The following is a 141,081-nucleotide window of genomic DNA, read 5'->3' on the forward strand; positions in this document are numbered from 1 at the left end:
TCACTGTGTCATCTCCCTCTTGCCCTAGGGCAGGCAGAGTAATCACATGTCTGAAACACATTATGCTCACAAGATTGAGGACCTAATGGCCATTATCTTGCTACTGTGGCGCATCCCCCCTGCATACTAGCTAGGGAATTTGTGTGAGAGTAAAGGGCATTTTCAGATTAAGGCTTGAAAATGCTTGTTGCAGAAATAATGCCAGTGTTGTTTTCTGCATGAACTTTTGGTTATATGACTCCATGGTCTTATCTAGGTCACATTCAGCAAAAACATTTATTAGTCTCGACCTCTCATCTAGTATTTTGCTGTTATTGCTCTAGCTTTTGACACACACACACACACAGATGTCTGTCCCCTTTCTTTGTCTACCTCCTCCTACTCCCCCTCTCTGATGAGGCTTATGATAAGCAGAGGGGCTGTGCTCTGCCCAGTCATTGTCTGAGCTATCCATCAGGCCAGACTCACCAAACCTCAACAGCAGCCATTGCAAACACTTTGTTTTCCCAGTAGACAAGAGGAGAATATTAAGACAAAGAGCCAGATATTCATCAAAAGCTCACCACAACAGCATCCTCATGCTGATTATGAATTAACTGCCTTCTCCTCATTGGGTGATGGACCTGATTTCTTCAGGTCCCCCCAAAGTCTTTCATTCTGCCATTGCTTCCTTATTTGTTTGCCGCAATTCCCCTTGTCCCTGCAGTGGGCAGATGCTCGGAGGCACTGGCCAGGGTAAGACCCAGACTGCTGTGGCCCAGAAGGCTGGGGTTGCCAAGACAACTGGCCCAGCACCCCTGCTGTTGTCACTCTGCTTGTGTCGCTCAGTCATTGATTACCTCCATCTCACCAGCTCTCCACATGCAGCACACATTGTTCTCCATAGCCCACATTCGCAGGGGTTTTTACACACTAATATACCCAGTATCTCTCACATCTCTCTCATGTACATCCAGTTATGATCAAGAAGGAATATGGATATATACCACACAAGACAGTTAAGGAAAATGCAAATATTAGAACATCTAATGTGCTTTCTTTTCCATGATTTAATAACAAAAGATAACATACATAAAGCTACGTTTGAGTCATAGGGACCATGAGAGTAAGAAATACATTTAAAATACAATGAAAATAATGTTCACACCTTCTGACATTGTGCAGTGTAGCAACTACACAGCTGTTAAATACAAAACATAAAAAATAAATGTTTACAGACTCACATCATTGATATCTAATCCTATTGACTGTGCTCTTAACAGGAGACCTTGGTGAATGCAACATCTGAACTCAATTCAAACCCTTTTATTTGCATTTTGACATCACAACGACCAGTAGCCAAACAACTATTGCAAGTGATTGTGACATTCTCAAGGACATTTCAAATATAACATGATATATATATTTATACAGATACTCATCTCTTATCAACTTTGAGTCAAGAAATTTTGATCTCTTGATCCTTTTTAACACTGAATAAGGCTAGCTCATTGGATGACACAAAACTCATGACTACTAATCAAACATTTGACTTTTGTCCAATCAATCCAAGTGATTAGCACTTGATCTTGGGCAAGGTTGACTCAGAGTTCTAGACTCTGGGCCAGGAAGTGGAGGTTTTTTCCTCAAGCGTTTCGCTTCATTTTGCAGTTTCTGACGGATGTAGCCCTTAATCTCTGCATCAGTCTTCCCAGGAAAAAAATACTGGACAGTTCCTGAAAGAGATTATTATAAAGATTATAGCATGCCATGAATAACAATAAACCTGCATAATCTAAATGATGATCTACTGAATAATGTTCCTGAGCAGGTGTATGCAAAAGAAAGGGAATCTTTGAGCATTTCAACTAAGCACAGACAAGCCTTTCAGCATTTCCAGTAAATATATTCAAGCTTTATGTTTTATAGCATATTCAATGGCCTATTCTGGCTTATACACAGCACAATTCATTTCCTTTTACAGCTTACTGTATGGACATCGCCATATGGACAAAGACAGCATAAACTTTTTCCTCACCCATAAATATGGGCCATTGTTTTCAGGATTCTACCAGAGTATAAACTATAGCACAAACAGTGAAGATACTTACTCAGGATGGCCTGGACCTCTTCAGTGGGCAGGGCAGGTTTAGGCTGACCCCTCTTGTTGTACACGACACCAGAGATTGAATGTGAGGCCAGGCAATCTCTTTCATAAAGTCCACGGAGCAGGTCATTGGTCAACTTCTGAGCAGTGGTTCCTGTGTTACATCTCTCCAAAAGCTCAGGAGTGATGAACTGAAATGACAAAATGTCTCTTTTGGGTACCAGAAGTAGAAACTTGAAGGAGTGGTTCACTGAAAAAGTAACTTCACACAATTTTCCATGTACTCCAAGACAACTGTTTGGTGTCCAGAGTTTGCTTCTTAAGTTTTGCAGTGGATTGACCGACTTCCTTTTTCAGCTACATAAGCATGTTTACTCCAGCACAAAGCTAAAGAAGTAGTGTAGTAAACTTCGGATGAAAAAACGGTCTCGCCCAATCAACTATGTTCAGGGTGAGGGGGGAAAACTGTGAAAAGCAGATTCTTCAGTAAACCTTTCTTAACAGATTAGAGTGTAAACCTTAATGTGAACCCAAAAAAATCGAAACCAAAATTAACAATCCAAATGAATCAAAACAACTTAGACGTTAACCAGAATAACAGGGGTACCTCTGAGAAGAGCCCGTCCCTGTGGGAGGTCTCATTAGGTTTCTGTGTCACAGTCTCCTGTTTGACCCACTGCCCATTCAGAACAGTGGGGGCACACAGCATAGTTGGCATCAAAGCCTCCACTTCCACAGGCACTCTCACTGGGCTGGGGGAGACTGCGAGAGAGGGCTTCTTATCCCCATTAGGCCACATCTGGGTCTTCTCGATCAGGGCCTCAATGTTTTTGGCCAGCTTTCCACATGCTGGTGTTGAAAAATTCAACATGAAAGCAAATCATTTTAGACATTTTCAGATCATTTTATGTCACGCAGCTAAAATGTGCCTTTAAAGCCTGCAATGATGGCTGTAACTCCAAGATCTGATTTCAGAGACCTGGATTACTCTTTAGCATAGACTAAACTGGCTTTTTTCATGGGCCACAGATATGACAATTTAATCCGAGAAAAGGCCATAAATACACACAATAACCTGCAATATTTACAAAAAGGGTCAATAAGCTTTAGGAAGCAATTCGTAACACTTCACACATCAAAAAAAAAAAAAAAAAAAAAAAATGTGTGTCTCACCTGTAAGGCACCTAAGTTGTTCCTTCAAGCTCTCCATTTCCCTCTGCATGCATAGGACCATCGCAATTAGCTCCATCTTCGAATAAGACTGCAAATAATCAGCCTCCTGCTACAAACAGAAACAGCAGGGCTCATGCTGGTATAAAGTACCACAAGTCAGGTGTGCACAAAGCTGAGTGCACCTGCGCTGCAGGTTTCATCTTACCTCAGAGGTGGAGTGACTGTCACTGAAGTTGTCTGCAAGAGAGCAGTCAAACTCATAACCCTATCAGAACAAGACAGAGGACATTAAAACAGGCACCAACATATTGTACCAACTTCTAAAGCAGATACAATGTGAAGTGACAGGGCGTTTTAAATTGAATCTCAAGTTGCTTTTAAAAATCACAGCAGATTTCGGTCCAACCACAGTAAAGGCAGCCTGACGATTTAGCCTTTTGGAAAAGTGTTTTAGTGAAGATGTTTGCTGGGCTGTTGATATGCTGTGTACTTGATGTACACCATGCTTTACCCTATTGTTCTCCATTAGCAAGCAGGCATGGCTGCCTGCCCTGCCTCACACCACTGCTGGCTGGAGATCATCGCTTATTGCTCTCTCTGGGTTTGCACTGGTGCAAGAAAAGTACAAGAGCGAACAATAAATGATCTGTAAGATACTATGCTGGGGTTCGCCTACAGACCTCTTAACCCGTAAAAAGTAACCGTTCAGTCAGTCGTTGGTGTGAAATGTCCAGATTTCCGCCAGGATGAAAACAAACACTAAACACCAACGTTAGTTTTTAAAAAAAAAAAAAAAGCTCAAACCTTCATATCTAACTTCTGGAGAGCCGTGGCTGATGATGAATTCCCCTCTGCTCGCTCTTTGGCAGGATACATTTGTTTTCTTCGTTTCTGCAGCCCGGGCTGTTGGACAGTCAATTGGTGGGATTCGCATTATTCTTTTGAGACCAAATAATTCCAATAATAGCAACAAAGCAAAAGAAGAGCCGCCACAAAACACGCTCAGAAACGTCTCCATCATCATATCTTACATCGAATGCGTCCGCTTTTTGTTCTTCCTCCTCGTCCTCTTCATTTTCGTAGTCGGGAATTCGCTTCGCTTTTGTTTTCCTTCTCATTTCTCTCCCATTATTTTATTTGCGCTCAGAGAAACTGTGCCCCCTCTGCATGATGCACAACGCTCCCTCGCCAAATTAAACAAGGAGAAAAAAAACAACAACACAGAAAGAAAGCCAGCTAGCCCTCTTCTTTTTAAATCCCTGGGATAACGACACCGATCCCGTGGAGAAAACTATCTTGTTGGCGACGATTCTACTTTAGTTCGAGCACTTCGGAGCTCCGTGAGACGGCGCTTAGCTCACACGGACAAATCACAGGGCACGCGCTGCTGCTGGAGCAAATGCACCGTAGCGTAACGTGGCAGAGGCTCGGCTCCATCTCTTTAAAGAGCTCAGAGGAGATCCTCAGCGATCAACAGGACGTGGACGTGATCTTACTCTCCCCTCTCTCTTTCTCTCTCCGCAGACTGTGCAAAATAGCTCGTGTGTGAGCTTTAAAGTGCTAGAGGCGTGTGTTTCTACACGGATTTCACCCGTTTTGTCCCCCCGGGGTGAACGTTAGGGTCGTTAGGGTGCACTTCTACCTGCAGCTTGGGGAAGTTAGATTCGCCAGAAATATGAACTCAAAAGCCTCCAGGGCGTCGACAGAAATCATTAGTGGCAGGCCTGCTCACACACCCTGGATGTCAACAAGATACCTCTAGATTGTGATTTAAGAGAGACAGTTATAGTTTAACAGCTTCAGCTTGTGGTCGCTGGTGTCACTCTAATCTGAATTGGAAGCCTAGACCTTCTGCAGGTGAACTCTGTTCAATGTTTAAGGCCCTGACGAGATTTAAACCCTAATTATAAGCACTAACACTGAAAACACCTCCTGGTTTCTACACTCATTGTACATTTTATCAGCCCCGCTTACCATATAGAAGCACTTTGTGCAGTTACAGACTGTAGTCCATCTGTTTCTCAGCATACTCTGTTAGCCCCCCACAGAGAATTGTTTGGCTGGTGTATCATTCTTACAGCAGTGGTCCTGACGTGGTGGTGTGTTAGTGTGTGTTGGGCTGGTCTGGATGGATCAGACATAGCAGTGCTGCTGGAGTTTTTAAACACCTCAGTGTCACTGCTGGACTGAGAATAATCCACCAGCCAAAAGGATCCTGTGGGAAGGGTCCTATCACTACTGATGGGTGACCAACGCAAACTGTGCAGCAACAGGACAGCTACTGTCTCTGATTTAACTTCAACAAGGTAGACCAACAAGGTAGGTGTGTCTGATAGAGTGGACAATGTGTGGACAGAGTGTTTAAAACTCCTGCAGCACTGAGTCTGATCGACTCTTACCAGCGCAACATGCACAGTGCTGAGAATGATCCACCACCCAAATATTAGCTGTTCTATGGGGGTCCTGTGGGGATCCTGACAATTGAAGAATAGGGCAACAGGCTTCTAAGAAAGTCAAGCTGATAAAATGAACAATTAGGTGGTTTTAATATTGTGGCTGACCAATGTATGTGGATACCAGTAGACCAGTGACCCTTATTCATTGTATAACAGTCTCAATAGAAATTTTAATATACACCCATTTAAGTTCACTTACAGTCCAATCCCTTAATATTTGGATGCTGGCTAAGTTATTGTTTTTTAGCTGTCTACCACAGCACACTCTAAATAATGAATATGAGCTCAAAGTGCAGACGTTCTGTTTTAATTTAGTTTTAATATGACGGTGTTTACATCCAAATTGGGTGAACAGTGAATGAATTACAGCCATTTTTATACATAGTTTCTATTCTGTTGTAAGGGCTCAGAAGTAATTGGACAATAGAATGACTTGTGGCATTTGCAGTTGGCATCTGTAGGAATGAACTAGCCCAGAGGTCTGTTGCTGCCAGTGAAGCAAACTATCATCAGGGTGGAAATTAAAAATAAACCCATCAGAGAGATAGGAAAAGCATAAGTTGTGGCCAAGTCAATGTTTTGGTACTTTCTTTCTTGAAAAGAAAGTTTACCACTGAGTTCAGAAACATCAAAAGACCCACAAGACCACAGTAAACATTTGTGTATCTGTGTCAAAGTAAAAAAAATCAAGAGAGGACTACACCAGAGTAAATACAGAGGGTTTACCACAAGATGTCAATCAATGGTAACTTCAAAAACAGGAAGCCCAAGTTAGAGTTTAAAAAAAAAAACAAAGGAAAAAACGTATGTACAGTTCTGAAACAACATCTAATACACAGATGATACAAAGACCTTTTACCAGAACGATGGGGGGAAGGAACTACTCATGATCCAAAGTATACCGCCTCATCTCTCAAGCATGGTGGAGGTAGTGTCATGGCATGTATGGCTGCCAATGGAACAGGTCAATCACCTGACCTCAATCCAAATGAGTATGCATTTCTCTTACTGAAAGCAAGACTGAAAGTAAAATATCCCAAGACACAAACAGGTCTGAAGAAACAGGTGCAGCAACTGAAGAAACTAGGACAGTCGTGGGCTGGCGGTTAGGGAACTGGCCCTGCGACCGGAAGGTCGCTGGTTCGATCCCCAGCGCCAACAGTCCATGACTGAGGTGTCCTTGAGTAAAACAACCCCCAATTGCTGCCCACTGCTCTGGGCAAGTGTGCTTACTAGTGTGTATGTGGTGTTTCACTTCATGGATATGTTAAATGCAGAGGTGTAATTTCCCCATTTGTGGGATTAAAAAGTGTCACTTAATAAAAATGTGTGACATGGCAAAACTTTACTGGTGAACTCTGTGGGTTCCAGACTTCATGCCATCATTGACTGCAAAGGATTTGCAATCATCTTTTAAAAATGACTCATTGCTATTTATTTCTCAATTATGTTTGTTAGTTTAATTCATTTTGAGCCTCTAAAAATGTGTTTGTTTTGGAGATGAGGGTGAGGGGGTGCTATGTATAAAAAATGGCTGGAATTCTGACACTACCTGATTTGGATGTAAGAGCCCTTAAATAAAACTTTAAAAGCTCATTCAAACACTCATTCATTAATTTAATCTCCAGTTTGCTGTGGTAGACACATAAAATAACAATATTGTTGTCAACGTCCATATATTTAAGGACTTGGCAGTATGCTTTGGGTCATGAGCAGTTCTTTTCCTCCTCCATACCCCTCTTTTCCTATCAATCTGGTACAAGTTGATCTATATGTCATCTATCCATAAATGTTGTACCAGAACTGTACAGGCTTTAAAAATATTTTTTGGCAAACTCTTATCTGGGCTTCCTGTTTTTGAGGCTTACCAAAGGTTTACATCTTGTTGTAGTTCCTCTGTATTTACTCTGCTAAAATCTTCTCTAAATTGTTGACTTTGACATAGATACAGTTACCTCCTCAAGGGTGTTCTTGATCTAAATCTTTCCATTTAAAATGTACCAAATAGTTGATTTAGCCACATTTTTATAGCCAAATGATGGCTTGCTTCACTGGCAGCAACAGTTCTTTAGACTACTATTAACAGTAAACTGCAACAGATTCCAAATGCAAATGTCACACTAAACAGTTTATCGGCTTGCTTTTAAGTAAAATAACAAAACAAATACCACAAACATGGGCAAAGACACAGCTAAGCAGTCAGTAGTCCAGCTACTTTGTAAGTCCCTAAAAATGGGCGGGATAAACGTTTGAAAATGATTATAATTTGTACACCATTTACCTGATTTGGACGTAAAGTCTGCACTTTGAGCTCATATTCATTATTTAATTGTGGCTGGTGTACGTTGTGTAGATCAAACTGATTTCTTCTTTAGTTGGCCTATTAAAGACTTTGTTCTAATTGATTAACTGTTACATTCACGTGGTGACTTTTTCTTTATGATTAAGATATGCACCAAGCCACCGTGATTGCATGGATCAATGAAGAAGTATGATTCTCAGAAGAAAGAGTGTGATTGCGATCAAATACAATCACGCTAGTACTGCTTTCCAAGAATTTCAGATATTAACAGATGTTCCTAGAACAGGGAGACGTTTCTGTGAAACGCTGTCTTTTAACAGATACAGAGATAACCTTAGGCAAGAGATATCTGTGGTGCAGCAGATCTTTCATGGTCTCTTACCGGATAATGGCTCAAACATCTTTGTAGGGCCTCAACTCTTGCACAACTAGGCATTTTTAACAGCTTAACTGAGCCTTTGTGAAACTGATCTACAGTCTCTCATCTCAGCTTCACACCTCTTATATAATGTGAAACAATGTAAACCAAGTTTATTCATTACAGTACCATTCACAGTACAGTCACAGTGTTTCATGTTATATTTACTTTTTTTTGCCTTTTACACTTGCACATCATTTGCACATCATTGCCACCTGGTGGCAACTTTTCGAGAAGCATTGTACAGGTCAGAGTTTCCCAAATCCTGTCCTTTATCCTCCTGCACTAGCCTACTCATTTAAAGCCCCAGTCAGAAAATACTGCAACTTGATGGTCAGTCCTGAGTGGTGCAACAGAGGCTTTCCAATAGTGACAAGTGACCCAGTAAAACTTGAATCCACTGATTAAACCTATATGCTTGTTTTAATAGACAGTATTCTGAGTTCAAGACTTTGGTATAACTGTGCTTCTGCTTTTCATGCAACAATACACATAATTTAGGCCAAATGTAGAAGGCTTATTTAGAAACACTGAAATTGTAAGCAAACAATTTACACATGTGATACCACCATTTCTTTCATAGTACATGTGACTGTGTTTTGGAGACTTAAAGGGGAATTTGACAGATTTTTTTTTCCATTTCAAAAATTCAACATGATTAAATCAATAAGAACGTTATTCGGAATGGTTTGATATAAAATGTGCCGTTCTAGAGAATTGTCTCTCAGTTGTAGGTCAACTGGTCGTTTTGAATAGCAAATAAAACGGCTATACCTGGACTGTAAATGTCGAGAGCTCCTATCACTACCATTGTTTAAAAATCTGAGTTTCTCTGCAAACACCATTTCACACCAAAAACTCTGAAGGACTTTTACATCTCGTTAGGATTATTTGGAAATTCTGGAAAATGATTGGAGTTTGTCTTAAGAGGACTTGTCAAAACGTAGATAATTAAACAAATCAAAACAGTAAAGGCAGCTACTTTTTTTTTTTTTTTACAAAATATAGTATAAAATATACAAATGTGTACAAATTATGTGAAAACGTATTCAATTCATTCACTAGAACGAGAAAGTCCTTACACGTTCGACCATTTGTTAGAAATTTATGAGGAACCATTCTGATATTAAACCGCTCGTAACTCAAATTAAACCTCGCTTTCCACACAGCTTTTGATGGGCTGATGAATGAGTTGTGTGAACTCGTGGAGAAACTTGTGGAGGAAACCCTTTTAAAACCTTTTTCTCGTGGAGAAAAGCTTTTAAAATACGCTAAACATGATAAACCTTTTCCACGTGCGATAATTAGACAGCTATGGGTGATTTTGTCAGAGGGGCGGATTCGCTGTTTATATATTTTTCTGATTAATGATCTCATTCAGACCTGCGCCCTGGAATATTCTACGCATGCGCTCTGCTCAGGCGTGCTCCTCCAGCGGGGAACTTGTCGGCGAGGGGGGAAATTTTGCAAGTCATGGTGGGCCATCCAAGACGAGCGGGCTATGACAACATTAGGGAAATCTATGGACAAGAAGTTGCTTTTTGCTGATGTGATTAAGGAATGCTATTAATGTGTAACATCCAGGCGCTGACATCTTTGTATCAGTAATCTCTTCAAGTAAGTATGAAAACAGGCGTACAGCCGGGACAGTTAGCCGGTTAGCCTCACAGACAGATAGCGGGCAGCTGAGCGGCTAAGCTAGCTAGTTGTCAAAAAGCAAGCGTGTGGTTCACCCCAAAAGTGGTGTTATACGTCCATTTAGCAGTTTTGTCAGAATTAGAATGAAAGTGTTTTCAACGTGCACGTGCCTATGTCCACGTAATTAACAGACAAATGTTTACAGTAGTTTAAGTTGTTTTCATTTACGGAACGGCCCCGGTAGTGTCCCTTTATTAAAACCCGCCTCCGGAGCGCTCCCATTGGCTCAGAGATGTGGCAGGCGCTGGTCTGACTCCTGTGATTGGTTGGTGAAAATCTCCTGAACCAATCAGTCACCGCTGCGCCACTTGTTGCTAACGTCGTTGCCGAGCGCTCATAGCGGAAGTGTTGGAGAGCGCTTCCTGGACGTTGGGCAAAATAAATCGTGCCGTGTGGTTTTTTAGGAAAGAGTGAAGAGGCTTGTAGGAAGCGGCCATTGGTCAGGAAACGAGCTCTGACTTGTTCTTTGTTCATACTGTACGTGGAAAAAACGTTCGTGTGTGGTTGTGGTTGCTTGTCCTGGGTGAAATGCGGGTGGGTGTGATGATGATGATGATGGAACCGTTAACGCCGCTCTGGCGCTCAACAGCCTGTATAACTAAAACTAGTATTCAGTATACATTCATCCTGTACTGCCTCTGACAGAAACTCAGTGTAATAGAGCTTTTGCTGATGTCTGTTTGTTTCTTTTGTTGTTTCCACCCTGTGCAGATCGGAAAAGCTTTGAGAGACTGAAAACTAAATGGTGGATCCAGGTGTCTGCTTGATAGAGTAGACATTCGCCGCTGAGGGCATAGGAACCGTCATTCATTTTCCTTTAGATTTTTTTGTTGCCTATGTGTAACAGGCCAATGTCTGTGTGAAAACAGGAAATAATCTTTTTTTATTGTGTCTTCTTTACATTTTTATTCCTCTTATGGATTATACAAAACACTGACTGCAAGTGTTCCAGCCTTACCCTTGTTTGTGTTAGATTTTTGTTTTTGTTTTTTGTTTTCATTTTTGTTTCCTTTGCAAAGAAATGCTTTACCTGAAAAAGTACTTCACAGAGGGTCTGATTCAGTTCACTATCCTCCTGAGTCTCATTGGGGTGCGGGTGGACGTGGACACCTACTTAAGCAATCAGCTTCCCCCGCTCCGTGAAATTATCCTGGGCCCTAGCTCAGCCTACACCCAGACGCAGTTCCACAACCTCCGCAACACCCTGGACGGCTATGGCATCCATCCAAAAAGTGTGGACCTGGACCACTTTTTTGCCATTCGTCAGCTACTGAACCAGGTGCACTCTCTAGATCACCTGCGCGTGCCCAGTACTGAGCTGAGTGCTTGGTTGGTGCACCGTGACCCAGAGACTGTGGTGTCTGCAACCAGCCAGTCCGGTCCCAGCATTGCCCTGGACAATGGGGGTAGTCTGGAGGATGTGAACAACCCTGAAGCCTCGGCCATGAGAGGGGCCGGCAGTGCTTCTGAGTCGACCTACAGCCTTAGTGGAGAGGACAGTTTGGGTGCAGTGGCACCTGAGAACAGCCAGGAGCAAGCAGACAGAGAGGATAACGATGATCTTTCTAAAGAGGTATAGTATTTATTAATTCATGTTTTTATATGTCTGTAGCTGTCATGATACTTGTCAGTGCTCCTCCTTTCTAATACCATCATACATATCACACTAACACAGATGAGTCACTTCAGTACCCTAAACTAAGTCTTGCCTACAATGGCTAGAAAGGGTGTGGCCTACTGTTATCTCCCCCACAGTGTCAGATATGCTTTATATATATATATATATATATATATATATATATATATATACCCCCTGTTTCAATATATAAATCTAAAATAGAGTAGTTTATGGTACAAATATGGATAGAAGACTATAGAAGTATAGAAATAAACCCTGTATTATTAGGAGCAGGTAGAACTGTTGTACAGTTCTGCCCTTATCATGGCACTCCCAGGGATTTATCCTTTATTTTTACCTAATGCAACCAAATGTAACAATCCACACAACAAACTAAAGTGATAAAAACATAGATCATTTTAATGCTCAACTCGAGCTGTAATTTTTTATTTCGTTTGTCCTTCAGAAGAAGGTCACCTGCTTGTCATTTGACCTTACTGTAGGCCTATAGGGAAAATCTTTGTGCTGTAAAGAATTTCACTCTCAATGTAACTGGGTAATGAGTAATGGTACATTTACTTCTAAACTGCTGCCATACCACTTCTCCATTCAAAAATTAAGATGAACCACAGTGTAACATCTTCTGGTGTCTGGCTGGGATTGACTCAGTTTCTCCTTTTGGTTGCTCAGTGTCATGTTGTTAAGTCTGTCATGTATATTTTCTTTAGGACATAGACCTTATAGATATCCTCTGGAGGCAGGATATTGACCTCGGGGCTGGACGGGAAGTGTTTAACTACAGCAACAGACAGAAGGATGGTGAAGCAGATAAGCCTAATGAGGAGCACGAGGAGGCAAGTGTACGAGAGGACTGGAGAAATGGAATCAATCTGCAGGAGGGTCAGAGCTTGACTGTTGTGGATGGAGAGACTGGAGAGAGCATACCTGAACAGGTAACAATCACTGTAAGCCTAGTTGACCAGCACATTAGCACTGATTGTGAACTTGTTCGAACATTCTTCTTCTTCTCCTTCTCCTCTTTCTCCTTCTTCTCCGTCTTCTCCTTCTCCTTCTCCTTCCTAATACTAGTAGTTGTAGTAGATTTTTGTCTCAGTGTCTAGCTGGGTCTGAGTCCATTCTCACTGGTTCCCTGCTAGAGCTACAATAAAAACATAAATAACAGTGTACTGTGAGGGCTCATGTACGTCTAAATGTCTGCAGGCCTGAAGTAAATTAGGTGAATTCTTGTAGTAGTTACACTCCGCATTGTGGTAGGTTTACTGATAAATTGATATACTGTAATACACGTGATGCACTGTAATATACAACATGTAGTGGTTTTAATGTTGTAGAAAGAAAATGATTCACTCATTATTTGGGGACCCGTGAGTTAACATGGCAGTTGTTTTTCTAGTGTCAAATGACAAGAAAGATCTGTTTCTGAAACAAAATCAAAATTTCAGGCCTTAGACAGTGTCAGGTGATTTTATTATTTACACATTATGTCATAAATAAAAATGGCCAAATAGGACCTTGTTCAGACAAGTTGTTTTATCCTATTTGTTTTATTTTAACCAGGTGTTATACAGTTGTATATACCTCGGTCTATCCAAGCCACATTCGATATCCAGAGCCCTCCAAATATTGTGACTGGGCCTACCTCTCCGGTTCTAATTATGGGTAAAATGTCCAGTTGACTGTGACCACTAAATGGAGACATTGCTGTTTTTTCCGTTCCACACTTGACATGAGTTTCTCCTGAGTTTAATTCAGTAGCCTTTAAAGGCATGAGGTAGATAAAGTGCCAGTTTGGTTAATTTTTATTCCTTTTGTCTTTTCAGTGCTACCATACATTACATTTCTTGTAAACATTGCTGTAAAGCCTATATAAGAAAACAATTCTTGCATGAAAGATTCTAATTTTCAAGGCAGAAACTGTACCACTGACTGATTGTTGTATATGCTGATGTGCATATTCAGTCTGAGTAACTGGAGATGAATTTGATCACCAAATGTAAATGCATGTAGTTATTATGTTATTAAGGTGTAATCCAAATATGTCAGGTGTGAACACAGAACCCATGTTGCATGGAACCTGTTTAGTAAGGGATCAGTTTATAAAATAGATCAGATAAAGAATTACTGAAAAGGCACATGAGCAATTTTGAAAAATCTGAGTACTAATGTATTTTCCCATTTTAATTTAAGCTTATAATTTATGCCTGAGTTATAAGATTATGTGAGTAGTGTCATTGGTTTGTCTGCTATTTGACCTTGTTGGTGTTGACCTTTCTTATCTCTTTTAACCAGCTCTCCAGCCTTGGTGCACAGACCTCAATGTCCCTGCAAGAATGCCTGAGGCTTCTAGAGGCCACTTTCCCTTTTGGAGAGGAATCAGAGGTACCAGTTTCATTAGATTCAAAAGCAGTCTGGATTTTATCGGTCACATATCATCAAGCTCAGCTGATTTTTCCAATGGTATTATCGGTGATGGGAGGAATTTTTTATTTCCTTTTTTTTTTTTTTTTGAGAAAATGATGTCCTAATTATTGTTGTCTCTTCTGTTTCTTTTTCATTAGTTCCAGGCTACAGATGCTGCCCCTCAGCTGAGCGGTTCAACTGAAGATGTTCCTTCAACATCTCAGAGGCTTCCGTTGCCAGACTCTTTACCCCAATCTGACGTACCACTGGATCTGGAACAGCAATGGCAGGATATTATGGCTATCATGGAACTGCAGGTATGTACTACTTTTTATTTTATTTTATTTATTTATTTTTACATAAGTTTAAGGCATAATTATTGTAATATATATCATAATTATACCTAAACAGTCTCAAGCCATATGCCACCCCATTTTCAGGACATGGACGTGAATAATACAGCAGAGAACAGCACCCTAAACAGCCAAAATAACACTGGTCCTAATACCACAGAATCAGGCACAGTGGCAAATTTTGGTCTTTCGCGATCCAGTCTCATCAACCAGGATGTGAGCCTCCACCAGGCCTCTCTCCCAAGCTGTAGCCAGGATCTTCCCTCTCTTTTCAACCCAGAACTTGATCCCTCTGCAGGGCAGCGACCTGCCCTGCTTAGGCTTGCATCCAGCAATTCGTCTAACATCAACTCAACATTTGGAGCCACTAACCTTACTGGTCTCTTCTTGCCACCGCTTCTCAACAGCACCAGTAACCTAACCTCCACCCCAGTGTTGCCTGATCCCTTTACCAGCCTGTTAGAGGAATCCATGCTGGATGAAATTAGCCTGCTCGACCTTGCCATGGAAGAAGGGTTTAGCCAGGCCCAAGCCTCTCAGCTGGAACATGAGCTTGATTCAGACTCGGGTCTCTCTTTGGACTCTGGCCACAGCCCAGTCTCTCCCAGCAACTCGGAGACATCCTGTTCCTCAGCTGCCTCAACCTCCTCCACTTCTGCCACTTTCTCAGAGGAAGGGGCAGTGGGATACAGTACAGATTCAGAAGCGGCCACAGCTGAAGCAGAGGAGGGAGCTGTCGGAGGCTACCAGCCAGAGTACAGCAAGCTGTGTCGCATGAGCTACCAAGATCCCTCTCATTTCCATGGCTTACCACAGATGGACAGCATTAATCACAACCACACCTACAATCTACCACTGGCATCATCATCATATCCTGAGCATTCTCAGTTGCTGGGATCCTGCAGTAAAAAGGGCAGAGACAAGCAACTGCAACAAACAAAACTGCAGCCACCACGGGATTTCATCGACAAGCAATCCAGTCGTGATGAACGTCGGGCCAGGGCTATGAAGATTCCCTTTTCCAATGATAAAATTGTTAACCTTCCTGTGGAGGAGTTCAACGAGCTCCTGTCGAAGCACCATCTCAGCGAGGCCCAACTTTCCCTTATTCGTGATATCCGGAGGCGTGGAAAAAACAAAATGGCTGCACAGAACTGTCGCAAACGCAAGCTGGATACCATCATCAACCTTGAAAAAGGTGTGCAGGATCTGCGGCGTGACAAGGCACGGCTGCTGAAGGAGAAGGTGGAGTACCTGCGCTGTATCAGACAGATGAAGCAGAAGGTGGAGAGCCTTTCTCAGGAAGTATTGAGCCAGCTGCGTGATGAAGAAGGCAGACCTTACCCTGCCAGCGAGTATTCCCTACAGTACGGTACTGATGGTAGTGTTCTCATCATGCCTCGCAGCATGGCTGCAGAGGAAGGCCGTAAGCCTGACAAGAAACAGAAGGACAAAAAGAAGTGAGAAGCTTGACCTGCTTTGTTCTTTTGTTGCAAAAGGCCCCACCACACAAAAAAAAGATTTTTAAAAGGTGGAAGAAATATGTCCTTTTTTCTTTGAGAAGATTCTAGCAAGGAAAAGAAAATTGCACTGTCGGTTACTATTCCTGCATTAGGTTTTCTTCCTTTTTCTTTCTTTGGTTCAGAAGTTTTCTCCAGAAAACAAATTTGAAGAAGTGCTTTTTAAGTACTGATTATTCATTGTTTTACTTGGAACACGAACAGAATAAACAAAGAATAGGATAGGGCGGATTGGTGGAATCTAAAGAGAGTGAAAAAAGGTGAACCGCTACTATGAAGGACACTGACAAATGAGTAATAAAGTGAATAGATTGAGGAATCGACCTTAATTTCAGCCAGGACCCCAGAAACAAAATGAATGTGGGCTTGTTGAGAATCGTCAGCCTTGGCCTGTGGTGTCTGAGCATACCCTGATGGTAGTCCTGTGATAGTCATCTGATGATGATGATGATGATGAAGAAGAAGAAGGAATTTCTTTCTGAAGAAGAAAAGTGGAGAAAAGCTGCAAGTTGGAACCTGAACGTTTGAAGTGTGGTAAAACCAAAGGCAAAAAGAAGCATGCCAATACTAACCAAAGGTGGTGTTGTGCATTTCTCTTGTTCCTAATTCCATCAATGTGGTTACTTGGTGCGTCTAAACCAATGTATTTTCAATCACCCATACAGGAAAAAAATAAGCAACAAAAATTTTTCATTGGACACTTACATGAAACCCAACTTAGGTTTACCTGGATATTATGCCAATTGTCATGGAACTGGGAAAGTGTAAAAGAGCAGTGAAGAAGTCTGGATTAATCCTTGAAGACGGAAATGAAAGCTGGAGGTACAGAGTATATACTGAGTAAGGATGCACACTGCATTACTAACAAGTCAAATTCTGTGCTCTGCTCAATGCTGTAAATCATCTCTGTGGCTTGGCTGTGAGCTCTCAGTCTTTAACAGTCCTTCCTCCTCTGCAGGTTTGAGAGTGAAAATGCCCTCCTTGCAAGGCTTTCATTGTTACCCTCCCAAGTCCATAAACTTGAATAAGCTGCAGGGCATGTAGGCCTGAATTCTGTCAAGAGTGTTTCACTTACTTTTTAAACCACTGGGTAATGGCCATTCTGAGGGAAAAAATCTGTACAGAGTTAAGCTGAACTTCAGCTTCAGTCACCTGCTTTTTCATTTCTGACTCATTATTGGACTGCTGTGTTGCTAAAGCAACAAGAGCTAACTACAAATCACATTCTTTCTGTTGCAGTGGTTACTTCTGGAAGAATGATTTCTGTTTTTGGATGCGGTTTCTGTTTGATTATGATATGGACAATGAACAAGATACTCATACTCTGAAATCTAGAGATCTAGCAACAGGTTTAGTTCACATCATTTAGAGCACAGTTCTGTAGTAGCTGCGTCCAAGAAGTCGACTGATGTCATGTAGATGTGTGAGGTGAATTATTGTCATTTTTTTCATAAGCATTTTTTTCTTTTTCATGTGTAACTCCCCCTGGTAAATCGTTTTATTCTGGACACTACCATCTTTTCCTGTTTAGAGGTGAAAGCTGCTTAGCATGTACCACTGTCAAACTGGATCATGCTCAAATGCAGCACAAAGAGATGCTTTCGAACTATCCAGGAGACTGGCATATTTGTGAAATATAATCTCTGTAAAAGGGGAGTGCAAGCTTCTGCACTAATAAGAATGCATAATCTCCATCAAATAGGTGCATCTTCATAATTCTCTCCTATTTTCCATTGCTCACATTTTCACTGAGCACATATAGCCATGTGGCACTGTCTGTGTCTGGTTTGGTGCAAAGTGCAATATGCAAGGGGGAAAAAAAAAGTAATTTTGTCTCGAAAATTGACAAGAAGGAGACAACCTTTAAGATTATTACTAGGTTTGGAGTAGATCAAATGGAAGAAAATGCATTATTTAAAAAAAATAATGATCAGGCATGAAAATCATGCTTAAGATACTTAGGTGACAAATATGTACTTAAAATTCCTGGTCTTATGCTAACACTACTTGTCGTGATGCACTTTTTTATGTCTTGTTTGTTTTGTAAATATGTTTATGTTATTTGTGTTGATTTTAAGAAAATTTTGTCTTTTTTGTTTTACCAGGCCTTATTAACCCTGCTTTGATTTTTTTTTTTCCTTGTTTAGTTTACTTTGAAAGATTTGCTGGCAATCTGGAATTATTCCTTTATTGATTAATAAACGTTCTCTTTTTTTGTTTTTTTTTTTGTTTTGTTTTTTTTTTTATTTTCAACAGTGACAAGTTGTCTTGTGGTTATTCTAACCGTGATGCAATGTGCTGCATGGCAAACGCATCGGAGACCACCCTCCATTTATTTCTTTTCCAGCCAAAACGGCCATTTAGTATAGGTTATTCTTTCAAATTGCACTGAAACATCAGCAAATATATATTTTTCTGTTCTGGGACTTGTTTTAATTTTTTTTAAGAAATCTGTGGGGCTATTATTCCACTCCTACAAAGTTCTGTCTGAGAAGTTGGTTGCATTTTCTGCTTCTTACAAACCAAGTAATTGTAAACACATTCAGTGATGTTAAGGTCTGGACTCTGGGATGGTCAGTGCATTGTTCTGAAAACACCAGCAGCTTCTTTGTTTCCCTTTCTCAGTAATGGACCCATAATGTTGTGTTGTCTTCTCACAGTGGAGGATGGACAGAAATCAGATCTGGATCTTTAATTGGTTTTTTTTGACAGTTTTTGTGATAAACAGGGTCTTAAATGGTTGTTAGGAGTCCTATTTTATATATATATATATATATATATATATATATATATATATATAGTGGTTGAAAGGCTTGAAAGTTTGTGAACCCTTCAGAATTTTCTATATTTCTGCATAAATATGACCTAAAACATCATCAGATTTTCACACAAGTCCTAAAAGTAGATAAAGAGAACCCAGTTAAACAAATGACACAAACATATTATACTTGGTCATTTGTTTACTGAGGAAAATGATCCAATATTACATATTTGTGAGTGGCAAAAGTATGTGAACCTGTAGGGTTAGCAGTTAATTTGAAGGTGAAATTAGAGTCAGGTAGATGACGACAATCAGGTGTGAGTGGGCACCCTGTTTTATTTAAAGAACAGGGATCTATCAAAGTCTGTTCTTCACAGCACATGTTTATGGAAGTGTATCATGGCCCGAACAATGGAGATTTCTGAGGACCTCAGAAAAAGTTGTTGATGTTCATCAGGCTGGAAAAGGTTACAAAACCATCTCTAAAGAGTTTGGACTCCACCCATCCACAGTCAGACAGACTGTGTACAAATGGAGGAAATTCAAGACCATTGTTTCCCTCCCCAGGAGTGGTCAACCACAAATATGTAATATTGGATCATTTTCTTCAATAAACAAATGACCAAGTATAATATTTTTGTGTCGTTTGTTTAACTGGGTTCTCTTTGTGTACTTTTAGAACTTGTGTGAAAGTCTGATGATGTTTTAGGTTATATTTATGCAGAAATATAGAAAATTCTAAAGGGTTCACAAACTTTCAAGCACCACTGTATACAGTACTGTGCGAAAGTCTCCCAAGACACATTTTGAAAATCTATTTGTGTAGTATGTGTTTATTTTCCTGAGAAAAGTGTTAATATTTGAATAAACAAAATGTATAGAAAATTAAAAATTATATATATATATATATATATATATATATATATATATATATATATATGTATATGTATATATATATATATATATATATAAAATAAATAATGATTTTATGGATGTTAGTGTGTTTGTTTATCCATTTTCAAACCTCTCGTCAAGGAAGCCCAGTATTATGTAGTTAAAAAGCAACTCCTGGTTTGACCAATCAGTGCTTCAGTTAATTATGCTCATGATTTAATGCTCATGATTTAGTCTCTGTGGTGGCTGTGAAGGTGTCAAGGAAAAATATTGACCCAAGAAATTCTTGTTACCTTTTATTGTTTTTATGTTTATTTGAATTATGAATATGACTTTATTCTAATGTATATTGTGATAAACTCACTGCTGAGGTAAATTGTTTAAAAATTAGCTTAGATGCCTAAAACCTTTGCACAGTACTGTATATATATATATATATATTTACACACACTATATTGCCAAAAGTATTCGTTCATTTGCACGCATTCACACGCATATGAACTTGACTGACATCCCATTCCTAATCCATAGGGTTTAATAAGATGTCGGCCCACCCTTTGCAGCTATAACAGCTTCAACTCTTCTGGGAAGGCTTTCCACAAGGTTTAGGAGTGTGTTTATGGGAGTTTTTGACCATACTTGCAGAAGCGGATGTTGGATGAGAAGGCCTGGTTCACAGTCTCTGCTCTAATTCATCCCAAAGGTGTTCTATCGGGGTTGAGGTCAGGGCTCTGTGCTGAAGCATTAAGAGTGGCCGAGCATAAACTCTTGAAAAACAACCCCACACCATAATCGCCCCTCCACCGAACTTTACACTTGGCACAGTATAGTCAGACAAGTACCGTCCTCCTGGCAACCGCCAAACCCAGACAAAAACCAGACTCTAGAGTCCAGTGGCGGAGCTACTGCATTCGACGCTTTTTGGTGAGGATGGATGCAGCTGCTCAGCCTTGGAAACCCATTCCATGAAGCTCTCTACACTGTTCTTGAACTAATCTGTAGGCCACATGAAGTTTGGAGGTCTGTAGCGATTGACTCTGCAGAAAGTTCTGCGCACTATGCACCTCAGCATCCGCTGACCCCACTCTGTCATTTTATGCGGTTGACCACTTTGTGGCTGAGTTGCTGTCATTCCCAATCACTTCCACTTTATTATAATCCCACTGACAGTTGACTGTGGAATATTTAGTAGTGAGGAAATTTCATGACAACTTGTTACACAGGTGGCATCCTATCACAGTACCACGCTAGAATTCACTGAGCTCCTGAGAGTGATCCATTCTTTCACAAATGTTTGTAGAAGCAGTCTGCATGCCTAGGTGCTTGGTTTTATACACGTGGTCAGGGAAGTGATTGGAACACCTGAATTCAATGATTTGGATGTGTGAGTGAATACTTTTGGCTATACAGTGTATATAAAATATTGAGTTCAAAATATTGAACTCAAGTTTGGGAATCTACTGGTTTTACACTTACTTCCTTTGAGTTTCCCTTTTCTTATGCAAGTGAATGATCTAATATATCTAATGTAAACACTTTCTGAAAAATTAATCACTTAATGGCTGTTTTGACTGGAAATTAAATACACAAAAGGATGGTCTCGATCCCTTAGTGTCTAAAGTCTGGAGGGATGCAAGTTCCCAATGCTAGCAAAGAACAAAACTAAGAATACAAATATAGGGACATTGCTTTTATAACCAGTCAAATCATGCTCCTTTAAAACCTATGTCTCAGATATTTTATGAAAAGTCACAAGAAAGAAAAAGTTCTGTAAAATGGCATATTAACAAAAGGGTGCTATATTACAACAATACATATTAATCATTTCCAGTGTAGAAAAAGAATCAGAACAACAATTACAGCAATCCTACTTTTATTGAACTAACAAAAAGTGGTAGTGGCCTTTTTTTTTTTAAAAAAAGGAAAAGGAAAAAACATTCTCTAGGTTACACAGTAATTACATGATACAAAGAACTGGCACTTACACAACTAGGACATAATAAAGTAACTAAACATTTACCTCAAACTTAAACACTGATACTACTCTTTGCTATATGATACAGTAATAAACCAAGAATAAAAAAGTAACTCACCGAACTCGTAACTCATAATGCGATGTCCAGGTATATTTACAACGTTTTCCAGAAAAAAAGGTCTCATTCAATGGTAGCACCTATACTGTGAGCAGATCAACTGATGTGAAGCAATGCTTGCTGGTAAAAGTGAACATTCTATTAAAAATCGTTTCATACAAACCATAAATCACTAGATAGGACTCCTGGTCAAGCTACAAGCCATTGTCCATGTACTCCTTATCCCCTTTCTAGATTCACTTGTGCATTTACTGACCTTCTTTTTGGCAAATGTAAAAAACTGTAATGTGTTTTTCATAATCTCACTTAAGGCAGTAATGTATTTAAATCAGTCAAATGCACACAAAATCTGGGAACATGTTAAAATAAGTGTTTTTGAAACTTGAGAAATGGCCAGGACTGTTATCTACACAGGGTCTAGAACACTCTGTGGAAAGCAAAGCAGTGAAGCACCAGCCCAGGACACATTTATTTATTTATTTATTGAATCTGCTCCACTTATCTATATCCTTATTCAAAGCTTGAGGATGCTAGTCTATTGAACACTTTCTACATTGGCAACACCATGACTGAAATCTATTTATTAGATACACCTAGTTGTACCTAAACTCATTTGCTATTTTATCAGGTCTATCTTCATTATAGGTGCATTTGTAGGTATGCAAAACATTGTGTAAACGTGCTGACCACTTAATTACAAACACCTACCTTGTAGGTTCACAGTAAAAATCTATCGAATTGCAGGATATTTAAAAGAAAAAAAATCACAGCAACGCTGGGGTTCTTGATATGCTCGTACAAGTGCACACAGTGACATTCTACTACTATGCTGGTATCTCTGCTGTGCTACAAATGATCCACCACCCAAATAATGTCTGGTCAGCACTGGTGGTCCCACTGGTGAATAGGGTAGGGACAGATGGGCTACAATCAGGGGGTACACAGTGATATTGGAATCATGTCAGCATTGGCAGATTTTTAAACACAAACAATCAACATCAGAGAAATGTTTAGATTTAACTCATATTTCAAAACAATATTTGATGACATAGTTATTGTATTCGAGAAGATTATTTGATAAGTATTTTAGGGGAGGATTGGCTACTGTGCTAAAATGTCATTTTTCATTTTACTGCATTTATAAACTTACAGAACTAAATGTTATATTTCTCTGAAGTGTAAAGCCTGAATCTAGTCCCAATTTCTACATTTTGTGTAAGTTGCACTATCGGCAGATACAGACATATATCAGATAATGGGACTGATCCACAATTCCCATATTGATGCATCCCTAATTGTAAACCTACAAATGTACACATACTGTAGGTATACATGGTAAAATGGCATCCTGGTGTACCAGAGCCTGTGTAAATTACAGTTACTGTTGCACTGTAACTTAAGGTGTTGGGAGTATCAGTGATATTTCTTCATAATCATACCAACCTCCTTTTACTGCCTTTTATTTCTGAAAATAAAACTGATGTGTGCATTTCAATGACCACCCTTTACAGTAAGTACTCATCATAGCTCCTTCCTTGCCTAGTTTTTCTCGTCCTTTTTCTCCTCCTCATCAGTGGGGTAAGAATGCCAGGTGAGACGCTCCTCATAGAAAGAAATGACCACTTGTGGGCACTTCACATTTGCTTCCTTGGCTGGTACAAGATCTGCCTCATCAGAGTTCTTCCTGTGAAAGGAGAAGAGGAAAAAAAAAAAACTACTAAAACTGACCAGCTCAGTGACACTGCACAGGGACTGAACTGAACTGAACACCTGAACTGAACCAGTTTAAAACCAGGCATCCAGTTCCATACACACCATTTCATCAGGAACATGAGTTCTCCGCTTGAGTCTGTAGCACCAATAATCCTCTCAGGATCCAACCCACGAGCAAAGCCTCTGAGTTTCTCAGGCTAAATTAGGGGAATTGCAAGTAGGACATGGTTTAGCTGAATTAGGGTCTGATTTTTTTTAGATAAGCTTCCTTTGATGAAAATGGGGAGATAAACTTTTCTGTTCTTCATAATCCGTACCTCATCCTTGCGTTTTTTAGACTGGCTCTCCTTTCCATCTCCATCGGTTTCGGCCCGCCGCTTTCCACTAGATTCCTTGGCGTTTCTCTGGGATTGCAGGTATTCTGCTATTAAGTCTGGGCAGTCTAAGTTTTCTTCGGGTTCCCAGGTGTTGTCATCACTGAAGATCAATTCATATAAAGCAGATGTCAACCATCACTATAAATTGCTACAACTGTGTCACAAATATAACAATCTGCAGTGAGTCTGACTCATGTAGTGCTGCACGTGTACCCACTCTGAGAAGCCCTTCCACTTGAGGAGATACTCTATTCTTCCCTTGACAACACGTCGGTCCAGAACTTTCTCCACAACATACTCCTCCTCTTCTTCCTCCACCACCTCTTCCACTTTCTTTTTAGTTTGTTTCTTTCCACCTGTTGGTGGCTTGGGCTCTGTCTGAGGGGGAGGAGCTGTGAGCAGAGGAAGGGAAAAACAAAAAGAATAATGTACACTGCTCAAAAAACATAAAGGGAACACTTAAACAACACAATATAACTCCAAGTAAATCAAACTTCTGTGAAATCAAACTGTCCACTTAGGAAGCAACACTGATTGACAATCAATTTCACAGCTGTTGTGCAAATGGAACAGACAACAGGTGGAAATTATTGGCAATTAGCAAGACACACTCAATAAAGGAGTGGTTCTGCAGGTGGGGACCACAGACCACTTCTCAGTATTTATGCTTTCTGGCTGATGTTTTGGTCACTTTTGAATGATGGTGGTGCTTTCACACTCGTGGTAGCATGAGACGGACTCTACAACCCACACAAGTGGCTCAGGTAGTGCAGCTCATCCAGGATGACACATCAATACAAGCTGTGGCAAGAAGGTTTGCTGTGCCTGTCAGCATAGTGTCCAGAGGCTGGAGGCGCTACCAGGAGACAGGCCAGTACACCAGGAGACGTGGAGGAGGCCGTAGGAGGGCAACAACCCAGCAGCAGGACCGCTAACAACCCAGTGCAGGACGCTTGGCATTTGCCAGAGAACACCAGGATTGGCAAATTCGCCACTGGCGCCCTGTGCTCTTCACAGATGAAAGCAGGTTCACAGTGAGCACATGTGACAGACGTGACAGAGTCTGGAGACGCCATGCAGAGCGATCTGCTGCCTGCAACATCCTTCAGCATGACCGGTTTGGCAGTGGGTCAGTAATGGTGTGGGGTGGCATTTCTTTGGAGGGCTGCACACCACTCCATGTGCTTGCCAGGGGTAACCTGACTGCCATTAGGTACAGAGATGAGATCCTCAGACCCCTTGTGAGAACATATGCTGGTGCGGTTGGCCCTGGGTTCCTCCTAATGCAGGACAATGCTAGACCTCATGTGGCTGGAGTGTGTCAGCAGTTCCTGCAAGATGAAGGCATTGAAGCTATGGACTGGCCCGCCCGTTCCCCAGACCTGAATCCGATTGAGCACATCTGGGACATCATGTCTCGCTCCATCCACCAATGCCACGTTACACCAAGACTGTCCAGGAGTTGGCGGATGCTTAAGTCCAGGTCTGGGAGGAGATCCCTCAGGAGACCATCCGCCACCTCATCAGGAGCATGCCCAGGCATTGTAGGGAGGTCATACAGGCACGAGGAGGCCACACACAATACTGAGCGTCATTTTTACTTGTTTTAAGGACATTACATCAAAGTTGGATCAGCCTGTAGTGTGTTTTTCCACTTTAATTTTGTGTGTGACTCCAAATCCAGGCCTCCATTGGTTAATAAATTTGATTTCCATTGATGATTTTTGTGTGATTTTGTTGTCAGCACATTCAACTTTGTACAGAACAAAGTATTCAATGAGAATATTTCATTCATTCAGATCTAGGATGTGGTATTTGAGTGTTCCCTTTATTTTTTGAGCAGTGTACATTGCCACAATTTTCCTTTCTAAATTGGCCGCTAAAAGTTGCATTAAATGTATGCAGACTTGTACGTACACATTATTTAAAAAATATGTAGACATCTGGTCATCTGAAATTAAGGGTATTAATAGGGAGTCCCCCTCTTCACTGCACTCTACACTTCTGTGAAGGCTTTACACGCAATGTTGGAATATTGCTGTGAGGATTTGACTGCATTCAGTCACAAGAACATGCATGTGTAAGCACTGGGAGCACCTTAAATTACATAAAACTCACTAATCAGAAGGGGTGTCAGGAGGCATATGGAGATATAGTGTATGTGACATGCAACTGAAATTTAAATAATCATACCTTCTGTCACTGCAGGAGCTTCAACTGGGGGCTCTGATATTTGGCTCATATTCCTAAGATATCTTAACACCTGGAAACATACAAGAATACAGAACAGATCAATGGTGGAAAACTCCAAATTCCTAGTGGGCCACAGCAATACAGTATTTAAGCCTTTCATTGATTCATCTCATAAGTTGTACATAGCTATTAAGCTATGGAGTGGACAGGGTGCTGGAGTACTAAATCAGAGAGAACCCTACAATTTGCAAGTGTGTAGCCTTCTGGTATCTGATTTTGACCCAATCGGGTACAGTCCATAGTTTTTAAACAGTAATCTGACCTCTCCCTATTAGGTCTCTCCTCATTCAAGGAGAAAGGAACCTGGTCTTGTATGGCTGGAAATAACTGCCCAGCAGTGTGAACAGACTTTCTTATAAGCACTTTGGTGATACTGCACTGTGTAAGATTTTGCAAGATTTAGAGAAACTGGTAGAAACTGTAATTGCACTCAACATGCAGAAGAACACAGATGTCAGCTTTAGACCCCTTCTTTGAGTGGATCAATTTGATTGTGAGTGCACTGAACGAGTACTCAATGAAAACTCAGTCAAACTTTAATGAAGGACTTCTGAGGATAAAAGTGATTCATGTAATATTGGAAACATTTCTTTACCAGTAAAATGCTGATTTTGATTTAAATATCCAGTTGGACCTTCTTTCTGAGTCTGTGAGTGTTGATGTTAGTATGTAAATTTGTATGACAAGGTCCAAAACACTAATGTGAAATAGGACCAAACACTTCTGACTTTTAAATGATTATGTCAGACTTTAGCATGTTTTTTTTCTCCTGTCTCTTCTTTTAAGGTTCCTTTTTAAAATTTTAACCCAGAAAGTGTCACTTAAAGTAATAAATTAGTAAAAGTAAAATTTTGACAGACCGCTGCTAGAAGAAACAGGCAATTAAAAAGGATAACTTTTTCTTTTTCATCCTTCACCTGGCCAGATCGGGGCATCCATAGGTCCCACTGCCTTGACCAGTTTCAACTATTCCCTGTCCCTGCCCACCTTAATCCAGTTTATGAGATCATTCTGAAGCTCTTAATGAGCTGAATCAGGTGTGCTGGGGCAAAGAATACCACAAACTCTGCAGGGCAGTAAGTCCCCAGGGCTGGAACTGAAAACCACTGATATACAGACTTTAAAAAGATGCTTCTTCAAGGGTTCTTTAGTAATAAGAGGAATGGTTCTAGAACCATGAGTTCTGTATAGAACCAATCATGGTTTAATGTTTCTTTGCATTCTGAAATACCCTGATAGCAAGAGGACAGTGGTCCACTGTTGGTCCGCTAATGGCAAAGCTGGTGGTTAAGTGGAGCATTACACACTTATCACTTATCATTGCTCATTTTCCACTCACTTCCTTTCTTTAGTTATACTTTGTAAATTAGACTAGTAAATCAATTTAATCTACCACAGCTTTAGCAACCTTTTCTGTAGAATCGTTTTATATTAGGCCTAGACGTTTGTTTCTCTTGGTTGTTTGTAAAATTTGTGTAAGTTTATTTTCTAAAACAAAGGTCTCTGTGATTTAAAACTAGCTAGAGTTTGTATGCAGGACAATAATCTGGGCGGTCCGAGGGCAGACCAGCAGTAGCAAGTAGTCAGCGGGGCGCTGACCTTTTCAAACCAGTGGACCAATACAGGCTTGTTGTCTGGGTAGTTCTTCGTTTTGATGGGGAATATGTTGCATATGGTTACAGCCTGAAATCCTAACAGTAGCAGAACACATTTAGATTCCATATAGAACCATATACAGCACATTCTCCATCAATCTAAAGAACAATTTTACCACGCAAAGAACCATTTCAGCATAAAATGGTCCTATATAAATCTCATGGTTCTAAATAGTTCTAAACCATTCCCTTTACTACAGAATGACCACCAATCCTGCTCCTTGAGATGTGTGATCTTCAGCTCCCAGACAACTCTGACACATCTAACCCAAATAAACTGGCTAAACTGGCTAAATTGGGGGGGGGGGGATGAGAGATGTGCTGAGAGATGGAAGTGAAGATGGCCTGATTAGGGTCTTTCAGGGCTGGAAAAGAAGTGCATGCGATCTCAAAACTGCCGTGTGTTCATTAACTTCTTGTGTGTAAATTCTGGAATGCACATCTGGAAGCTCGCTATACGGCACATGCAAGGAAATAAAGAAATAAATAAAAGGAATAACAAGAAACCGCTTCGCAGAAAATGGGCATGAGTGCGTGTTAGCGTTTGCTTTAATAACCGACGTGGGCCTGTTTTGCGTGTTGTAAATAAGATGGATGAGAGGAACAAGACGGGGTACTTTTCTCGCTGGAATTCAGTGCATCTTCCGCCATGTTGCTTTTCTTCCACGATGTGCTGTTGTTTGAATCTCGTGGTGAATGAACAGTGTGTGTTTGCCATGCAGGAGTTACACGGTGCAGGTTACACCCCAGCCATGGTACAGGCTCCACAGACGAGCAATGCAAAAACCAGCAGCTACATGGAGACGCACATCAGCAGCAGCAGGACGCCGATAAAAAACCCCAAACAGCACAAACAGCACTTACGTGTAGCTAGCTCGCGTGTAAAAAGATGCTGCAGCGAAACGTAATGGCATGTACATAAATCCAGCTTCAATGCACAGCTGTAACTGACCGCGAACGGCTCGACTGGGATAAAAGCTGAGTTTTGGGGGTTACAATGTGGCTCAATTACAGCGGCAACAACATGGTAGGCTAGCTGGGCTTCTGCGGCTCAGCGCAGGCGTTCTGTGGCTCTGCTTTCAAAAACAGGAGCTCCGCTTGTCTGTGGCTCTGCCACCAGCCTGACATAGAACGGCTACAGGCTATATGTGCACAATCACGTTTTCGTGTACTTTGCTTATGTTCTCTTCACGCTGGAGAACAGAAAACACTTTTGTCATTGAATAACGCGCATTGATTTGTCCCTCGCTCCATTCCGATAGATGGCAGGAGTGAGCTGTAGATGCACTCAGACCAACAGGCGGCTAACCGCAGAAGTTAGTCTGCTGTTTGTTTACTCTTTAGGTACCGAATTTCATCCTCAGGCATAAGCTACTTCTTTGCTCAAGGTCATGAAAACTTTAACGTCAAACCGTCGTTATCAGTGCGACAAATGAATATACTGTCGCAGCAAATGACCGTGAAGTCTTTCTGAATAAAAAACCCCGCACGTAAGTAAGGACGTAAGTTTGGGCTGCTTGCTTTGATCCGGGCGGTCGACTAGCAGGGAAAGTTCATATAAGTTAAGCTGCTCTTAACTTTAGACGACAACAGGTTGTGCTGTGCGTTATGATACGATCTGAAGCCGCTTGTTCGTATGAATGTGGTGTGGAGCTGGTAAATCGCACAAGGCTGCATGCTTGTTATTGGCGTTAGCTAAGTTGAATGTATAGCTCTAGAAGTTGCGTAAGTCTGTGTTGAGAAATCAGTGGCAACGGAAGGCGGGCACGTAGGTGTCAGTACAGGTTGACTACAGTCACAGTTTTGGTGAAGAATAATGGCATTTGTTCTTATGATAAATTATGTTTGCATTGCATATAATCACTTGCAGAACACTAAACAGCTGCATGTCTGATTATAACGAAAGTAAAATGAGTCCCATTTAACTGGATTTAGTGCAATACAGCATCCAAATACTGAATAAAAGTCATTGTATTTACAGTTCATGTATCATGAGAAGTATTACAGTATTATATTTTTGCCATACTGTCCACCTCTGGCTTATGAGGGTTTTTTTTTTTTTTGGATAAGGTTCTTTTATTTTTCATGAGTTATTATGTCAACAATTTAACAATTTAACTTAGGAAGCCATATTGGTATCAGGAGATATTTGCTTAAAAAAAAAAACTCTGCAACAGACATGTTTAGATGTGACTGATATTTCAAACTGATATTTGATGATGGTGTAGTTATGGTAATTCAAAGCAGACTGTTTACGCAATATTGGGTTACTGTGCTGCTTTTCATTCATTTCATTTGTAATCTGGAAATAAGTGTTACATGTGTCCGTACTGCTAATCTAGGTGGATTTAACCCGACTTTCCATATGTTTTAAATGTTTATTTACCTGCGTCAGCAAATATGTACATAAAAAAATATTGGGTATCAGCATCCGCCCATAGTTCCCATATTGGTGCATATAAAGCAACAGTAGTTATACTTGCGCATGTCAATGTCATTGACCTTTTCAGGGTGCCGTCATGACTCGTGATGTCCTCGGAGATGAGCTGCCCGACTGGGTTGGTGCGAAGGAGTTCCATCAAAAGTACGAGCCTAAGGAGGTCATTGGCAGGTGGGTGTTATAAATGTCTTGAGAGCCACAATTGAAGATTTTTTTTGTTGTTGTTGTTTTCTTTGAAATAAAAATGTGTTTTCTATCAATATCAGCTGTAATTCTTTTTAACAGTTTCTAAATCCAAAATTGTTACAAATTAATTATGCAGCAGTTTGGAAAGAACCTCTGATTTAGTGCAGAAAAATACAAAATTCTTTGAAAAAAGTTTGAATATAGTGATCTGTGACATATAAACACAAAAAATGATAGAATGCACCCAGATGCCTAGTTTTGATCATGGGTTTCCATTAAAAGATGGCAAATGAGAGATTCTTCGAAGATAGCACGAGACATATTAGTGATGCAGTATTATATTTTGATTTACATTTTTGAACATTTATTTTTTAGCTTTTTTGCCACTGTAAATTGTTACACAATGTGCAGCGCTGTTTGTTGTATGTCCTTATGGTGTTCTTAACATGCATAAATCTTCTGTAAAACATTTATCTGTGTGTAGAGGTGTGAGCAGTGTTGTACGCAGGTGTGTAAACAAACACACAGGACAGGAATTGGCAGTGAAGATAATTGAGATCACAGCAGAAAAAATGACTGCCCAGCAGTTGGTCGAGGTGAAGAGCTCCACACTGAAAGAGATTCACGTCCTCAATGTGGTGCAAGGGCACCCATCAATAAGTGAGTTAGAATACTTTCATACCGCAGCTTTTGCTGTAGAGCTGAAGTTGCGCTAATACTGTAAATCCTCAAATCTCTTTTCTTTACTTTGTTTTCAGTCACACTTGTTGATTCCTATGAGTCAGCAACCTTCATCTTTTTGGTTTTTGACCTGTAAGTAATAGTGAACATCTCATATTTATTAGTGAATCTGTAATAGTGAATCTCTCATCTTTTCTTGGGTTCTTTAGTCATAGATCTTTGTCAGATATTCCACATGAACATATTTACTACTTGTAGTATATTATTCCTTCGAGCATCTCACGATATGTAAAATTGTCATGTAAGAAAAAAGATGTAGTAACACATTTTCACGTTGTTCATACATAGTTTTTATTCCTTCCCACTTTTCACCACAGCATGAGAAGGGGCGAGCTGTTTGATTACTTAACAGAGAAGGTCACTCTTAGTGAAAAGGAGACCAGGTAAGTATGTATACCAACATCTGAATTCAAAAGCGATCGAAGCATATAGCCAAAAAGGTTTTTATCACTTCATTTATCATTTTAAATTCAGTCTTTTAGTCACATGGGGTCTATATTTGATTGTGAATAAAAGTCTGAAAATTACACGTAATAAATAAATAAAATGGAAACTGTTAGATGTCCATCCAAGGTGTAACTATACAAAAAATAATGCATCAGAACAAGTACTCTGGTGTTTTCCCTGTCATATTAAATTTAGGTGTTGAACATGAATGAGTTAGGCTATCATGACTACATAGATAATTCTATTGAATTAGTACAACACCAGTGCTCACAACACATTTGGGACTTTTAACCAACTTGGACTTTGGATTCAAATCTTTTTTTGTTTTGTCACTACCAAGACAATCAGAACACTACCAAAATTTTACCAAATGTTTCAGTACTGACTTTGGGTAGTGATTTTAGCTCATTTTGAGCATAACTCACCAGAACATGACTGAACCATAACACTCACCAGTACATGACTAGCAAACAGGTTTTTTTTGTATTTTATACTGTGGGGTTTTAACTAGTTCAATAGAATAGTCCATGCACAAATAGCTGCAAAATACTCGTTTTTGTTCTTACTGTGATATTAAACCTGAATGGTATAGTGTCTATTTTACACTTTTAGGAGTATGATGCGTGCTCTTCTGGAAGCTGTCCAGTATCTTCATTCCCTTAATATTGTACACCGGGACCTCAAACCTGAAAATATTCTTCTGGATGATCAGGGACACATCAAACTTTCAGACTTTGGTTTTTCAGTGCAGCTACGACCTGGAGAAAAGCTGAGAGGTGAGTGGTTGATAAAGAAGTAACATATGATTGTGGTTCTTCTTTTGAATAAAACTACATGCAGACTTTTCATGCTTTGAGACAGAGTTATGTGGAACTCCAGGATACCTTGCACCAGAGATTCTGAAATGTTCAATGGATGAAACACATGAGGGATATGGGAAAGAGGTGGACCTGTAAGTTCTGATGAGAATTGTGTTCTTTTGGGGCTTAAGGATTGGATGAGCAGATGGTTAAAAGCAAATATATTGTACTCACTTTATCGTGGTAGTTTTTCATTGTTAACTCCAGATTTCCTCCAGGTGGGCCTGTGGTGTGATCCTGTTCACACTTCTTGCTGGATCTCCACCCTTCTGGCACCGTAAACAGATGCTTATGCTAAGAATGATCATGGAGGGGCGTTATCAGTTCAGCTCTCCAGAGTGGGACGACAGGTCTGATACTGTCAAAGACCTGGTAAGACTTCTTTCTTTATGATGAGCATGGACCTATATATATATATATATATATATATATATATATATATATATATATATATATATATATATATACAGTGGGTTGCAAAAGTATTCAGCCCCCTTGAACTTTTCAACCTTTTGCCACATTTCAGGCTTCAAACATAAAGATATGAAATTGTAATTTTTTGTGAAGAATCAACAACAAGTGGGACACAATTGTGAAGTGGAACGAAATTTATTGGATATTTTAAACTTTTTTTAGAAATAAAAAACTGAAAAGTGGGGCGTGCAATATTATTCGGCCCCTTTACTTTCAGTGCAGCAAACTCACTCCAGAAGTTCAGTGAGGATCTCTGAATGATCCAATGTTGACCTAAATGACTGATGATGATAAATAGAATCCACCTGTGTGTAATCAAGTCTCCGTATAAATGCACCTGCTCTGTGATAGTCTCAGAGTTCTGTTTAAAGCGCAGAGAGCATCATGAAGACCAAGGAACACACCAGGCAGGTCCGAGATACTGTTGTGGAGAGGTTTAAAGCCGGATTTGGATAGAAAAAGATTTCCCAAGCTTTAAACATCTCAAGGAGCACTGTGCAAGCGATCATATTGAAATGGAAGGAGCATCAGACCACTGCAAATCTACCAAGACCCGGCCGTCCCTCTAAACTTTCAGCTCAAACAAGGAGAAGACTGATCATAGATGCAGCCAAGAGGCCCATGATCACTCTGGATGAACTGCAGAGATCTACAGCTGAGGTGGGAGACTTTGTCCATAGGACAACGATCAGTGGTACACTGCACAAATCTGGGCTTTATGGAAGAGTGGCAAGAAAAAGCCATTTCTCAAAGATATCCATAAAAAGTCTCATTTAATGTTTGCCACAAGCCACCTGGGAGACACACCAAACATGTGGAAGAAGGTGCTCTGGTCAGATGAAACCAAAATCGAACTTATGTTTGGCGTAAAAGCAATACAGCTCATCACCCTGAACACACCATCCCCACTGTCAAACATGGTGGTGGCAGCATCATGGTTTGGGCCTGCTTTTCTTCAGCAGGGACAGGGAAGATGGTTAATATTGATGGGAAGATGGATGGAGCCAAATACAGGACCATTCTGGAAGAAAACCTGTTGGAGTCTGCAAAAGACCTGAGACTGGGACGGAGATTTATCTTCCAACAAGACAATGATCCAAAACATAAAGCAACATCTACAATGGAATGGTTCACAAATAAACGTATCCAGGTGTTAGAATGGCCAAGTCAAAGTCCAGACCTGAATCCAATCGAGAATCTGTGGAAAGAGCTGAAAACTGCTGTTCACAAACGCTCTCCATCCAACTTCACTGAGCTCGAGCTGTTTTGCAAGGAAGAATGGGCAAAAATTTCAGTCTCTCGATGTGCAAGACTGACAGAGACGTACCCCAAGCCACTTGCAGCTGTAATCACAGCAAAAGGTGGCGCTACAAAGTATTAAAGCAAGGGGGCTGAATAATATTGCACGCCCCACTTTTCAGTTTTTTATTTCTAAAAAAAGTTTAAAATATCCAACAAATTTCGTTCCACTTCACGATTGTGTCCCACTTGTTGTTGACTCTTCACAAAAAATGTCAATTTCATATCTTTATGTTTGAAGCCTGAAATGTGGCAAAAGGTTGAAAAGTTCAAGGGGGCTGAATACTTTTGCAACCCACTGTATATATATATACACATACTTATTATTCAGGGAGATACACTCGAAAGAGGCCCTGAATATTCTGTTGTAACTCCCACTAGGATGAAGCAATCTGAACCAGAAAATATGTTACATACCTTAACATATGTGTAATCGCTTGCATTATATGCAATGCGGGAAGTGATCTCCGTTTTTCTGTCAGACACATGAAGGGGTGTGGGGGTATGCACCCGGAAGTTGCAAATGGAGGTTAAACATCACGATGGCTGTCCGGCACCTACCTCATCACTCCTATGCAGGGGCATCCCGGCTTGTTCGAAGCTCCTTATACTGAGGAGCACATTGCACGTTGTTTCGTTCAGATTGCTTCATCCTAGTGAGAGTGATATATATGTGATATATATATATATAATATATATATTACTAATTATATATAGTTAATGACTGTCTTCTTTCATTTTCCCTTGTTTTCGCTTTAAAATGTACAACCCCAATTCCAATGAAGTTGGGACGTTGTGTAAAACGATGATTTGCAAATCCTTTTCAACCTATATTCAATTGAATACACTACAAAGACAATATATTTAATGTTCAAACGGATAAACTTTATTGTTTTTTGCAAATATTCACTCATTTTGAATTTGATGCCTGCAACACGTTCCAAAGCAGTTGGGACAGGGGCATGTTTACCACTGTGTTACATCACCTTTCCTTTTACCAACACTCACTAAGCGTTTCGGAACTGAGAACACTAATTGTTGAAGCTTTGTAGGTGGAAAAGCCATGCTGTGCAGAATGTGGCTTGGCATTGTCTTGCTGAAATAAGCAGGGACGTCCCTGAAAAAGACGTTGCTTGGATGGCAGCATATGTTGCTCCAAAACCTGTATGTACCTTTCAGCATTAATGGTGCCTTCACAAATGTGCAAGTTACCCATGCCATGGGCACAAACACACCCCATACCATCAGAGATGCTGGCTTTTGAACTTTGTGCTGATAACTATCCAGACTGTCCTTTTCCTCTTTGGCCCGGAGGACACGACGTCCATGACTTCCAAAAACAATTTGAAATGTGGACTCGTCAGACCACAGGACACTTTTCCACTTTGCGTCAGTCCATCTCAGATGAGCTCGGGCCCAGAGAAGCTGGCGGCGTTTCTGGGTGTTGTTGATATATGGCTTTCGCTTTGCATGGCAGAGTTTTAACTTGCACTTGCACTAGGTGGCGGGACGAACTGTGTTCACTGACAATGGTTTTCTGAAGTGTTCCTGAGCCCATGTGGTAATATCCATTACAGAATGATGTCAGTTTTTAATGCAGTGCTGCCTGAGGGATCGAAGGTCACGGGCATTCAATGTTGGTTTTCTGTCTTGCCGCTTACTGGCAGAGATTTCTCCAGATTCTCTGAATCTTTTGATGATATTATGGACTGTAGATGATGAAATCCCTAAAGTCCTTGCAATTGCATGTTGAGAAATGTTGTTCTTAAACTATTGGACTATTTGCTCACGCAGTTCTTCACAAAGTAGTGAACCTCACCCCATCTTTTCTTGTGAACAACTGAGCCTTTCAGGGATGCTCCCTTTATACCCAATCATGACACTCACCTGGTTCCAATTAACGTGTTCACCTGTGGAATGTTCCAAACAGGTGTTTTTTGAGCATTTCTCAACTTTCCCAGTCTTTTGTTGCCCCTGTCCCAACTTCTTTGGAACATGTTGCAGGCATCAAATTCAAAATGAGTGAATATTTGCAAAAAACAATAAAGTTTATCTGTTTGAACATTAAATATCTTGTCTTTGTAGTGTATTCAGTTGAATATAAATTGAAACAGATTTGCAAATAATCATATTGTGTTTTTATTTATGTTGTACACAGTGTCTCAACTTCGTTGGAATTGGGGTTGTAGTAATTGGTACAAAATTTAGTCTCACATTGCTTATATTGTTAGATCTCCAGGCTTTTGGTGGTGGATCCTACACTTCGTCTCACAGCTGAGCAAGCCTTAGCTCATCCTTTCTTCCGCCAGTACCAAAAGGATGATGTACGGCTTTTTAGTCCCAGGAAGACATTCCGGGTGAGTCTAATCTGCCTAATGAAATGAAAGTAAATTTCACATAAAACACTACAAAATATAATGCCGAATTAAACTACATCTGCATTGCCTAGTCTCACAGGGCCAGACTCTTGTACTGAAAATGTCTGGGGATAATCATGAGAAATTCTGGGCTGAATATGGCTGGAAGAGTTATTTGGGTGGCAGACTGAATTTGACATTTCAAAACAAATCCAGTCTCTCTTGAAGGGGGAGCTCAAAGTAGAGTGCCGTGTTGTCCTTGTCAACATTGTCCATCAGACAAGAAGAATTAAGTTGGTATTGTTCACAGTGTTGGTGATAGGAACCACATGTAAATTTTAATGCCTCACAGAAAGCAATTACTCCCTGAGAAAAGCAATTACATGAAATGGTTATGAATATGATGCCTGATACATTGTTTTATAATAGTTATAATAGTTTTTGTTGTATTTTTAAAATATATTCATGGACAGTTACATGCAGGGCATTGTAAGTTAAAATAGTACCCAACGAAAATGTATTTTTTTAATCGCATTTAACTGTTACTAGCGTTACATACAAACTCAGGAGACATGTAAGTTCACTAGTCCTTTTGGATAGTAAATTAATTGGCTATATTTGTGCAATCTCTCGTTCCTATCCCTGCCAGTGGAAATTTGCAAGTAACTTTCTCTACATGGCATAAATACTCTGTAATTTTACGATTAGACTATATTTAGTTTAAATCTTTAAAAAGTGTAACTGAGTTGCATTATCCTGACACATGCTGTTTACAACTGTATTTTTTATATCACCAGGTCCTCATCTTGACAGTGTTGGGCTGTATTCGCATGCACTGCCGCTACAACCGGGCCAGGCCTCTGACGCGAGAGCTTCTGGCCAGAGACCCTTACTCTTTACGGGCTGTACGCAAGCTTATTGATGGCTGTGCTTTCCGCATATACGGACACTGGGTGAAGAAAGGAGAACAACAGAACCGGGCTGCTCTTTTCCAGAATACCACTAAAGTTGTTCTTCTTGGTTTTGAGGACCTTGAAAGTTAGATTTTTTTTGTTGTTGTTTCCTTTGTTGCTAAAGATATTTTTGATTTGTCCATTAAGAGTTATAATACAGTTCAGGGGCTATAGATATTAATCCGTCCAGAGGCGCACAAAACAGTTTTAAACTATTTATTCATGATCACTGTTTCATTTACGATGCAAGGTGCTTCATTCATCTATTGTTACATGCATGTCATCTGACCTCACTTTTATTTTATCTAGTGTGTGATTATGTGTTCTTAAAGTGCATCTTCACTTGTTCCATGTGTACCTTAACAATATTATATGCAAATTGAGGTACATAAATGGATTATGAAAGTATAACAGTATGTCATGGATGGAACTATTGCCTCCGTTTCAACAGATCTGTAGGTTAAAATGTGGTTTTTACTGTGTTTCTGCTCTTGGTGAACGGTCCTGCTGATTCTTCAAGTGCATTTCCAGATGTTTTACAGACCAGTTTATAAGCAGACAAAATATTAATGAAGTTATGGCTAGTGTTAAACTACAGCACCAGACATCTTGGTTTAGTTTTAATTTATACGTTGGTGGTAGTCAAAGTTCAGAAATATACTTGGACTGCTGCAGTACAGTTTTAGACCTGATGATGGTCATATCTTATGGTAAAACAAAAATGTATTTAATTATATCCTGTTCACTGTGGAATAATTTCTTTTAATGTATTTGCCCACTTGTTCCTTTCATCTGTGATGACCAAATAACATGCTTTTATTACTGAGTACTGTACTGAAACTGTACTGAATTTGACTAAAAAGTAAATACATTACTACATTATTACTGACTGGGTTGTCTGTTTATATTGTCTTGATTTTCTTAGTTCTTTTATATAACTGTAAAACTAATAGAATTAAGTGTATGGTTAGAGATAAATTCTCATAAACTTAAATGGTCACTACACTGAAAATTTTGGGCAGAGGGCTTTTAAAAGGTCTGGTGCTCAGTAGGTAAAACTTTACATTTTACTGCATTTTTATAATGGGAAATATAAAAGTCTCTTGTTTTTTAAATAAAATCCGTAAAAGCTCATAACAGTTTACCATCATGAAAACGTTTTATTTTCAGATCACTTGGGAAGTGACAGCAGCTTCGGTTTATGGAAAATAATTTTTATATGATATTCTAGTGTATAATCAATTGATAGTTGCATAAAGAAAGAGTAATATTAATAATCAGAACTCAATAATAAACAGTGTAGATTGTAACATCATACATTAGACACCAGAAGAAAAAATATGGTTTATTCACAATTTATTTTTGAACAGATTTTTGAAGAGACATTATGACAGTAAAATTAGTGTTATTAAATAATAAACTGTTATCCAATTGTAGCAATTTATTGTCACAAAATGATCACAAATGGCTGTAAATACCATTTTTACTATGAAAATCTCAATGCAACACAGCTTTCTCAGTTACTATGGAATCATTTACATCTTCATTCATCATCAAACTTTTTTACAGCTTCCCACAAATTGTTTTAAACATAGAATATTAGCATCATATTACTATCACTTTATATATGTATCTATAACAAATTTGGCTTTATATAATTGAAATTTTATATTATTGAAAATAGTGATTTCAACCTTTTGAATGGTACTTTGCATAACATTATGACCACCTGGTCAACTGTGGTTCTACAATTACAGACTGTAGTCCATCTGTTTCTCTGCATACTTTGTTAGCCCCCTACTCTGTTCTTCAGTGGTCAGGACCACCATGGACCCTCACAGAGCAGGTACTATTTAAGTGGTAGATCATTCTCGTCACTGCAGTAACACTGATGTGGTGATGGTGTGTTAATGGTCGTTGCGCTGGTCTGAGTGGATCAGAAACAGCAGTGCTGCTGGAGTTTTTAAACACCTCAGTGTCCATGCTGGACTGAGAATAGTCCACCAACCAAAAATATCCAGCCAACAGTGTCTTGTGGGCAGCGTCCTGCGATTACTGATGAAGGACTAGAGGATGACCAACATAAGCTGTGCAGCAGCAGATGAGCTATCATCTCTGACTTTACATCTACAAGGTGGACAAGGTAGGAGTGTCTAATAGAGTGGACAGTGAGTGAACACAGTGATGCTGCATCTGTTCCACTTGTATCAACCAGTGCAACACACACTTACTCTCCTCCACCACATCAGTTTGTAGAAACAAGGAGGCGGTTATAATGTTATGTCTGATCAGTGTGTGTATATATATGTATGTATGTGTATATATATATATATATATATATATATATATATATATATATATATATATATATATATATATATATATATATATATATATCACATTTATACTGATATACTGTATTTATAGTTATGGTCTGTGGGGACATGTAGGCATGGGTCATTTCTTAGACTGAATGCTAGTCTCCAGTGCAGTAAGCGCAGTGTTAAGCTGATCAGTACTTTCCTGCAGCCGTTTTTCTAGTTGAATGGTCAAGCGCATCACTTCCTCCTTCACTTCCTTTTCCACAATTGACCGGAGCTTTGCCTTTGACGGTGGATCTAATAACGACAATGAACTTCTAAGAAAAATTGTCCCACATAGGCACATAAACCAAGACCCTCCTCTTCAATACTAGAATCTCATCAATGTTAGACATGAAATACCACATTTATTGAAATTTCTGGCTGCTGAAGCATCTTCAGTGACATTAAAAATGTACAGACCAGGTTCATATTATAAAAACATCATTTGCTGAACATCTGCAACTTACCTTTCTGTAATATTAGGCTATTTCAATTTAAGCTATTTACATCCATTCGACAGCAGAGATTCTTGACAGTAATAACTGTCAAAATGTCACAGTACATTATATTGTTGCTGTGAGGACAAAAACTCATATCTCCACAACTTAAAACAAACTTTGAAATAAGTTAAAGGAACAATAACTTCTTAGATTAATAAAAAAAATTCATTAAAAAAGCAAAACAAAACAAAATGTTTATTTAATTGTAGAAAAGATGCGCTTTCAGTAGTGACAGCAGTTAATGTTGCACTGATTTTCAGTCTTTGTAACACATTTACTTAAAAATAAAGAGATCTAATTGTTCATCATGTGGCCATGAGGAACAAACCAGCAAAGGATACAGAAAAAGTGTATCTTTATCACTAGTTGAAATTTAAGGGTGATGGGCTGACACCTCCCAGTAGAAAGTGCCCTATAAATCATATTCAGTCTTTTACTGTCTCAATTACTGCCTACATAGATCATAACATAATCCCTGTAAATATCTAATGCCTGAATACTTACATATACTATAATGTATTACTTATATATACACTATACTAATTCAGTGAGCACTGAATTAAGTATTGATTGCAATATGTTGTACTGCACATATTGTAATGTATTGTATTGTAATGTATTGTATTGTATTGTATTGTATTGTATTGTTCTGTTCTGTGTTCAACTCTGTTCCTTTCTCTCTGGGTATCAACAGTAACTTTTGTTTCTTAGCAGTATCTGAGCTCAGGACTAGCTTTCTCTCTAACCTATTGGTAACTAGCAAAGATAAACTGCTCAAAAAAATAAAGGGAACACTCAAATAACACATCCTAGATCTGAATGAATGAAATATTCTCATTGAATACTTTGTTCTGTACAGGAGTGGTTCTGCAGGTGGGGACCACAGACCACTTCTCAGTATTTATGCTTTCTGGCTGATGTTTTGGTCACTTTTGAATGTTGGCGGTGCTTTCACACTCGTGGTAGCATGAGACGGACTCTACAACCCACACAAGTGGCTCAGGTAGTGCAGCTCATCCAGGATGGCAAATCAATGCGAGCTGTGGCAAGAAGGTTTGTTGTGTCTGTCAGCGTAGACAAAATCGCCACTGGCACCCTGTGCTCTTCACAGATGAAAGCAGATTCACACTGAGCACATGTGACAGACGTGACAGAGTCTGGAGACGCCGTGGAGAGCGATCTGCTGCCTGCAGCATCCTTCAGCATGACCGGTTTGGCATTGGGTCAGTAATGGTGTGGGGTGGCATTTCTTTGGAGGGACGCACAGCCCTCCATGTGCTCGCCAGATGTAGCCTGACTGCCATTAGGTACCGAGATGAGATCCTCAGACCCCTTGTGAGACCATATGCTGGTGCGGTTGGCCCTGGGTTCCTCCTAATGCAGGACAATGCTAGACCTCATGTGGCTGGAGTGTGTCAGCAGTTCCTGCAAGATGAAGGCATTGAAGCTATGGACTGGCCCGCCCGTTCCCCAGACCTGAATCCGATTGAGCACATCTGGGACATCATGTCTCGCTACATCCACCAACGTCACGTTGCACCACAGACTGTCCAGGAGTTGGCGGATGCTTTAGTCCAGGTCTGGGAGGAGATCTCTCAGGAGACCATCCGCCACCTCATCAGGAGCATGCCCAGGCATTGTAGGGAGGTCATACAGGCACGTGGCGGCCACACACAATACTGAGCTTCATTTTGACTTGTTTTAAGGACATTACATCAAAGTTGGATCAGCCTGTAGTGTGTTTTTCCACTTTAATTTTGTGTGTGACTCCAAATCCAGGCCTCCATTGGTTAATACATTTGATTTCCATTGATGATTTTTGTGTGATTTTGTTGTCAGCACATTCAACTTTGTACAGAACAAAGTATTCAATGAGAATATTTCATTCATTCAGATCTAGGATGTGGTATTTGAGTGTTCCCTTTATTTTTTTGAGCAGTATATATGTATATACATACAGTAAAGTAGTTTTAGAAGCATGAAAAGGCAATGAAAGCAATGAAGTTGGTCTCATCTTCACATATATGATTTTGTTCTTCCACAGCTTTAAATCGGTGGATGCCAAAATGTTAGCATGTGTACATTATCATTGTTTGCAGCCAAGACAAGCGGGAACCACTTTATTTATGTCAACAATTTATGTGGAACGTCTTGATTTATGTGGATTGTTGTAATCAGTGAGAGGTATTGTTAAGTGATTGTCTACAAATTACATCACAAGTGGCAATCATTGGGGTCCAAGCAGTTTACTGACTTACACAATCAGCATAAGCCATTAATCAGATTGAAAACCAATGATAGGTACATTTTACGAATAACCCTCTTTATAGTAATTGTTCAGGAGAAGGAAAAAAACAGTACAATTTTTGACTTGTTTAGGCATAGTCAATTACCTGGATCATTCTATGGCAATTATTTATTCATGTTTTATTCTCTGTGCGCAAGGGAATCATTCATTTTCATGTTAAAATTACTAAAATTTTCTCCTGAGTGACAAAGCCTCAAAAATTGTATGAACTTTTGCCCATGAGATTGCATGCCTGTATAGTAGCTGTGAAATTATCTGCCTCATGGTTAGATATTTTACCATGTCTGCAAATGAATGTGTAACATATGGATAATAATATAGTAATGGGTAAAATATGGAATGAGCATTCTCAGTAGTGCAGTTACCACTTAGTAAAATGTTCTCTTCATTACATAATATATTTTGCGTATTTTATGAGCTTTTTTGAATTTGAAGGCATTTATTTGGCCACTGAACACAAACTGTAGCCCCATTATGGTCCCAACTAAGACAAATTACCAGTGAAATAGATCCATTGGTGTAATTACTCTTCACACTAATCCAATGCCATTTCAGTACCTTGAATAGGTGTCTCTGTATCAGTGGTCAAGATTTCTGATGATGCTGTGTCTTGCCCATTTGCTTCCACTGATTCCTTTTCAGTTTCCTTCTCTGCATCTGTGACACATGCTGATATCCAGATAGAAAACATTCAGTCTCAAAGCTGATGTTTAAATGGGTATAGGATAGGACAATGGTAACATTGCATTGAATAGTGAATGAACGTACCTTTGCTGGCTTGTTCTTCTATGGCAGTATCCTCAGGCATTCCAGTATAGGATAAGGATAAATCCAAATGCATCTTCACCATTGGTGAAGGAAAAAGTCATGTCAGCAAATTGCAGAAATTCGGCATGCAATATAGACTGTACTTGGTGAAGAAGAAGACAAAGATACCTGAGGTGTGAATATGTACTTGTAAAGTACATAGTGTCTCATATATGTGTTGATGAGATATTTTATAATCTGGTTTACTTCTTCTAAACTGAAAAGACTGATGCTGAAGGGAGGTCTCTGGACAAGGAAAAAATACAAAGTACTTTAAGAGCAAATAAAATCTCAGAAAATTAGTTCGCTTAATTACAACACTAATTCTAATTTACATACTCTGACAGAATGACAAAGTAGAAGCTCACTGCAGTAGGTGAAACACTGGTCCATATTGTTGAGGGGAGTTTCTGGAGTGTTGGAAAGAGGAGATGTATCAGAAGAGCTTAAAAGAAATTATCCATGATGACACTGCATTAGTTTAATTTATTATTACCTGATTATCACAAATTTGTATAATAATTCACATCTTCTGTTCAGAGTCATGGGTTTTGTGTCACGTACCACAGGCATTTTATGGAAGTTGTGACATTGCTTACAGTTGGAGACCCAAACCATGCCAGCAAAATACCCCCTACAGCATAATAAAGACACTGAAACCCTTCAGGCTCATAATGTTCTCTTGGTGTATTCTGCACATGCACTAGACCACTTGTGGAGTATGTAGGGAAAGATGACTCATCTGACCAGATCAGTTGGTTCCACAACTCTATAGAATGTAGCACTGATGGTTTTCACACAACTGAACTCTCAAATGTGTATTCGTCTTTGCAATGAGAGGTGTGTGCACTGCAACCTTACTAAAACTTCCCTCTCAGTGCAGTTGTGAATGGACTTACTGTTCTTACTGACACAATCTGATTATGTACTGCATTGACATTCTAAGTCACATGAGCATTAGCTGCTCCTGTTTTTCCTTACACATCATACTAAATCACAAGCATCATCAAATGTGAATTTTCATGTACAACCTTTAACCCAATATATTGATGTCTTTCCCATAGTTCTAAACTCAGATACCACTGTTCCTATTGAAACGCAAGCCAGTTAAGCAGTCTTGTGATTAAAGCTCTGGCTAATAATGAAACTTTTTTCAAAGTCACAGAAATTTCCTCACACATTCTTGATCCAAAATCAAGGTCTACTGCCTGTTTAATATTTTTATACAGGCAACAGAGAATGGTAGGATGTTAACTGCTTAACTGTATAATGGAGTACACCTGTCTGCCTTTATATACGTTTTTCCTTTAATTTGTCACACGCCTGTATTCGATGGTGAAGGTACAGTAACAAAAATAACCTGTTTAATTCCAAGGGATGAAGAGAGATTGGAAACAGTCATGTTAAAACTAGTTTCTTTTTGTTTTTTCATGAATCCACACAAACATCACAAGCAGACTTCAGGGAATAAAGAAGACAAGAAGATGTATAGGCCCAATAAATGTATCACCTGTGTTAAGCTGATGCACATTATTTACAATGGAGAGAAGAACAGATGTTTGTTCTCTGTTGAAGTGTTGCTCCCTGCAGAACATCACTATATTTGTGTACAACTCGAGCAGAATTCCCAGCCGTGGCTCAGGTAGCTCAATTCTCAATGTACGGCACAAAACCCTGCAGAAATCAGAAAGCAAACCACGGTTTACATATTCATTGTATAAATTTGCATCAGACCTGAAAAGTTAGAATTAATGAATGCAAACCTTTCAATGTCTGGTATAGACTCTGCCTTGTCCATTTCCTCCATATCACTGTAACTCAGGTCTGCCCTGCAGGTTCACTCAACAACAATACAATTAGGTTACAGGCACAGAATGGAATAAGTCCATTTTAATTGTAATTAATTATAACATACCATAATAAAACTCTGGCTTTCGGAGGACATGGCTCCTAGAATAGAAGTGTTAGTTACGGTTAGTCACAGCAACAATGTTCTGGCCTGACTGAACAATATTACACGGATCTCTGCTTGCTGTCTATAGTCAGAGTTATTCTCATAACGAACGAGCTCCTTCATATCGTACCGATGCTTCCGTCTTCATTTTCGACCGCGTAGATGAAGAAGGTTGCTCTGTGAACACGCTTTTAAAGTTGTCTCCTAAGTTGGCTAGATGGCTAAGCTAGTAGGTTTCCTCTAAAAGCACGATAGCATCGCTGGTTCTGTGTTGCAGTGTCGCCTAGCAACAACGGGGCCGGCTCACACCGGGAGAAAACAGTCGTTTTAGATCAGTCAGAGACGCTATATTCAACTCTGTTGTCAAACTACGAAAGACATCAAAACATAAACTAAAAATAGTTATGCATGTCGGTGGTAGAAAAATCATTAACCAGCTAACGTTATTGGGTAACGAAAACTGACGGTCATTTTAACTTTTATTTTGAAATGAACGTTTCTACAACGGTGAATGTCACAGTTTACTAACTAACATTTCTTGCAATATTATAAAAATTCGAGTTAGGATATAAAAATACGAGTTTGGATATTTTTCAATCTATGAATTTTCTTAACAGGCCAGAAAAGTATTCAGAATGACTGAAAATACCGTTAATTCCAAGACCTCACCCTTATTTCTTCCCGTTTTTTTCCGTCCAAGGAAAACGACCCTTATTTTGAAGCTCGTAGCTCGTTTTTGTGATGTTCCTCTGTAGCCCTTTTCGCACCGCTATCGCCGTTCACTATCTTTACGGCTAGCGAAGGTTTGTCACTGTGCACAGTTAAATTGATTATAAACTCTGACGTTCATTAAGAAACGCCGATACATTCGTTTCTTTAGAACATGCACGTCGAGTATTTATTTTACAAATCAGGACTTTTTGTTTTAGTGGAAACATCCGTGTTTACTGCTAGTTTACCTAAGCTGGCTAACGTACAGAGACATGAACGTTACTGCTAGCTAGCGTTAGCCGAGGTAGAGCTTATTAGCTATCTAGTTAGCGTTAGCCATTTGCTTACAAACTGTTGAATGTTAGATATGTAAAGCTTTATATTAACGCAGTGTTTTAGGATTACACATAAGTACTGTATATTGTTAGCTTACAGTTTGACACATATTTTAGTTACCAGCTGTGCAACGTTTTGAAGGTAATGAAGGCCCTCTGCAATTAGCTACGTAGCGTTAGCACATTATAAGAAACTGATTCAGTCCAAGGTGCATTTATTCAGGTTGACTTCTCTAAATCACTGCTATTAGTGGATTGAGATACATTAATGGCATCCTAAAGACAAAGTAATAGACCTTTCCATAGAAAGGCGCTTCGTGTAAGTGGACATGTAGGCTGTTGACGGCAGGCTTTAAAATATCTGTGTAAATCACACTGATGTATAGATCTAGATGGAATGTTTTGCAAGTCTTTAACCGATCTGTCTGTAAACAGGGGAACCATGTCAGGCACGGGAGGTAAGCGTGCCTCTGGAGGGGACAGCCCCCCTGGCCCCCCTGAAAAGAAGATGAAAAAAGAGGAAAAGACTACGACCACCCTCATCGAGCCCATTCGTATTGGGGGAGTTTCATCCACGGTGAGATCCTGTCATTACTGTAGTCTCTGCAGAGATCTGAATTATAGTGTTGTAGATGTCATGCTCAGAAATCAAATGTAGGATGTTAACACTTTGTATTATTTTGCGCCTTGCAGGAGGAAATGGACATGAAGGTCCTTCAGTTTAAGAACAAGAAGCTGCTTGAGCGCCTTGAGCAGAGGCAGGCAATGGAAGATGAGCTCAGAGAGAAAATTGAGAAGCTGGAAAAAAGACAAGCAACTGATGATACCACACTTCTCATTGTTAATCGTTGCTGGACCCAGGTACTAAACGCATGCACACAGTGTTGAGTAGTACCAGTTCTTATGTAATCTAGATGCTTTAGCCATTCCACTCCTCTGCTGATTTGTATGATACAAATGGCTGTCTATGGTGTTTGCTTCTCTTTGTGTAAGGAGCATGAATGGTACTTGTCAAAAACATTGTGAACAAAACACAAAATGCATGCCTCTAATCACTTTTTGACTGTGTGAACCTTCAGTGGTGATCATTGTGGATATAAATATGAATGCCATACCACAAACAGTGCCTAGACATTTGGTAACACTTTGAAATCCTGTCACCATCGTTTAATTTGGCTCTCCTTATCCATCGTTCTGACTTATGAAGATGGGATCATATTTTAGGTCAAACTTATGCAGAAAATGCACATAATGCTAAAGGGTTCACAAACTTTCAAACAGCACTGTATGTTACATCTATATGAAAGTTATCATAAACCCTACCAGATATACGAAACATCCTTTTTAACACTTTGTATACACAGCTGGAGGAAAATGTTCAAGAGTTACTGCAACGTGTTGAACCTGAGGTTACTCCAGCACCTGTGCAGACTCCTGTTAGTCCCCCAGCCTCTGTCCCTACTACTGCAACAGCCCCCTCACCTGCCACTGATGTTCCTGCCCCTTTGCCAACTCCAGTGGAAGGAGAGGATGGGCTTCCTCAGCCTCTGCCTCCAGCGGAGGAGGAACAGCAGCAGACCGAACAGGTACAGAAGCAGGAGCAGCAACAGGAACAAGAGCAACAGCAGGCTGATGCTGTGGAGAAGCCTCCTGAGGAGCCAGTAGGGGATGGAATACTTGGTAAACTTTTTTCATTGGCTTCATTTTGTTTTTTAAGGATGTCAGAACTGTGCCGAGGTCTTAAGTCACATGACAAAATTATATATTCATGGTGCAAGTACTTAAATTAAATGACATTGTGCATATTTTCAGTAGATGTGTTGGTGCAGCTTGTTCACAGTGCAGTGTAGTGTATTATGATGACTTATATTTAATATTTGCAGTTCATGTAGTGGAGAGTGTCCTGAAACACACCTTATGTAGAGATGGGGAAAAAAGCAGGAGTCACTGAGGTGTGGGAGCTTCCCCACCTGATTCTCCTGCTGTGGAACAGCAAGGAGCTAATTTCACCTATATGTGTTTGTGGTTGAGCTTATCGAGTTCAAGAGGAAGTGAATCTGCTAATGGGGTAACATGGATCTTCCAGAATGTAAAGTACAGGAAATTCCAGTTATTTCCTAGTTTCCTTAGTTTTGTTTATACTGTGAACCAGGAACAGTCATAGAATCATTATGTCAATTGAATCGTTGTTTTATATGCAGGCTTGCATAGTCTGATCCACTAGCATATGCTAATGTTCAATACCACTCCCATAGGTGTTTGGGTATCAGCATCACATTTTGCTGCATCATGGAATTGTTCTTATGCTTACAGTCACTGCCTAAAGCATGAAGAGCTGTGTTTTAGGTTTGTCAGGCTTAAAAGTGAATCAAATTAGAAGGGGCGTTAACTTGGTCAACTTTAGGAGGATACCAAACAATATAATGCCAAACAGAGTGGACTAATGATCTGGATATGGTAATGTTTCCTCCTCTTTCATTTACAGACTTCTTTTCCTAGCTGGTATGTTTATGTACCTGTTCTTTTGAGAAATTTAGAATTTTTAAGTCACTTGAAGCCCATGTATAGTTTACATACAGATATTCCACTCAGCCATTGGTGTATTTCACCAGAGAGGGTTCATGTAATCTTTAATTTAACTAGATTACTGGCATGTTTCACTCAGCGACAAATATGTTTACCTGTAAGCAAACATTGCTTGCCTGGATAGTTAGCAAACTGATGATATCATTACAGCACTATCTGTTTTCTTTGGTTTTTACTCTGCTATTTCATCTAGTAGCCAGGTAGATTCACATGCAAGTACGCTCTGAAAACGTATTTAGTGAGTCTATGGTCCATGAAAAGCCAAAATCAAGGAAAGATTAATTCATCTATTCTGAACCAAGACCTACTAACCCTACCACAATTCCGGCTCTCATACAACAGTGCGTCATCATATTATATACCAAGCCCTTTAGAGATTTGTAGTGTTGTTAGCACTAAGCTAGTGTTTTGCATAATCACATTTGATGCCAATACTTGCCTAATAAACTGGCATACTCCTAACATTTATTCTAAATGCCGTTTTACTGACTGTAAATGTCTGAATTTGAAGCCTGTTTCTCAATGTTATTACCTGCCTTCTACATCTAGTATAGTTCAGACACAGAGAATATAAAGTGTAAACTGGTTAAGGAGAGACGGCAACAGATATTCGTTTGATTGCATTTCATTTCATAGACAAACATTTTAGCGATAACAGTAGGATTTTTCACACAGTGTAATAGTGAGGTACTGGATGACTATTTTGAGCAATGTCTACCAAATTCTGGGTGTAACAAAGGGACCGAGCATACAGCGTGACTTCCACTCAGAAAAAAAAATCTAAATGACTAATATCTAATTTGAGTGGGCACTCAAGATTCTAAATCTCACAATTATAATGATACAAACTAAGCTAAATTGTACTCGACCTGTCTGTGCTTTTATGTTCATAGACGTAGTACAGCAAACTGTGCATAAACATTTTGGGAGACATGAATGAAATTCTCTTCTGTAGTGAAAATAAGCATTTCACTGCAAACTGGTCCCTGACATGAGTTCCTGAATGCTGTTCAAAAAAATCATAGAAACACTTGTGCTTTTGCCAGTATAACAAGCAGCTCCTCCATCTCACACTCCAAGACTCTTCAACTCAAAAGCTTGATCGGAAGGCTTAAGACCAGCTCATTCCCTTCTTGCTCTAAGAGACTACCCACACTGTCATTCACTTTCGATTGAGCTCCTGGAAAATCACTTGCAAATGTCAACGTTTGTCAGAAGGTCCATGTTAAAATCAGGCTGAAAATGCTCATGTACACACAGCTTTACCATCATCAAAGATATCAGTAACATTTAGCAAAGTCAGCAACTAGTTTTTAGTTTTTATAATGTTATAGTATTTATACATGAAACAACAAAGTTACTGCACAAGGCTGAGCTTCTTAGCACAAATTGATTCTTAAATGGTAGAGAGCCTCACGTCGAACGCTCCATCTGCCAATTAAGATAATCTTTATACTAAGATGCTTTTGAGGCCCAGATAAAGTTGAAACACTTTCTTTTGGCTGGCCTAAGACTTTTACACAGTGTTTACATTTGTGTCCGATTTTATTTTACATCTACAGCTCCTCCTCCACCTCCTCCATTAAGCGAGAGTGCAAAGGCCTTCCTCTCCACTCTGGATAACAGCAGTGAGGAGGAGCTCAGTTTGCAGCTGCAGGATAGAATGCAGTTCAGCAAGGGAGCAGTAGCCTGCATGGTCTGCATCTTTGACCGACTGCACAACTCCATTGAATATCTGTGCTCTCGTGTACAAACAGCAGGTAACTAGGTGCTCATTCACTTAAATATGCATGCTTTTAACTTTGGTGTCTGACAATCCAAAGCTCCTGATTTAGGGATTAGTGAAGTATAAAGCTGTAAGTATTGATGTTTATTGTGAATAAAGGCTGAAATACATAGACCAGATGTGAAGAAATCAAGTTCCTGTTCTTTATTGCTCTTTTCTGTTAAGCCAGAATTTTGTGTACAGCATTATGGTTCATAAGTATTTTTGAAGGCTAAAACAGTCTTATTAACATCCTTCACATAAGAAATTAATATAAAAATAAATATTGAAACTACTTTACAGTGAATCTGAAATTAGGTCCAAACAGAGTAGATGTTTTACTCATACTCAGAGTGTTGTTTGTATTTCCTTATTAGTATGTGAGGATGATGCTCAGCGAGAGGTTGTTGCTACGACTCGCACACTACTAGAAGAGAATAATAGACTTCAAGACCTGGCTTCCTCCCTTCAAGGGAGACACCACAAAATGTCATTGGAGGTACCTACTTGTCAGCCTAGTGCATGGTTCTGTGTTGTTGATATATTGTGTTGTACTAGAGGATAAATACGAGAAGACTGATGTGTTGATAGTTTCATATGCAAATAACAGTCCGATATCCACAAAAAGAATGCAGAATTTTACTTTAACAAGGCCCAGGTCAACGAGGTCACAGACTGTCAATGAAATTATCTAAGAAATTAAAAGGAATATTATTAGGAACATCGTTTTTCCTCACATGACACGGATGCCCTGGACATGAGCTTTTTTTGCACTGAACATAGTACTGTACTATGTACTCACTCTCTTCTGTGAAAACCAGAATATGTATTATTGGTACTAAGTACTGTTTTATTTTAGCACACTTTCATTTAAGATTGTTTTCTCTGATCTTTTCCCTGCAGTATAATGAACTGGTTGACAAAGTCACAAGTTCTGAGACAAAAGTATCTGAGATGGAGACAGCTGTGGAAGACCTGCAGTGGGACATTGAGAAACTCCGCAAAAGAGAACAGAAGCTCAATAAGCACCTAGCAGAGGCTCTTGAACAGGTCAGTTTTATTATAATTTTATTTATTTATTTATTTATTTATTTATTGTGCACTAGATCAAAAACTGCAAGATGTTATTAAGAAAAGTTTGTTTAAAAAATGAAAGGAAAAAACAGCCACAGAATTTCATCCACAGAGGGTGTAATTGAAAACGGTGGCAGGTGTTCAAACTAATAAAGGCAAAAGTATACTTTTTTGGGAATTATTTACTAACACAAGTGCACTTTGGAAACTGGCAACTGTAAACAAAGTTGTTTAATCTCTAATTGTTTGTTTATTCCTTTATGAATTTTTATTATAGTGTTTTAAGTTTTATGTTTTTGCTTTGTTGTAATCACTCCAGTCTAGTTTGCTAGTTAACAGTGCTTGGTTTAGGATTTTATATGAGGGACGTAATATCTGGGCATTTCTAATCCCAAACAAGTGATGGGAGCCTTTGCAATCAAACAAACAGAACTGTATTGAAATTTAAAGTAAGGGGTCTGCAAAATTACAAAGCCCAAAGTGCACACCTTTTCTCAGCTGCCTGAAACGCCTTGCTGGAATTTCAGCCATTTACCTTTGTTACAAAATGATGCAAATTCGTAACTCACCCTTAAAGATATAGGAACTCTTAACAGAATGTTTCTGACAGAAGTTGAATAGAGATGTGCATTATGAGAGAAATGTGATTTTGGAACATTGGAGCATGTAAATCTGTTCTTGTACACCCCAAAAATAAAATTATGAACATTTGAAAATGAGCATAATAGATTCTCTTTAATATTTTATTTGTTTCTCTGCCTCTCAGCTGAATTCGGGCTACCATGCCTCTGGCAGCTCTGGTGGCCTACCTGGAGGTCAGATTACTCTAAACATACAGAAGGTAATGTTTGACCAGAGGCTTTGGAATATGGAGTTTAATTTATAGAAAATAGGAACAGTTTTCACATGAGTGCTTACTTTTGCATAATAACAATTCTCTTGTCAGTTTGAGTTGCTGAATGCAGAGCTGGAGCAGAACCAGGAGTTGGCCAATAGCCGCATGGCAGAGCTGGAGAAATTGCAGCAGGAGCTACAGGAGGCAGTTCGGGAAAGTGAGAAACTGAAGGTATTGGAGTCTTGTGAGCGGATAAATGTCAGTTTGATGTTTTTCTTATTTGCTCTGGAAATTCTGAGTCCTTCATTATCTCAGCTCAATTGCATTGTCTTGTGTTGCTATCATTTCAGTTGCAGTTGCAATTTGTACCTCTTGTCAAGTCTGCTTTGTTCTAGGGCTGCTTAGTATGGACAGTATATCTTGAATGTTATATCTCTACAGAACTGTGATCGTAATATGCCTCACAACAGAGCTAAAATAAGCCTACATTAATTTGACCAAACTGTTTTTTAGTGCCTTGAAGGGGAATTATGGCAAATGTTCAATATTTCTGCATGATGGTTAAAAAGTAAACAAAATCATGCATAATGCATTTCAGTGAAATCCATCATTCTAGAGACATTTGCAGGGTCAGGATGGTTTAATTCTTCGAAAAGCCCCCTTATATAAATTTATTGCATGAAGTGGCTATGAATATGTTACCTGATGCCTGACACTCTGTTTTACAGTAGTTTTGAGATAAGATCTTGGCCTTAAATTCATGGTGGAGATGGTGGTGCATGCAGAGTGCGGTGCAGCAAAATAGTCCCCTCCAAAAATTATTTTTTCGGATTGACCACTGTTTTACCATTACATATAAAATCTCAGATGATGTGTAGATTCACTAGTGGTTTTGGATGGTAAATAAAATGGTGTTGCAGTCGAAGAACCTCTGGTTTCTGTCACCTCTGCTGTAAAGAAATCAGTATCATTCAAGTTTCTCTACAATTGAACCATTTCACACCAGACCAGTCATAATGACTTCATTTGCATGTTAATGAGTGGATTACACAGAAATTTGGAAGAAATGGTGGAATTACCCTTTAATTTGGCATAACATCATCACAACATAAGACTTGTGTAAATGGTCTGAATGCTTACAACATACAATCAAATTTTGTAATTTGTTTATTGTATCCTTCTCCAGTTTTAAAATTTCAGTATTAAGATAGAAATTGACAAACAATATATTCTGCACTGCTAAATTGCTGACATGGATGTGTTTTTGTAAGATTGACCTTCGGAACATTCCAGAGGAGGTGGTGAAGGAGACTCCAGAGTACAAGTGCCTCCAGTCTCAGTTCTCTTTGCTGTACAATGAGTCTCTGGGAGTGAAGACCCAGCTGGATGAGGCCAGGGCCCTGTTGCTTACTGCCAAGAATGCTCACCTAAGGCAGATAGAACACATGGAGGTTAACATCATAAACACACAATGTTTCTGTCTGTAGCATCTCTTCCAAAATGTAGGTTCAGTACAGACCAGAATAAAGATACTAGAACTTTAAAATGCAACCTGGAGCTTAATGTACTATATAGAAGTAGGCTTTTTACATAGAACTTCATTCAACCAGTTACCATAGCAAGATTGTCTTTTGTTTTCTTTAGTCTAAAAATATAATTTATTTTTTGTGCTGTCATTACCTTTGTAGAGTGATGAGCTGTCTCTTCAGAAGAAGCTTCGAACTGAGGTCATCCAGTTAGAGGACACGCTAGCTCAGGTGCGCAAGGAATATGAAATGCTAAGGATCGAATTTGAACAGAACCTTGCCGCCAATGAGCAAGCAGGTAAAACGTCTATTGCACTTTCCATTTTTAATCAAGTTTGTTCAGGTGTTGTTAGACAGTTGCGGATGGCTTGTTAGTTTTAATTTCATACCAGTGAATTTCCCCCGGGGCAGACTTGCTTTACTGTAAGTATGAGGAGGAGAGGAAGTCTGTGGGGGAAGTGTATCCTGTCATCACTTTTCTATTCTTTGTTATTTTGGCTGTAGTTCAGTGTTTCTCAGGCATCAGATACTGAAACAACTACCGGCTTATCAGCCCCACTGTCTCTTCATTTTTACTGTCTTGTTCTACAGGTCCAATAAACAGAGAAATGAGACATCTAATTAGCAGCCTTCAGAATCATAACCACCAGCTCAAGGGGGACGTGCAGAGATACAAGAGGAAGTTGCGTGAGACTCAGATGGAAATCAACAAGGTTCAGCTCACATTCACCTCTTGATGTCTGTGAAGTAATTTTACATTTAAAAGGGACGGGCTTTCTGTGGAAACCGAAACCAGCTTTTTTTTTCTTTGTGATGAATTTGCAAATTTTATTGAAGTGATGTAAACACAGGCAGATAAAAGTCTTTTCTTGAGATGAAGAAATGAATACTCAGTGGTATGTGTGGAGTTGAAGCTATGACCGTATATGTGTATTTATTTAAAGTTGTTCATATTATTTATTTTTAACATGTAGTCCCCCTGCTCTTCCAATATAGACAAAGAAAATTTTATATGGTGGGCCCCTATTAGAGTGACCTAGCATTATACACATAAATTAGGCCACTGGCCACCAACTTTAGTTCTGGACATCTACCCTCCTATGGAGTCTTGTTCCAACCACAATGTACCACACCTGCTTCAGATAATTAACTTCCTGATCGGCTGAATTAGAAGGATTAGGCCAAGGTGGAGGGTTGGGGTGGGGGGGCTGCATGTTACATATTACCTGATGTAAAGTAGGTCTCCGTAGAACTCCGTAAGGACTGATTTAGGCCATTAAATGTCGAGGCCATAAAATCTAAAACAAAATGTATGTAAATACAAAGTCTTCATAACTGTCAACTGTATAGTGAACCTGGTCATTATACTCTGTTTTGAAAAGTGATCAGTGTAAACTGGTTACTTTGAAGACTTGGCGATGTAAACCACATCTTGGAAATAGCATTTTGCTAATTTGTACTGAATTTATTATTGGTCAAAACATTTTTATTTTAGAATCTTGAATTTAGTTCTGTTTTGTGACTTGAAACTAAAGTAGGATAAACACTTGTTTTCCAGTTGAAGTGTCAGAGCGGAGATGCCAGCAGTGTGCTGATGTTGGAGGAAAATGTGAATGATGGGGGACTGGATCTGAAAAAAGAGGAGGATGATGACCAAGAAGAAGAGGAGGAGAGGAGGCGAGAGCTGGAGAGACAAAGAGCCCGGGAGCGTGAGAGAGAGGCAGAAAGAGAGAGGGAGAGAGAAAGAGAGCGGGAAAGGCAGCGCAGTGAGGAGCTGAAGAGGAAAGACTCTGACACGCTGAAGATGCTCAGGACAGAGCTCAAGTATGCCTCATCTTTCACACATTAGGATTGGGATTGACACCTTCAGATTATAAGATTATTCTTTATAATACCCTTAGAATAAGTGATTACAGTGCATCTGAAATTCAGAACACAGTGTATCTGATAAGAATATGTGAAAACATTTTCTTATCTAATAATGCACAATGACATCTGTGCTGCTGTAGTTCTGTGGACTGTTTTAAATTATACCTTTTCGTATGCTGATCACAACCCCCCCCCTCCCCCCATATCACCATATCATCAGGAAAGCTCAGGAGTCTCAGAAGGAGATGAAGTTGCTGCTCGACATGTATAAGTCTGCACCAAAAGAGCAGAGGGACAAAGTGCAGCTGATGGCAGCTGAGAGGAAAGCCAAGGCAGAGGTTTGTGTGCCCTTCAGATGTAACTCTCTTCTTTCTCTTGAGATACTCATGCGTGTACAGCAGATGTTTATCTAGCATCTTTAACTTGTAGGTGGAGGAGCTGAGGCAGCGGGTACGGGAGCTTGAGGAGAGAGAGAGGAAGGAGAGCAAGAAACTGGCTGATGAAGATGCTCTGAGGAAGATTCGAGTGGCTGAGGAGACTATTGAACATTTGCAGAAAAAGCTTACTGCCACTAAACAAGTATGCTTGGCTAGGTCATACTTTATATCAGTTCACGGTTTTCTACATGTATTAAAAATAATCATAGAATTTTTATACATTTGATGAAAAGATGTTGACCTTTACAGGTAATGTTGACTGACAGATATAGTAGTCAGTTCTCAATTGTCGCACCTCAAATATAGATTTAGCAGAAACTGTTTTAAATAATCTAGCACTACGGAGGAGCTATCAGAATTGTGTTTTTGATTTTTTATGTCTTTTTTTTATTGTTTCTCTTCATAAAAATGTTTTTGTCTTTCTATTCTCATGCTAAAGGTTAGGTTTGGATTCATTTTCTGTTTTTTATTTTAACCATGATGATCAGATGTACCAGTTTAGCCTGTTTAGCTTCCCCTGTGGCACTTGTTGTAATTTTGCCCTGTTGACAGGTCGCAGGTTTGGTTATGCAACCAGTAAAGTTGCTAATTAGCAGAATGTTACCTGTTATGATTTCATAGATACCGATAAAACTGACTTTTGTCAGTGTCAGATGATGCTGACGGCCAAACAAAAAATTGGTCAGTCCTACTTTTTTACTGTGATTTTACTAGCAATGACCCTTTGAACTGTATGGCTATTATTGACTTTTCAATCTTAAGATTTGTTCAGTAACTGTTAATGAATTGTTTGGTTGGTGCTATGAAACTAATCACAAGTTGTGTAGTTATGAGAATGAAGAACTGAAGTTTGGGCCTACATGCAGAATACAGAACCTCAAGGTTTAAGTATTCACCAGCTCTAATAAAACTTTGTGTGCACTGTGCTCAGGAGGAGGAAGCCCTGCTTAGTGAGATGGATGTGACGGGTCAGGCCTTTGAAGACATGCAGGAGCAGAATAGCCGATTAATGCAGCAGCTGCGAGAGAAAGATGATGCCAATTTCAAGCTGATGAGTGAGAGGATCAAATCTAACCAGATCTATAAGCTGCTGCGAGAGGAGAAAGAGGAACTGGCTGACCAGGTGCTCACCTTCAAAACCCAGGTATGGAATGAACTATGGGGTAGAAGTTCTGCAATATGTAGAGGTCAGCTAATGGAATCTAAGCATGTTTTTGTAGTGACATGCTTGTAATATAAGCAGTGCTACTATACTAGCAGTGTAAAATATGCAGGGGTAAATAATTGTTCATGCCAGTTGTACCCTTTCCTTTCAAGGTTGATGCTCAGCTCTTGGTTGTACAGAAACTTGAGGAGAAGGAGGGCATCCTGCAAAGTTCACTGGCTGCTCTGGAGAAAGAGTTGGCACTACGCACACAAGCTCTAGAACTCAACAAGCGCAAAGTAAGAGAGATCGCAGAAATGTGTTATATGCCTGCACTTTTTTATTTTTAAAGATCATTGTTGTTAGACAACTCTGGACAAATACTGTAACTTTATCTTGGGTTCAGGCGGTGGAAGCAGCTCAGCTGGCTGAGGACCTTAAGGTTCAACTGGAACACACCCAGGCCAAGCTGAAGGAGATCCAGACGTCAGTGCTGGAGAATCGTACTGCACGAGAGAGGGAGAGCGGCAACCTCAAACGCGCACAGGTACAGAACATCAAAGCATACAGAAAAATGGAAAAAAAAAAAAAAAAAAAAAGAAATGGAACATAAGAGTAGTTTATGGGGTATATGCTGCTTGTCTTTTAGGAGGACTTGTCTAGACTACGCCGAAAGCTGGAGAAGCAGAAGAAAGTGGAGGTATATACTGATGCTGATGAGATATTGCAAGAGGAAATCAATCAGTACAAGGTAAAGGCTACACAGATGCTACTCAGTGCTGAATAGTGTTTCTCAAAACAGGCCATTAATCTTTCTGCATTTTTTATATAAAGAATTCACTGACTATATTTTTATCTTTAGGCTAAACTACGTTGCCCCTGTTGTAATACTCGGGATAAGGAGACTGTGCTTACCAAGTGTTTCCATGTCTTCTGCTATGAGTGCTTGAAGACACGCTATGACACTCGCCAGAGGAAGTGTCCTAAGTGCAACGCTGCTTTTGGAGCCAATGACTTCCATCGCATCTACATCACTTAATTTCAAGATGGAATGATTAACATAAATAATAGTAAAGACATGGGACATTATGGAGAAGTAACTTCACGAGCAGAGTACACATCTTTGTGGCATATTGTTTTGCTCAAAAGGCTTCTTCCAGTAGATCCATGATCAGTTGGTGCTAGAGACCAAATGGACAGTGAGTTTGCAGATTGAAGAGGTGATGAAGTGAGTGACGATTATAGCCAATAGCACATAACGAGTGCTTGTTTATAGCTGAGGTATCCAAGCCTTTTGGTTGTTTTTCTATTTTGTTTTCTAGCCTTCTCAATGTTCTGTAAGTTAAAAAATGTTTGTTTGTTTTTTGTTTGTTTTTTTTTTTGGGGGGGGGGGGGGGGGGGGGGGGGTGTTTACTTGCATTTGCTTTTTGAACATGTACTGGAAATATCTAAAAACACTGCACATCACCACAGTCCTTTAAATAGAACTTCCGGTACTCCTTGCATAATGTGTTACAGACATTCTAACAAGTCAATAGAAAATGTGCATCTGCGAAACATATTGCAAATTTGTTTTCCTTGTGGTAGTCAAGGGTCTGATCCAAACGAATAGAGCAGTAACTCTGTTCAGTAATAGGATCCAGCTTCTGATGTAATGTGCTACTCTCTGGCTTCTGATGGAGTTCTTTAAAGAACATAACAAACAAACAGATATATAAGAGAAAAGCTTAGGACAGGTGTCTAATGGATAGTCTGAAGTCACCATTTTCCAAAATCAACATACAGATTTCCAAAAAACAAAATGTTTCAGAAGTAAAAGTTCTGGAATTGTCTGATCTCGAACGGTTAAGAATTTACATTTGAACTGGCTTTGCTGACGTAAATGGGAATTCTTATTTAATTTTGGGGCCCCACTCTCAACATAAGCTATGCAGTTACTGATCCTATCTAAAGGGGGTTGGAGAATAAACACCATAGCTCATAATATGGCTTCAAAACTACACAAGTTTGAGCAATGTGTCTTTATTATGATAGCCGGTGAGAGCCAAAAGCTGAGGTGGAGTATCTTTTTGTCCCCATGTAAGAGGTCTTGTACGAGAAGATTTGTTAGCAAGCATGCAGGTGCTCACAAAGAATTCACAACATGGATATGAAATGAGGATGGACCCATGGGCCTACTTAAGTGAAGATCTATTTTCACATTTGGCTAGTTCTGAGTCTCAAAGCCACAGAAACTAACTTGCACCTCCACAGTAAGAAGCCCTTGTTTGAAAAAAGTCCTATCCTTGGAATCTTGAGATTTGGTATTTGACACTGTTTTCCCTTTCTTTTATTAAAGGGAAATAATTCATTCAGAAGTTCTGAATAATTCAGTCCTTGAGATTTAAAGTCTGATTGAGAGTGGTTTGATGTGAGATGGTTTGTTGTAGAGAAACTTGTAGATTGTAAACTTGTAGATTTCTTTACATGGCAGTGATGGGAACCAGGGGTTGCTGTGTGTAAAACACAAATATAGGCACTTTACTCCAAAACCACCAGTTAACCTACACGTGCCCTGATGATGGTAAAACAGATGTAAATTGTAAAAAAAAAAAAGTTCATAAAACGCCCTGTATGTATTTCTCTGCCACACATAAATGCTTTCAGATCAATTTTAAGCCCAGACTTTAACACAAAACCACCATAAAACAATGTCTGACACCAGGCAGCAAATATCTAACCATATCATATAACAACTTAGAGCTTTCAGAGGTATGAAACTAGGGTGACCGTATTTTGGTTTCCAAAAATGAGGGCAGGAGGGCGGCACGAGTCACATTACGGAAAGCAAATGTCAACATTAAAATCAAAGTCAAGTCCTGGAGACTTCGGGCGACTGAAGAATCCCGGACAGACGCATTTTTAGGTTCCACAAAGAACGTGGAGAAGGAGTTCGCACCGTCACCCGAATTAAACCCTTCAGACGTCTGGTTCCCATCACCACCACTGTGAACAAGTCTGACTGGGTGGGTTTCTCGAGAACCGGCCGTTTCACACGAAACCGCTCTGAATTACTTTGTTTACATAGCAACCATATTATTATGTAGAATTTATTGGAAAAATCGGTGGAGTTCACCTTTAACATGAAAAAAGCTTTGGCTTCGCGTCAGTCTGGAAAAGTGATTGTTTTCGTACCGTGACAGACGAAGATTTGGCCCATGAGGTTTTCATCAGAGCAAGCTCGTGATGTCATTGCCATGTGAGCTGAAACAGTTCACATGCACGTAAGCACGTCTGACTCTCTTACAGAAGGGTTTTGGTTCGAGTATCCATGGAGCGGGTCACTGACCTCAGGACCAGCCTGCGGACTCCCAGGACACGACATTTCGTGTTGTGAAGTTGGCAGCCAGGCGTGTTTCTATGCAAATAGCCGTAGGGAAGTGTGAGCGGAGGAACGGGAACAACAGAAACCAAAACAAAGGTGAAGGGAGGATGTGGTTTAAAAAAGAAAAAGTATATTGTAACCTAAGTGCGAGCAGTGAAATGCTCGGGTGAGATGTTTTTCGTCTTCTTTCACACTGGTTCAGTGTGTTTACTGCGCCACCCGTGTTAATAATTCCAACACACACACACACACACACTCACACACTCACTCACTCCTCTCTGGCTGCACTGTTTGCGCTCTTGGACTCCGCTCAAGGAATTACGTCGCTGGGTGTGGTGACTTTCATGAGCTTCATGAGCCCAGTTTGCTCAACATGGGCTTGTAGGAGACTGGGGTCTTTCAGCCTCTTCACCAAAAAACCTCTTTAAAACGACTCAAATATTTTACATCGAAAGAGGAAAAACTGACGTGAAACGTCTGCTTAATGTTTTATGTTAAACACATAAATGTGAAGCGGCTGGGTGAGCGGCGAGGCGGTCCTGAGAGAGCGCTAGGCTTTAGGGATGCCCTTCCTCTCCACTGTTGGGCCTCATTAAGACAATCTCAGTACAGTACATAGGAAATGAGTCAGAGGAGCTGAGAGCCCAGTGCGTGGGTGTGGGCGCTATTAAAACAAGGCCGAGACTTGCGGTGACTCATTCACATGCTCGCTCTGCTGCGGCGCGAAACGGGCAGCTGCGGCTTCTTCATCTTCCGAAACTTTTTCGCAGGGATTGCAGCTGAACAACAATGGATATCCAGGCCGTCTGCCGCCTCTTATGTCTGGTCCTCGTGGCCGGAACGCATTTAGGCGGAGGGGTAAACGCGGAAAACAGTAAGAGAACTCTTTGGATTTCCTCACCAACTTTCCCTCTTTATCGTGTCTGAAAGGGTGTTGTGGAGGGACGCGCTGCTTGGAGCAGGCCGGGCCGCGTCGAAGGTGTTTTATTTACCGAAGGCTTCATCTCACTGAAACCTGCCGTTGGAGCGCGTGTCGCAGGACAGGGCTGTCCCGCTTTGTGCTGGATGAACATGGCGTGATAGCTGGAGCGGAGTTTCACTGAAGACTCGCTTCCTTTAGCTCGACTTCCCACCGGTTCCGCATTCCGATGTCCTTATTTCACTCCCTCTCGCACGGCGGGAGCTGAAGTTCAGCGCTCCACGGAGTCGCAGACCTTTCTCCATTCAGCTCGCGCTGAAACTTTCTTGGAGCGGGGTCTTTCGGGTGGAGCAGAAGGAAAGGGTCTTTCTGTCTGGCGTGAGGAGGTTTAATGACCCTGCAGCTGCAGTTCATGTGTCTTTAGGCTGAAGCTGACTCACACATCGGTTATGAAAGAGCCTGATTCAGTATAGGGAAGCAGTGATTGAACCGACACACCGAGCCAGTAAATTCCGTCACGATGTCATGTCGCTTTTGAAGGATAAAAAACCTCAGACTGGAGCTGACAGGTGAACTTCGCATGGCCTAGTAGTAGAGGCAGATTGCAGCTTCAAGTTAGATATCTAACAACTGACTACTGTAAGTACATAGGTTATTGACTATATGACACCTGGTAGTAGTCTATGTACAAGTTTATTAACTTTAATAATTACTGATTAATTAATTACTAATGAATAATATTACACTAAGAATTTTTTGTTAATTATACATTCATAGATACTTAACTGTAGGCTATATATATCCATTCACAGGTAATTACCTACAGGCGACATGTAAATTCATAGGAAATGAACTGTAGGCCACGTACAATGTATAGTTAATGAACTTAGACTTTATATATGCATTTATGGTTCATTAACTGTAGGCTGTGTGTGAGTTCATAGATAATTAACTATAGGCTATATATACATTTATAGATCAGTAGCTTTAGGCTGTATATAAATTCATAGGTGATTGACTTCAGACTACATATACACTCACACTATAGGCCGCATGTAAGTTCATAGAGAATTCACGCTCCCTTAAAAGTTAGGTGTTTTTCCTGTACTGTACTGTTCCCTGTTTGAAGATACAAGGTTTTGTTCCAACAGCAGCAATTTGCATTCCATAGCTAATTAACCATAGGCTGCATATACATGCATATGTAATTAACTGTAGGCCACATATATATTCATTGTTAATTAACTTTAGGCTATATATGCATTTATGGTTCATTAACTGTGGGCTGTGTGTGAGTTCATAGATAACTACAGGCTATATATGCATTTATAGGTAATTAACTTTAGGCCATATGCAAAGTAACATAAATGCATATAAAAACATTACTAATGAACTTTAGGCTACATATAAATTCATGGTTAATTAACTACAGGGCACAAATAAATGGGCTGCATGTGAATACATAGGTAGAGCCCCTAATGTGAAGTTTACAGGTGTCCTTCCTTTATTTGGTATACAGTGTTTGCACAATGCACAGTACATAGAAGTGCACTGCACTCTAATTATAATGCAAAAGGCCAACCCTGTACAGGTCAGCAGGCTGCAAAAAAAACCTGAGCAGGAATCTCGCTCACAAAAATGCCTCAGTGGGTTTCTGAATATATCTTCACTCAGAGCTGCATCAGTGGAGTTGAATGCATTTGCAAAAGGAAAGTCAGGGTATGTATCAGTAGGTTGTGCATGATCACCTGTTTCAGCTTTACTTCGTCACTCCTGTGTTCCATTGAGATATGTTCACAGGATATGACTCTGAAGTATCATTTTCACTCATTCATTGCGCAGCTGATTTCACACACAATAATAAGAGTTATTGTAAGTGCGTATATTTAGGTTGTTTGTGCACTGCAGGTAGTAAGCTTTAGTTTACAAAATGTGCGTTGTTTATAGATTTCTCCTCAGTCACAAACTGTTCTCTGTGCTGTAAAATGTTGTTTAGCAGGACTGTGTCTTCAGTGACTCAGACTGTTCATTTCAGAGAGAGAGAGTGGTGTGTTTTGTGGTGCGTCTGACCACAGGCTTTCAGATTTCTGAGACGTCTGCGTCAGAAGTTTATGTGAAAGGTAAAATTCAGCTGCAGAGCTTAAGCTGCTTCTCACCAACCTTTAGGTTTTCATGAGGTCACTTCTCCCAGTGATTTGTGCCCATAATGTTTCTCTGCAAGTGCTCAGTAGCTGCATCATAGTCTGGGTTACGCTCAGACGCTCAGGCAGACGAAACACTGCTTACGCACTCAGGGCATGAGTAATAGCATTTCCCCACAAGTGCTCCACCACATCACTTGAACGGAATTTCCCATCTAATTTCATATGAATAAGAGACAAAAGCAGTTCCCTGGATGTCCTTGTTTTTCAGTTAAAGGCCATAGATTGTCAAGAAACTAAAATATTCCCATCTTTGAAATTTCATACACACAGGGAGATATTCGTTTATTTCTAACATTTGTCTTTCTTCTCCTGCAGCCTCCTGTAAAAACAAGTATTTTTATAGCAAAGACATTGGACAGTGTGTACCCTGCTCTTCATGCATACAGTACCCCAAAACCCCATCATGTGATACATGTGAGTTATAAATCTGTTTACTTAATTGAACCCATGTGTTGACATAAATCGGTGCCCTAAACTCAAATAAACCTGTACAGTTTGCACTTTTTTGCAGTCTACTTTTCTGTCTTAAAATCACAGTGTAAAATATGAAGTGTTTTAATGCATGCAGTGCTGTTCGTCATAGCATACTTGTTACTGCCTTGGTGCTTCAGGTTAACTTTGTCCTGCATTTTAATGCATGGTGAACAGACAGTGTTGCAAAAGTTCAATGCTTATGCTAACATCAGGGGTGCTTTGAGTCTTGCTGTGAGTTTCTGAGCAAAGTCCTGGAGTTCCTCCAGTAATATTGTTCTCTGTTTAACAGGCCCACCCGACGAGCCCCAGGATTCATGGAGGGTGGCAGCCATTACCAGTTTTTCAGTGCTGGCTGTTGTGGTTGTTTCTGGAGCTTTGCTCATAGGAGTTCTAGTACATCAATGCAGGTCCAGAAGAGCTTTGCGTGGTAAGAACCTGAACACGGGCACAAAATTACATCTTTATTGTTCACACATTCTCACCAAAATATGGTTTCAGCCATGAAAGTCTTAAGAAAATGAGATCTGCTCATTTCGACAAGAAGATCTCAAATCTAATCAAATTCCTTCTGCTCATTGTTTAGAGCCAATTGAGGAAACTACAGGACCTCTTTATCCAGTGTAGGCACTTAATGTGGTAGGTATTCTGTTTTTCATGATCTGCCTTTGTTTCTTATCAAAATAAGCTACATGCTGTACCCTAATTGTGTCTGCAAAATATTTGGAATGTGATTTATCAACAGTATTGATAGCTGTGCAAGTGCTTATGGAGTTTGTTGCCTTGAGAAAGTGTTCTGAAAATAGTCTTTTACTTGTTTTTCTAGCAAAAGCTGATGGGACAAGACTACAGGACAACCATGTGAGCTGTTAGTTCAGTCAGCGAACAGCTGGCTAAAACATTGAGTGTTCTTTGAGTAGCATGTAACTCTTCTAATTTATTATGTAGGTAGGTTAAGCAGAGAGGTGTTTAATGCACTCCAGACAAACTGTCACCGCAATCTCAAAAGCCGCACTGAGACTTTGTCATTCACTGAGCAGAAGGTGTGAGCAAACCTGAGGTGCTGTTTGATTATTATCCTCTACATGACAGCAGGTGGATAACCTAAAGTGGATGAATGAATTACGTCTAACCTCTGTGCACACTTTCTAGGGTCATTTCTCTTACAGGCATTATTTTTAAAAATGTTATAGCAAGGATGTTTTTTTTATTCCTTTTTTATATATTTGTGACCCCTATGCACTTACGTCCATTCATGTCAATTTGTAAAGCTTTCTTTTTTTTTTTTTTTTAAATTTATGGAGCTATCCAGCAAAAAAACTGCCTTAACATGCCAGGAGAATAGTGTATATGAATAAGGGCTGTACATCACACAGCAATAGATTTTGTACAATACCTATTTACCTCTACATAAGATTTATTCTGGCATATGGCATATTGAATGTATTATGTAACCAGTGTTTTTATAGATCCGTGATCTGTTTTATATTTGAGTACTATGCACTGTTAAAATGTAGTCATTGTAGTACCAAGAATGTTCTGAGACCGACTGGCTAAGTAGCCTGTCTATGGCGTCATAGTTGTGGGACATTTTGCATCTGTAGGGGTGCCAGTGGAAGGGTGCCTCACTTAAAGGCTGCTACATGTGCTAGCAGCCCGTTAAACAGGAGGATGCAGCCTGAGAAACATCGTAAATCCCCTGAATTCTCAGCCATCATATTAAAGATGTTCTGCACTTCTTGTCTCATGATGCCTTTACATCGATGCTTCATATCAGAATTGCTTAAATAAGCCTGTATTTGAAAATGTGATGGACAGGAATTCATATGAATGAAAATATATTGTAGAGTGTCCAGTCACATAACAAAACAGACTAACCACCAGACTAGTCAGTAGCAGGTTCACTGTGTAACTTGTAGATATTCACAATTATTTTACTAAATTTAAGTTTGCCTTGCGCATCATTTTCCAAAAGCCATCACACTCTATATTCAGACTTAACAGAACACCATTGTTTTCCTGACACATTTAGCAATAGATGAGGCATCAACGAAGAAAGGCTATCAGCGAATCCAAGCTTGAACAAGTACACAATATTAAGTTTATATAAACATTTTTCTACTGGTCCCTGTCAGTGTTTAAAAGATATTATGTAAGACCACATTGTCATTTACATTTAAATGATGTTGGACTGCAGACCAGACTAAATATTTGTGAGCAATAAACTGAGACAACTGTCTCATATTCAGTGAATATGTTTAAGTGGTAGAGACATAGAACTCATGCGTTTTCTCAAGTGTTGTAAATAAAGTATCTGGAGTACAACGCCCTTATAAAAATACAGTCTTATCAGGAGGAAAAGTCAGTCAGCTCATTTTCATTTGCATTCTAAAACTGTCCACCTCGACCTCCTTAATGATTAGTAAGCAAATCTTCATTGCTTGCTGGTACAGAGATAAGACAGTATAGGCAGTCAAGAACATTTACATTGTGTTTATTCATTTCCAGGAAGTGAGGGCATGAACAACTACAAATAAACAGTATCTGCTTAGTCCCCTACTTGAGAAAGAGAAACATTGATTATAAGAACAAAAATAAATATTCTGTATTTAAGATATATGTAACTGATTACAGAGAATCTCAAAGATTCAGAAGTCAGTGGAGTTTCATATCAAATGCACTTAAGCCATGAAGGTCTGCAACTCCTAGTCTTAAATAATCAGTAAGCACTGAAATATAGGAATAAATGGAAACTACTATTAAGTTGATTCTAAGTAGGGAAATGATATGAAATGGCACAGAAACCAACCTGGCATCATATCCTTGGCCAACACACGTCTTCCCCAGATGCTTTGTGCATTAGACCAAAAAAAAAAAGTGTCATTGTTTATATTTCTTCTACGATTGAGGTGTGAAACCTGAGCAATTTTGAAACTACAGAAAAGCACCCCCAAAAAGGTGTCCCTGCCAATCATAGAGCCCGACCGATTATGGATGTTTGGGGTCAGTATCAACACAATCTCTAAGGTTACACATTCACCGACTAACCGTTGTCGTATACCCAGCAGTCATTTTGAGAAAATACAGACTAGATTAAATAAAGGTGATATACAAGAGAATACATTAACTTACACATTGAGAAGATAACAGTAAATAACCCGGTCACCTGGTTATTTGAAATACATCACACTGAAATGCTTTTGGAAGAGGTATCTTTAAATGCCTTTATAACCATTATCTACAATAATTAGGTAATTACTGTTAAAGCACATCTAATACCATGCATAAAGTTTACCGTGTTCTACAGTGATTTTTTTTTTCTTCAATTATTGACATAGGGTATAAATAGATCTTTAAATAAATAAATAAATATCTCTGATAGGTCTCAGGAAACCACTACTAAATCTATTGCTGCTGTTTAACAGCATTAACAGTGTCATCCATGATTAAAGTGAAGGACTTTTACAACGTTCAAGTTGTACTATTGATGAGGTGTTCACAGAGCTAATTTCTATAGTGAGAAATACAAAGACCTGAAAACATGGCAGTACATTAAGGATATGGAAATCCTTCTCATCCATTAAAACATCAAGGTCACCAAGTCACCTGGTGAGGTGCATCTTGCTGCTCTTCTGATGATGCCCTTTCTCTTGGGGTCAACCAAATAATCGGTCGGACTCTACTTGCAGAGGCGATGCTGGGGTAAATTCTGGGTAGATACATTATCTCCCTAGTCCTCAGTTTGAGACTCAGTACCATACAATTCTTTAATTTTTGTTCACAAAGTGAAAAGAAAGAAAGAAAAAAAAAAACATTCAAATCTAAAATGGTTTCTGACAGGCACCATCACTTATTCTAAAGTTTCTACAGTATGACTGTCCCTACCAGAGGTAGTATCGAATCAATGCCAGTCTTAAATGTCCTTTAAAGAAATATTTTTTTTAAAAATACAACAGTACAGGAGGCAACTCCTGCCAAGATCAGCATCTGGATTGGACGCCATCTTGACAAATACAGCAGAAAAACCTGATGTTTGACGATTATTGGCATTGGGCCTTGGGTGGGGGGGGGAAGAGTTTCATAAGAGAAGCGTTTTGATATCTTCCCTTGGAACATGGAGATTAGAGTGAGAGCCCTACAAATCCAGCCTTAGAGGAAAGGGTCCACACCCAATCCCATGAAGGCATTTGGGTCCATGCTGAACGAGGACTCAAAGGACTGCTGGGCATTCTGATGCATCTTCTGGTGGTGTCGCAGGTTGGACTTGCTAGAGAAACGCTTCTCACAGAGAAGGCAGGAGAAGGGCTTCTCCTTGGTATGTATGCGTCTGTGGCAGATGAGCTGGGTGGACACCCGGAAGGCCTTGCCACATTCCAGGCACTGGTAGCGCTTAGGTTCTGTGTGAATACGCCGATGGTTCTTCAGTGCCATTAGGTTGTTGAACTTTTTCTGGCACACAGAGCAGATGAAAGAGCCAGTTTTGTGGCTGTTCTTGTGGTTGAGCAGTGATCCAGCATGTCGGTAAGTGCGTCCACAATGCTCACACACGTGGCTCTTCTCCTCTCTTGCAAATTCCTCGCTGCTCTCTTGTGGAACTTGCTGTTCAGAGAAGTCTTCTTGTATTCGGCTGAAAGCTGGATCCATTTTGGGGAGATCTTGGAGCCCCATCTGCTGGTCCAGTCCAGAGTCCCAATCTAAATCCTGTGACATCTGCATGCCTTGCTGATGATGTGACTGCCCCTGTACGCAGTGATGGACCTCTTGGTGCTGCTGAAAGCTGGCAATATTGGGAAAGTTCTGCTGACACAGACTACAGTAGTAAGGGAGTCCCTTGCTGTGCACTTCCATGTGGCTCTGCAGGTGAGCAAATTCACAAAATGTCTTCCCACAATCTGGGCAGCAGTGGCGGGCCATCTGGGAGTGGCTCTGTAGTTCCAGAGGGTCAGTGAAAGTTTTGAGGCACAGAGTACAATGGAGGAGGTCAGCGGAATGAGTCTTCTTATGGTTGAGAAGAGAGCCAGCATGTCTGTAAGAGCGCCCACACTGATCACACCTGCAAATCAAAAGAAATTGACTACTTATAAAAGAAAATACATGAAAATGGCAAATTTCAAATACTATACTAAATTCAAATATTTTACCACATAAGCAAACCATTTTCCATGTTAAGGCAGAGTGGTGAACAACAAACATTTTGGTTGTTGCTATATAATTGTAAAAGTATTTGAGCAAGTTTAATATTTTATAAATAATCTAAGAATTAGTTTCAAACATGCCATTTATGAACAATTCAGCCAAAAACTAATGCCATAGCCAGGGTTAACTGTAAGAGACAGAGGGGCTAGTCACAACAGATTTTATAAAGGCAATACGCTTCATACATTTGCAACACAAAACTAAAATGTGCTGATTAACATAATTAGTAATGATTTACTCACGTGTAACACTTGTCTCCTGCATCCTGATTCAGAGCAGAGGTTGATGTGACGCTTTTGTAACAGCGGTGTCTCTTAAGCCCAGATTTCCCCTGGAAGCTCTTACCACATGTCTGGCAGCTGTAACGGGTGACTCCCCTGGCATGGACCTTTTGATGGTTGTAGAGGATACTAGAAAGCCGGAAAGCTTTTCCACAGGTTGGACAGACATATTTTTTTTTCTGTGTATGGATGCGAGTATGATTACGCAGTGCCATGGGATTGGAAAAAGGCTTTGCACAGAAAGAGCAGGTAAAATGTCCAGTTTTATGCGTGTTTTTATGGTTCAGTAGACTGCCTGCATGGCGATAGCTTCGTCCACAAATGTTGCATTTGAATGGTCGCTCTTCTTTTACTACAGGTACACTGTCATTGCTGCTTTGTTCAGTGGCAGAATTAGAGCAAGGCTGGTTGCTACAGATGTGGCTCGCAAGTTGGTTAGCAGTGTGGAAAACCAAGCTACAATCCTTGCATTTTAAAGCCTTTGCTCGTCTGCGACCCCTACCCTTTCCTCTCACAACTGCAGCTGCATTCTTGCGATTGTGTGAACAAGTGTGGTTCAGTAACTGTTTCTTCCCTCTGAATGCCTTCCCACAATCCTGGCAACAGTGTTTTTTAACTGAGAAGTGAATACGTAAATGATTCTTCATTGCCAACTGGTTGGAGTAGGTATTGTTGCATACAGCACAGTAATATTCACCTGTCTTGTGTGAGTTTTTGTGGTTAACCAGACTTCCAGCATGCCGATAGCTTCGCCCACACTGGTCACAGACAAAGGGCCGAGGGTCACTGGAATCCCCTGACTGGCAATCCTTTTCAGGGCTGGACTGGTCGCTATGAGGAGTGTCTTTTTGCCTACGACGACGACTGCTCCTTTTTCTGTTGATACCAAGTGGCTGCACTCCACTCACAGAGACATTCCCACTCATCTGCATGAGTGTCTGGATCTGTTTGTTGAGTTCCTCAATCTTGGCCTTGTTTTCCTGATGAACTCTCTGGTGGTTCAACAGTTGTTTATGGATTTTGAAAGCTTTCCCACATTCTGTGCAACTGTGCCTGGTGGAGGGAAATTTTTTTTATAAAGAACCGAGTTAGAAAATATATACTGTTGACAAATTCTGAATGGCAACAATTTAGCAAAAGAGCAATATCAACTTCCAAAACAACTATAATGAATTAAGATTACATAAATTTCACTTACTTTTTAACATCAAAGTGTGTTCTCTGGTGGTTCTTAAGAGCCAGCAAATTGTAAAAGCGCTTCTGGCAAACAAAGCAGCGGAACACCCCTGTTTTGTGCGACTTCTTGTGATTTAGGAGTGAGCCAGCATGTCTATATGAACGTCCACACTGCTCACATCGGTACTGCCTGTCTCCACTGCTTGGACTCTCTTGGAAATATCCGACTTCTTGTCCACGAACACTGCCAATATCTGGTTTTTCATCATGCTGTTCGAGTTCTTCAGTTCTTTGTCCAGTACAGTTGTGGCTCTCAAGCTGATGAACGCTGGCAGAGACCATTCCACACTTCCCACAGATAATGCTGTCTGTTTCTTCTTTAGGTTTGACTTGATTCTGGTTTTCTGTAACATACTGTTCTTGTTGCCCAACCAATGTATTGCTATGCAGGAGCTGGTGGGCTAGTAGGTCCTGTTTTTTTAAGAAGCTTTCGCCACAAGTGCTACAAATAATCAGACTACAGTCACCTTGTTGGATCTCACTTGGTTCATCATCTTTTTCTGCTTCAAGAGAGGACATAGAGGAGGGGCCAGATGTTGAAGGGGTTCCATGGGTTTGAGTGTGACCACGAAGGTGGCTCCTCAGTGCGCGCATGCTGGTGTAGTGATTGCCACACACAGAACACTGATACATCTCTCCATCATCTTCCTCCTCATCACCATCATCTTCACAGTGCCCCTTATCTTCATGGTCACTTACTATCTGGCCATGCATAGTGTCATGAAAATTCTGTCCTGCAAAATATGTCCCACTTGTGCTGCCATTCTGTCCATCAAAACTGATGCACTCCCCTGTATCTCCCAAAGGCTGCTGATGATTTTCAGTCTTATAGTCCAAGTGACCATGCAAGCCATTTGACATGGACTGATACTGCTGATTCAAGAGGGGACACACATGTGACTTGATCCCTGCAATATCAGAAAAAGTATTTCCACAGTCTGCACACATGTGCCTCTCCATGAGGGCTTCACCCTGAGGTAGGTGCATCTGTCCATCCTCAGAGAAGGGACTGTTAAACTGTTCCTGGAATTCTGTGCCATCAAGCTCCCCATCAGAATCCATTCCCACAGAGTCTCCGAGATCCTGAGGGAGGCCTAGAATACCATCTACATCACCTTCATGAGAAGGAAAGCCACCATGCTGATTTTCATGAGTCAGAGGCTCAGAGGAAAGCCAGTCACCTTCAGGAGTGGTTGTTATAGAGGAAGGCCTTCCCTTATGGATGCGAAGGTGGCTGCGCAGGGCAGCCAGATGAGGGTAGTTTTTTCGGCAAATCGAACACTGAAAAACGCCCGTCTGGTGGGAGCGTTTGTGGTTAATGAGACTACCTGCATGTCTGTAGCTCTTGCCACAAATATGGCATTTAAAACGGCGGTCAGAGCTAACAGACTGATCTTGCTTACCATCATCAGTAGCTTGCTCTGGTAGTTCAGGGTTGAGGTTGTCTGATGGCAGGGGCAGAGGCTCTCCCTGAGTGTCTACAACAGTTGAGTTGTCACCTATGGGGTGAGGTACAAATATATGACCATTTTCCATTGGCCCCTGGTTTTGGTCATAATCATCAGCTTTATCGAGTAATGGAGGCAATGGTGGAGTGTCACTGGAAGATGGATACAGATTAGGTTCAGGAGACTGAGTAATACTATGGTTATATGAAAAACTGTGGTCTTCTGGTATATTGGTAGGGAGCTCAAAGGACACTGAAGAGGAGTTATGCAACATAACATGATTTTGAAACTCATCATCTGTAGCAAATGCTACCTGACAAAGATGACAAAAATAGACATTTGTGGCCCCATTTTGCAACACATTTGACACCTGCTCTGACTTAGGGTTTTGAAATTGTGCCTCAGGGGTCACTTGGGTAACAGAGTTGGGTCGACCCTTGATTTTATAGTGGATTCGTTGGTGGCTGTTAAGAGCAGCCAGGTTGTTGAATTGTTTGTAACAGACTGTACAGTCAAATATTCCCATCTGATGACTTTTCTTGTGATTTATTAAACTTCCGTGATGCCTGTATGTCTTCTCACACATATCACATTTATATGGCCGGTCCTCATCATCACCATTGGCAAAGGCGTCACTTTCAGGGGCAAAACTTGGAATGAGCTCCGACATCAGACCATTGCTAAAACTATTTTCAGGGGCAACATCTAACCCTATATCAGGTGACAGATCTGACGCTGTACTGAAATCCTGCTCACCTACTTGCTGCAGTTGGTCATCTTCACAAATACTTTCAGTCTGATTGTGTGTCAAGTCATTGCTCTTGGTCCTTCCCCTTGACTCCTGATTGCGATGGACCTTTTGGTGAGTAGCCAGCTGAGTTGCCAATCGAAAGGCTTTCCCACACTCTGTGCAAGAATATTTCTTACGTGATGTGTGAATACGCAAATGACTTTTGAGTGCTAATGCATTAGAGAGCTTCCGAGCACATATGTGACACTGGAAGGTTCCGACCTCATGCGTTTTCTTGTGGTTCGCCAAGCTGCCAGCATGCCTGTATCCCCGCCCACATTCATCACATTTAAACTTCCGATCGCTCTCGGATTGCTGACAAGCTTCTGTGTGTTCCATAAAACTGGACATGTTTGAACATACTATGCCACAATTCTTGCATAAAAAGCCTTTGGTCCTGCTTGGCTCTTGGATGTCCATAATGGTATAACCAAGTAATGCAAAATATTAATTAGAACCAGCTTGAGTAGGATTAGAGAGAGCACCTTTTTCAAAGGTGAGTTCTTTGTCCTCACTTTCATCAAGATGGTGTTGTAAGCAAAGTCCATCTGCAAAAGCCGTATTTACGAAAGAAGTAAATACATTCTCTTCCATGCCACTGAAAATCAGATAATTGGGATCACATGGGGGCAACCGCTGGATGGATGCTGTAGAGAAAGAGAGAGAGGGGGAAATAAAGTTTTTACAGTGCCACTGATATTAAGTATTAAGATAAATATTTATACACATTAAAAGATGAATAACATTAGACTGACAAGCGTTGACGATTGGATACATGCGTTTGTGCATTTGCGGAGTGACTGTTCGATGCCAGCCAAAATAACTTAAGTTAACGGGTAATGATTTATTAATACATGGTTTAATTATTACAAAATAGATTGTGTTCAAGGTCGCGAGTAAAGCAAACACAAGGATAAACTTCTGAGAAGAAAATAAACAGAGTAACTAGTAGCGCTAACTAACCAGCGGAGCGACGGGGCGGCAAACGGTTCTTACCAGATCTCTTCGCAATATATATTCTTAAAAATATACCGTCATTCTGTTTATACGTTAAAAGAACCCTGATACAGGCGTTTTACTGAAGATTTCACTGTATGGTTTGGGAGTAAGAGACGGTCATTTTGGGTACGCTAGTTAGCTAGCTAGCCAGCCAGCTAGCCCGCCCGCTAGGCTAACACAATGGACGTCTATTTACACAGTAAACAATTCCCTTACATGCTAACTTAGATAGCTAGCTAGACAAACACAACCTTGTCAGTAAGCTGCCTAGCGTTAAGCTGCCTAATTGCCACTCGGTTTTCATTTACATGGATGGACTATAGCGCAAAAACAAGTATAACAACATTTACTTGACGGTGTGTTGGCATAAAGCCGCGAGAGTTCAAGTTTAAGCATCCAGACGCGTTAGCGCAACGAATGTAACCAGTTAGCCTGCTAGCCGGTTAGCATCCCGAGCCTTAGTTGACAGCAGCGCCACAAAACAATGTCGACCTGTTGGTTAAAACCGTGGTAAATAGTTCATACTTATGTTGCTGCATACTCTTTCAGATACGGTGTTATATCCATTTGATTTCGCACGGAGTGCATTTTCTTCTTACCACCAATTGTCTTTCTTCATTCTCCCCCTCCAACACACCACTTCCTGCGAGGGTGAAGGTGGCTTCCTACTCGCCAGCTTCTCGTTCGAATTTCCCAGTCCACCTTAAACAGTGCGGGAGTCAGCTTCTGGCGCCTCGGTTACGTCCTGAGGCGCCCATGTGCAACTGCAACACTATTTAAGGTGGAATGGACAATTCTAATAAGGCGCTAACTTCAGCTTCGTCCGCTTCCTGCTGCCGTTGCTTAGAAACAGGAAATGTGCAGCCGTGAGAAAGATCCGACGGCGGGAGTTTTATTTTTGATGTTTACAATAATTTGTTGTAATCACTTTAATCGATAAGTCAAGTCGCAGTAAAGCGAGTTCGCTCAGGCATGGACGAGCAACTAGCTGTAGTACAATCCGAGGCTGAACGCTTTAAGCTTGCGGTCGAGGGCTGTAAGCAGCAAGGCTGCTCTTTTCCTCCTCCCACGGCAACACTAGGCTAGGTTAGCTCATCTCCTTTTAGCTCGCTGGCTATCGCCGTCCACTGTGCGCATAAGCTGCCGTGATTGCCAGACTTGAGTGCTGCGTTTAGTTAAGGCTTCTCAGCGAAGAAAATGTCTCACGAACATTAACTCTACAGCGTCGTAGACCCCCGCAAGTGCTGCAGCCAGCTTCATGGTAACTTGAGTTGGAAAATAGTATCCTTTCGTCATGGTCCTAAAGCCGTCCCCGTCTTAACGCATCCGCGACCACTCCACTTCATATGCAAACTGTGCTGTTGGACCGCGCAGGAGACACCGTGGCCAGACCTTAACTGTGGGGTTACCGGTAAGAGGTTCGTAAGTCGATCAGCTCGCACAGAAACTTGCAGCAACTTTAATCAAGCTAAGCTCCGAGATGTGCGGCTACATAGCCTCGCTTGTTCAGCGGTCCTAAAGCCAGCCATTTTGTGTTATGTTGTCCAGTAATATCACAGTTTGGGCAGCTTTATGTGGGTTTCAACGCCTAGTTATGTAGTAGTTTAAATAGTTGTTGCACTGCATGGTTAACGCCTATCTACCCAGTTATTCTAAAGACAGCACCGCACAGCAAAGCCAAGTGCCTCAGCCTGGATGCTAGCGTTAGCTTGGTTAACTTCCTTGCAACGACAAGCCTTTTGCCTAATTGTCCCTGAGGTCCTAATGCCGGCCATTTTGTGTTGGGCTGCATTCTTTCTACGTTATCTGGCCACTTTAGTAACTTCAGTTAACAAGTACAACGATCAACCATACCATTAAAACCTAATTTCTACTCTCATTGCCCATTACATTAGCTCCGTTTAACGTATAGGTATACTTCGTAGTTCTACAGTTGATTGTAGCCCATCAGTTTCTCTGCATACATCGTTAGCCTCCTTGCTGCTGGAGTTTTCAAACACTACATCTGAGCTTCCCTTCTGACGCACCTAACTTAGCTACCTTGTTGGTCCACCTTGTAGATGTGAAGCCAGTAGCTAATCTGTTTGTGTTGGTCTTCTAGTGCTTCATCAGTGGTCACGTGGACACATGATCCACGACCCAAACAGTACCTGCTCTGTGGTGGTCCTGTAGGGGTCCTGACCCTTGAAGAACAGAGTGAAAGAAGGCTAACAAAGAATGCTGAGAAGCAGATGAACTAAAATCTGTAAATGTAGATCTGTGCACTTATATGAAAGTGGAGCTGATAAAATGGGCGCTGAGTGTAGAAATGAGGATGCGGTATAAATGATATAGCTGATCAGTGTATTTTCAGTGCAAGACAGAAACCTAATTAGAACACAAACTCTGAGACCTCCTATAACACAGCCTTATTGTCTTCAGCAGAAAAATGGCTTCCCCTCAGCCAGGCAGCCCACCTACAGAAGAGCAGGATACCCCTCCACCTCCTGAGACCAATGAAGAGAAAGAGGATGCAGCAGAGCAACCACCTAGAAGAAGAGGCAAAGGGAGAGCAACAAAGTCTCAGCACACTTTTAAATGCTCAGCCTGTCAGGAAGCATTTTTCAGCCCCTCAACTCTACGCAGCCATAAGCTCTTAGCTCATGGTAAGGAGAAGCAGCAACCATACATCTGCGGACAGTGCAGTAAGACTTTCTCAAACCGTGCCCAGCTCTCTAAGCATCAGCGCTCCCATTCTGCTCAGCGTCCGTTTCAGTGCTCCCAGTGTCATAAAGCATACAAGACTCCAACTGAGCTGCGCAACCACAACCGCTCCCACACTGGAGAGAAACCCTTTGTCTGTACTGAGTGTGGCAAGGCATTCATGCAAGCCATCTGTCTGCGCATTCACATGACACAACACAGCGGTGAGCGGCCTCATTCTTGCCCACACTGCTCCAAGAGCTATCCAACACTGTCCAAGCTGAAAGTTCACCAGCGGTCACACACAGGGGAGAAGCCCTACTTTTGTGCAGAATGCGGGAAGAGTTTCGCTGACCCCTCAGTGTACCGCAAGCATCGGCGCAATCACCAAGGCCATCGCCCTTATTCCTGCGACCAGTGTGGGAAAACTTACACAGAGCTGAAAGATCTGAAGAACCACGAGCGTTCGCATACGGGAGAGAAGCCATACCTTTGCTCGGACTGTGGCAAGGCCTTCTCACGCTCTTCCTCACTGGCCTGCCACTTGCGAATTCACTCTCAAAGCAAACCCTACCAGTGTGAGCAATGTGGGAAAGGCTTCACTCAACTCTCCTCCTACCAGTCTCACCTTCGAACACACTCTGGAGAGAAGCCCTTTCTCTGTCCGCAGTGCGGGAAGATGTTCTCAGACCCTTCCAGTTTTCGCCGGCACCAGAGAGCACATCAGGGGTTCAAGCCTTACCCCTGCGACAAGTGCAACAAGAAATTTCGGCAGCCGGCTGACCTAGCAGTGCATCAGCGTGTTCATTCGGGTCAGAGGCCGTATAAGTGCCAAAACTGTGACAAGGCCTTTGTCGCATCTTGGGACCTACGTCGGCACATGTTGGTCCACACTGGACTGCGACCTTTCTCTTGCACCGAATGTGGCAAGTCGTTCGCAGAGCGCTCTAGCCTCAACAAGCACCGGAGGGTGCATTCTGGAGAGCGCCCTTTTAAATGCCAGATGTGCTTCAAGTCCTTTGTCGTGTCATCCAGCCTGCGCAAACATGAGAGGACGCACTTGGCGGAGAGACCCCTTCAGCAGCAGGACCCAGTGCCTGAATCTGCGCAAGTTTTCTCTCAGAACGCCAGCCCGCAGTTTTCCTGCACTCACTGTGATGTGATGTTTGGGACGTGGGAGGAGTTGCAAGCCCATGCCAGCCTTTATTCAATTTCTCCAACGTCCGATTCTACTGCCACATCACTCAATATAGGCCCATATGTTTGTGTGACCTGCCAGGTTGAGTTCACTCAGATGTCCGCTCTACAAGCACATGAGAAGATGCACCCTAAGCCACGACCCCATGTCTGCGATGACTGTGGCAAAGGTTTCCTGAACAAAGCCGGGTTACGGAAACATCAGCGTATTCACTCCACCAGTCGCCCTCACTGCTGCACGATCTGCGGCAAGGCTTTTCTTTTCGCTGCGTACCTTCGGAAACATTCACGCACCCACCGTGATAGTGAGTCCTCATTGGCTCTGCCACAAACGGACATTGCGCACACCCAGCCTCTTCCCTCCCCACCCAGTGCAGCCTCCCCAACAGGCTCAGAGCCCCCCTCCATTTCCCTGACTGTACCTGTTACTGTAGCGGTGTCTGCATTCCAGACAATGTCAGCTCATGTGTATATAGACAAGGAAGAGGAATTGTGAAATGGTTGTCAGCATGGTGGCCTTAATTTTTTGAACTGTGCTTTCACAAAAATCCTTTGATTAGGATGCAGTTCTGTCTAGAAAGGCAGCAAAAACACACACACAGATTTGTGTGTGTCTTGTTATAGCCGATTTTCCTTATAAAATCAGCCTGTGTTTTGTATTATAGCTGATGGTCATGTTACTTATGGTAATATTAGTGATTTCATCTTAGTCAAACGATTCATTATTTATATTAAGTTAAATACGTGAACTCTGTAATTATGTACTGTTGCTTCTCTTTTGAATTACCCACAGTATTACATTTGGTGACTGAAGGAAAGAAAAGCCACATTTCTTAATAAAAAGTAATTATTGATATGGTTTTTAATCTGACGTTTCTCATTGTTTTAGAGGTTATCACAAAGGTCTCCTTTGACCAGTGTGCCCATTCCATCTTCCCACCTACAAGTTCATATTTTGCATAAGGGAGATTATAAGGTTGACCTACTATTGGCTTGTAGCCACTACCTGCACATGTCAGGTTATCATTGACTGGTCAAACATGAGTGTATTATAATGAATCTATTATCAGTCTATAATCACAAATAAAGCTGCACATTGAATGAGTCAATCTTTTTTGCATTTTTTACAGTTTCTTTAATTTTGTTTAGTTATTATTATTGTTGTTGTTGTTTGAGTTTCCTTTCCACAAAAGTAAAAATTAGCGAGGTCTTAATATGCCTTACATTACATTAACTTTCAAAAGGTTTGGATCAGTGTTTTTAATAAAATGTTGAAAAAAAATAATGAAACTATTTTGTTATGATGCTGTGATAAAGTTTGTATGTGTATATATAAAATGTGTGTATATAAAAAGGATACATGTGTGTGTGTGTGTGTATGTAAGTGTGTGTATATATATATATATATATATATATTGTCATTCAGTCCCACCACTATGTGTTGATTGAGAAATAAAATGTAGTTTCTTCAGGGCATAGAGGTACATTTAACACAAAACAGCAGCAGAAAACAATACAAATAGACAGCAAATGCAACAAATGCTGACTATAAACTGTAGTATACCATATACAACAAAATACACAACCATTTAACATGGGAGAGTAGAGACTACAGACTTACTAAAAGATGGTTCTTCAAAGGTTCTTTAGTAAAGGCTCTTCTATATATGTTCTATATAGAACAATAAGGTTGTTTGCATGGTGAAATGGTTCTTCAGATTGCTGGAAATTGTGTTGTGTATGTTCTATATAGCACCAAAAAGGATTCTCCTGTTGTTAAAAGCTTGACATTGTAAGAAAAGAAGAAGCCTTTTAGGTGTTATATAGAACCATTTTCAAAAATGTTCTACATAGAACCATATATAATACAGTCCCCGTCAATCCGAAGAACCATTTTACCATGTAGAGAACCGGCGAAGAATGAAATAGGTCTATATAGAATTCATGCTTCTAAATAGAACCATTGTCATTACTAAAGATCCCTTGAAGAACCGCCTCTTGAAAATGTGTAGACTTTGTAGAAAAAATACAGAGAGAAGGAGACTCAGTCCACAGCACCAGCGACGTTTGTGCTGTATTGTCATCAGTGCATGCTTTATGGATGAGCATAAAGACGGTCACAACTGTAGTGTGTACAGTATGTGCAGTGTATGAGTGTTCCCTAAAAACCTTAAAAACACCTTAAAATAAAAAGCTGTTTAGCTTAGTATCGTCACTGTATAAGTTTACGTTGAATAAACTTATTATAAAAAATAAAATTATTTTAAAAATTGTGATTCCAAACTTCTGAGTGCTCCTGCAAGCTAATTTTGAACATGTGTGAACAGTGAGAGGAACACAAATTTTGATGATGTCAGCAGTTCAGCTCTTTATATACTGCCTGGCTCGACATTGCAGAACTGTCAGTTTTGCTGAAGCGCAAGACGACGTGCGTTTGTTCCCACTGGCCATTTATCCATAGGTAAGTTTATTATATTGAAATTATGTGTGTTTGTGTTTTACAATATTAAATATTGTTGCATCTGCAAGTTTGTTTGCATGTTGGACATAGAATTTAAACAACATATTAGAACCTCAGAAAAATGTCTGAAAAAAAGAATGACAATGACATACTGATTAATAATATTAATTTAATGTTTCGTTTAAATTGTGTTTTTAAAGCAATCAAATTATTTCAAAGCTTGCGAACCAGCTAAAAATGATCCATCGTTTGTGAACATACAACTATTGCTTTGCACTCTAAGACAGGAGAACTTTATTTGAAGAAGTGATGGCAGCTATAGTTACAGGACTTATCCCAATCCTGCGCACTGCAGTGGACACCAGCACCACTTACAAAGGGCGCGCTATTTGGTTCGGCTTCCTCTGCGTTCGCCTTGTGACCCTTTTTGTGGCTGAAATGCCCTGGTTCAAGCTGGACTCGGATTTTAGCTGCAACTCCACCAAAGATGTGTGCACTAAAGCCTGCTTTAATCAACATTTTGACAAGCCTGCTGTGATGGCCTGGAACTTTCTCTTCATCTTGCTGGTCGTCTCAGTCCTCATCATGGAGCTGTTCACAGCCCATGTGCGCTCTGTCTTACTGAAGAAGGCTGTGAGAGAGAGGAAGGGGGTGGAGGTAGAATCCCTTGGAGAGCTGAAAAGTAAAAGTGATCTTGGGGCTAACTCAGGAGCGGTGATGATCCTCGACATGCATGGAAGCATGCACGCAGTGCTCTCCTATCTTCTCAGCATGATACTGCGAATTGTGGTGGAGGGCTGCTTCGTTTATGTTTTGCTCTATTGGAACCTGCCTAAACTGAGGCAAACCTCTTTCCTGTGTAATGCCATGGACCATGGATGTGCAGAGCATCAATGTGTAGTGAGGGCTACAGCAGAAAAGCGCATGTCTATCTACGCTCTAGCGTCCATTTCTATCCTGGTTATCATTATCAGTTGTCTGTTTTGCCTTTACTTCATTGTCCATTACATCTTCAACTGCTGTACCCAAAGATCGAATGATGAGTAAAATGAGCTTCGCTGCATCTGAAAAAGGTGTGGGCTTTTTGTTTATTGCTTCTTCTTCGTTTACTACACAGGAAGCATCAATGCAGTGTTATTTTGTGTTAAATGTTTTGTATCACCCTTTTAAAAGAAGTTCTTTGAGCTGAGAGTATTGCACACTTTAGTGCACAATTACTGTTTATTTGCTGAATTGAACATATTGAAAAAAGTAAATAAATAAAACTATCCTGTGATGGACTGGCGGCTTGTCCAGGGTGTGTCCTGCCTTCCACTCAACGAGTGCTGGGATAGACTCCAGCACCCCCCGCAACTCAGGAGGATAAGCGGCTTAGAAAATGAATGAATGTGGCTTTTGCTAAAGTTATAGTGTATTTCAAAATAATAATAATAATAATAATAATTATTATTATTATTATTATTGCAATATGATTAACTTAGTTAATACTGCACTATGTGCACTAAATTTGCAGAACAATGCCACATTTAACTTTGTTCCATGTAGATGCTTTAACTTATTTTCACATTGAAAATCAACAAAACGTGTAATTTGAGCAAAGGTGTTTAAATTTTACACATGACTGTATATGGAAGCAACTGATCCATGGTATCTTTAGTATAATTGTAAGATGCACTCAAATTGTGGTGTTAAATAACAACACACCTACTATTACTATAACAATGCACCTAATAATACCTTGACACACATCATTTGTTATCTGCAAATGTTGCCCACTAAAGAAGATTATTTAGTCAGAAAATTAACAAAACATGTCATTTGACTGGGGGAAATTCAAATATTTGCATACAATTGTATATGGAAGCATGACAAATCAGACAGTTTAAACACTTAAGCAGTTCTTTCTATGATTACATTGTTCTTAGTTCTTGTACCATGTCTAAGCACCTGCTGTTGGCTTTTTGCTATGAATGTAGTAGAATGCTGAACAAACAGAAACAGTGCTGATTTTGTTTTTGCGCTTCGTCTGGTGTTCCTGAGTCAAGCAGTTTTGTGTGTTGTGTGGCTATGGTGTAAAGTCGTGTGTACGTGCATGTGAAGTCAACCATGGCCCTTTCAAATAAATGCCTTTGAATAGGCTAAACAATGCCATTATACTCCTTTTACAGGCATGCATTTTCTTTATTTATTTTAATTTCATAATTAATTCACACATGTAGTCAGCACTAAATGTTTTGCCAGTCATTAATTTGCTAAAGATCACCAGCAACGGTGCTAATTATAAATAATGATGGAGGTGATTTAGCTAATTAAGCTTACTCTCTGCATTCTCTGCCAGTATAGAGAGGTCAGTTGCAGAGGTCTTCGGCACAGCATTGTCTGTCCACCAGAGGATGCTCTTCCGCCTCACATTCACTTCTGCTGGCACATCTGCGCACTTCGCCATCTAAAAGGCCAATTACAAGAATGGGATCATTAGTGAACACGTGAAGAAACAGAGGCTTTTAGTAGAATATTTAGCAAAAACAAAGAAAAGCATTTATATTAACTTGTTTATGAAGCAATTTAAGCAATGGTTAAAGCAATGCTCTAAGCTTTAACAATTAGGCTATATAGTCATATGTCACTTTTGACCATATAATGCCACTTTTGTTCATTTTGCTTTTGCCATTTCAAATGTTCTGGTCAACGTACATGCTGGCTCATGCAATGTGAACTTGATGCAGTAATTCAGCCCCATAGTGCATTCTCTTTCCTCAGTTTCTTCACAGGTAGGATGGGCCTTGTTGATACTCTTGCAGTAGTTACACTTCAGGCCCTGGGCAACTGTTATGACCACAGGTTGAAGATTATTTGCATTATTTTCATGAAGTTCATTCTCTTTATATATATATATATATATATATATATATATATATATATATATATATATATATATATATATATATATATATATATATATAATTAGCAATTAGCGCAGAGTAAAAAAGTAAAATATTGTTTTACATGGTACAATACAAATACTTTTACCTAAGAGTACAGAATACATACCAAACAAGCATTAAGTCTGAAAAAGCCTCTTTGAACTCACCACAGACAAGAGCAACAAACACAGTCAGGATTAACACTCGACGTCCCATCTTTCAGTTGTATTAATGATTGGGTAGGTGATGAAAGGTAAACACTAAAGAACCAAATTATTATAATTATTATAACACTTGGTTAGTACTGAAATTGGAAATATATTGTATTAAGTCTAAGCATATTTACCTCCTCAGTCCAGACAGTTTTGCTAGGGAGTGTTTGAAAGCTAAGCCTAAACATGCGTGGTTTTATATGACACTTGATGGCTGGAGTGGTGCAACAGTTGGAGTCTACTCACGAGTATCACATATCCCCTATCACATATCACATGGCCATCCTCACTTCCACAGGGCACATGTGACATAAACCAAAACATTAGATAGTAGGCAACATAAAAATCATTGGTTTGGACAATGACTTCCACTCAGCTTATATGAGTATGTTTTATCTTAAGGTCTGTTGCTAACTGCAGTATGTTAGGTTATATTGTTGCTGTTCAAACAAATAAGACAAACAAGTCTCTCCAAAATATTGACTTAATAGGAGAAGGCAAAAATGTTTTTAAAAGTTTTAGTGCAAGTCAATCTAAAAAGAAAAAAAAAGGTTTTGGAGTGCTTTTACTGGACACTTCATCATAAATGTATCATACACTATAAAGGACAGTTCAAATGACGTAGAAAAATAAAAATCTGAAAAAATAGAAAAATTGTATTTATTTTTTATGGACAGTGACACTTTGGTCCATGGAGAAATTGACCAGCTGCAAACACTCGATTCACTGAGTTATCTTTGCCCTGTCTAAGCTGAATTACTAGCATTAAAAGATAAGACCTTACATTAAACAAGATAAATATTTTTTTAAAGGAGTATCAATGTGTCACCACAAAATTGAGGTCACCTTTTGTGCATATCTAACAATAGAGAAACATTATGCTGGTGAAATTATACACCTTTTTTGTCTTCTATCCGGAGGAGAGGCAGCATATCCAGGAGAATGATGATGTGTAACAGAAATCTCATGCCCTCAATACATCAAGCCTAAAGGACTAATGGATGGGTTCCAATATGAATATCAGAACAAAAAGTCCATAGAGTAGCATTCATATAACCACACAACAGTCTATTAATTGTAATTATTATTTATTTACATCAGAAAGTAGGTCACCATAAGCTATGAGCTGTAAAAAAGCCTTAAGTAATATGAAGAAACACATAATGATTTTGAATTATAAAATGAACAGTAACAGTGTGTATTACAGAATTCTTTTAGCTGATGTTCTTCTCCTCTCTGTAGCGGTTTAACGGTAGAGGGTTAAGGTGTAATCCACAGAAGTCTGTCTATACAGACACATCGAAAGGATCGAACCACTTATCTGTGGAGACAGACAGCAATACTCATTTGAAGTGCTATTAACTCAATTTCTTATTAGTTCTTAAGGCATTCACATGTACCATCAAGACTATAGAGAAGACCCCAGGGAAGCAAATCAATTACTGAAAGAATGCATGCATATAGCAAACACACAGCACGTTCAGAGCACAATGTTAACACACTACCAGCATAAGCAAAATACCTTGCCAATACTCCACATTGAAATCTCTGTTTTGGGAAGATTTGGGGGACATAATAATTGTTAATATGTGGAGGCATCCAAACACAAAAACTTTATATAATTCAGAACATTCAAATTAAAGCAGAACTCTAGTATCTGATGCTACAGTCTGGCTTGTTGAGTCATTCCACCTGTGCTGTTATTTGTGATAACAGTACACTTTTTTTCACAATAACTGTATCATTACACAAGGTAATAACATCTTTGTAGCTAACCATTACCAAGTTTTTACTTTAGAATATATATAAAAACACATAAAGAACAGTTCAGATAACTTACATGGCCAGGGCCCAATGACACGCCCAAAGTTTTATTCCACGATTCTATAACTTAAGAATAGCTCAGCCAGATTGCATTTAAGTGCCTGTAGTTACTGAATAATGTAATAAGCCTGGAATTTTAAGGGGTTAGTATTTGACCTGCAGCCCATTTGTTCAGATTCTGAACTGTGTCAAACTGCATCTGCAATTGCTCCTAATTAAGCTTTTTAGTAGGCAGCTGTGATGGCAGGACAACTAAACAAGCTGGAATTTGCCAGACTTGAATGGAATACAATTCAGCAAAAATGGGCTGTGAAATGCTTTAGACAGACTGGAACAAAACGACATTCAAGTTAATCTGGCAAGCACTGAAACAGCTGAGCTGAACCTGATATTGAGACAGTTTTATGGAAGCAAACGGCTACTGTATTTTTGGTGGAATGAGTGCTAGTATTAAAGCACATTTGATACAATGATCAGGGATTCCTCATTTTGCAGAACCTTTGAATAAAAGCAATAGAACATTTGGGTTGCATGTTCACCCTAAGATCAAACCTGTGATGATCTTCAAACAAATGTGTTAAACGCTTTGTCCGTTGATGAGTTCAGTTACATGACATGTTACTGTCTGTTATTTTTAACACATAATATGTTAAGATATTTCTGTCCAATTAGGGATTAAAACATACATATTTTATGTTTTACACAAACATGTTTTACACAAAAATGTATTAAAATGGGCAACACGGGTATATTGTTATGTAACACATCACTTTTTTTGTGTGAATCTTCAATTATATTAATGATAGCATGGTTTTGTTACTTTGATATACAGTCATATGTAAAAGTTTTAACATCGCCAGTCAAATTACAAGTTTACATGTTTTGTCGATTGTCTAAACGAAAATAAGTTAAAATATTACCTACAAGGGAGGCAATAATTTGATGTTTTTCTGCAAATGGTTTGTGCACAATTTCTACTTTTTTCTTTTTTGATGTTTTTAAAAGCCCAATTACTTGCTAACATTTTAAATATTGAAAAAAATAAAACTTAAAATATTAAATGTGTCATAACTTTTACACAGGCCAATTTTTTTTTCCAATATGTTAAATTCAGCAAATCAACATTAATTGTGCATTAAGATGAGCAGAAATATGATCTCCGAAGAGAATTTGTTGACGTATTTTCATTTGACCAGGGCCGCTCAAACTTTTGCATACGACTCTAAGGTTTTGTTATTACAGCAACGATATAAAGCAGGGGGATATAATTCCAGTCCTGGAAGGCTGGTGTCCAGCACAATTGGGTGATTTTGCTGCTCAAAGACACTTACTGAACCTGACAGTCAACAGATGAGTTATTATAGTTTTCAAATTTTCATTAGTTTTAATTTTTATTTGTTTAGTTTCAGTTAGTCTTAAAAGTACATTAATGGTTTTATACTTATTTGCTGAAAAGTAATAGCTTTAGTTTAGTTTTTATTTAGTTTAAAATTTTGTTTCAGATTTTACCATTATGAAAATTGCTGTGATAGGAGGTGTTTAATAGCTTGGCTCCATGTTTCCCTAAGCACGACCAAATTTAGAAGCAATCCACTTCTAAACTTTCATTCACACATAGAAAAAGATAATATTACATTTTTTTTCTCAGTAATTCTATTTCATTCTAGTTAGTTTTGCAGTGGACATTCTAGTTTTGATATAGTTTTTACGGTCATCTTTATTTTTTATCACAGTTGATTTTTCACTGCTTTGGTTTTAGGAATAGTTTTAGTTAACTATAATAACCCTGCCCTGTTATACAGTTTAACGTGTTCACAAGGTCTTTGGAATCGATGTTATGCTTTCATCACACATCTTGCACCACAGTATCATCGCTTTGGTCTGAATAACACAGCACTACTCAACAGATTCACTCAGACACCTGGAGAGTTGAACATGACTGCCACGTGACTTTCTTAGGTGGCAACATCGACAGCTGCGACTAAGGCAACAGAACGTGACAAGACACACCCACTGGAGACACTACAACACACACAAAGGACAGGGGAAGTTAACAGTTCTGCATAAAAGCACACGCTGCATTTCTGCTTTATAATATATGCTGTAAGCCTTATTCTGTGCTGCCTTCAGTAACTGGAGTAACATCAATAACAGTACCTTGCAATGATTCTGGACAAAGAAAAGTTGAGCTTTTGCAGTGGAAGTGTGGTGGAAAAAAGAAAAGACAGCACAGTTATATCTCACCTCTACCACAGCAAGGACAAAAACCACCATGAGAATGATCAGAATATGTCCACTCAACCATTCTTCAACATACTCTTTGCAACCCTATTGAAAAAGAACAAAAAAAGCCATTGAATGCAATAGTTGTATGCAAAAGTTAGAATCATTTTGAGTTTGAATAAAAATTTTAACAGGGCATATTAGCCACTTTTAGTTTACGATTTCTATTTATTTGCTCAGTTTAAAATATTGTGAAAATGAAATAAAATATAAAATGTGAGATGAGTAGTAACTGTTGCACAGGCTGCAATTTAGGCTTCATTTGATTTTCCATTTTATTACATTCGGCAAATAAACAGCAATGCTGCATTAAATTTTGCACATTGGTGTTCTCTGTAGAGGATGTCTTAACTTACTTTCACTTAGAAAAATCAACAAAACGTCATTCAACGACGGCGCCCAAACTTTCTTACACAGTTATATATGCAAGTAATTAGAAAACGCCAAGCAGGTACTATTCCACATTTTGTTTTCAAGTCATGCCACAACCTACCAAAAAAATAACATTATGCCGAACTCATTGTTTCTATGCTCATTGTCCATTTTATGAGCGAAATCTTCAATGACACTGATGTGGTGGTGTGTTAGTGTGTGTTGTGCTGGTATGAGTGGATCAGACACAGCAGTGCTGCTAGTGTTTTTAAACACTGTGTCCACTCTATTAGACACTCCTACCTTGTCAGTCCACCTTGTAGATGTAAAGGGAGAGACAGTAGCTTATCTGCTGCTGCATAGTTTGTGTTGGTCATCCTCTAGTCCTTCACCAGTGGTCACAGGACGCTGCCCACAGGACACTATTGGCTGCATATTTTTGGTTGGTGGACTATTCTCAGTCCAGCAGTGACAGTGATGTGTTTAAAAACTCCAGCAGCACTGCTGTGTCTGATCCACGCAGACCAGCGCAAAACACACAAACACACTACCATCATGTCAGTATTACTCCAGTGCTGAGAATGATCCACCACCCTAATAGTTCCTGCTCTATGAGGGTCCATGGTGGTCCTGACCACTGAAGAACAGGGTAAAAAGGGGCTAACAATGTATGCAGAGAAACAGATGGACTACAGTTTGTAATTGTAGAACTCCAAAGTGAACCTATATAGTAAGTTGAGCTGATAAAATGGACAGTGAGGTGGTCATAATGTTATGTCTGATCAGTGTATAGGAGAGTACCGTCCTCTTTGAAAAAAAAAAAGCCATTTTTGAGCACTGCAGTGATACTTTGCTTTGTCACTCTGTAACTCTGGATGCTGCAATGAAATGATAGACCTTCATGAACAATGTTCAAAGCTCTGAAGGATATTTTTACTTAGAGCACTTTATTGACATCAGAGAATTATGTTATAACGGTAATGTTATACTGTACCTTTTCATGTAAATGCCATGTGGTGACGTTACAGGTGTATGTATCTGAGTGATCACTGTGGTCAGTAACATTAGCTGTGAAGTTGTTAGGAGAATAACACGAGCAGTGTTTTTTCGGTTTCCAGTCATCTGGTCCTGACCATCCACAGCATTTGGCCTGAATGTAAAAAAAATGTTGCAATAACAATTGAGCAGACTTTTACAGAGCCGCGCTGTAAAAATAAAAATAATGCATGGCCACAACTTAGTAAGGCGTGGGAATGAGATGATTATGTCATGGCCATGACTTAGTAAAGTGTGGGAACGAGATCCTAATGCATGGCCACGACTTAAAGCCACAGTCTCATTCCCATGCCTTACTAAGTCATGGCCACGACTTAATCATCTCATTCCCACGCCTTACTAAGGCATGGCAATGCATTAGGATCTCGTTCCCACGCGTTAATAAGGGGTGGCCGCGCATTATTTTTATTTATACAAGATGTCACCAGCGGGACTCCATAGACTTTAGTGGTATTAGGTAGTTTAACTAATTCAGGGAAAGTCTGCAGTTTGTGACACTCCATAGGACTCGAGTGATTGTGGCTGATACTGATTCTCAGAGGCTAAAAATTCAGATAATTGGTAATATGGTTGATATAATTTTATGTTTTAGATTTTAATAATAAATTTCAATTGTTTTAGTTAAACAGCAGAAATTCAAGGTTTCAACCTTTTTTAACTTGTTAATTCAGGCCTCTGGTCATATTCTTTGTGATTCATGTTATACTATTTTTGTGATAAAATTTTTGTTTTCTTCTAATGTTTTCTTCTTTTCTCTGTCTCAAAAAGTCTTCTGCATTTTGATTACAAAATATTAAATTAATATTAAAGCTGCACTGTGTAAAAACATGCTAAAATGTGGTGCCCATCTGCAGAATTCTTTGGAATTTTGTTTTGTGAGAATCTCTTATTTTTCTTATTTTTGAACAGTTCTCCACAGGATTAATGAACATTTATGTCATGAGTGTGTTTTGTATTTTTCAGTTTAGAATGAATTACTCTGTTATGTAATATAATGTGAGAAAAAAAGCAACGCTTTGCTGCATCATGAGAAGAGCTGCAACTTACTGACACTGTATCAGCAGGAATTACTGTTAGTGATAAGTCTGAGTAATCTCAACACTGGCTGATATACAGTCATATGTTTGGGCACCCCTGGTCAGACTACATGTTTTGTTGATTGTGTAAGTGAAAATAAGTTACATATCCTTTACAGGGAACACACTTCTGCACATTATAATGCACAATTACTGTTTATTTGCTGGATTTTTACACATTGGGAAAAACACTACATATAAAAGGTGGCCAGTGTGAAAGTTCTTCTGCTATTATATTTCATATTTTATGTTTTTCTGTTAAATCTGTTAAACTGAGCACATAAAAAGAAACTGTGCATGAAAAATGCAGAACAAATGCCATATTTGAGTGTGTAGAAGACGTCTTAACTTTTTTTAATTCATTTCAACAAAACATGTTCTTTGACCAGGGATGTTGACACCTTTGCATAGGCCCTGCTCCGGCCCTAGTTCGTTGTGATGACTTTTCTGTTAGTTTCCTGCTTTGTGTATGTGTTTCTCACCTCACGTTGTAAAACCACCAGAGTCCGTTCAAAATCCCGCAGGTCTGAGTCATTCTTCCCAAAATCCTTAATAAGTGTTTGAACGTGGCTTTCTAAGGACTTCTCAAACTAGAGAGAAAAAATAAAAGCAGGTCTTTTGACTAATCTCTTGTCTAGACCACTGGCATTTTCTGGACTTTAAAATATCAAATCATCTCCACAATATTCTGATTTATAATCAATACTGTAATAAGCCAAACAGAAAGCATCAGGTACTGCTTTAAGTGTATCATGCCCCCCCAACCCCCGCCCCCCCCCAAAAAACAAAACAAAAAAAAAAACACAAGAAAAGAAGAAGAAAAACAAGCAACAAGATGTAACCAGACCTGGGTGTGACCCTTTCATGCTTTACTTACTAAGCTCTTCTGTGTAATGAGCAGCACTCCACCCATTGTCTGAGCCACAAGCAGCACAGTGAGCAGGATGAAATACTGCAGATAAACATGAGTCAGTTCAGCAGCAAAACCTCAGCTCAGTGAAGCACATCAAATTACTGTAATATCACACAAGTTGGAAGTTCATACCAGGAACACTCAAGCATTTTTCAATCTGAATATTCTCTGCTGTTTCTGTGGCATACAGGCAACCATTACAAAGAATACGTTTCATATGAGAAAGAACAGAAAAAACATTGATTCAAAACATAATTATGATTTGAAGCCAATGGAAAGTTGCTGAAACATATTTCTGTTGACTTCTATTGCAAGTGTATCAATTCAAAAGGTTTTCTGTTCTTTTCTGACTACAGTGTGTCTGTAGTAAGCGCCCATATGCTTACAGATGCAGCTGATAGACATTAAGTTAACCCCTTTAAATCTCAGGCTTATTACACACCAAGGCTTATAATTCAGCAACTACATTGGTCCCAAGTAACCCGGTTAAAGTATTCTTAGGCATGTGTAATAAAACATTGGCCTTTTAAGAGGTTAAACAATGATGGATTATTCCTTTAACCTAGTAGGAGCTATAAATATCACTTACAAGCAGCATTTTAAGGTTCAATTTGTCTTGCAAATCAACTTGTTTGTCAAGAGTACACTGCCCCCCCAAAAAAGGTACGACACTGTCACTGGGGCAGTACCCTTTCTGTCATTGTGATGGTACCCTCAAAGATACATCTCAGTACCTTTAGTCAGGGAACAGAACTGTATCATAATCCATTGAAGTTATATTTTCTAAGTTGTGCTGACTTCACACACCCCGTCTCACCTCCAGGCTTTTTATTTTATTTTTCTGTTTTAAAACATTAGTTTATAAAAAGACACAAATATCTACTTTTCCACTAGGAAAAACTTATTTAAGGTACACAATTGGACCTTAAAACTGCTGTTGTACCTTTGAGGGTACACTTACATTGTTTGTACCTTGTATAAGGAATCGTGCATGGTACCTTTATTTCTAATAGTGTAGCTTTAATCAACTCTGTTCAGTTTTTAAAGATCAAATCCTTTTTCTTGTTTCAATTCTTGAAAAAAAAAAAATTCATGTCTTGTACAGATTGTTGTTGGGCTTTGACGAAAGATGTCAATATGTTTTCTTAGGCTTATCTTCAGTTAGTACAAAATGCAGGGCTGCTCATCAGCACCACATACAGTGATCTTATCACTCTGATTTTAGCCTCTCTTCTTTGGCTCCCTGTCCGCTACAGAAGCAATTCATGTGCCATTTGTTTTTAAAGCTCTAAATGGGATAGCCCACTTCTCAGACACTGATTGCTGCCCCTAGATCTTTGAGGCCACCAGCTCAGTTCATTCTAGCTGTTGCATGCTTTTAGTTGATGTTTAAGGGTGACCGTGCTTTTGAAGTTGCCGTGTCAAGGCTGTAGATTACAGCATTAGGTACCGGTGTCCTTTATTACTGTTTTGAAATCATGACTTTAAACATCAATTTCTGTGGTAGCATTTTGAAAATTTATTCTATATATCTTACTAAATTTCATTATTATTCAAATTTTTATATGAACCATTTTGGGGAATGTAAATGTGGCCATTGGTCTGTGTCTGGTTTGTCTTTGGTTTGTTTTGATGTTTTAGTTGTTCTTTATTATTCACAGCACTGTTTAGATTAAGCATTATCAATCAGATGAACCTCTTTGCCAAAGAATAAGTAAGATTAACATTTTTTTAATTGTACACATTTTTAAATAATCATGATGTAGAACTCACGATTGCCAGCATGCACTTGACCTCCTTCAGAGCACCCAGGCTACCAAAGAAGCCCAGTGATATGGTGACAACACCACTGATGATCAGCAGATAGGAGAAGAGAGACAGGGATATGAAGCGAGGGGCAGGTACTGTGAAGATAGGCATTACATTAGTGTGTATGGTATTTAATATAAATTTCCACATTAAAAGCTACATTTGGTTATATGATACTGTGGCATTGACAGAAAACAGACAAAATAGTGTATTCAACTAGCAAATATTTAGCATTAGATGACCCGGTATTATAATACTCACTGAGAACAGTTGTCTCAGAAAACATGATCCATAATCCCAGCGACAACAGGGCTGAGCCTAAAAACTATGAGCAGAGGTAAATTACAGATTAAATTGCAGATGATTAAAACAGATAAATATTTAGGGACAGTTATTTGGATTAGTCTAAGAACTGTCAACGAAGAATAATGTGAAAGGGTATTTGATGTTTAGTGTCTCATTTCATCTAGAATTTTAGCTACAGTAGTGTGCAAATGTTTGAACATCCCTGGTCAAATGACATGTTTTGCCAATTGTCAAAATATGTTATCACTCTCAAAACTTCAATATGACATTTTCTTGAAACTTTTAATGCACAATTTCTATTTGTTGAATTTGCTGAACTTGCCATATTGGAAAAAACATCATATACAATATGTGCCATAACTTGTGCACAGGCCACATTTTATATTTCATTGCATTCCCAATATGTTAAACTGTGTAATGTGATCTGGGCGCCCAAACTTTTACATATGACTGTATATCATATAGCTGAATTACACTTACAAAAAAGACCAGGTTGAAGACAAACAAGAAGTATTTGGTGAGACTGAGGCAGAACTCAGATGCCATATCTGCAAGGAAAAACATTGTTTACACAATTAGTGATACAGTTATTGTATATTTTACTATCACTATTTCAAATCAAAATTGAAAACATATGGCATTTTCTCAACATGGTGTGACAGACTGCTGGTTTTAAAACAAATTGAAAGCCCATTTTAAAATAACAAGATAAAAGGTTCAGTTAGAATCAGGATGATGATACAGTCTGTTGCTTTTCTTGAATGTTCATTGTTCATTTGCATTCTACTGAATTTGTTCATGGCTGATGTAACACACAGTGACTGCAAAATGCCCCCACCGCTGTTTAGCTTGAAAAGAAAAAGCAAAAAAAGGGAAAAAGAACAGGCAGTCCCTCACCTGGATCTCACATTACTATAGCCGGGATAAGGAAACAGAGCCATCAGATCATCTTTCACAGCCATGGTCTTAACTATCTATACCCCATGAGTCAATATTATGGCACACAAACCTCAATAAACATATAAACAGTATATTACACAGACTATGTTACAGACACTTAACTGTACACCCATGTTCAAATAGACAGATTCTCTGTTTCGCTCTTGTTTATTGTTGTTTTTTTGGCTAAAAAGTCAGTACATCACTCATCTGGTAAAATAGCATTCTTCCTTGACATAAAGCAAATTAATCAACCTGAAAAAAAAAAATTGGCAAGAAATTGACTGATATCACAAACCCCAGCAGCACCATAGGCTCTACAGCTTTTCACAATAAAATGAAGGTCTATAACTTACCTTATGTACCAAATTTCCAAGTTAAAAGAGTATCACAGTGTCTGAGTGAATACGACAACCTCATATGAGACCATGTGAAAGAATCTTTGCATAAAATGCTGCATCTTAGAGTAACTTCCTAGCTCCAGACTGCATGCAAAGCATCTGAGCTGTGTTGGTTTTGAAAGCGTTTCACAGTCCATAAATAATATATCATCCCCTACCATTTACAAAGCTAAACTGAATAGAAGGCAGTCAACGGTTTAACATTTAATTACATTATTTATTGTTCAAAAAAGATTAAAAACACAGATCAGCTTCAAAATGAATATAGTGAGGGAAAAATATACTAATACATGTTGTTTTTGTTATTTAATTTTTTATACTTCACATTTACAAACATAATGTCTTTTGACTTTGTACATGTAAATTTGACCAAAAAAGTCAGTATTCATAGGCATACAAAAGATAGGAAAATATCAGATATTAGAACTTGATTTCATTAGTACTTTGGAGGTTGCAAGTGTCCTTCTAATGGATGAATTTCAAAAGCCTCCATAGATTCAAGTTAGGATATTGGCTAAGCCATTTAACTTCTTTAGAAACCAGTCTTGAGTTGTTTTGGCTGTATGTTTGGAGTTATTGTTGTGTTGAAACATCCATCTTCTCTTCACCATACCCATGAGATGAAATTCTCATCTAATATGTCCTGGTACATCGCTCCATTCATGTTTTCAATGATGCAGAGAAGCAGCCCAATGTAATGATGCTCCCACCTCCATGCTTCATGGGTATGGTGTTCCTCGGGTAGCACTGCTGTGTCTGATCCACTCATACCAGCACAACACACATTAACACACCATCACTGCTGTGCTGTGCAGAGAATGACCCACCACCCAAATAGTACCTGCTCTGTGAGGGTTCATGGGGGTCCTGAAAACTGAAGAACAGGGTAAAAGGAGGCTAACAAAGTATGCAGAGAAACAGATGGACTACAGTCTGTAATTGTAGAACTACAAAGTGCACTTATATAGTAAGTGGTGCAGATAAAATGGACAATGAGCGCAGAAACAAGGAGGTAGTCATAATGTTATGCCTGATGGGTGTATAGACTATATTACCAAAAGTATTCACTTGTCTGGCTTCACACACATATGAACTTGAGTGAAATCTCATTCTTAATCCATAGGGTTTAATATGATATTGGCCCACCCTTTGCAGCTATTACAGCATCAACTCTTCTGGGAAGGCTTTCCACAAGGGAATTTTCGACCATTCTTCCAGAAGCACATTTGTGAGGTCAGACACTGATGTTGGGCAAGAAGGCCTGGCTCACAGTCTCCACTCAAATTCATGAAGAAAGGTGATTTAAGTGACTTTGAACACGGCATGGGTGTTGGTGCCAGACAGGTTGGTCTGAGTATTTTAGACACTGATGAGCTACTGGGATTTTCACAAACAACCATCTCTAGGGTTTACAGAGAATGGTCCAAAAAAGAGAAAATATCCAGTGAGCGGCAGTTATGTGGACAAAAATGCCTTGTTGATGTGAGAGGTCAGAGGAGAATGGGCAGACTGGTTTGAGATGATAGAAAGGCATCAGTAACTCAAATAACCAATTACAAACTCTGAGGAATGTTTCCAACACCTTGTTGAAAGTATGCCACAAAGAATTGAGGCAGTTCTGTGAAGGCAAAAGGGGGTCCAACCTTTTACTAGCAAGCTGTATATATATAAGCTGTACCTAATAAAGTGGCAGTTGAGTGTATATATATATATATATATATATATACACACACTCAACTGCCACTTTATTAGGTACAGTGTATATATATGTATATATATATATATATATATATATATATATATATATATATATATATATATCGTGGTGGAGGGGTTTGCATGCTTGAATGATCCTAGGAGCTATGTTGTCTGGAGCAAAAGCTCCTGGTAGGGTCTCCCAGGGCAAACTGGTCCTAGGTGACAGGTCAGACAAAGTGTGATCCATAATTACCCCTATGAAAACACAAAAAAAACAGGACTTGTGTACCCTGCCTGGATCAGAGTTGACTCAGAATGGGCCATGTTCCGCTCCTCCATTGTTGAAGCGGCTGACTGTAGCTGTGGCCGAAAGGTAGTTGGTGCCAGTCGGGGCGGTAATACTCGAACCCGGTGGTGGACACCCCAGGTGAGAGATGCCGTCAAGTTGGCCTGTGGGACACCAGAGGCAGCTGGCAGGTATCGACAGACCAAGCGATTTGCGGCTTCAGTCGTTGCCAAGGCAAAAACCTGGGTGTGGGAGGAGTTTGGTGAGGCTTTGGAAAGTGACTTTAAGTCGGCTCCGAAAAGATTCTGTCAAACCGTCAGACGACTCAGAAGGGGGAAGCAGTGTGCCACTAGCACTGTATACAGTGGAGATGGTGTGCTGCTGCCTTCGACTGAAGACGTCATTGGGCGGTGGAAGGAATACTTTGAGGACCTTCTCAATCCCACCGACACGTTCTCCAGTGAGGAGGCAGAGTCTGGGGACACAGGAATAGGCTTGTCCATTACTGCGGCCAAAGTCGCTAAGGTAGTTAAAAAACTCCTTGGTGGCAAGGCTCCAGTGGTGGATGAGATCCGTCCTGAGTTCCTCAAGGGTCTGGATGTTGTGGGGCTGAGCCATAAGGCAAGGCTCTCGATTTACCGGTTGATCTATGTTCCCACCCTCACCTATGGTCATGAGCTTTGGGTAATGACCGAAAGAATGAGATCGCGAATACAAGAAGCTGAAATGAGTTTCCTCTGTAGGGTGTCTGGACTCTCCCTTAGAGATAGGGTGAGAAGTTTGGTCATCCGGGAGGGACTCGGAGTAGAGCTGTTGCTTCTCCACGACGAGAGGAGTCAGCTGAGGTGGTTCGGGCATCTGGTTAGGATGCCTCCTGGATGCCTCCCTCGGTCCACTCGGGAGGAGACCCGGGGAAAGACCCAGGACACGCTGGCGTGTTTATATTGCCCAGATGGCCTGGGAGCGCCTCGGAATCCCCCCCAGAGAGCTAGTGGAAGTGGCTGCGGAAAGGGAGGTCTGGGCCTCATTGCTTAGGATGCTGCCCCCGTGACCCGAACCCCGGAAAAGCAGAAGATAATGGATGGATGGATGGATGGATATATACACTGCTCAAAAAAATAAAGGGAACACATAAACAACACAGTATAACTCCAAGTAAATCAAACTTCTGTTAAATCAAACTGTCCACTTAGGAAGCAACACTGATTGACAATCAATTTCACATGCTGTTGTGGAAATGGAATAGACAACAGGTGGAAATTATTGGCAATTAGCAAGACACACTCAATAAAGGAGTGGTTCTGCAGGTGGGAACCACAGACCACTTCTCAGTACCTATGCTTTCTGGCTGAAGTTTTGGTCACTTTTGAATGTTGGTGGTGCTTTCACACTCGTGGTAGCATGAGACAGACTCTACAACCCACACAAGTGGCTCAGGTAGTGCAGCTCATCCAGGATGGCACATCAATGCGAGCTGTGGCAAGAAGGTTTGCTGTGTCTGTCAGTGTAGTGTCCAGAGGCTGGAGGTGCTACCAGGAGACAGGCCAGTACACCAGGAGACATGGAGGAGGCCGTAGGAGGGCAACAACCCAGCAGCAGGACCGCTACCTCCACCTTTGTGCAAGGAGGAACAGGAGGAGCACTGCCAGAGCCCTGCAAATTGACCTCCAGCAGGCCACAAATGTGCATGTGTCTGCACAAACGGTTAGAAACCGACTCCATGAGGTTGGTATGAGGGGCCGACGGGGGGGGGGGTTGTGCTCACAGCCAACACCGTGCAGGACGCTTGGCATTTGCCAGAGAACACCAGGATTGGCAAATTTGCCACTGGCACCCTGTGCTCTTCACAGATGAAAGCAGGTTCACACTGAGCACATGTGACAGATGTGACAGAGTCTGGAGACGCCATGCAGAGCGATCTGCTGCCTGCAGCATCCTTCAGCATGACTGGTTTGGCAGTGGGTCAGTAATGGTATAGGGTGGCATTTCTTTGGAGGGCTGCACAGCCCTCCATGTGCTCGCCAGAGGTAGCCTGACTGCCATTAGGTACCGAGATGAGATCCTCAGACCCCTTGTGAGACCATATGCTGGTGTGGTTGGCCCTGGGTTCCTCCTAATGCAGGACAATGCTAGACCTCATGTGGCTGGAGTGTGTCAGCAGTTCCTGCAAGATGAAGGCATTGAAGCTATGGACTGGCCCGCCCGTTCCCCAGACCTGAATCCGACTGAGCACATCTGGGACATCATGTCTCACTCCATCCAAAAACGCCACGTTGCACCACAGACTGTCCAGGAGTTGGCGGATGCTTTAGTCCAGGTCTGGGAGGAGATCCCTCAGGAGACCATCCGCCACCTCATCAGGAGCATGCCCAGGTGTTGTAGGGAGGTAATACAGGCACGTGGAGGCCACACACAATACTGAGCCTCATTTTGACTTGTTTTAAGGACATTACATCAAAGTTGGATCAGCCTGTAGTGTTTTTCCACTTTAATTTTGTGTGTGACTCCAAATCCAGGCCTCCATTGGTTAAAAAAATTAGATTTCCATTGATGATTTTTGTGTAATTTTGTTGTCAGCACATTCAACTTTGTACAGAACAAAATATTCAATGAGAATATTTCATTCATTCAGATCTAGGATGTGTTATTTGAGTGTCCCCCTATTTTTTTGAGCAGTATATATATATATATATATATATATATATATATATACATACATACATACATACCTACATACATACATATATATATATATATATATATATATATATATATCTCACACACACACACACATTACAGCATCTGTATTTGTTTATGCTTGTGAATACATATCTCTTAGATGTATTTATAGGTACAAAATGGACATATGCATTACATAAACAAAATACATTGAAATACATTAAATAACCAAAAAATACATAACTTCATAACTAATCAGTTTTTTTATCCTTTTAAAAATAATGTGCTAAAATGTTTTTATTCAGATGAGTCCTGAATGAAAATATTCAGATAATTATAGTGGTCATATATGCCTTATCAGTGTACAGAAAACAGGTCCATGTATCAAGGATTCTAAGTGGGCAATGGCAAATATTAGTTGTATGATGTGGAAAAAATATAATTTGTCCACAAACATCAGTATCATTTGCTGTCAAACATCATCTTGTGACGATGTGGGAAAATATTATTTGTCATCAAACATCAGCATCCGTTCTCATCAAGCATCAAAACCATGTGTCATTGAGGTGGACAATGTGGGAAAATATCACTTATCATGTATATCCTGTCCCATGATTACGCAGTAGTTATTTAATCTTTTGGTGCTTTATAGTTTTGCTCAGGATACAACTACTTTTGTCTGTAAATACTGCAACACCATGTTTGTAAATGGAGAACTCTGATGTATAACAAATTAACAGACTTAAATACCGACCCTTCAGAATTTTTTTCTCTCATGGACATGCTCTTCACTTCCATTTGTGCCCAGGCAAATGATGGCAAAGTGTTCTGAGGACAAGCAGGGGACATTATAAGTGACTTAGAAATAAGGAGTGTATGTAAGAGTACATCAGTGTTTGAAAAAAGGAGGAATGATGGAAAATAAGGGTCAAAGTTAAAAAGATAATTGATAAGAGGCCAAAACAAAGCTCCCATGAGGGCAGAGAGTTTATACGTCACTCTCAGTGCTGGAAAAGGCCCGAATGAGCAGCGTGAGCAGACTCACAGCGGTTCTACTGAAGCTCAGTGTATTATTAGTGGTCAGTAATTAGGTGGAGTGTTTTAGGGCCTCTCTGTTAATGGATTGTAGGGGGGCGATGGGTACAGTAATTACACCTGGGGCAAGATACAGCCATTAGGTAGAGGAGAGCATCATGGAATGAAATGGATCTCTGCACGTGGACAGCGTGAGGGATGTTTACTTATGAGTGTGACAGGATAAAGTGGGTGGTAATGGACTCAATAGTGTCTTCTTCTACAAATATTTTTAAACCTTGTTTTATAGAGAAATTGCTGGATATGAGAATAAGATGGGAATTTATTTTAAACGTCTCTCTGTATATTCATTATTCCATCTATCTATCCATCCATCTATCTATCCATCTATTCATCCATTCATTCATTCATCTATATATCCATGCATCTGTTCATCTATCTGTTCATCTATTTATCCATCCATCCATCCATCCATCCATACATCCATCCATCCATTCATCCATCCATCTACAAAGTTATCACATTAAATGTTTTTAAATATGCTGCCTGATCTCTGAAAACATTGTCTTAAAGTCAATTTCCGATTTTAAGTTTTTCAGTAAGTTTTTCTACAATGAAACATTTCGAATAAAACCAATCTGAATAACTCTGACTGAGTCTCAAAGATGTAATTTTGCAGAACGTTTAAAAAATCAATTTAATCACCCTTTAATTGGTATAGAAATATTACATTATGTGGAGGTTCTTTAAACCTTAAAAATGTTATTCATACTGTCACATCGTATTTCCAGAAATGATTCTTTAAGAACCATCAATTGGAAAAGTGGTTCTTCTATGGCAATAGAAGATGAAACTATTTAATTGATCTCATTTTGTGTTCTTCTGTCTGAGCTTTCCTGTTCTCTTCCTTTCTAGTGTGTGTATGTGTGTGTGTGTGTGTGTGTGTGTGTGTGTGAGAGAGAGAGAGATTAATTTTGTCACATCACTCCCCTCCACCCTCACTCCCCTGTCTGTGTAATAACACCCTCAATTATGATAAATGAAATTCATACTAATAGAGTTTCATTATGTTAATATGGTGCATGTCCCTGGCTATATAAAAGGCAGTCATTCTCTCCCCCCCAGACTCATACATGCAAAAGCGCAAACACATCACACATAGTTTTTCCCATGCCCTGCTGAAGTTTATTTACCTTCATTGAAATCACATACTGAGATTTATAGAGATATTGAGAGGAATAGAAAGCGAGGTACAGACTCACTGATCTCTCATCAAGGATTTTCACTGACTGGAAGTAAAAAGTCCTCTTTTCAGAGGTAGGTATGGTTTTCATTGCTTTTTTATGTTATTTTTTTGTTCATGTATTGTTGTTTCGTTTAATTTTATTATTTTGCAGTTGGAAAGTTTGTTGCATGTTGTATGTGAGGAACCTCTGAAGTCTTGTGCTTTACTGACTTTGACTTTGAAACTCAATCTCTTCAAGTAGCCTAACTATGATGAATGTATTCCTGCAACATGGACATAATAGTGCCTGTTGAATCCTGACAGGTTAATGTTATCTTGGATATTGTACATTTTTGTGGTAACAAGCTTACTTAACATAAACCTTTTAAACGAAATCATAATGGCAATTTATGGTGTTTAGGTGGATACATACCAACAGCATTCCATGATTTTAGATTTTTGTCATACTGCTCATTGTCAGAGAATTAAACCACTTATTATTCATAACTTATACATTTCTAACTGAAGTGCTATATTTTATCTTGGCAGATGCAGATGAACTTTATCCTGCTTTGTGTCTCACTGTGTGTCCTGTCTGCTCAGCTCTCAAAGACCCACAGCATGGCTGTAACGGTACCTTAAACTATCATCTTTTCAAAAGTATAATCTAACTTTTCATATGTAGATCTTATATATGATAAATTTACCCACATTTGTATTTCATCTTCAGGGTCCAGAGAAAAGAGGATGGACACTGAATAGTGCCGGATACCTACTGGGACCGTGTAAGTGATCATAGGTGTTGCTGTCATATCGCAACATGTGTCTACATCATTTGAAAACAGTATCTTCCCTTTACATTGTATAAACATTTAATGAAGATTGGACCAATAGAAATACTCCAACAATTGCTTGGAATAAAACTCATATATTAACTTATGTTAAAAGTGAGGAACGTTTCTGTCTTCTCCTCTAAAATATAATGGCTGTTAATCTGTTAATGTGTTCATTGAACTGCATCACCAATTTACCACAGATGCTCAGAGGACTCTCACTGTGAGGCATGGAGGTGGGGTGGGGAAGCGGAACAGGTGGCAAGAGAGCTCAAACCAGCCAACACATCAGCCTTCATACAGTGAGTGCATATCCTTCGTATATAGTTTTATGATTCTTAATGCCTGGCTTTTTTAACATTCGTATTTAGTACAATTTTTATTCAAAATGAAATATTAATGAAATTTAATATTTTCCTCTTTAGGATCTGTTACAGATGAATCATATCTCCATTCACTCATGGACCTCCTCATATACCTACGCATGAAAGGTTAACTGCTTCTGATGTGCTCTAATGTGAACTTTTACCCTTTAAAAAGATCACATTGTGTCGTTTTATTTATTTATTTGTTTATCTATTTATTTGCTGCCCCTCTATTTCAGAGAATGGAGTGACTGAGGAACTGAACAGCTCTGTACTCAATGACGACATGAAACGATAGAGGGAACAGCCACCACTTCTCACATCACATCATGTTTTTGACTCCTTCTTTGAATTATTATGCAGGATTATGTGTATTTTTCAATAGCTCATAAAATGCGCAAAAGGATTTTGAATTCTACTAAGCGTTCAGAGTTTGTGACATCACCACATCATGTGAATTTTTTTCAAAGCAGTTTGTACACGCATTTGAAGCTTTTTGTTGCAAAGTTGTTTTCCCCTACGCTTGCAAATAAAGCTCCCGATAGAGATAGTCTCTTACTTTAATTCTTACTTTATCACTGAATAAAGATAAAGGAGGATGCAGATGAACAGCTGGGAGTTGGTGATAGACATTTACTACCCACTAAGTGCCTCTGAATGTGCAGTTTATAGTTATTAAGGGTTGTGCAGAACAAAAATGTTACCCTTCTCATATCTGTGGTTGTAGCATGTTGTTGCTGTTGGGATAAAACATTGTCAACTTTTGTTGTTTTTCATTTTTCCCATTTAAAAACACCAGCTGTCCTTTATATCGTCTGAACATTTTATGATGACTGTACTAATAAAAACGGTCAAAAACACTTAAAATCTTGTTATATTACATTACACTGAAAACTAAAATGCCCTTTTCTCCTGTAAAGCTACCATTTCAGAGATAAAAGGTTTTGTTCTGACAGTGCAGATATACTGTCCGCATATATTGAGCTCCAAAGTTTTTCATCCCTTCGTCCAGGGCTTAATATGAGGGGCATTACAATCATCATGTGGAAAAAAGAGAATACAATAGATGTGAGACAAGAACTACAATGCCACCCTGATCATATCAGAGTAAACAGATTACAGGAATACATGTGCTGGTGTGCTTCTGCAGCATGGATCCTGCCCCACTTAGATCAAGTTACAGGGGCAAATGAAAAGGCCGTTTTATCCTCAAGGCAGAGTATCTGATCTCACAAGACAAGTAGCTTGGGCCCTAACAGGAAAGGTATTCTTTTGCTAAGGTTTTATTTATTGTTAAAGGGCAAATGTGGGAGGAGATGTCCTTATTAAAAAGGGGAAGCGAGCTTACATACATGGGTGATCAAGCATATAGTTATATTTTAGACCTTGTCAACTGTGATGGTTTAAGCAGCGGTCGAATTAGCAAATACATTTTGCTGCCATCAGTAAAACTTGGCAGGTAAGGCAGCACTACACTGCAGACTGCAAGTACCAGTGTTCTTAGTTCAGGCATGCCAAGTCAAAACTGCTTTGGAAAACATATAAAAATGAGTTTTTGCAATGTCCTTAAATATTCACTGCTCTCTCCCTGAAATTCTTCAATTAACGGACTTGTGTAGTTTAATTTAAAAATACAGGTGCCTGTTCTTGGGAGCAACAACCATAGAAGGACCACTTTCAATAAGGTGATGTGCACACTTTTGATGTCCTAACCTACACATGTATCTGTAACATTTGTAAACTGTAAATTTGCAGGAGAAGTATGTAACAAGGATTTTGAGCATCTCTACCAGTCCATTCATCATGGAATATTCACAAATGATGCAGACCAATATGCTTTAATGAGCCATACACTGGACTCTTCCTTAGAAGAGTTTCCTCAAAAGACTGCTTAGTCAGTGAATCTCCAAATACACTGTATGTTTAGATTTGTATGTATGTGCAGGTTTCCCTTTTGCCTATTTAATCTAACCTTAGCAATCCTTGGTGATCTTGTATAACCTACATTTATTTTTGTCCGTGAGGTATACTTATGACATTTGTGTTGGTTTAGCAAACAAAGTAATTATGTAATATAATTCATTTATGTAATGTAATTCATTTTTGCATTACTATTTTCTAAAATCTCTTGATCTATAGAATTAAAAAGGCTGTTTTTACTGTGTATTTTAGACCAATATTTATAAGCGGCATCTGTTCAGATTGGCTGGCCTGTATTATGCCTCATTGAGAAAGCAATCCAGGTTGAAACATTCCTTACAACTTAAATATGAATTGGTGGGGCTAAAACAACATATTTACAATGAAACTTTTGGGCAGCTTAGTTTTCACGCATCGACTGTATGGACTGCTGAGAGAACAGTACATTTTAAAACTTTTATAAAGTTTACATACCATATCAAACTTTTTAATTTAAAAAAAGTGAGGAAAATTTTGTTTTTTGTGAAATGGGCTCTTTACGTTTGGTCTTAAGTTCTTAGAATAAACTACAGTGTTTGAACAAAAACCTTAATTTAATGCAATACTCTTTACTTTAAAATGTGATGCATTGTACTGTTTTTTCAGTGTGGAGTTCTACAGCCCTGCTTAGTCCTGGACTATCCTATTCAATTTATCAACATAGTAACAATTTCTGAAACTAATATAATAACTAATAATATAATGTAGCAAAACAAATTAAAAAACACTAAAATGTGCAATGCCAAGATATAAGCATAGAGAGGCTCAGAAATGCACTTTTGTCCACTTGGTGGCAGTATGCTACCAGATGACTCACAATGTTGAGCTCCAGTAAAACATGACAGGCTGTTATGGTGAAACTTATTGACATCACATGTAAATGTTACTGACAAATTTTAATATAAAGGTCTGTTTTTACACTAAATATACACTTTACATAACTGCAAACTGACTCTGATCCCCACCACATAATTAAAAAATCAAACATGCTTATTGTAATAGAAAACAGAAACATAGCCCTTTATAAGAAACATCACATTATATGATGCCTAGTCGACTAGTAGTGATTTGAAAGGATGATAATTTTATGGACAGGCCAGCCACAAACACAGCACACGTTCTCTGCTGCCCTCTAGTTATACAGCAGGCATAACTATTCAAGGTCCTCTGTTAGACTTTTGTATTATTTATTGTGTCTGCTCTGCTGTCTAAGTCTCACACAGATTTACGTATTTTCTCCAAGATGGATGTAATTTATTCTGTTTTGCATGTATCAAGGGTAGACACTGCACCGAAGAAAGAAAATTCAGACTCCAGCAGACTCAAAAAGCAGTGACTGCCTAAACATCAGGTGCCTTACCATGGCCAGGAGCTTTCTTGTTTAATGTGTGTCTGCATAGCCTGTACCTTGACACAATCTACCTTTAGTTTTCTGCATTGTCCCCTCAGACAGATACTGTGACATGTACAAATCACTATGTTGTTTGATGTGAAAAGCTACCTCGCAGAAGACTATTGCATGAAATGGATATGAATATACTGCTGATGCCTGAGACATTGTTTTTATGTTAGTTATGAGATATGATTTTGACTTTAAATTTGTTTTTAAAAGCCATTCATGGTGAAGAGAGTCCTCAAAAGAAAATAGTCAAACAGCAAATAGTCCCCAAAAGAATTTTTGTCCAGAAATACCAATATTTCAGCATTATCAGCATTGCATAAAAACTTAAAAGACATGTGTAGGTGCCATTGGTTGCTTTGGATAGTAAATAATGTGGCTATACTTGTGTTGTGGACATTACCACCACTGTAAAGAAATCTCAGTTGGTAAGTTTCTCTAGTGAATCACTTCACATCAAATCATTCTGAACCACTGTTTACATCTCATGGATTTAATTTTTTTTTCAGAAATTCTGAAAAATTGGTGGAATTCCCTTACAAAATGTCACTTTGCATTTGTAGAATAATTTAATACAGTGTCTTTTTTTGCTAAACAATTATATTTACAAATCAATCTTTTTTTTTTTTAATCGGTGATGTAATATTTTCTCCTATCATTTAAAGGCCTGTTAATTTTTAGACCTATTTTATATTTTGTGCTGCATTCAGAATTGGCTCCCAACATCAGCAGTCAAATCTCAGACATATCTATTCACTCATGCAATGCTAAGACAGATGTGTGCTGTAGGAGGAGTTTGTGCAAAAGTAAAACACTATGGACTGCCTTATAAGACAAGTATTAAACAGCTAAATAAGACATGATTAATCATATGAATAAATACATGAATTTATCCAAAGGAACAATTATTTTGCAAAAGATGTATAACTAAAACTCAAATCACCATTGTATGACATTCCCTACATTTGTAAGATTATGCAATTGCAATTATGCAAGTATAAACTAAAAATACAGCCAAACAGCCTACAAACCTGCCCACTTATATTCAGCACCTGCTCCTTCAAAATTCATGTGTCATTCCAAAAGCAGAATTCTGACAATTCTAGTTTGTGCTGTTATCAAAGGAATGGGTCATGGGTCACTACATATAGGTAATCACTTTGGCTGATCATTTTACAATAAAACAAGAAATTTAAGCGGATGAAAAGTGTGTCTCTTTGCAAAATGCAAAAGTCTAGTTTCTAATAAAATTTGACAAATTGTGGACTAATTAAAGAGTCTTGTGTAAAATGTGCTTCCTATCAGTTTCTTGAGCCAACAAATAATTCAGACTTTACTATTTAAGCAGTTTTAAAGGTAGGTTAAAACATTAGATGTTTGGACACATTGGATTTTTAGGCAATTTTGAGATAACAAAGTAATAGAAAAGATGTCTTAATGAATCAATTAGCAATATTGTCCATTAGCAGCTCAGTACACTATAAAAGTGATACATAAAAGTATACATTTAAGGGGTTAACTGGTGTTGACAGTAACAGTTTTGATGAAATTGCTTAAATTCCTGTTTCCAAACAACTGGTGAATTAACTCAATGTAATCCCTGCTTAAACAAGGAGCACTGTCTGTAGTTAGGTAAAGGATAGATACCTGTGACTGTCTAAGAGCTTGACGAGCCTGACTATCAGAATACAAAAGTTCTGTCTGAATCCCTTAGCGCCTTAGTTCTCTGCGGTCAGGCGTCTGACCACCAAACTAAGTGGTCAGTCAGCAAGTTTTAATACAGAACTTTATTATAACTTTTTATACCTAATTGGCCAACTTACTGAAGCAGGTAACTCTGAATAACTCTGAATATGGCTCATTGTGGGTTTTTTTTAATATATTTTGGAATGTTATGTCTGCATCGCCATAGCTTGGCACTGTTAGCTCTGTGGTGGTGTTCCAGTTTTATTTGCTCTTACTTACTTTGATCAGAAATATGTTTCCTTCAGCTGATTGTAGTGGAGTAATTACCACATGGAGTATGTTTTTTTTTAAGGTAGAACTGTTTTTACCATGTAGATAATAAAAGCTCTCGATACAAATTAATATCAAACCTTTTATGCAAAACCAATAGTTTCTCTTAATATTCAAGGCTGTTCAGTGGTCTGATTATCTGCTATCATCATTGCATCAGTAACACTAGTAAAGGCACCTTTTAGACATATTTCAGAATCAGAATCAGTGGTATTTTTGCAATTCAATTCACACATACACTGTTAGAAATAAAGGTGCTGTGCAGGTACAATTTTCGTTCATCAAGGTATAAAGAATGTAACTGTTCCCTCAAAGGTTCGACCATGGTTTTAAGGTCCAATTGTGTAAGTTAAATATTTTTTTAAGGTGAGAAGTATGTGTTTGTGCTTTTTCATAACCTAATGTTTTAAAACAAAACAATAAAATAAAAAGCCTGGAGACAAGACCGGGTGTGTGGAGTCAATACAACTTAGAAAAAACACACTGATCAGGCATAACATTATTATCACCTCCTTGGTTCTCTCTTTTTCCTCATGTTTCAATTTCACTGGTTTCTACATCATGGAAAAGTCTCTCTTTAAGACTTTCTCTCCTGAAATTTTCTACTGAAAAGCCGAGGTGTGTGGGATTCCTCGCCATATGCGTGACAGCTGATGAAGACAGCTCTACCTCCAGTAGGCCGTGGATTTGAGTTAGCTCACAGAGTAGATGTTGCAATAGCCTTCAGGAGTGAGTCATAAAAGCTGGGGGGCAGAAGGGGGCAGATGGGAAGGGGCACGTTGGGGCAGAAGGGGGCAGATGTGGTCCTCATGAGGATGGCTAATCAATACCTTGTGGTGTCTGCCACAGTCATATGACCAAGGAGGAGCTCCCAGCAAAACATCTGAGCTCACTAGGTTTCTGAGAAGACTTTCAAGTAACATAGCTCCACCAAAACATTTTCTAATGAGTTCATCTCCCTCTGCACTACAGCCAGTATACATCTCCCTCTGCACTACAGCCAGTATACATCTCCCTCTGCACTACAGCCAGTATAAACAACACATTTGACTTCCTCTTCCCCTGAACAGAGCTTCCAAAAATAGTACACTCCTCTATATTTTATCCCATTCTGTGATTGGGTTCGTGCTGGATTTTTGACTATGACAAATTCAAAAGCTAACGAGATTTCAATCAATCATTTCCTGGAAGAACAAATGTCATTTTTCGCTTTCACAGAAGCCACTTTCAAAGCCCGAGCCATCATAGTGTCTGTGTGCTTGGATTATATGGCAGAAAAGGTTGTCTGACAATCACTGCATGCACACAGACTGAGCTTCACGCTGTATAAACACTACCAGAAATGTAATGACATATGTTGTTAAAGCTACACAGTGAAGACCACATTGTAATTGTATTCTGGCTATACAATCACAAAAAAGTTTGAGTATTGTGCCAACAAATCCAAAAAAGGAATACACACACACACACACACACCCACACACACACACACACACACACAATCTAAGCCGCTTTTCCTACTTACATATGCATTCACACCTAGGTCTAATTTAGCATCTCCAGTTAGCCTGACTGCATGTTTTTGGACTGTGGGAGGAAACCGGAGCACCCGGAGGAAACCCATGCAGACATGGGGAGAACATGCAGACTCCAGACACAGAAACAACCCTGTTTACCCAGCTGGGAAATCAAACCCAGGCCCTTCATGCTATGAGGTGACAGTGCTACAGCTGGAATGATATATGAACTGTTGAATTTATTAAATAATGTTACATCAACTAAGGGAAAACTGGGGATGATTGCAACACTTTTGGCATTTCTCTCATTTACTCAGAGACAATTTTGGACTAGCCAAACCAAATTTTTATGTATTAAACTTACATCTGTCTGCTAATTATCACATTTATTTCAAAATGATTGCATATGACATCATTGACAATATTTATTTGATTTGAAAGAAGCAGTAGTTAAAGGGTGTATAGTGGCAAAGAAATGGAATGAGGTAACAGTGAGATAAGTGGGGTAGGAAGGCGGGTAAGGATGATGCTAGAAGAAAAGACCCAGATCTAAAATGGTAGTTTCAGCGGATGGAATGTTGAGTGTGATACCATATATCAATATATTTACAAGTGCAGTTTGGAAGCTGGAATATTGTGCATGTGTAATAATTAACTGTTGAAGAGAGTGATGGCTTGTGGGAAGAAGCTTCTCTGTAGCCTGGATGAGTGTAGTGTCATCTGCAAACTTCAAGATTTTGACTCAGGGGTTTGTGGAGGTACAGTCGTTAGTGTACAGTGAGAAGAGCAAAGGAGAGAGAACACAACCCTCTGGAACACTCGTACTGATAATCTTGGTTTTTGAGGTGAACCGCCCCAACATCACATGCTTCGCTCTGCCCTTGAGGAAGTTGGTGATCCACTATCAGGTGGGGGTTTGCACGCTGAGTTGGAGCAGTTTGTTGTATTGCTGTCCAACAGGGCGATTAAATTTTTTCGTTTTCTTTAATGATACCAACATTGAAACCTTGAATACTGGCTGATATCAGTACCTGATATTTCTTCTTTAAAAGCTACTTTTAAACAAATCACATACTTTTAGATGATCATCTAAAAAGTACACTAGCATTCTCAAAGTATTCAAATATATATACAATTATATATATAATTTTTTATGAGACCATGTTAAATTTTGCACTATTGATATCCATAAAGATATGCAAATGTAACGTCTTAATTGGCTAGGATTCATTCCTCAGTTTGCATTGTTTTCCAAGTATTCACTGAATAATCAGCCTTACAGTGTAATAAGCTGGGGAATTGCAGGAGTTAATGGTCTAAAACACATCATTTATACGACAATTAAGGGTTTTGGCATCTGTGACACCACAGATAGAATTGATTATTTGGTCATGTCCTTTCAGATTTATGGATAAATTGCATCTATAACCAGTCTTCTCTTAAGCTGTAATCACTAAAATGTCAAAACTCAACAGGTAACAGTTTATTTCAGCATTTATATCCACTCACATCTAACTGTTTTCCAGAACTCTGTCATGTCATATGTCACTGAAAAGCTTGTTTCCTTCTAAATAGAATATTCAAATATGTCTATTTCCTTTGCACCAATGATAACATTCATACACACCAATGATAACATCCAGGGCAGTCATGGGCTGGATGTTAGGGAATCAGCCTCGCGACCGGAAGGTCGCCGGTTCGATCCCCAAAGCCAACAGCACATGACTGAGGTATCTTTGAGCAAGACACCTAACCCCCAACTGCTCCCCGGGTGCTGCGGATTGGGCTGCCCACTGCTCTGGGCAAGTGTGCTCACTGCCCCCTAGTGTGTGTGCTCACTAGAGTGTATGTGGTGTTTCACTTCACGGATGGGTTAAATGCAGAGGTGAAATTTCCCTGTTGTGGGACAAATAAGGGTCACTAAATCTTAATCTTAATTCACACAAATTGCGCTTGTTTTCTGAGATCTCTCTAGTGCTGTTCTGAAGCCCATTGTTAAAATCTTTTTTATGTTCAGTACTAACCTGAAAGATGAATGATATTACAGAAGAATTCCTTAGTATTTTGCTCACAGCTGGATTTGTGCTTTATATACTACAGAAAGATTATATACAACAAAATGACTTTAATTCTTACATCATCCAAAGGCTAGATTTAAGTTTTTTTGGAAACAACAACATGTCAAATTTAAGTAGATAATCTCATTTGCACAGCTACATGTATTGCATCCAATAGAAAATTAATGGCTGCTTCACAGTAAATAACCAACCAACAAATTCATATGTATGCCGATTGACCATCTAACTATCTAACTACCTAGGAGCCAAAAGCGGCTCTTCTACAGTATCATTCCAAAAAGCCATTTTTGAGACCTCTATATGTATCTATATTGACTGTACTTAAAATATTTTAGGATTTGGGACATTACATCCATGCTTCTAATGTGAGGACTTGCACTGCCATCACATGTCACAATTATAATCATCCTGTTTACAAATAACTTTCATTTCAATACCAGAGAACATTAATGATTTGATCCATCAGAGGCTAGCCAGATGACAGACACCTTGCCATCTGCAGCCTAAAGGTTGTCAGACAGGGTCTGGAGCGTGATAAGAAAGTCCAGGGTAAATGAGTGTTTAACTGCTCAGCAGGACACAGGTCATTTTAATGCCACAGCCACTGTGCAAATGCGCATATTTAAAAAAATCTGATGGCGTTTTTGGCATATCCTGTTATGCTTTAGAAGATGCTGAGTGGCACACTGTGACTCATCCGGTCACGTCACTGACAGACGTGTGTGTAAATGTAGGCTGGAATTTGCATTACTGGTTTGTGCACAAGCAAGAAAAAAGAACCTCAAATGTGATCAATGTTGCAAGTGTGTAGCGAGTGCACACACACATGCACACTAATACATGTACAGAGAGAGAGACACACAGAGGAGGTCTATCAATCTATCCTCAAAGACACAGATCCTGCTCAAAGCATCTTTGCATTACCCTGATGGACTCTACTCAAGTTAATTAAATCTCCCCAGATCAATTGAGCTTTGCTTTACAAGTAATTTAGCAGTTAGTCCAGTAGCCCATAGCCATTCTTTTTTATTATGGAGAAAGATTTTTTATGAGTATTATCCATAATAATAGGTAAGCCTGATATTTATGTATTGTACATAATGTTAACAATAAATGTTTGAATACATTTAGAAACCTTAATTTAAAAACGTTGGGATGAATTGTGAAATAAAAACACAATGCAGTGATTGGTAAATTGTGCTTGATCTGTGTTAACTTGAAAACAGTGCAATTTCATATGACTTACCTTATTAACTTTGTTTGCAACCATACATGTCTGTCATTGTTGTATTTTCTGCGTAACAATGCATCACACATTTTCAGTGGGCTAGTACCTTCACTCTGATTCCGCTGCCATGTTGTTGTAACACATGCAGAATGTGGCTTGGTGCACACATTGAAATTAACATTGAAATAAACATTAACATTGAAATAAACATTGAAATAAACATTAATGTCCCTGAAAAAGACATCATGTAGAATCTTACTGTTCCAAAATGTGTATATATCTTTCAGTGTTAATGGTGACTTCACAGATGTGCAAGTTAGTCATTAATATACCACCATACATGACAGACCTTGGCTTTAGAACTTTATGGCTGGTAATAACTGTTTTTCTTTGATCCAGAGAATAGAACATCCATTATTTCATTAAACAATCTGAAAGGTTGACTTGTTAGACCACAATATACGTTTCTACTCTGTACTGTGTCCGCTTTTATGTACATTGTTGAAAGATGACTTCACTGTATCTCAACTTGTATTTGTGGATGCAGCTGTGAACAGAATTTATTGAAAATGGTTTGGGCGGCACGGTGGCGTGGTGGGTAGCGCTGTCGCCTTACAGCAAGGAGGGCCTGGGTTCAATTTCCCGGCCGGGCGACCAGGGTCCTCTCTGTGTGGAGTTTGCATGTTCTTCCCGTGTCTGCATGGGTTTCCTCCGGGTTCTCCGGGTTTCCTCCCACAGTCCAAAGACATGCAGTCAGGCGAATTGGACATGTTAAATTGCCCCTGTGTATGAGTGACTGTCTGTGTCTGTTTGTCTGCCCTACGATTGCATTTGCATTTACAAATCAATATACACTGCTCAAAAAAATAAAGGGAACACTCAAATAAAACATCCTAGATCTGAATGAATGAAATATTCTCATTGAATACTTTGTTCTGTACAAAGTTGAATGTGCTGACAACAAAATCACACAAAAATCATCAATGGAAATCAAATTTATTAACCAATGGAGGCCTGGATTTGGAGTCACACACAAAATTAAAGTGGAAAAACACACTACAGGCTGATCCAACTTTGATGTAATGTCCTTAAAACAAGTCAAAATGAGGCTCAGTATTGTGTGTGGCCTCCACGTGCCTGTATGACCTCCCTACAATGCCTGGGCATGCTCCTGATGAGGTGGCGGATGGTCTCCTGAGGGATCTCCTCCCAGACCTGCACTAAAGCATCCGCCAGCTCCTGGACAGTCTGTGGTGCAACGTGACATTGGTGGATGGAGCGAGACATGATGTCCCAGATGTGCTCAATCGGAGCATATATTGTGTTGTTTAAGTGTTCCCTTTATTTTTTTGAGCAGTGTAGATTTAGCTGCATTTCACTTATTGAGGTTTGTAGATACAAGGATGTGCAGGAAATGAGTAGAGCACAAGAGTATACAGAGAAAAAGCAAGTAAACAGTGAAAACAGAGAAAAGTAAGTAACAACTGTGTGCATTGCTGGACATAGATTTATCTGCACACACAAAAGTTTTTGAATGTTTTGGGTTTAACTTTCAAGGATCTACAGTCTGAGAGTCTATAGGACAGTACTGAAATTTGCCTGATGAAGATTGGAATGTCACAGAAAGGCACCGTCACTCAAGCGTACGATAAGATCTGCCTGTTTACAGTGGTTGCTATGCCAAAAGGCTACTATGAGTCCTCCCTTTAATTGTTTTTGCGCGAGTGAAGGTGCACAAGCAGTCAGTCTGAGGGGGCCAGGATGCTGGGGATGAATCAGTGCTGGTATTTTCAATCTTGTCATTTTTTTCTTTTTAAAAAAGTGAGACATTTCAATGATGTTGCACTGTCATTTGACATTTTCAGGCTGATCCCCAAAAATGGCTTGGAGTATAAAATTGTGGGGTTTTTTTTTACTGTCAGTTGGTCTGTATATTTTTAGAACGAAATGACAGCCTCTTACAGTGAAAAAATACATCACAGTATGAACTTTGATTCAATTAGGCCATGTATTTCCACTCAGTGAATGAAAGCAGAGTTAGCATATGCATTATTTTTAGCAATAAATGCATTATTGATGCAGCAAAACAAACATTTTAGAACTATTAATTTGGATTTCATTTGTAATGGAATTTTCATTTGAACGCTATAAATAGATGTATTTAATTGAAATATACATGCATTCATTTCAACAAATAAAATTACTTAAAAACAACACAATTAATTTAAAGTTGACATATTTTCATTTTGTAAGTCATTTTGCAAGTGTGTTCATTTTTAGTGTAAAAATGAAAGATTGAGAAAGAAAGAGTGAAGGAACACAGAAAGAATAAAGAAAGCAGCAAACAAATTCAGTGCTTGAAAAAGTAAAGCATAAACAAACAAACAAACAAACAGACAGACAGAGTAAACTTTGTATTTAGCTTCCATTACAGACACTAAAATCTCTTTACTTTGAAACTAAACGGTGCCTCATCATGTGGTTTTTGTCTTGTTCTTGTGAATAAATATGTATGTGCTACTGTATTTATGACGTTTCTTGTCAAAAACATATGTTAACACATGTTTATGTTAAATACATGTTTCCCAAACACAGATTAGACCTGCTCCCACAGTGAATCATCAGTCTGCAGTGTGTCAGGAAAACCAAAAGTTTGAAGACTGCTAAAGCAAGTCAACTCTAAAGCTGCAAGCAAATGTAAAGAGAGTAATGCTTTTCCCTCTTGGCCTTAGCTGAGACTTTTGAACAGAGTTCTGTTTTTTTTGTTTACAGGATCTACTCTTTTTTAGGAAACCCACCCAAAAAGATGAGCCTTAATCTATTTCAGTCTAACCTGTGAATGAAAGCATAGACTGACCTCAGTGAGGAGTCACATTTGGCTTCAAAAAGACATTCCTACATGGAAAGAACAAATGTCAACACTCTTTAAAAGCCCCACAGGGTTACAAAGCTATGCTGTTAGGTCATGGGCTCCCTCATGCTTGCTTCTTGCACTATTGATTGCTGTGAGGTAAGAAAGTTCACTCACCTCAATGACTCAATGATTTCATGGAAAAATATAGCAAGCTGCAGAGAAAACGAAGAAAAAATTTTAATCTGTATAATGAAAGATTAAATGTAGTCATACATTTATTATTCATGTTAGATCTTTCTTTTCTCCGTAATGAATCCAGTTTTTCATGCTTTTAGTAGGACCGCCATATATTGGGCACATAAAATACAACATGGTTAATCCCGCTTTCTTAAAATGGGACTTTATTAAGGTAAGGTTTTGTCAAAAAAAGGGCCATAACAACCTTTTTAACCAACTTTACATGAGGTCCACAGGTGAATTTCAACAATTTCTGCAGAATTTAGTGGCTGGAATTTAAACAATGAAATGTGTCATTCTAGAGACTCTTAACAGGTCAAATTTCTTTACAGTGATAGTCACCAGGGGTCACAACACAAATAGAGCCATTTTATTTACTCCCTGAAACCACCAGTGAGCCAATGTGTGTCTTCTGAGTTTTATATGTAACTTTGATGATGGTATAATAGTGGTAAATCTGGGAAAAAACATCTTTTTTAGGCCAAAACATTCCCAAATCCATCAGAAAATAATGTCTCAGACATCGGGCAGTACATTTGTAATAATTTTGTGTAATAACTTTGAGTTAGGATGCTTTTGGGGAAATTTAACTCCTTAAATGTTTGGTTCCTGTCCCCATTGCTGTGAGCAACTCTGACTCTATTTCTCCAAAAAGGAGCATTTCACATCATAGCACTGTGAATGACTCTGGTTTAGTCTAAGCAATTTACTTCGTCTTAGCTAGGGCAATAAGACCAAAAACAAAGTCAGATTTCTGAATATGCACCTTGTTGTTCTCATTACACTTAAGAACAACTGAATGTTTGTTTTTAGATATAAGTAAGCTACAGGGTTGTATGTAAGAGAATGATAAGCTGGAGATAGTGTGAAGGTGTCAGGCAGAGGAACAGTGAGATAACACTGAGCAGGGAAAAGAAAACAACCTTTTTACTCTGGACTAACACCTAAGAGTCTCTCCAATCTTCATTTACGCAAAAAAAGGCCTTTACATGTAGAAGCTGTGTACATTCCACAGCTGCCTCTCTTTGGCTTGTGTGAGCTACTCTGGTTCATTCAGTCGTCTATGACAGTTTTACTGCTTCTTCCAGGATCTTGTGCTCCAACACACTTCATGAAAGACACAACCAGCACATGTCAGCATATATGGATATAGATTCAGGGTGCATGCAAATTGGTGTCAACAAGCGATATAATATTATTATTAATATAACTACATACTTACTTTAAGTACTTTAAGCAAAACTGATTGTCACTTCTGGTGCTGGTGAAGTGCTCCACTTTCGTTTTGCACAGAGAAAGTGTTTACCATTGTCATTAATGATGACGTAACAATGTGTCTGAATGGAAATGCCACCTACCTTTTACCAAGTGCAAATGGAAATGCCAATGAATTTTCAAAAAACCTTGTATGATGAAAAAGTTTGGATTTAAACAATGGGCCTCATTCAGCAATAACTCCCTAAGCTTTTTTTAAATTTGTTCTTGGGAAAAGTCCTTAAAAAACATCTCATCAGATTCATGACGTATTGTTAAACTGCAGTTGTTCACACCTATGTGCTCTTGAGTGTGCATTGATTCTGCTCTAAATCTTCATAAAAACACTGAGTTTTAGGAGGTTTTCTTCTTAGGAATGGTTGGTAAATGAGGCACAATGTCATTTTGGGGTGGTTTGATGTGAAAAGCACTATTCTAGGGAAATGCTGACAGAACTGTTCACAGCAGTGATTATACAGATGTTTATTACCTCTCAAAACATTATAACATGAAGTATGATTGTTTTTTAAGTTTTGTGATAGTGGTCTGTCTAAAAGCTTATTTTTAAGTCAAGATAAAGAAAACTTTTTTTCTTCAGATTTTCCACTCTTTTAAAATGCTCTGATTTTAAAGATGCATTAAATTTTTGCATAATTCTGTGATTAAGACATAGACAAAGTCGTTCTGTTACATCTGAAGTGAAATGGATCATTAGAGAACCTAACCAGCTTGTATTTACAGCGGTGGTGATAGGAACCAGAGGGCACAATGCCTACAATGCAAATATAGCCATTCAAAGCAGCCAATGAACCAAGAACACACATTTTCTGAGTTTTTAAACGTAATATAGATGATAGCAAAATAGTGGAAAATCTGAATAAAAATACTTGGGTATTTGTGTATAAATAGATAAAAACAAATCAGAACAAAACAAAAACCATTTTAATTCAAATTAGTAAAAGAGCTGTGTAAAACAGTGACGATCAGGCCGTGTGTTCATAACCATTTCACGTAATTACTTTTAGAGGCACTAGACTATTTAGATGTCTGGCTCCTATCACCACCACTGTTAACAAATCTTACTCGGTGAGTTTCTTTAGAATGGTGCATTTCACACCAAACCACTCTGAATGACTTTCTGTACATCTGAACCATTTCATCGTGAAGAAATTCTGAAACATCGGTGGAATTCCCCTTCAACACACCTGCGTTCATGCACGTCTTCCACTTTGCAGGGCTCCACATAAATGATGCAAACGAATGCCCTATCTAACTAACTACTACAGCAAGTAGGTGAAGTTGCAGCTGTGATAAAGACACGCAGAAAACACACTGGCACGTGCACCGAGCCATAGACTGATGTTCTGCAACTGGCGCTGATGATCAGCGCAGTGAATCCAGTGCTCTTGGCGTGTGAAAGGGGGCTCTAGGTGGTCAGACGCAGCGGCACGGATGTGCGCCCCCTCAGCTGAAGCTCCGCAAAGTTGGCGACTGTGGCGCACACCTTCAGGGATGGAGACGGCCGAGTGTATAAAAAGGAACCCCCAGTGGACATGCCCACGATGAGCAGTGGACGGAGCGCGAGGACACGCGGGGGGCTCCTCCAGCTTCACGCAAACACAGCAAGCGACTTTCAGTCTCAGTTGTCTCAGACTGGACTGGAACAGTTCTGACCTGCCTCCAGAACATGTTTCCAGCAGAACTGGACAATCAGCAGAGCGCCTGTTTCTAACACAGAACACAGGCTTGGCGACAGGGACACAGGGGGTCTCTCTCTGTCTCTGACACGACGTGTCGGCTGGTCAGAGATGGTTTTATGAACTTTTTCTTTCTCCGCTGTCCTCAGTGTCCGGCCCGGTCTCAGCCATGGAGCAGCACGCAGCCGCAGTGAACGGAGTGTACTCGGAGAGCACAGCGAGCGCGGAGCCTGGAGACGCTGCACAGCCCGTAGACCCCTTTACTGGTCCCCTGAAGTCCATCGACCCCTGGAACTACACTTTTCTGGCGTGCCTGATGTTCGTGGTGACTTCTTTATCCCTGACTGAAAACTTCACCGTCATGCTAGTAACGTTCAAATACAAGCAGCTGAGGCAGCCGCTGAATTACATCATCGTTAACCTGTCTGTGGCTGATTTCCTCGTGTCACTCATCGGAGGCACCATAAGTTTCCTCACTAATGCATGTGGCTACTTCTTCCTGGGCAAGTGGGCTTGTGTGCTGGAGGGATTTGCTGTCACTTTTTTCGGTGAGTCTTTACTATGCTTAGCTTTGACTTACTTAAAGATAAAGTTCACCAGAAAATCGAATGTACACTTCTACCTTATCCCCAAATGTACCCTTATGGCCATAACACATATATCATAAAGGGTCAGGCATATGTCTTAAAATATACCTACATATGTGTAGTGAACTAAGAATAAAATATTGGACACATATGGATCATTCCTCTGTGTCTACTGTATGGCTGAACACATCCCAGTACAGTTACTATGTTAACTGTTTGCTTTTAAATATTAAATGAATAAAATGTGCAGGGAACTGAACTTTCATTCATTTCATGTATACATGATTTTATTGCATTTGCTTACATGTGCATGTTTTTAGAGTTTGGTTATTCTGCTTATTATACTGATGTTCACTCTATTAGGAAGTATGTGGAACAAAGAAGATGTATAAAAGCCATATGCTATATAACATGAAGCTGGAATATATGAGTAATGTTTGCCATCTGAATAATGTTTTCTATTATCTGTTGTTAAATATGGTACACATATATGTTTGTATATCGCTGCTGTAGGAAGAAAACCTTGAATCTCCAAAATAGTAACTTTACAGGAGAAGGAAAAAAAACATACATTACTTTCAATGTAAGTCGATGGAACCAGAATTTTTCCCATGTCATTTTGGGTAATTTCTTTTAGGCCGTTCATCATGACATTAACAAACAATGTAAAGAGTAACCGATACTTTCAAATTATGTCAAAAACTGAAAAAAGTCAGAAATGGAGATACAAGGTTTTCTTACGAGAGCAACAATATGTTTATATATGGCTGAAATATGTCCCATATTAGTTGGCATATAAGTCCATGTGTGACAAATATAAGTTGGGAAAGCCTTGTATCTCCAATTTTGTCATTTTTCTGTTTTTGACCATTTGAAAATGCCTGTTGTCCTTTACATTGTGTGTAAATTTCATGAAGAATGGACCAAAAGAAACTGCCCAAAATGACAAGTCTGGTTCCTTAGACCTATAGCAGATAAAGAAGGTTTTTTCCTTTTCCTGTAAAGTTATCATTTTGGAGATACAAGGTTTTGTTCTGACAACTGCGATATGTGCCATATATCAGATTTGTGTGCGTGTAGTCTGTTGACTAAGATATGTTTGGTGTCTGAAGTTTGGTTCATTGGTTTTGTACTGGAGCTGTGTGGCTAATATACTAGAAGACTTACATTAATATTAAAAGCATCATTGTTGCAGCTCGAGTGCAGAACTAAATAAGCAAACGTCAGACACTAAACATGTCTTAGCTAATCATATAAATTTGGGAAAATAATACATTTGATATTTAGATTAACCATTCCTGTAACACACCTACCTCTAATGTTCATTGACAACACTCTCCAAAAATAGTTCTTCAAGGGTTTGTTAGTATATGAACACTGAAAGGACCATTTTAAATGTTTTTTTGCCAGATTAGTTTTTCTTTATGATGAAAATCCTGCTGTATATGGTTCTTTAAAGGACCTTTTAAAATGGTTCTTACAAGTCATAAAGTTTTTTGTTGCAGACCACTTCTTGCTAAGAGTATGGGAGGGTCTTGACACCCCCTGCTTCATAGCTTTTTAAAGGAGTAACAATTTCCAGAGTTTTAAAAAGTCAAATAAAAATCACATTAAAAAGGCTCTATTGACGATACACAACTCAGTCTCTCCTCTTATATGCCATTCTTCTTCAAATGATCCATTCGCTGATCAATTACTTCACAAGTTATAGTTTTGACTTTTCAGATACTATTTCAGTTTTGAGAGATTGAAATTGGAGACTGTTTCTGTGTTGTTTATAGCTTTTATAAGACCACTACTTTACACAAGGATATACTTTAAAGCATTTTGTTTTGAATTATAATCTGTATTTTTCTGAGGTAAACCAATCTGTGTAGTATGTTAGAACTTTGTAGAATCGAGACATTTTAAGCACATCAAGTATTGAACAGTCAACCGAATACTGAATCAAATAGAAAACTGTATCAGACGTAATCCTATGTGAATCATTACATCCCTACTGGTGCACCGCTGCAATATTTGTGATCATTTCCTTTAACTTCACTTTCTTCTTTGTTTTTGCCCCATCACCTTTAGTTTTCTAACCTGTGGCTCCTTTTCTCAGAGTGAGGAAAGATGAAGACAAAAACAAGGGCATACTGATGCAGGGTCCAGATGAGAGAGATACCCCACTTGGGTCTTCTAAAGTGACTGTGTGAAGATATTTTATTACAGAGTAGGCTGCTGTAACATGCAGACGTCACTGAATTCTTTTACAAAGCTCCTGTAACCCAACCCAGTGTTTATCTTTTCTTGCTTTCACAGTAACATTCATTTCCCTTCCATATTTCAGGACTAGAGGACAATTACATGCTGTTACTCAACATTATGGTTTATATTATACCAGTGCATACAAGTGCTTTTCTGCATCAGTTTGTGTCTCAGTATGCAGAATGAAACTAGAGGTCCAGTGCAAACGTAATGTAACAGATTTCGCATGTCAACTCCTGTCTTGCAGGGATTGTGGCTCTCTGGTCTTTGGCAATCCTGGCATTTGAGCGTTTCTTTGTGATTTGTCGCCCATTGAAAAACGTCCGTTTGGGAGGGAAACACGCAGCACTGGGTCTTCTGTTCGTCTGGACGTTCTCCTTCATTTGCACCATTCCTCCAGTGTTTGGCTGGAACAGATACACAGTCAGTAAGATTGGCACCACCTGCGAACCAAACTGGTGAGTTCAAAGCAATCAGCAGGTGCCTTTCATTTATTCTCCTTCCCTCCCTCCATCTCTCTCTCACTCTGTCTTACTTTCTCACATGTTTGCTGATGTTCTCTAGAATGCCATTCTTCTATATGACTGAATGCAAGTTGTTTTTCAGTTATTTTTCCTGTGTAAGATGGTGTCTTTAAAATTAGGCCAAGCAAAGCAATCACAATGCTAAACACTCAAGGCCATTCATTCATCAGTTGACAAAACTGCACTCAAGGGACAAATGGATCCTGAAGTAAAGTTAGATTTTGAAGAGTTTTCCAAAATATTAAATGTCAGCGCAATGTGTCCTTGGAAGGCAAACACAAATATACAGCACTCCTGGTATAATTGTTTTAGGTACATGGGAGACCATTGCTCATGTTTCTGTCATTCTGAAGTCTCAGTGAGCACAATGTATTCACTGCAGGACATGTTAAAATAGACAGAAAACCAAACTGTGTTGATCTGTTTCACTGGTCCTGATGAGCAATCATTGACTGATTTAATAATCTCTACAGGTGTTTAGTCTGCAGGACACTTTATCACTCTATCACTTCTCTGTTTCTTCTATTTCTTGTTCATTTTGTTCTACATACACACACACATGAATATATATATATATATATATATATATATATAAAACTGACAGACTTAAGTCATAAGTTAAATTGCTGTAAATATAGCCGTTGACCCTATCATGCCTTACTATAAAGGATTTCTTTTCCACTAAAGAAAAACAAAGTGAAGTTACAAGTCTTTTCTCTTTTCATTAAGGTACTCGACAGACTACTATGACCACACCTATATCATCACCTTCTTTGTCACCTGCTTCATTCTTCCTCTTGGAGTTATAATAGTCTCTTATGGTAAACTCATGCAGAAGCTCAGAAAGGTGGGTTCAGATCCTCAGTGCATCACTGTAAGGATGGGCAATATGATAAAAGTTGGAACTGACAAAATGTAGCAAAACAGTTGTGCTTAATACTAATAATTAATTAATACTTTAATATTTTAAAAGTAGGAAAAACAAACAACTCGGCAAAACATACATACAATAAATAGGGATGCATATATGATAATATCAGTTTCATATTGGAATTAGCAGATAATTGCTTAAAGCTGCACTATGTATGTTTTGTTTTTAAATTCAAATGAAAAAACGGGTTTTGCTGAGTCAGGAGGAAAAGACATTATACCAATGAAGACACAATGACAACAGTAGCTAATTCACTCACATCCATCTTTGAATACTCACAATCAATAAATTTGTCTGCTCAGGAAAGGGGCTCGAAGCACAACCAATGTTACAAAACCATTCTGCATGTTGGGTGCAATTACACATTTCCAGGAGAGAGGTCTTCAAATCCATACAACTTACATAGTGTAGCTTAAAAAATAAAACAGCATTGGACAGGTGTTTAGATTCAACTGGTGTTTCAGAACAGATATTCGATGACATATTTAACACATCCTGCAGAATTCAGAATGTTTAAGAGTGACTATCATTTTAAAATATGTGCATTTTTTGAACTATAGTATTATATTTCTCTGTAATGTTAACCCAGGTTTTACATTGCATACACACATATATATATATCACAGTTGTCAAAAAAAAAAACAAACACAGAAAGCATCAAATATCTTCATTGGCCCACAGTTCAACTATGGGATAATGGGCTGAATCCAATCAGTTGCTATCATAGCCATATTAGCAGTAGTCATCCTATATATCCTATATGTAATGTATAACAATAATGATAATGTATCACACTGCCCATCCATACTTTACAGTTTTCAACAGTAACGCAGTGCACACCTACTAACTCAGTAAAAACGTCATCTTTCAGGTGTCAAACACTCACGGAAGACTGGGTAATGCTCGGAAGCCGGACCGAGCAGTGGCACGGATGGTCATTGTAATGATAATTGCTTATATGGTCGGTTGGACACCTTATGCAGCATTCTCCATCACCGTCACAGCCTGTCCCACTATTCATATTGACCCCCGCCTGGCTGCAGCACCAGCCTTCTTCTCTAAGACTGCAGCTGTGTACAACCCTGTCATTTATGTGTTCATGAACAAACAGGTATGCCTTTCCAGTCTGCTTTAACCCCTTTAATGACCAGGGCCACCAGCAGGCCCAGCGTTTTATAACACATTTCTACAAGCTAGGAATAACTCATAAGTCATAAGTCACTGTAGTTACTGAATAATACATTTGTGATTTAAGGGGTTATGGAGAAATTTAAACTCTGGAGGCTTTATTATTCAGTTATTAATATTAAGACTTACAGTGTTTTCACATATAGTTCGCTTTAAAAGAACCAAACTGAGTTCTGTTAAAATGAACCTGAAAGGGAACCAAATTACCTCAGTTCCATTTGTGTTTACAAAAGTGAACTGTGAAGAGGACTCAGTTTTCTCTCTGGTCCTTCGAGATCTCAGACCACTTTTTGTTCAGACCACAACTCCATTCGAACTCAAGAGAAAGCGAGAGGAACCATCAGGCCCTCCTGCTGCTCTCCTATTGGCCACTGGCTTGCTCATGGGGGCTTGGACCCGGATTTGGCTGAAGTGCATCGCGCAAAATTTGAAAAATGGCCCTCCGGGTCAGCCGTGGTGGGCTCCGTTTTCGGCTGTGCTCCTCACTGAAGCTCCACCCGGCGAATTTTAAGTCATTCAGCGTTCAGAGTGAAAACAAGCTTAAACTCCAGACTTAACACGGTTGAATCACGCAGGCTCTCGCATCTTATCGCTCTACTGTGTCAGCGCTGCTGTCTGTCTCAGATCACGGACAGACTGTCCTGAGTAGAACCTTATACATGATCCTTGGTCTGTTTTACCAGCTGAAGCGCTGAAGCTGGCTGCGTGTACTGTGAGCCTCGAGGTCTTCACCATAAATTACCTGAAGCTGTAATTATATTTATGATATTACAGTATAATTATGGTCAGCCTTCCTGCCAGCAATCACTTAGTACCTCAGTCAGGCTGAGTGTGGGTTCAAAGTACCCAAGTGCCCATCATTAGCAGAGACAAGCAGCAAGCAACAGATAAACTATCAGCTGACAGCAACAGTTAAGGATGTTCCGTTTTTGCTCAGTTCTACAATGGCCCAAATTAATATTTAATGAGGCCTTGAGTGGTTGAAGCACGTTTGATGAAAAATACATTATATGTCCTTCTGTAAGTCTACCCAGACCCAGGCCCTCTACCAGTAAACTCAGAGTGACTTTCATTACGTTGATCTATCCTTCTGCTTTAATGAAAGCACTTGAGTTAAATGTATGATTTTATATACTCAGAAGAGGGATTACAGTACATGACCATGCCAATGGATCTTCACTTGATTTATTTGTACGTTAAGCTCCCAAAGAGCTTCAGCTGACAACATTTGCAGACTTGGTGCAATGAGGAAGTAGTGGAGGCCCTCTTTCATGATACAGTTCTGAAGACCACCCCCAGGGGTCGGGTCCCAGGTGGGCCAGAGCTGTGCCTGAGCTGAAGCTGCAGAGCCCCTGAAGCTGTGCTCTTTTCTCCGAATTGGCCCAGTTACTGACCAGCTGTTCCCAAAGCTCAATTCAGGTCACAGGGTCACCGGATATTCCAAAGTAATTAATAGATAGAACACAGTAGTGGTGGAGAAGGAACCGCAAGAGAGACAGAGCTTGAGAATGAGAGGGGAGAATGGAAAAAAAGGAGAACTCTTGAGAATGAGGTGTGCTTACAGCAAACAAGGTTTAAGAAAGATGGGACACACATGAAATATGGTTGCTCATCAAGGATGCTATTGAAGAAATGCTCCTCCATGTTTCTGGCATGGGAAATAAATTAAACAAAAAAGAAAACTCGGAAAAATTATTATTATCATGTACCCCATCAAATTTTCCTTTAGTTTGTTGAGAAGCTTGTTATTTTCAGGAATGCAGTTTTGGATGTATTTATGAAACAGTGTATTCACCACTGCTTCTTTTTTGCATCTTATATTTAGCTGGGAAAGGGGATACCATGGTAATTACCCATGTTACCTCATTGTTAGTCCATCTGAAAGCTTGAGGAAATATATGAAAGCAGTACAAAGCAAGCATATTGTGCCCATGACCTTTTCGTCTTTAATTAAGGCCAGAGATCCCTAACACTGAATAAATCCTGCATAATGACCTTTCCTTGTTGATTTTTAATGCCACACTTGTGTAAGTCCACTCTATCTTCCGGAGTTGAATTTGCAGTGCCCTTACATGTTTTTCGTTTTTTTGAATAGGTGAATCAAACTCCTTCTGCCCTTGGAGAGAGTTGGTTTGATTGGCATCTGATTGCGTCCATCAAACCAACTCTCTGTGCTCGAGCCTCTTTTAGCTTTGCTATAAGGGAGCTTCCTCTGTGAGAATTAAGACTCTATGTCAATGCATCTTTATGCAATATTGATACTGCAGAAGACGGCAATATGCAAATGAGTCCTAGAGTCCTAGAGTCACAAAGGTGTTGATTGTGTGCTGTAGTAATCTTGACCAATCGCAGATCTCCAGATGGTGCAAATAATGCAGCCCAATTTGAATATGTTATTTTAAAAATGACATATTTATATGTAACATGTTTATAAATAACAAATTTGTAAATAACATTCTTTCTCTTTTAGCTGTGCAGTAATAAAATGTTAAATAACACTCTATTTCTATAAATAGTATGGATAAAAAGCTTACTTAAGCTGCCCAGTGAAAGTGCAAGAATGTATTAGCAGCCTGCATAGTGAGAAGTAGTAATATCAGCATAGCAATATTAGCATACCATAAATAGATGTTTAATGGATTAGCTTAATGGATCTGCAAAGGTAGCAGAAAACAGAACTGATGAAGACCCTATTAATCTTCAACCACTGTGATATATTGAGGAAATAATCTACACATGGGTATATTTTATGGGCTTACTAAGTAAAGGGAAAAAACAACAGTTGAATACTGTTATTTTCTATATTTTCATCTATATGTTCCTGTATACTTATGAAATGTCATATTACTATTTTACTATTTTAAAAGTGTATTGCATGCCACATATTGGTAGAGCATGAAACTCTTAAGGGTGATGGGTTTGAGTCCCATATTGAGAAATTATATTGTAATAAAAATTGGTTTGTATAGCATAGTGCAGAAGTGGCCAATCCTGGTCCTGAAATCTACCACCCTGCAGAGTTTAGCTCCAGCCCCAATCAACCACACCTGAACCAGGTGATGGTGGCTTCCAGGAGCTTGTGAAGATTATAGCATGCTAGGTTGGATCTGAAATTTCCAGGGTAGTAGATATATAGGACCAGGAATGGGCATTCCTGGCATAGTGAGTAACACTGTTGCCCTCCGTATGGTAATTAGAGGTTGATCTCCCCGCTTGGGCAAACACACCACACTATACCAATAAGAGTCCTTGGACAAGAGTCCTGATGCTACATCTGCATATCACCTCATAACATGATCATTTGGATAATAGGATCTGCCAAATGATATAAACCTAAATATTGCAGTATATTTATAATATAATATATTTACAGCACTAGAATTTTATCTAAATTATGGAGCCCTAATGTGCAGATTCACTCCTCACGTCTGCTCACTTTCCTCAGTTCAGGAAGTGCCTGATTCAGATGTTCAAAGGCAATGGCGCCAACATAGACTCGTCCCACATGAACCAGACATCAGATAAAGGGGCCGTCACCGGTACAGCGGAGAGCCACATAGGAGAGATGTCCACCATCGCTGCCCGCGTTCCCATGGCCTTGAGTAACCTGGAGAACACTGGAGAGGAAGATGAGGAAGATGAGCAGGACCAGAATGAAAATGGAGGCTCCAAGCAACTCCCCCTTTCAGAGAACAGAGTATGTCCCCTATAGAGCTGCGTTACCCTCTGTTTAATGACCCGTAGCCTTGCCTCTCTGCTCAGTAAACCTTCCACCTGTCAGTCAGCCTATAAAGCAGCAGAGCAGAGACATGCTTTCTAGATGAGGAGTGCATGTGTGTGATGTGAATATTGTGTTTGTCTCAACTGTTTCAAATTCCCATGTGCTGTATGTTTCTGAAGAACATCCGCGTGTTTGTATTTACCTGCCAGTCTTGCACTACACAGCTGCACTGTGATATTTTGAGGACAAGTTTAAGAATCTTACTGCGTATATATGGATGTTGTGTTACCAATTCTGTATTAGTCGTGTGAAACTGTGTCCATGAATGATGACTACATTTCAGTGTCTTCTCCTGAAGGTGAGCTGTATATGTCTTTACTGTGCTCACTTTTAGTCTGCTCTGCTGGTGATGGCATGTCTTATTGCAGAGTCATGAAATTGAGAGATGTGTAAGATCTGCAGCAAACTGTCACATGTATGCCAATCAGCCACTTTATTAAGTACACCATCTTGTTTCTGCACTTTTTATCCATTTTATGAGCTCCACTTTCCATAGAAGAGCACCCGTTCCTAATTACAGACTGTTGTGGTCCTGACTATTAAAGGGGGGGTTAACAAAGCATGCAGAGAAGTAGATGGATTACAGTCTGTAATTATAGAGCTACAATATGTATCTGTATGGTAAGTGGAGCAGATAAAAATGGACAAAGAGTGTAGATACAAGAAGATGTACTTAATGAAGCCGCCAGTCACTGTACTTTGCCATTCAGTCTAGCAGTATTATAATGGGAAAAATTTATGACATTTTTTGTGTTAGGGAGGGGGGCTTTAAAATATTGATGGATTTCTGGGCTATAAAGCAAGGGGACAGATTGTTTTAATAGTTCTGATTTTCATAAAGTTAGAAATAGTACCCCATAACACCACCAAAACATTAGAGTACCATGCACATTTGTTGTGCAGTATTGTATAAGCTATGAAAAACAAAGATTCTAATGATTCTTGTTCTTTATTTCTACAAGGCAATATATTGTCTGCTTTGTGAATTTGATAGAATTGGATTTCATGAATGGTCAGTTTGTTTGACATGGTCAGTTCTGATTTGGTTGTGAGACAAGAAGAACAGCAGACTGTATCAATTATTGATCACAGTAAAGCTTCATGCTCCTAAAATGTATCTTGTATTCCCTGCATACTATCTACAGCATAAATGGATATTGATGTTTGATATTTTGCAGTGTTACGCTAATGCATGTTTCCCTGTGTTTGTCTGAAACATCTGCAACAATTGATGTAATATGTAAAGAGTTCATTCATCAGTACTACTTGAAGAATAAGAGGAAAATGTTTCTGAATTTGTTTTTTCCAAAATGCCAAAGGTCTTGCACAATAGATAATAAAAGTGAGGTACAATGCAAAATATTACAATGGAAGCTTACTCAGAACTGGAGCATCATAATAAATGTGATTTTGAAACTGCTATTCTAGTAACCAGTGTTACAAAGTTATTGCTGTACTTTATTTGGAAAATGCCATAATTAGTGTTATCAATGAGTGCTTCAATACAGACTGAATTAAATATGTTCTGTATGCATTTAGAACATGTTGTTCCATACCAGCTCAGCTAGGGCTTGGTCCAAAAGTCAGCATTTCAATTCAAGTGGAAAGTAGAACCTTTGAAATATTTACATGATTGCAGGATCTCTTAGTATTTGTTATGTTCACCTTTTGCATTCATCACAGTGTCTACACATTTGACTCGGTTGAGAAATAAGGTTATGTAAAATCTTTTTATTTTATTTTATTTTTTATAAATGTCTTAACATGCTCAATTTCACAAATTTGGTAAATTTGAATAGTGATTTAAAATTCTACAGAACTCTGAACTTTCTTTATCATTTATTTGTCATCACTTTATAAAATTCGAAAACTTTATTTTGTCTATTTCCAAGTTTAGATGCAAAAAAAAAAATCTCAGGCTTTCAATGTGGTATCATACTTTTGGACTCTACTGTATATCCATGAAAAAAGAAACGACATTTACAAAGCTTTCTGTTTAATATGTGCAGAGCTGTGCACTAAATAGTTTTTTAGTTATGAATCTTTAAAAAATTTGTTCCATAAAGTTTGCATTTTAAATATTCTTTGTAATTGCCTTCAGAATATCTTGACTTACTTGAAATTTTAACTGGTAACCTTAAGAGTATGATTTCCAATAGTTTCATGGGAACAAATTCCCCAAAAGGTAAATTTATTACTTTTTATATTGTGCATGAAATTCATCTTTCAACTTGTTTTCTGCTTGCAATACTTGAAGGCACATTATGGATTCACAGATAAAAATCTATGTCACAAATGTTTTTGTATTAATAATGTCTGATCAACATGTACATTTTAGTTTAGATGTGATTTCACTCCTTTATGGTTTATTATTTTAAATGCATAAAAACAGTATATAATAAATTTTTTTTAAAGTAATATTAAGTAGAACATGTTGGATTTCTAAATTAACATTAAGGATGCTATAGGAAGTTTGTATGCTTTCTAACAGGTAAGCAATTATTTAATTTCTTACTGTTGGTGCATCTATTATTCTATTATACACATACACTCACTAAGCATCCTCTCCAGGTGGCCATTAAAACGATTCTCCAACATTCCAGCTGCAGGATAGACCTCAGACATTATTTGGTTATCTGGAGAAGTCAGCCTTTACATCTGAGAAATATCAATGACACCAGCAGAAGAAACTAGGAATTCAGACAAAATCTGATTGAGACAGAGTGGAGTAAAGCATTGCCTGTTGTGGTAGTTGGAAAAGTTTAGTTTATAAGATGAGAAAATGAAAAAGCAGAATAAGAAATTTAAAAATAGATTACCTCTTGAAAACATTAACCCAGAATAGAGACTGGGAAAGCCGCTGAAGAACACTGAGGTCATTGTCATGTTCATGAAACCGGTTGTGACAAATTTTGCTTTGTGACATAATGCATCATCATACTGGAAGTAACCATTAGAAAATGGGTTAATTGTGGCCATGAAGGGAAGGTCATGATCAGCAACAATACTCAAATAGGCTGTGGCATTCAACCCATAAATGACTGACACTAACCAAGGTCCAAGAAGTGCCAGGAAAACATTCCCCACATCAGGATTCACCAGACCAGGCTAATTTGTTTTTTTCCAGTCTTCAAATGTCTTCTTTCCTGTCCAGTTTTGGTAAGGCTGTGCCCACCGCAAGCTCAGCTTTTGGATATTAACAGACAGAAGCAGAATTCAACTTGATCTTCTGCTATTGTAGCCCTTCAGCCTCAAGGTTTGACATGTTGTGCATTTTGAGATCATTTAAGATTTCTGTCAGCTCAAATCAGTTTGGCGATTCTTCATTGACCTCTCATCAACAAGACGTTTCTGTCTGCAGAACTGCAGCTCACTGGATGTTTTTTTTTGTCTATTGCACCATTCTAAGAAACTCTAAAGACCATTTGCATACTCAAACCAGCCTGTCTGGCATCCGCAATCACGCCACAGTCAAAATCACAGAGATCACATATTTTCCCACTCTGATGGTTGATATGAATATATAACCTGAAACTGCTTGCCAGTATCTGCATGATTTCATCTACTGTACCCACACGGTTGGAAAATATTTGTGTGAACGAGTAGGCATACAGGTGTTCCTCATAATGTCTGGTGAGTGTAAGCAAAATGTTTAAAAAGTTTGAAGAATAACTAAAAGATTACACAATTTCAGCTCAGTTCAGCAGTTAATTTGGAACCTGCTAGGGCAAACTTTAAAATGCAGAAATAAAAACTATGTGGAGCAGCTTTGAAATGTTGAGTGGTTGCATGAACTAGAAAGCTGGATTTTTTTTTCATGGGAATCCACGATGTGACCTTTCTGGTTCTGGGTGAGTTGGTATGGAATGACCCATATGGTTACTCCAGATTCAGACCAGATAACAGCTGTAAAAACTCAGCTTTTTATTGTGTCTTTATTTTTAATTTCAACACAAATGCAGCTCTTAAAACTATTTTAACTCCCACTCATACTTCATTTGACTGTTTAGGCTACTTTATTGCTAGTCTTTCAACCAATGCTACTACAGTAGTTCTCAATAGCTCAGTACAAAATAGGTTCAGTACAAAACAGTTACAGACAGTATCTTTACTGACCCTTGCAGGACTGCGTCCATGAATCAACAAATTCAGCTGATGTTATTTTTAGGGAACTGAATATATTTCAGAAAACAGACTGGTTTGGTGCCGAGATTTGACCGTGACTTGCCTAAAGGTCTGTTCCTACTTTCAGAATCAGAAGCACTCTGTGGTGTGGGCCGCATTGATGGAAGCATGGGAATGAGATTTCCTCAGGCCACGGCCTATTACCATCCCAGGTGGAGGGAAGAGCCAAATTCTCACCCACCAGTGCAGATCTATCAGTGGGAGGGAGGCAGGCAGGCTTTGATCTCTCCCACATACATGAAAAGTGAGGCAAAGAGGCCATTGATAGTCATTAGATTATATGCTTCTCAGTTTCAGGCTGTTGTAAGCATCTTAGCATGATTTTAAATGGGAAACCTTGATTGTGTATCCAGGCAACCTTTACAAATGGGCACACGCAAATGTTTTGCTATTTCAAAAACACTGATTTTAGGCATCTTGGAGAAGGAGCTGAGAGGACATTGGGTTTATTTTTCTGGTGATTCTTGCTTGAATGTGCTTGGAATCTGTTGGCTTCAAGCCATAGGCACCTTGTTAAGTTGCTAAGTAGCTCATGAATGAATGTCTCACCTCACTGTCTCACTGTGGTTCAAAAGGACAACATTACCATCTGTGTCCTTAGTGCACTGTACAGCTCATAATATATACATAAGGCATAATGGTTACATAAATGAACAACACCGCAGAAAGCAGAGTGCATTTTTAAGTGCTACTTTCTAAAAGCTAAAAATGTTCAATCCTTCTGTGTTGAATAATGAATTCTTCCTTTTAATGAATTTATTCCCTAATCTAATGAGAGTGAAAATATACTCTTTATTATATCTTTATGTGTAATTTCATTGCTTCATCATGACTAAGCCTGTTTCTTGTGTTGTGATACTGAAAGCCTTCTCAATCTGAAAGAAGTGAGAACCTAACTTACCTAACTAACGTACCACATTCATGCATTCATGCTACATGATTCATGTGTAATATTTTTTCTATTTTCTTTCTGTTTTGCCCTCCAACCATTTGTATGTGTCCTGTTCAGCCTTTCTTTTGTCAGCATGAGTATGTGCGTGTTTTCTCCTTCATCTCATCTTCATGCTAATTTCTTTCGTGGCTTGCTACATCTGCATCTTTCAGTTGCAGCCTGCTTGCATTTGTAAAGAGGGAACCCTGTCCTAGAAACCTATGCAGCCTGGGCTTGTGCACTCAGCCTCAGTTAGAATTCACCAGGCTCTCTGACCATTCACATAGGTCAGTGCTAATAGGAGAACTCCACTGCCGGGTGAAGGAGGGCAGCCTTTGCTAGGTCATAAGGTCCTCACCTGCAACACAAAGTGAGCTTATATGCACTGCAGGGTGTCCACACAACAGAAGAAGCAAGCATCTGTTCTTTTTCAAATGCTGCTCGTGAAGTGACATGAATTTCTTCACTTTATCATTTTGGAGCTCCACATTGTTCTTATGATATAATCTTTTGAATTAATGCACTAGTGTAAATGTCTAAAATGTCATATTGTATTAGGTCTACATGTTAATCTGAAGAAATCTGAAGAAATTTTCAAATGGATTAAAACAAAAGCTAAAAAGTATTTTTATTTTCTAATTAAGCATTTTGCCTTTGTCAACTCAGATTAGCACTTTTACCAATGACAGAAAGGAACATTTAGTCTTGGCAAAGTCACTTACCTGCTAGCTAGGTTTTCCCCAGTCACACAGTTCTACCAAGCTGAGAGGGTGAGGGCTAGCATGTGTTTCCACTGAGACATGTAAAGCACCACCTTGTGTTTACAAACTGCTTCTCACACAAAATCACTGTATAGCTCAACACGCTGAGAGGAGAACACTAACTGCCAATTCTATCACATCAATTAATAGTTTTAATTTGGCTAACACTGGACTTAGTGATGGGGTGATGGGAGTTCAAGGGGAGTAGGGTGGGGGGGTCAAGTCAAGAGGCTTTTATTGTCATTCCATCTATGTACAAGTACACAGTGGAGTGAAATTGCGTTCCTCTTGGAACAACACAGCGCAACAAGGAGCAAAATGTACAAAGTGCGAATGTGCAGACATTGTGTGCAAACAAAAAATTAAACTAGAAACAATAAATAAGATAAACAGACAGGACAGTGCAGCACAGACACAGCACTCATTCTAAACATGAGGTAGTGGATTAAGGTGCGATACTACGAAATACGAGCTAGTGTAGTTCTTTTGTTATTTTCTTTTCTTTGGTGAAAGACCACCCCAGGCTGGTCCAGTTCTTCAATGTCCTGGTTTGTTGTCTTGATGTTTTGTGAACATTTGTGTCTGTAGTATACTGCGGATGTCCTTAAAATAAATCAGTTGTTTCTGTATACTCCGGTTACCTCACTGGTTGGCCATCTCCACCTACTCACACAGCACATGTTACTGTCCCCACACCCTCTCCTGGACTGTAGCCTTTTGCGGGAACGTAACACCAAGTGAAAATGCAATGCAATGCAACATTGAAATTGAACTACAGCAATAAAATACTTTAGTGAATACGTAGATAACAGCATTTTTATAAACTGGCTTAAGCATAACCAGTCACTTTACAGATCACCTAGCACACTAACTATCATCTACTTGTCGTCACAAAATCAGTCATTTCTAGATTCCAATGATTAGAAGTGCAAGCAAAGACTCCACAATGTTCAGTAAGACATTTTCAAAGCACTTTGAGGTAAAGCCACAAGACAGAAGAGTGGTGTAAAAAGATTTTCAAAGCTTTACATTTCCCATGGAGGACAGTCAAATTCATTATTAAGAAGTGTAAAGTTCCTTGGCAACCAGACCAAAAGCACAGAAGGTGCAGTGGTCAGATCAGGCTTTGTGATAACAGTTTGGGGAAGGCCCATTTCTGTTCCTGCATGACTGTGCCCCTGTGCACAAAGCGAAGTCCATAAAGACAGTATGATGAGTTTGGTGTTTAGGAACACCTGCACAGAGCTCTGACCTCAAATCCACTGAATGCGCTTGAGATGAATTGAAACGTTGATCATGATTGGGACCTTATCTTGCAGCCTTCAGTCAGGAAGCAGAAAATGGGATGCTTTACTTTTCGACATGACAAAGACCTAAAGCACTCCACCAAAGCCATGGCAATGACTGAAGTAATAATTTAAATACCATCAAAGGTCTTCGGAATGACTCTGAAGAGGACCATCTATCAGTGGTTACCACACAGTTTGACAGAGCCTGAACAGTGCTATAAGAAGGTATGGACCAGTCTTCCTCTTTGTAGGTGTGCAAAATTAATAGAAGTGTAATAGAAGTTCAAACAGGCTCAGGGTCTGTAATACAAGTCACTTGATCTAATTTCTTGATGGTCTAAGCTAATATGCAGGTGGACTACAGGACTAAGGCGGGACAACACTTTAGTCATCAGTGTATTGGTCATCCGCCAGGTACAAAACATTACAGCCTGAAATAAATGAGACAAAACATGAAAAGATTCAACTACTGGTAGATCGTGTGCATACAGCAGTCATTGTATTTACGGTTTGAATTGCACTTAGAAGATGTAGCGTTGCTTGTATTGATTTAAAGTTTGCAAAGTCCTAATTAGTTAGGTAGATCATCATTTTCATTGATGAACTGTCATGTCTCCATGCGTAGGTCATCCCAAGATAAGTCAATACTGGGTCTGTCTTTGGGGAAGATGTGAAGCACTTAATCTTTTATTTGCTTTAAATGGGATGATACAAAAAATCTCTCAGATAACTGCCTTATACACATAAATGCACAAGTTAAATACAATGTAACAAAGCACAAAACTTTATTAATGTTTCCAGAATGTGAGAAAAAAAGTGATATTTTTAAAAACAAGATTAAAAAAAAAAGAGTGACAAATCACTGAGTGTGTCAGTATATTTTCTCGAGTGCTCCGTTAAACTGCTGAAATCATCCTGCTTACACATAGAAATCTATTTCTGAACAGGGTCAATAATGCATGTGTTCTGAGTGGTGATGATGAAATATTTAAAGCCTTGTGCAATAAGTTAGACTATTACAGAGCTTTCTGTGAATCAGCATTCCCCAGAGGAAACGACTGTAGGATTAGTCAGCTGTGTTATTACAATAATTTCTGTAGTTGATACATCAATACTTGGATGAAGAAGGAAACTCTTGTGAAGAGAGATCTGTTGAGTATAAAGTATCCGCATTCTAACACTATCCTTCAACTTCAACTTTTAAAGTTTTTAAATGAATTAAATGGATCATTATTTGATAATTATTTACCAGTTGTTCAAAGTGTAAATTGCCTTTTATCAATCTGTACATGTGGTTAAAATCTGGGCCAATGCTGAATCTCTCTTTCCCTGTTCAAAGAAGAGGGAAAGAAATAAGCATGAATGTGCTGAGCTACAGGATGTGAAATATATATTGAGTTTTTTTTTGTTAAATTGAAACATTTAAATTATAAAGCATTTTCTTGTAACATTGAATAAGATTCTCTAAAAATATATGAAACTCTTCATTCACTTCATCATCTCCCATGTGACATAGTCCTGTCGTACTGCTCAGGGGTCTTAACATAGAATGGCCCACCGGAGGGGTATGTACGTCTTTGACCTTTATAATGGAAATGATTTACACTCTCACTCCAAGACATATGATGGCTTTGTCCTTCCCTGTTTATTCAAATTATTCTCATTTGCAATTTTCTCCTGTAATATATTCTGTTAGGCTTCTCTAGATAAGGGTTGTCCATTTTTATTCACAAATGCCCAGAGAGAGATTCTAAATTAACAGGAGCTCACCTGCAGCCACACTGGCTTTTTGTGGATACAACTGGACATCCTTATTTTAGCTGAACACTTGCTTCTAAAAGATGGTGCTGGGTATAAAACCACTTGAGTGTTAAAAGGATCGTGAATGATCAAAAGTGTTCTCTAAACAATGTAGCACTTTTAAATCTTGTGGCAGAACCCTAAACTTTGTCTATGTAGTCTATATAGTTTATATACACCCTTTTAAAGACTACTACTACTGCTACTACTACTGCTAATAATAATAATTTGTAGAGAGAGTACTACACATAAATATATGAGCTTACGCGTGTATTTTGTGTCTTACACTAAAAAAGCAAGTCTATATTGAAAGGTATTTCTTCACCAGGATCTGCACAGCCCATAAACTATATTTTGATCACGAGAAGGGATATGCAAATCAAATGTCTGATGGCAGAATTTGCAGTTTATATATGTTATGATTGAGCTTGCTGAAAGTAATGAACTGCAATATTACTGAGCTATCTTCTGCTCCCAGACTAATTTAGTAGGCAGGACCACTTTGAGGTATTAGCTTTGATCCTCCCTCTGTTTGTTGTCCTTTATCCGTTTGGTCTGCCGTTTGTACTGACTTTCAAATAACACAAACACATCACCAAATTACAGATGCCATGGCACGTCGCAGAATTCATTGAGATATTAACATCTCTATTAGATGTTCATAACTTGAGACTACTTTTTTGGCAGCAGTAACATTTTTGACTTTCTCGAAAAATGATGCTACGATACATACCCTCAACCAAGCTGTAGATCCTTACTTGGTAATGCTGATTCACGGCTCAGCCAACTCAATTAGGAGGGTTGCTTGTTTCTCCGTGGGACTCTTATCCCATCTCATTTTAAAATGAAAAGTCCACATTATGGAGTTAATGATCCTCTAACGATATGTTCAGAAAGTGTATGGAGTATGATCTTTCAAGAGGAATAGGATACAATTATTGAAGGAGTAATACAGAATAGAAACAAAATTATGTTTCAGTGGTTGATCAGAATGTAATAGATATTATAGATCAATTCTAAGGAGAACTCTCCAGATGGAAACGACGCTCCAGATAAGCAAACCAAAAAGAAATACCGTTATCTTGCTGTTTGATTCATAATAATAAAGGTGTAGCTTTAATAAAGGAGCTTGCTGGCTTCGCTGAATGATGGCACCATGTCTGAACATCTTAAAGCAAATCTAGAGAATGCCTAATCACTAAAGCTATGGAAATTTCATTATTCTGAATTTTATTAGGGAATGGTGAATAGCCCAGCTGAAGAGGACCTGAGAGAAGAAGTATGAGGGCCTGGGATGATCAGACAGATAAGAAAGAGTGAGGTTTTTAAGAACTTTGTATGTGAGTAGCAGGATTTTGAAACATAGATAGGAAGCCAGTGAAGATTTTGGAGGACAGGCATAATGTGATTGTGACCAGGAAGAAACGAGATGCAATAGATGGGCAGATAGAGATTAAGGCATTGATCAATAAAGTCTCAGTAGCAGATTGAGAGGCATAGTATCACTATTTGGTATGAGGAAGTTGTGTTTGATCCAGTTTTTATTTTCAGATAGGCAAGCTTCCAGGTGACTAAAGGTTTTTTTTTTTTTAACAGATTTAGTCCTAAAATAAATCTGGGTGTCTTCTGCTCTTCTCACCCAACAGTTAAAATCCAGTATGATACGACTGAGAGGGAGCATATAAATAATGAACAAGAAAGGTCCAAGGACAGAACCTTGTGGAATCCCTTGAGTGACACCAAAGGTGGAGGAAGTATAGCCAGAAAGAATAATGAACTGCATTCTACTAGTTAAGCAATATGTGAACCAGCCCAGGGCAGAGCAGTCAATGTCCAGTTCTGTCAGTTTTGACAGGAGGATTGAATTGCACACTGTATCATAACCCGCACTTACATCTAGTAATGTAAAGATGCTAAGAGCACCAGCATCTGCAGACACAAGAAGAACACTGATGACCCTAATCAAAGCTGTTCCAGTGCTGTGGAATAGATGGAATCCTGACTGGAAAGGTCTAAAGAGATTATTGGGTTCTAAGTAAGCTTGGAAATATTTGGCAATGGTAGATTAAAATTTCTAGGGTCTAGGCCAGGTTTTTTAAGTATGGAAGTAACTGCAGCAATCTTGTGGACCAGGGGTGCACCACTGTGGTCCTGGATGGCTGGTGGCCAGCACAGTTTGATGATTTACCTGCTCAAACACACCTGATTACATATATCTGTTAATTACCACATTGAGTGTTTTTGAGTAGAGAAACATCCAAACTTTGCTGAACACTGGTCCTTCAGGACCAAAGTTGGACCTGGCCAGGAATTGATTGATTAACAAGAATTGTGAGATGAGGGACTCAAAGGAGCAGGTGGTAGTTTTAAAAGTAGTATATCAGCAATTAGAGAAGAATCAACAGTATTAAACATTATAAAGGGAGAGGAGGAGAAAGTCTGAGCAGAAAAAGAGGAGATATTTTTAGTGTTTGAGACCACCATAGTTGTAGATTTTAGAGATTTTACAAAGTTTGAGACAAGCAGCTACAGTATTTTGAAGGGGTTTAAATAACTTAAATGACTGTTGTAAAAAGAAGGCAGGAATTTGTAGTGGCACTATTGGCAAGACTGCAAAGACTTTGTGGCAACTCTGTACAATCTCAGAAAAAAAGGTATGGATCTGTCACTGGGACAGTGCCCCTCTCGTCACTGTGCTGGTACTGTCAAGGGTACATCTCAGTACATTTTGTCTGGGAACATTACTTTATCATAATCCATTAAAAATATATTTTTTATGACTCCACACATCCTGTCTCAACTCCAGGCCTTTTATTTTATTGTTCTGTTTTAAAACATTAGGTTATGAAGAGGTGCAAATGTGTACTTTTCACCTGGAAAAAAACATACGTAAGGTTCACAATTGGACCTTAAAACCACTGTTGTACCTTTGAGGTACATTTACATTGCTTTTACCTTGATGAACAAAAATGTACCAGCAGAGAAACTTTATTTCTAACAGTGTAAGGCACCTCTGTAGGCAGATAAGCCTCTGCGCAAATGAAAAGTTTTGATTTCTATTCTATTCATTCTAGCCGACGACCATCCTGCTTCAGTGTGTGTAAGTCAGTGGGATAATGGGGAGAGGACAGAATAAACTAAAAATTGCCCCCTTTCATTTTTTTTTATATTAAGGAACTTAAAACAATAGTGTTAAGCTTTATTGTATGTTCTTCAGGAGGAGAGGGAGTAAAATCAAGAGGAAAATCAGATGAGATAGACTGGATGGGAGTAAAAGGGTCAACAAACTGAATCTTACAGAAGGAAATATGCCTTCTAGTTAGGTGGATTGCCAAAAATATAAACTTATGATCAGAGAGTGGAAACAGT

At 39.3% G+C, this 141,081-nt stretch overlaps 13 protein-coding genes across 27 annotated transcripts; 8 read left to right on the plus strand and 5 right to left on the minus strand.

Annotated features, from left to right (window-relative positions):
- Positions 1–1,289: 1,289 nt before the first annotated feature.
- si:ch211-194k22.8 lies at positions 1,290–5,004 on the minus strand. Of its 2 annotated transcripts, none has more exons than XM_017695872.2 (7): positions 4,291–5,004; positions 4,064–4,162; positions 3,465–3,524; positions 3,260–3,365; positions 2,694–2,935; positions 2,091–2,277; positions 1,290–1,715 (listed from the first exon to the last, which is right to left on the minus strand). In XM_017695872.2, the coding sequence occupies exons 1-7, from the start codon at positions 4,375–4,377 to the stop codon at positions 1,543–1,545; spliced, it is 954 nt and encodes a 317-aa protein (XP_017551361.1). In that variant the 5' UTR covers positions 4,378–5,004; the 3' UTR covers positions 1,290–1,542. The 2 variants fall into 2 exon arrangements, with proteins under 2 accessions (XP_017551361.1, XP_017551360.1); XM_017695871.2 differs by having other exon boundaries at positions 3,260–3,368; positions 4,291–5,002.
- A 4,852-nt stretch (positions 5,005–9,856) lies between these two features.
- On the plus strand, positions 9,857–18,304 carry nfe2l1b (nuclear factor, erythroid 2-like 1b). Of its 3 annotated transcripts, none has more exons than XM_017695934.2 (6): positions 9,857–10,052; positions 10,845–11,706; positions 12,480–12,704; positions 14,062–14,151; positions 14,331–14,489; positions 14,613–18,304. In XM_017695934.2, the coding sequence occupies exons 2-6, from the start codon at positions 11,155–11,157 to the stop codon at positions 15,987–15,989; spliced, it is 2,403 nt and encodes an 800-aa protein (XP_017551423.1). In that variant the 5' UTR covers positions 9,857–10,052; positions 10,845–11,154; the 3' UTR covers positions 15,990–18,304. The 3 variants fall into 3 exon arrangements, with proteins under 3 accessions (XP_017551423.1, XP_017551426.1, XP_017551425.1); XM_017695937.2 differs by lacking the exon at positions 9,857–10,052 and adding an exon at positions 10,468–10,610; XM_017695936.2 differs by lacking the exon at positions 9,857–10,052 and adding an exon at positions 10,546–10,667.
- Positions 18,305–21,556: 3,252 nt separating this feature from the next.
- On the minus strand, positions 21,557–28,844 carry cbx1b (chromobox homolog 1b (HP1 beta homolog Drosophila)). Its single transcript, XM_017695940.2, has 6 exons — positions 28,656–28,844; positions 26,077–26,146; positions 24,101–24,275; positions 23,824–23,983; positions 23,609–23,703; positions 21,557–23,477 (listed from the first exon to the last, which is right to left on the minus strand). The coding sequence occupies exons 2-6, from the start codon at positions 26,123–26,125 to the stop codon at positions 23,333–23,335; spliced, it is 624 nt and encodes a 207-aa protein (XP_017551429.1). The 5' UTR covers positions 26,126–26,146; positions 28,656–28,844; the 3' UTR covers positions 21,557–23,332.
- Positions 28,152–38,433, plus strand: phkg2 (phosphorylase kinase, gamma 2 (testis)). 3 transcript variants are annotated; one of them, XM_037544330.1, is made up of 10 exons: positions 28,152–28,404; positions 30,302–30,402; positions 30,902–31,077; positions 31,176–31,230; positions 31,476–31,541; positions 32,218–32,381; positions 32,467–32,557; positions 32,684–32,837; positions 36,470–36,595; positions 37,393–38,433. In XM_037544330.1, the coding sequence occupies exons 2-10, from the start codon at positions 30,311–30,313 to the stop codon at positions 37,636–37,638; spliced, it is 1,170 nt and encodes a 389-aa protein (XP_037400227.1). In that variant the 5' UTR covers positions 28,152–28,404; positions 30,302–30,310; the 3' UTR covers positions 37,639–38,433. The 3 variants fall into 3 exon arrangements, with proteins under 3 accessions (XP_037400227.1, XP_017551428.1, XP_017551427.1); XM_017695939.2 differs by lacking the exon at positions 28,152–28,404 and adding an exon at positions 29,029–29,293 and having other exon boundaries at positions 37,393–38,431; XM_017695938.2 differs by lacking the exon at positions 28,152–28,404 and adding an exon at positions 29,029–29,281 and having other exon boundaries at positions 37,393–38,431.
- A 1,518-nt stretch (positions 38,434–39,951) lies between these two features.
- On the minus strand, positions 39,952–45,830 carry ccdc189 (coiled-coil domain containing 189). Its single transcript, XM_017695874.2, has 9 exons — positions 45,611–45,830; positions 45,442–45,476; positions 45,290–45,355; positions 45,037–45,200; positions 43,866–43,936; positions 43,656–43,772; positions 43,488–43,560; positions 43,278–43,388; positions 39,952–40,166 (listed from the first exon to the last, which is right to left on the minus strand). The coding sequence occupies exons 1-9, from the start codon at positions 45,626–45,628 to the stop codon at positions 40,006–40,008; spliced, it is 816 nt and encodes a 271-aa protein (XP_017551363.1). The 5' UTR covers positions 45,629–45,830; the 3' UTR covers positions 39,952–40,005.
- A 404-nt stretch (positions 45,831–46,234) lies between these two features.
- rnf40 (ring finger protein 40) lies at positions 46,235–58,858 on the plus strand. The gene is made up of 20 exons (XM_017695945.2): positions 46,235–46,283; positions 46,962–47,103; positions 47,220–47,387; positions 47,891–48,206; positions 50,675–50,872; positions 51,255–51,376; positions 51,781–51,927; positions 52,718–52,792; positions 52,898–53,017; positions 54,058–54,237; positions 54,475–54,610; positions 54,904–55,025; positions 55,871–56,136; positions 56,402–56,519; positions 56,611–56,760; positions 57,550–57,762; positions 57,936–58,061; positions 58,169–58,309; positions 58,412–58,513; positions 58,625–58,858. Exons 2-20 carry the CDS (start codon positions 46,969–46,971, stop codon positions 58,799–58,801), a joined length of 3,012 nt encoding a protein of 1,003 aa, XP_017551434.1. The 5' UTR covers positions 46,235–46,283; positions 46,962–46,968; the 3' UTR covers positions 58,802–58,858.
- A 2,511-nt stretch (positions 58,859–61,369) lies between these two features.
- On the plus strand, positions 61,370–66,977 carry LOC119265020. The gene is made up of 5 exons (XM_037544305.1): positions 61,370–62,000; positions 64,565–64,663; positions 65,013–65,150; positions 65,307–65,359; positions 65,547–66,977. Exons 1-4 carry the CDS (start codon positions 61,916–61,918, stop codon positions 65,345–65,347), a joined length of 363 nt encoding a protein of 120 aa, XP_037400202.1. The 5' UTR covers positions 61,370–61,915; the 3' UTR covers positions 65,348–65,359; positions 65,547–66,977.
- A 221-nt stretch (positions 66,978–67,198) lies between these two features.
- Positions 67,199–75,985, minus strand: znf646 (zinc finger protein 646). Of its 4 annotated transcripts, none has more exons than XM_017695944.2 (4): positions 75,881–75,985; positions 71,396–74,318; positions 70,159–71,250; positions 67,199–69,773 (listed from the first exon to the last, which is right to left on the minus strand). In XM_017695944.2, exons 2-4 carry the CDS (start codon positions 74,089–74,091, stop codon positions 68,870–68,872), a joined length of 4,692 nt encoding a protein of 1,563 aa, XP_017551433.1. In that variant the 5' UTR covers positions 74,092–74,318; positions 75,881–75,985; the 3' UTR covers positions 67,199–68,869. The 4 variants fall into 4 exon arrangements, with proteins under 4 accessions (XP_017551433.1, XP_017551431.1, XP_017551432.1 ...); XM_017695942.2 differs by lacking the exon at positions 75,881–75,985 and adding an exon at positions 75,270–75,518; XM_017695943.2 differs by lacking the exon at positions 75,881–75,985 and adding an exon at positions 75,212–75,518.
- On the plus strand, positions 75,797–79,658 carry znf668 (zinc finger protein 668). 5 transcript variants are annotated; one of them, XM_017695951.2, is made up of 2 exons: positions 75,797–75,931; positions 77,092–79,658. In XM_017695951.2, exon 2 carries the CDS (start codon positions 77,099–77,101, stop codon positions 79,043–79,045), a length of 1,947 nt encoding a protein of 648 aa, XP_017551440.1. In that variant the 5' UTR covers positions 75,797–75,931; positions 77,092–77,098; the 3' UTR covers positions 79,046–79,658. The 5 variants fall into 5 exon arrangements, with proteins under 5 accessions (XP_017551440.1, XP_017551439.1, XP_017551438.1 ...); XM_017695950.2 differs by lacking the exon at positions 75,797–75,931 and adding an exon at positions 75,950–76,081 and having other exon boundaries at positions 77,095–79,658; XM_017695949.2 differs by lacking the exon at positions 75,797–75,931 and adding an exon at positions 75,952–76,081.
- Positions 79,659–81,319: 1,661 nt separating this feature from the next.
- Positions 81,320–82,057, plus strand: LOC108426419 (gap junction beta-3 protein). The gene has a single exon (XM_017695875.2). It carries the CDS (start codon positions 81,320–81,322, stop codon positions 82,055–82,057), a length of 738 nt encoding a protein of 245 aa, XP_017551364.1.
- A 1,113-nt stretch (positions 82,058–83,170) lies between these two features.
- On the minus strand, positions 83,171–95,159 carry cd37 (CD37 molecule). 3 transcript variants are annotated; one of them, XM_017695954.2, is made up of 12 exons: positions 95,081–95,159; positions 94,266–94,333; positions 93,741–93,804; positions 93,444–93,574; positions 91,635–91,709; positions 91,240–91,347; positions 89,620–89,775; positions 88,215–88,298; positions 84,281–85,467; positions 84,102–84,194; positions 83,705–83,836; positions 83,171–83,456 (listed from the first exon to the last, which is right to left on the minus strand). In XM_017695954.2, exons 2-9 carry the CDS (start codon positions 94,329–94,331, stop codon positions 85,393–85,395), a joined length of 759 nt encoding a protein of 252 aa, XP_017551443.2. In that variant the 5' UTR covers positions 94,332–94,333; positions 95,081–95,159; the 3' UTR covers positions 83,171–83,456; positions 83,705–83,836; positions 84,102–84,194; positions 84,281–85,392. The 3 variants fall into 3 exon arrangements, with proteins under 3 accessions (XP_017551443.2, XP_017551442.2, XP_017551444.2); XM_017695953.2 differs by lacking the exons at positions 83,171–83,456; positions 83,705–83,836; positions 84,102–84,194; positions 84,281–85,467 and having other exon boundaries at positions 87,044–88,298; XM_017695955.2 differs by lacking the exons at positions 83,171–83,456; positions 83,705–83,836; positions 84,102–84,194; positions 84,281–85,467; positions 95,081–95,159 and having other exon boundaries at positions 87,044–88,298; positions 94,267–94,302.
- A 6,810-nt stretch (positions 95,160–101,969) lies between these two features.
- On the plus strand, positions 101,970–103,796 carry gall (galanin-like). Its single transcript, XM_017695876.2, has 6 exons — positions 101,970–102,140; positions 102,598–102,681; positions 102,779–102,833; positions 103,085–103,183; positions 103,307–103,372; positions 103,486–103,796. The coding sequence occupies exons 2-6, from the start codon at positions 102,598–102,600 to the stop codon at positions 103,542–103,544; spliced, it is 363 nt and encodes a 120-aa protein (XP_017551365.2). The 5' UTR covers positions 101,970–102,140; the 3' UTR covers positions 103,545–103,796.
- A 15,442-nt stretch (positions 103,797–119,238) lies between these two features.
- valopb (vertebrate ancient long opsin b) lies at positions 119,239–130,168 on the plus strand. The gene is made up of 5 exons (XM_017695877.2): positions 119,239–120,033; positions 122,570–122,780; positions 123,576–123,693; positions 124,649–124,888; positions 128,411–130,168. Exons 1-5 carry the CDS (start codon positions 119,655–119,657, stop codon positions 128,675–128,677), a joined length of 1,215 nt encoding a protein of 404 aa, XP_017551366.2. The 5' UTR covers positions 119,239–119,654; the 3' UTR covers positions 128,678–130,168.
- Positions 130,169–141,081: the final 10,913 nt, after the last annotated feature.

The sequence above is a fragment of the Pygocentrus nattereri genome, chromosome 13, assembly GCF_015220715.1.
Source record: "Pygocentrus nattereri isolate fPygNat1 chromosome 13, fPygNat1.pri, whole genome shotgun sequence".
Classification (NCBI taxonomy): Eukaryota; Metazoa; Chordata; class Actinopteri; order Characiformes; family Serrasalmidae; genus Pygocentrus; species Pygocentrus nattereri.

Coding starts and splice junctions, on each gene's coding strand:
- si:ch211-194k22.8 (XM_017695871.2), bottom strand. CDS start 4,377: ATGAGAAGGAAAACAAAAGCGAAGCGAATTCCCGACTACGAAAATGAA. Junction 4,163..4,290: donor AAAAAGCGGACGCATTCGAT/GTAAGATATGAT, acceptor ACTGTCCAACAG/CCCGGGCTGCAGAAACGAAG. Junction 2,278..2,693: donor GGGACGGGCTCTTCTCAGAG/GTACCCCTGTTA, acceptor TTGTCATTTCAG/TTCATCACTCCTGAGCTTTT.
- nfe2l1b (XM_017695934.2), top strand. CDS start 11,155: ATGCTTTACCTGAAAAAGTACTTCACAGAGGGTCTGATTCAGTTCACT. Junction 14,152..14,330: donor CTTTTGGAGAGGAATCAGAG/GTACCAGTTTCA, acceptor CTTTTTCATTAG/TTCCAGGCTACAGATGCTGC. Junction 14,490..14,612: donor TGGCTATCATGGAACTGCAG/GTATGTACTACT, acceptor CCCCATTTTCAG/GACATGGACGTGAATAATAC.
- cbx1b (XM_017695940.2), bottom strand. CDS start 26,125: ATGAGCCAAATATCAGAGCCCCCAGTTGAAGCTCCTGCAGTGACAGAA. Junction 23,704..23,823: donor CTAAAAAACGCAAGGATGAG/GTACGGATTATG, acceptor CCCCTAATTTAG/CCTGAGAAACTCAGAGGCTT. Junction 23,478..23,608: donor CTCATGTTCCTGATGAAATG/GTGTGTATGGAA, acceptor CTCCTTTCACAG/GAAGAACTCTGATGAGGCAG.
- phkg2 (XM_037544330.1), top strand. CDS start 30,311: ATGACTCGTGATGTCCTCGGAGATGAGCTGCCCGACTGGGTTGGTGCG. Junction 30,403..30,901: donor CCTAAGGAGGTCATTGGCAG/GTGGGTGTTATA, acceptor ATCTGTGTGTAG/AGGTGTGAGCAGTGTTGTAC. Junction 32,382..32,466: donor ACCTGGAGAAAAGCTGAGAG/GTGAGTGGTTGA, acceptor GCTTTGAGACAG/AGTTATGTGGAACTCCAGGA.
- ccdc189 (XM_017695874.2), bottom strand. Junction 43,937..45,036: donor TGTGCATCAGCTTAACACAG/GTGATACATTTA, acceptor CCAACACTCCAG/AAACTCCCCTCAACAATATG. Junction 40,167..43,277: donor TACAGAGACACCTATTCAAG/GTACTGAAATGG, acceptor TGTCGTTATTAG/ATCCACCGTCAAAGGCAAAG.
- rnf40 (XM_017695945.2), top strand. CDS start 46,969: ATGTCAGGCACGGGAGGTAAGCGTGCCTCTGGAGGGGACAGCCCCCCT. Junction 54,238..54,474: donor GGCAGATAGAACACATGGAG/GTTAACATCATA, acceptor TTACCTTTGTAG/AGTGATGAGCTGTCTCTTCA. Junction 56,137..56,401: donor ATGCTCAGGACAGAGCTCAA/GTATGCCTCATC, acceptor CCATATCATCAG/GAAAGCTCAGGAGTCTCAGA.
- LOC119265020 (XM_037544305.1), top strand. CDS start 61,916: ATGGATATCCAGGCCGTCTGCCGCCTCTTATGTCTGGTCCTCGTGGCC. Junction 62,001..64,564: donor AGGGGTAAACGCGGAAAACA/GTAAGAGAACTC, acceptor CTTCTCCTGCAG/CCTCCTGTAAAAACAAGTAT. Junction 65,151..65,306: donor GTCCAGAAGAGCTTTGCGTG/GTAAGAACCTGA, acceptor CTCATTGTTTAG/AGCCAATTGAGGAAACTACA.
- znf646 (XM_017695944.2), bottom strand. CDS start 74,091: ATGGACATCCAAGAGCCAAGCAGGACCAAAGGCTTTTTATGCAAGAAT. Junction 71,251..71,395: donor ACACACTTTGATGTTAAAAA/GTAAGTGAAATT, acceptor TCCCTCCACCAG/GCACAGTTGCACAGAATGTG. Junction 69,774..70,158: donor GCAGGAGACAAGTGTTACAC/GTGAGTAAATCA, acceptor TTTGATTTGCAG/GTGTGATCAGTGTGGGCGCT.
- znf668 (XM_017695951.2), top strand. CDS start 77,099: ATGGCTTCCCCTCAGCCAGGCAGCCCACCTACAGAAGAGCAGGATACC.
- LOC108426419 (XM_017695875.2), top strand. CDS start 81,320: ATGGCAGCTATAGTTACAGGACTTATCCCAATCCTGCGCACTGCAGTG.
- cd37 (XM_017695953.2), bottom strand. CDS start 94,331: ATGGCATCTGAGTTCTGCCTCAGTCTCACCAAATACTTCTTGTTTGTC. Junction 91,348..91,634: donor TCATTACACAGAAGAGCTTA/GTAAGTAAAGCA, acceptor TTTTCTCTCTAG/TTTGAGAAGTCCTTAGAAAG. Junction 89,776..91,239: donor TGGTGGTTTTACAACGTGAG/GTGAGAAACACA, acceptor TTTTACATTCAG/GCCAAATGCTGTGGATGGTC.
- gall (XM_017695876.2), top strand. CDS start 102,598: ATGCAGATGAACTTTATCCTGCTTTGTGTCTCACTGTGTGTCCTGTCT. Junction 102,682..102,778: donor CCCACAGCATGGCTGTAACG/GTACCTTAAACT, acceptor TTTCATCTTCAG/GGTCCAGAGAAAAGAGGATG. Junction 103,373..103,485: donor CATATACCTACGCATGAAAG/GTTAACTGCTTC, acceptor CCTCTATTTCAG/AGAATGGAGTGACTGAGGAA.
- valopb (XM_017695877.2), top strand. CDS start 119,655: ATGGAGCAGCACGCAGCCGCAGTGAACGGAGTGTACTCGGAGAGCACA. Junction 123,694..124,648: donor TCATGCAGAAGCTCAGAAAG/GTGGGTTCAGAT, acceptor GTCATCTTTCAG/GTGTCAAACACTCACGGAAG. Junction 124,889..128,410: donor ATGTGTTCATGAACAAACAG/GTATGCCTTTCC, acceptor CACTTTCCTCAG/TTCAGGAAGTGCCTGATTCA.